This window comes from Mytilus galloprovincialis, chromosome 1 (genome assembly GCF_965363235.1).
Source record: "Mytilus galloprovincialis chromosome 1, xbMytGall1.hap1.1, whole genome shotgun sequence".
NCBI classification, from domain to species: Eukaryota; Metazoa; Mollusca; class Bivalvia; order Mytilida; family Mytilidae; genus Mytilus; species Mytilus galloprovincialis.
The window spans coordinates 45,880,770-45,986,438 of NC_134838.1; the positions used below are offsets into that span (position 1 = coordinate 45,880,770).

Genomic DNA, 105,669 nt, shown 5'->3' on the forward strand with positions numbered 1-105,669 from the left:
ACCAAACTTAGATAACGTCGAATATGCAGAAACATTTAGTTTAATAATAAAACTACGTTCAGGTATACATGTACAAGTAAATGAGAAATCCACAAAAGACAACACTTACATTTTGTTTTCAACGTAATTTATATGTTATGAAGATTTGAAGACAAGAAAAGAAAAACAGTTCAAAAATTTAAATAGATATGTAATGCGTTGAACTACAAGAAAATAGTTTTAAATTGTTTCTTCTTTACCTTTTATCGACATACATAAGTCTGTTATATTGTTCATACATACAGAGCTAATGAAACTTTGAAGGACATGTAATTTTGAATATACTGAAATGAAAATTTGTGGTAAATTTCAATGGAGGCAATCAAACAGGTAAATCATTTTAGTCTGTATTGTCTCGTGTACTTATATTATATAAACAATTTTTATTGAAAACCATAATGTGTATATATGTATACTGGTAAACTGTGTTTCTTATGTATACAAATTTTACATCTGGTTTAAAAAAAAATGTTGTTCTGTTATTCTCGATTAATGTGAACAAACGCAGGACCGACGACATCTCTTGTGAGACGTCCAGTCTCATATAGTCCCAACCAATGTGGTGTGTGCTAACATGACAAACGGCCTCTTTCTTTAAACATACTGTCAAAAAGCTAAAATTATTCGTGACAAAAATGGCTTTTCCACCTAAGGCATAGACGGCCTTGGTGATATCTGGAACAACTTTTCAATGCTTTTCAACTGTATGTTATCGAATTTGGATTTCTTATTGTTTGACTCCATATTTATGATGAATTTTGTAAGCTTGTTTTTAAAATATACATGTATGTGACAAGATAAATGACATTATATCAAGAAGAAGAGCCTTAACATACAACCAATTTCACTCAGTAGCATACTGTAAACACCAGTGCTAGAGATATTTATTCATCTTAGTTTAAAGTAATTTCTATTAAACGTAGAAAATCAGAGAAAAGCAACTTTATCACACGCGTTTAGTTATATGAGATTAAAGCATATCTTCGGTCATGCATGGATTGAAAATGAATAAGGATAAAGTACAAGAATATTACTTCTGAGTTTCAAATCTTAATTACGAAATATTCTATTTTTGACCTTATATAGAAAACGGCTGTCGAAAAAAAGACATAATCGGAAAGCTTTTATAACTTAAATTTGAAAAACATTGAACACCAACACTGAGTCTTTTGTAGACGAAACGCACGTCTGGCGTAAATTCCAATCCTGGTATATAAAATGAGTTTATTTACTGCATTTTTATTGAATTTCAACAAAAAACTACACGCTTAAAAGACAGTTTTTACAAGAGGGTCAGTAATAAAACTTACTGAGGTTTGTGCTCCCCTCTCTCCTATGAAAGCATTACTCGTATGTCATAATAAGTATCACAGGATCGTTACTGATGAGACATTTAGACGAAGACAATTGCAGTAATCAGTGGTGACAGGAAATAATATTGATGCGGTCAGCTTATGAAAATATATTGTTAAGAAGTCAAAATCATTCGATTTGGGCTTAGGTATTTATGGTCTTAGCCATATTTGGCACAAATTTTCAATTCTTTTCAACCATGTTAATAATTTTGCCTTCTAAATATTTTGATTTCATATTTATAATTATTTATTTTAAATTGACATCGGTTTTGGACGTCGATTAAAGAAGCCTCTGGCAACCGACCGTCTAAGGGCTGTATAGCCAGTCAAGGTAGTTAAAAACTTCCATCATCAGCCTATTGCATTTGTTAGTTTTGTATGATTTTTTATTCTAATTCATTTATATATTTCGGAGTTAAGTATGACGTCCATTATTACTAAATTAGTACAAATTTTTGTTAAGGGGTTAGCTGAATCACGCCTCCGCTTGCGTGATTTTCTCATTGTATTGAAGACTCATGTTTTCTGCTCTTTGGTCGGGTTGCTGTCACTCTGATGCATTCCCCATTTCCATTCACAATTTTATATTCAGTTTATGTCGAAAGTATCCATTATGATATGCTCCATTAAGGTCATGATATTTTTCTAAATTGCAATTTTTATTTACAGTGACATACTGAACATGAAATAAAAGTTCAAAAGTAAAATCACAAAAATACTGAACTCAAAGGAAAATCAAATCGAAAAGTCCCTAACCACATTGCAAAATCAAATGACAAAAACACATAAAAAACGAATTGACAACAACTGTCATATTCCTGATTTGGTACAGGCATTTTCAAATGTAGAAAATGGTGGATTAAACCTAGTTTTTCAATGTATAGTGAGTTAATTTTATCAAGACATGACATTAATACGAATAACATTTGTACACCATCAAACTTTTAACATTCAAAACATTTGAGAGCACATTTTTATTCATACAATATCTTATAGGTCTTGGGGCCTCGGTGGCCGAGTGGTCTTAGTAGTTACTACTGTAATCACAAGCCAGTCAATACTGAGGTTGTGAGTTCGAAACCCGCTCGTATAGGTGCACTCGACTCCAATCTTAATTGACTAGGATTGTCAGTTTTTCAATCGAAGTTCAGTATTTTTCTCCGGGCACTCCGGCTTCCTCAACCAATAAAAACTCGCCGCCATGAAATAGCCTAAATGCGGTGCTATAAAGTGGCGTTAAAACACCAAAAATAAAAATAAAAAAAAATCTTATAGGTCGAATATAATACAGTGTGTTTTTTTATTTCAAATTATCAATCTTAATACAAATAAAGCTATATGGAAATATATGTTATAATACGTTACACATTTCATTGTTATATCATTCCAAACAGTTCTATAATCATTTATTTCTTTTAAAAAACAAAGATGTAAAAAATCACTTGAAGTCTGTTCATAAATTTTATTTCTATTTTTAAACAAACAATTTCCCCAAGAAAATGAATCTTTCTTTCTATGTAGATCTCGATTATATAAGTCTTCATAAAAAGTTGTATTTTCTTTCTTTACATGTATAAATAACAGGCAAAAGTTATATCCCAATTGCATAAAAAAAAATCTGAAAATTCCTTTCCCTTAACACAGTAAACTCTTTGCTTATGAAAGTATATGATTATTTCTTGAATATTTAAGATGCAAGGCTATTATCATGATTATAGTGTTGAGCTATCAAAAAAGAAAAAAATCTTTGATATGATGTTTGCGATCAGGTTTAGATCTTTATTTTACGATAAGATAATCAACACTGTCAGTATAAAAAATGAAAGCTTATATTTAACTTCATCACTTTTGTTAAGGTTAAAAGCAATGTCAAACACGATATAAAATAATTAAAACACACAAGGAAAAGACAACGCCGACATTGATAAAAGTGATATTACAACATTGTCATAAACAAAGAGCCGAGAAAGTCTAGATCAATTAATTTGTCAAGGTTTTTAAAGACTTCCTCTCGAGGATTGGATTTTAGAATTCTTTTCTTAGATATTTGATGAGGAGTCATTCTGGCTTTGAAGGTTGCTGTAGCTATTTCATGTAGTCTGTAATCCTCTTGGTAGGTTTTACTTATGTCAAGAGTTTCCCTCCTCAAGATTTCTTCAGCTTTTCCAAATGGTGCATTTACAAAGTGAGATTTACCCATTGTTTTCGGTATTTGTTCTATGATTTCGAGAATACGGTCTACTAAACTATTTCGACACCTAAAGTCATGCTCGTCATTTTTCATGAAGACAACACGTCCTTTCCTAACGATATCCTGGATGTACCGAGAACCTTTCAATTTTTTCAGCATTGTTTTGTCTGTTTGTACGTTCCCAATAACTGCAACTATAATATACGGTAAAACCGACTCTCCAAAGACATGAATTATGGACTGTACCATTTCATCAAGCTGTACCTCATTTACGTGTGAGTCATGAACAACTAGCATAACAGCATGTGGTCCTGGGGCGGTCATAAACGTTGCTTTACCTATTTGTTTTATAGCCTCTCTTTCTTGCAAGAACGGAAATCGCATTTCGGGAATACTTGTCACTACAATTTTCTTTTTGAAGTGTCGATCGTTATATGTTTCTCTTTTAGTTTCCCTGTCAGGTATATCCCATTTCAAGATACACCTGTTCAAAAGCTGATTTGCAATCATCGTCTTCCCATAGCTCTGACCAACCAATACGATCCTTGTTTCATTAAACTCACCTTTAAGAATAAAAAAAGGAATATACATGTTATATTGGGCATGAATCTTCCATATAGACGTGCCCTCTAGGGTTCATCATCTCCTTTGGCGCGATAGGTACTAATATTGCCCTTTTCAATAACCCCGCTACATTGTACGAACATATAGTATTTCCAATATTAGTATTTGACAACGGAAGTTCTCACAAAAACTAAAGAAAATATATAAAAAACATGTTACTGCTTGAATAGTTATTATGATCTTTATTCGTAGACCTCTTAGTTAAAACTAGTAACGGTAGGATTTCATTACGACATATAACATTAGAAAATTCAGTATAAAGAGTATTTTCTGAATTTGTTTGAACAATGTTAAAGATTAACGCGCACACCACGGCGTTTTTTTTCAATAAATGTTGCACGCATATTGGGTAAACGGTATTCTAGTTTGGCATAAACTATTACTTGGGCAAATTGAACGTTAAATGAATGCTAATTTTATCTACAAGAAGAAAAAAATTAGCGACTTTTACATTTCTATTGTGGCCGTTCAAATGTCGAACTGAAGTGTATAGTAACAGACACTTTGTCCGCTGACCTTTTAATCCTAATTCTAATATGACTTGCAGAATAATGAATTTTATCAAATTGGCATGCATTTAATAATTTTCATTAACTTAAAACATTTCCAAACTCTTAAATCATGCACATGTTGTTACTAATTCATTTATTATGACTGTAATGTGTTGCAATTCGAAATTGACATATTTGACCTAGGTACGACAACCGTTCATGCTGACTGTTTAAAACTCCTCCCTCTGAAAAATCACATTGCCAGTCGTTTGCTTGTTTACAAACAAAAAAGGGAGGTTCATGAAAGAGCCTACACAAACCCCGTACACTTATACACATCGGACATAGAAGTTACCTTAATAGTACTAACCAGAATCGAAATAATTCATGCAAGCTATACTTGATTGTAGTTTAAACATGGGTAGGCATTATATTCGTGTTATTTTAGCCCTCACTATCGCACTAGTTCTTAAATCAATAGGGATTAAAACATCCTGCTGTATTATGAAATCAAATTTGGTAACGATTTTTATAATTACTCATAAGAATTTCTTTAGAAATTGAATTGTAGACGCAAGGACATATATACAGCTCGACCACTAAAAAGCATTCATCATATTATAAGCCGAATTCGACTTTTAAGACCTGAAATGCTTTAAACACAAAAGCCAAAATAGTACAACTTCACTTTCACCTTGAAGATTAATGCCATTTTATTATAACATGTATTCACAAGATGAAAAGAAGGTTACATTACATCACTTGAGACGATCAGAGCAAAACTCCCCGCCAAACATAAAGCAACAACAACAAAAAAACTAGCAGGTACAAAATTACATTATGTAGTGGTATATAGTTTTGCAAACTGTATGAAGCACTTCATATTCTTCACAAACCCCAACACTGTTCATCTCCATCTACAAAAAATAGTTGTAGACATGAAAATGTTTTATACCGATTTCAGCTCAAATGATAAGCAGACATCGAATTACCATCATCATATACGCTGTAGATCAAAATATTGTAGTTAGTAAGTAACAATGAAAACCAGACTTATCAAAGTTCACATAAGCCATTTATACAAAATAATAAAATTGAGAAAGGAAATGGGGAATGGGTCAAAGCGACAACATCCCGACTATAGAGCAGATAACAGCCGAAGGCCACCAATGGGTCTTCAATGTAGCGAGAAACTCCCGCACCCAAAGGCGTCCTTCAGCTGGCCTCTTAAAAATATGTATACTAGTACAGTGATAATGGACGTCATACTAAACTCCGAATTATAAACAAGAAACTAAAATAAAAAATCATGCAAGACTAACAAAGGCCAGAGGCTCCTGACTTGGGACAGGCGCAAAATTGCGGCGGGGTTAAACATGTTGATGAGATCTCAACCCTCCCCCTATACCTCTAGCCAAAGTAGAAAAGTAAATGCATAACAATACACACATTAAAATTCAGTTCAAGAGAAGTCCAAGTCCGATGTCAGAAGATGTAACAAAAGAAAATAAATAAAATGACAATAATACATAAATAACAACAGACTACTAGCAGTTAATTGACATGCCAGCTCAAGACCTCAATTAAACTGATTGAAAGATTATGTCTTCATCATATGAATATCAGGCACAATCCCTCTCGTTAGGGGTTTAGTATCATACTATCATAAAATATATGAGAAGAACATAATCCATGTCATGCCAACAACTGTTTTTTTTTTAATAAATGTGTTTAGTTCCGATGCAAAGACCCTATAAGTGAATCAATATTAAAGCCAAAATATGCAATCTTTAATGACCTGACAACAGTATCGTAACTATATCCCTTCTTAATAAGTCTGTTTAAAGGTTTTGTAAGCTTTTGAGGTGAATAGTGACATTTTTGTGCTTTGTAAAGAATATTACCATAAAAGATTGGATGTGAAATAACTGAACGTATAAGATGTCTGCATGTTGAGTTATATTAACGAATTATTTCCTTATACCGATGATAAAATTTAGTAAATGTTTTGACTAGTTTGTGATATCGAAAACCCTGGTGTAATAATTTTTCAGTAATACATAAATTTCTCTCGCTAAAACCTGATATGTTGTTACATACACGAGCGAATCTGTTTTAAGTCTCAAAATTGAAATTTTATACAAACGTCTTTGACACCATGGGATAAGCAAATACATGTCTCGCTTTCTAAAGAAAAGAAAAAAAAATCTGAAATGTTCTAAAATTAACAAAAAATCAAACGTCCCAAACACCTAACGTACTTTGAAAAATATACTGAAAGAGATTGATTTCATTACCATTTGGATTTTAAATCGACGAGGCTAACAAAACAAGCGCTATCTTTCCTAGTGTTCAGATGTTTAAATTAGTCTAAATAATACTGTCCATGGCTGTTTATTTAATGAAAAAACTGGTGACCTTTTTTACCTAACTCAAAAGGTGTTTTCATGTTAATGTGATTATTTTTTTGAAACGTCGAACGCGTAGTGTCTGTAACTTTCAACGAGATTCTGACAATTGTTACTTACCTATTCTGAAATATTTCGAAAATTTTTGTTTCTGATTTCTAAACTTTATAAAATATTACCATTTATATCCTCTTTCGAATGGGTGCTGTGTGTTGTATCCTGTAGGCATAGGCAAGGCAAAGATCCGTCTTTGTTCTAAATAGAAATTATAAGAAAGTAAAACATGAGTTTTCAGATACAAAGCAAATGTAAGAAAACATATCATACCCTAATGTTCGGTATAGTAAACATTAGTAAAATAATTGAGATATTACTGTAGATTCCATTCCTTTGTGTTGTCGTTCTCCTGTTATAATTAATGCGTTTCCCTCAGTTTTAGTTTGTAACCCGGATTTGTTTTTTTCTATCGATTTATGAGTTTTGAACAGCGGTATACTACTGTTGCCTTTATTTAAGGAAAATAACCCCTTTTTCTCATGGCAAATAACGCGTTGGCAAAATAATTGCTTGGAAATCTGCGTGTAGGCAAAATAATTGTTGGGAAAATACCCGTGGGCAAAATAACCATCAAGGAATAACCGCCAAGCAAAACAACAATTTTTGCGCGCATTTACATGTACGTCAAAAAAAAACAAGCTACAGACGTCATATCACTGGTTTACACCTTAAGATATTTGTTGTTTCCATGGAAACAATGGCCATTTTTTTGTACATCTTCATATGACACGTAACATTTCCACAACATTTCATTAAATTCGAAACATTTTTTTGAGTTTTTACTTAATTATATGCTGTTTAAGGGGTCATGAATTTATGATGTACATAGCCTTTTTATCTAAACCAAATCACGTCTTTACAATTCATGAACCGTTACTACACATGATGGTTAACATTGTGTTGAGATAAGTTTTATTGAGTTTGATCTAAATGATACTTATTTATTTACATAGGGTTTTATGTTATAAATTTCTCTGGTTTCCATGATAATGTCAGCTATTTTGGAAGTTTCATATTTTCTAGTTCTGGAACGAAAGGCCTGTGACATATTCTACGTTCTAATTATTTGAAGAGTGGAAAAACGTTTTGCCACCCCAAAATAATAAAAGAAAAACGTTTACGTTTACGTAGACTATGTCAACAAACCTGCGTTCTAGAACTAGAATTGTAATTTAAACTTATTACGAATGTTCCCCGAATTATTTTATGACAGTTTTCATTATAGGAGCAGCAATTTCAAAATTCTTAAACCCTTTCTGCAATTTAATGCATTCCAGGTCACATTTTGGAAAGTTTCATTAAGTTTGAAGATGTTCAGATTTTTTTTAACATATTTGTATTTCAATGACTACGGCTTCAATCTAGAAAATTCTAAATACTCATGGCATATAATTATATGTATGCCAGGTAATTTTTCAGCAGTGTTTCACCATGAATGGAACATTTTCCAAGATTTTTGGTGTTTTCATGGCAACGATGGCTATTTAAAAAGAGTTCTCTACTCGAAATGTATATCTGTATATAATGGTCAAGTTTCCTCAACCAGATTGTGAAATATCATCTTTTTATGATGTTTTCGTTCAGGTGTTAAGGCCCATGCAAATATAAGGATTTAAGCTTAAATCCTATATTTGAATTTCAATGCTAAACACATAGTAAGGCACTCAGCTTAATCTAATAAAGATAAAAAACTAAGTGCGCTTCATTAAAAGGGAAGTAAAAGGAATATTTCATAAAAAAATAATAACAATTACTGGATACACTAGAACAATTTAAACAAAATGCAATTTATTCATTTAAAAAGACATACAAACCTGTTGGATACCGTTTTCAATAATTAGTTTTATTAAAATTGTTGTCATTGAGTCTCCTTTCATAACACATCTTTTCTTAGAATTGGTCACAGAATTGCTATCGTTTGACTCTACGTCAACTAAAGTTAGACGGTAATTTTCTTGATAGACTGATAAATCCTCAGCAGAAACTGACAGGGGTGAAAACACCAATCGGTTCCTGAAATCCTCAATTGCTTCAAGGCGCTGAACTATTTTTAATTTGTCCGTGTAATTTTCGGAGATCAAAACATCACAGACACCATGCAGTAAGGTCGATTTCATCGTAGCAGTTTCTATCAAATGACACGCAAGACAACTCCCTGAAAAATAGAGTTGCATTATACCAATAATAATTCATCATAGTCATGTTTCTCCTGATGCTGCTTAGCCGCGATATAGCCTTTTGTGCAAATGCGGCGTAAAGCAACAAACAATCAATCAATCTGATGCTGCTTCCTTGTTATTGAGATGGGTTGAAATATTGCTCAATAATGAAAGATTAGCAAAACCAATATTTGTGCCCTGCTTACTGTACTATATTTCATATTTCTTGTATAGTGAACCGCAACATCTTCATAAAAATCGTTATGGCATGCACGGTTCTGAGCTCTCATTATGAGAAACATGTTAACAAAGTTTCTTGTTGATTCTGCTCCAACTTATAAGAATTTGCTGAAAACCAAATCTGATACATTTTCATTTTTAGTAAACTGTAAAATATGACTTAAAAACGTAATTTGGTATATACGTGAAATTGTCTATTTTTTTATATATCATAATGAACAAATGCCAAAAAATTTAAGTTCGGGTAAACATCACTTCAAAATTTGCAAAATACAAAAACAAATGGTAATTTCAAATATTTTGGTCTGTAGTATCATTTTAAAGATAGTAATTATCAAAATGCTCATCTGATACAGTCAACTTTGTCCCGTTAATATTATTAAACTGATACAGAACTGACGAATGAACGGACGTGCCGACACACAAACTGTAAGAACAATTCTTTCTTCTATCGTAGATAGATGACCAACTTATATCATGGTTTATAATTTTCATTGAATAATTAAAAGAGGGCAATGGTGCAAAAAATAAAAAGAAAAAAAGATATGACAGCAGGATATCAATTTGTACATACATTAAAAGCAAGTACGGACACAGTATCCTGCAATTCACTTTTCAAGCATCTACTTTTATTTTTTCAGTGTCGAACATGCTTTTTGATATGGATTTTTTGTGAATTTGTAAGAGAAAGATAAGTCTCATTGATTGATCAATTTTGAAGATTTATTGACTCTTCATTGACTTTTCTGGCTTCATTATAACTTTTTACTTTTGAGTTAACCGTGTTTAAGTGCTAAGAAGACTGATATGCTTTGAGCTTTATTTAAATGCATAATTTTCTGTTAATGAGTGAGGATAACATGTTCATAATGTTCAAAATATCTAATTGTATTTTCACTTAAGCAACTGAAACACATCATTATATCACTGACTTTTGAAGAAGCGAACCGAATGTGGACAAATATTTAACAAATGTATTCCAAAAAAAATCAGATCTAGGAAAAAATCTTAGTGCAGGAATGAAAATGCTCGTGTTATTACATCAAACATTGTTATCCCATTGTCTCTAATTCTTAGCCGATTTATTGTTTTCCCAACCTGTTGATTATCTTATTTAATCAACGTGTGGTTCTTTTTTTCTTAGCTATTCATTGGTCAAAATTCGATTATGACGTATCATTTTCTTGCTTTTCTCTGCATTTTCTATTCTGACGGCATGAAAAAAATAGGCGACCATGCCTGATGACGTCGTTTAGAAAGATCATACGAGAAGATGGAATAAGTTTGCTTGCATGCACCATAAAAATCATTAGAGAAACTGATTTCACCACCAAATATCGTGTTAAGCGAAAAGAATGGGGACAAATAGTTAACAAAGATATTCCAAAAAAAACCTCAGATCTAGTAAAAATCATAGTGCAGGAATGGAAATTTGGTATGTTGAAGTTCTGTATTACCTTGATTTTGCATGTCCCCCTTTTCAGCTGCTACAAGTTCTAGAATAAGACGTTGTACCCTGAATTATAAAAATAATCTAGTTAATTTAATATAAAATGATTGTTATCATAGCGGATTAATATAGTCGTCATATGATAGAGTTAAACCTTCTTTGGAATGGCATGTTTTTCTTCTTAAAATGATATTAGCGGAATCTGACTTGTATAAAAAATCAATAAAACTACGCAGAAAATCACCAACTTTGACACATATTAATCTAAATAATCTCTTTGTACTTATAAATAAAGGCAACAGTAGTATACCGCTGTTCAAAAAGTCATAAATGGATTTAGAGAAAGCAAATCCAAGGAAGACATCAATTAAAAGAGGAAAACAACAGAACAACAAAAACACTGAAATGCAACATATACAAACGCCAACATACCAAGGAACGGACTTTTTGAAAACAACTACCATATTCCTGACTTGACACCGTATATTTTAAGAAAAAAAAGGTGGTTAGAACCTGGTTTTATGGCTAGCTAAAACTCCAACTTATATGGCAATGTTAAAAATACCGTTGAAAAGACAACACTATGTGACAGAAATGTAGTACAAACAAACTTAAGAACACTCAACACAGATAAACGCATAGATGAATAATATAATAGTAGAATATAATACATTTCAACATGTAAACCGCAGAATAACAACGAACTTCTCCCTTTGACAACATCACATCACACCATAAACAGTGACGTATTTCTGTGACGTATATATAATGTTAAAATTCATACAATATCCGAAAAACTTCCAATTAAATTTACAATACTATTCTAAATAACTTTCCTGATTATGACGATTTTGAAAGGCTGTCTTAAATTAATGCTTTGACGACGTCATAAGTTTTGGACAACACAATACCTTCTCCATGGAAAATGAAAAAAACTCGACTATACTGATAAATAAGATAAATGTGAAATGTACCGAAAATACAGAATTCATATCACGAACAATTAGACATATTATTATACAGAATCGAACCCACTAAAGAAACACAATTAAAAACTTAATGTTGGGTGTATAAAAACAGAAACACGTCGTATACATCGACATCTTGCTTATTGTAATATATCACTATAAAGACAGAATGAATATTCATTTCATTCGTTAATAAAATACATCAGACGCATTTGAGATTATCTTCCAAATTTTACTCATTACAGTATAAAGATTATATACACCTTATGGAAATTCTTAAAATAATTAACGCAAGAAAAACAAATTGCCTGCATGATAAGATTTTAAACTGATTATAGATAACAGTTTCATAATATATATTTATTTATGATAACATATTGTATCCGAGTCTAAGTTTATCTCACTTTTCATCTGACAACTGATATTCTGTTGCATTTTTCAAAAGATTATCCATTCTCTTCGATAAACTGTTGACAATAACTGTATTTTCTGAAACACGACACCATATTTATTAGAAGACAATTGATCTGGAAAAAAACTGCGCACAATTTCATTCTGTAGGTAATTGGATTTTTAAAAAAATAATTTTGTTTTAATTCCGCTTACAAACATGTTTGACCCCGTAGAATTCTTTTATGTGTCTCCCTAAGTCAATAGTCTGTAGTTCAGTTGTTGTAGTTGGCTCATATTTGTCATGTTTTGTTTTTTGCGCAAATTATTTTGTTATAAATAACGTCATTTTCTCAATTGAATTGTTTCATATTTTTTTTATGTCGGGACCAAATTATGATTTGCTTCTTCCTAAGATAGCATATTTCTATCTTCAGCGAACAAAGGTCAAATTAGCATTCAACATGCTCTTCTGCTATAAATAAAGAGTCAAAATGTTTTTAACAATAACTTTTTTTGTAATTATTTTATTTTTGAAGATGAAACATGTGAAATTACATAATACAGTATTAGACAAAAGTATAAAAAGTTAAATAACACTTGTAAGGTCAATTAAATCATAATGGTATAATAAGATATAAATATTATAATTGATTTGTTAATTTAATGCTGCTTCTAACAATTGCCACTTCTGATCCAATTTTATTTTTTGTGTAGGGGTTAAGAAACATACAGAGTATTTTTCTATTTTGATCCAATACTTTAAATATTCTATCCCACCATATTTTGTGGGCAATACGCTCTTACATCTACATTTGTATATATAGTATTTAAGTAACAACAAAATATTATTAACTGTTTTACTGTTGACAAAATCCTCAGACACAACTAAAATGACCTCTTTTGCACTAAAAGGCAAGAAGATGTCATAATTTCTAATCCAATCTATAATGGAAAACCAGAAGTTTTTTGTTACATTACATTCCCAAAAAATGTGAAAAATATTTTCTCTAACTTCTGAACAAAATGTATAAAGTTCAGTTTCTTTTAATTTACATTTATATAAAAGGGAATTACATGGTAAAATTCCATGAACAATCTTAAATTGAAAATTTTGTAAAAACGAATTTCTTGTTATAATGAAGGGCAGGGAATAAATAGCATTCCAATCTTCAATCTGTATATTTAAGTCTATTTCCCATTTGTTACGGGACGATAGTGATAATACTCAATAACAATAACTTGATGATAAGGAGTTGGTTGTTAGTACTCTAACATAAACATTGATTTTTTTTACAATAAACATTTGATTTACACCACCCTTAGAGTAGGTAAATATAACTTCACAGTATCACTGTAGTCTGGTTTTGATTACCGATAAAAGAGATATTGATAATTTGGAGAGGGATATCGTAGAATCAATCCCAACACACCGTTATACGATTGGTTTAAAGGACATGTGTAATTTTGGTTACAAGAAAGTGAAGAAAGATGCAGCTTTTCATCACTGGTTGGAATAATTAAAAAAAAATGTAATACAACGTATATAGACTCATTCAATATTTCATCTTTTTTATGGCTCAAAAAATGTTCAACTGAAAGTGAAATAATGACGTTGTCACGCCTGGAAATCCGGACGTTACCTTTTTTGTTATTGAATAAGCCAAAATTGACAATGTGGCTGCCTGAAAATACCCCGCACTGAGAAGAAGGCGGTATCAAAATACAAGTGATATGTCTGATTGTCATTATAAGGTTTTATTGACTTCACCCTTTTTGAATTTACCTCAAAGTTCGGGATGTTAATTTCTTCCTTTTTTATATACTATACATGTATATGAAATATATGGAAAAAGTACAATCGAAAAAATACCGAACTCAGAACGGAAAGTTATTTATCAAAAATCAAAATCAAAAGCTCAAATAGACTCAACGAATGAAAAACAGCTTTCATATTCTTAACTTGGACCATGTATTTCCTTATGTTGAAAGTGTTGAATTAAACCTGGTTTTATAGCTATATAAACCTCTTACTTGTATGATGGTCGCACACAACTCCATTATATTGATAACAATGTGTGAGCAAAACAAACAGACGTAAAAGGTAACAAGAAATTGTCCAAGGTACACGGATGCCCTACTCGCATTATCATTTTCCATGTTCAATGGACCGTGAAATTGGATAAAAAATCTAAAAACTACCTTGACCAAAAAACTTCTAAAAAGTCTAATTTGGCTTTAAAATTAGAAAGATCATATCATTAGGAACATGTGTACTAAGTTTCAAGTTGATTGGACTTCAGCTTCATCAAAAACTACCTTGACCAAAAACTTTAACCTGAAGCGGAACAGACGGACAAACGGACGGACAAACGAACGAACGACGAACAAACGGACAGACGCATAGACCAGAAAATAAAATGCCCCTTTACTATCGTAGGTGGGGAATAAAAACGTCAAAAATTGGTGTAAAGCAGTCAACATATTTGGAAGACACCTCAATGTAGGCAGCACATCAATAGAAAAGTTGGCCGTTATATGATTTTGAAATTATGTCGATGATCATAAACATATGTCAATCGTAATTTTATTAACTACAGTCTTTGACAGTAACATCGTGTGTGAATAAGCACCACAGTTACTGCTTTGGAAAATAATACAGTGAAATGTTTTAATTCTTTTCAAAAATCGTTGAACATTGGAGTACCATAACTCTTAACTTCAATACTTGTTCATGTGACCACACAATTTGTTTAAGATATCACGTATTTTAAAATATTTAACCAAAGTACTCAGATGAAAATCGCTAGTACACCCCTTTAATATTAACGAGTAAAGAAAAGATATACATGAAAGAAAACTATTAATTCAAGTCATATTGAAAAAAATACGAAGTTAAGTGACAACAATCATCTTACCTGATCTGTTGAAATGCATCTCAAAGTGAAGTACTATTTTTTCTCTCAAATGCAATTTTTCTGTACTGTCACCTGTGATAAAAGACCTGGGTATGTTAGACGTATTAACTTTGCATAAAAGAAAATGAAACCAATTTTGTTAGAATTTTGATTTATTTTCTAAATATTTAGTGTTAATAAAATTCTTTTGGTTTTCTAAATAGATTTTTCCTTTTTTTTTCTTACTTATTTTAAGGAGTTATCAGAATTGGCAATTGAAACATAACATTTTCATTAGTTGTACAAACTACAAAACCTGTTATAGTCATTAGATGTACAAACTAAAAAACTGGTTGAACTCTGAAATGAGCACTATTTATACTTGATTTGATGCTTTCTACTTGACCATTCTAAATTGGTCTGAACTTTACTCGATAATACTCGACTGTAGTCCGAGCCACACTAAACAGTCGGAACTTGTACTCGACCTTTATCTTGGCCAGGTTGAAACAGTCTTTACACTTGATATCCTGGAGTTTTTTCGACTTGTTTTCAATGTCTTAACAATAGTCTATCAAAGGACTTTATAAAAGTAGAACAACAATGACGAACGCATTCAAAAAGAAGACGACTCTGAATTACAAAAACTGACAAAATCAAACGCTATGAACTAACACAGCAAAAAAATAATAACCATATTCTTGACTTGGTACAGGCCAAAACTCGACCAAGTCTGATCCATACACGACCATAGTCCGAACCTGAAATGACCAACACATCTATAATTTATCAATCTCGAATACGTAAATACAAGTAATTGAACAATAAACAAATAATGTTTTGCATCGAACTTTCTTATATAGTCCCTCTTGGTTAAATTCCTACCCAAAGGGAACTAGGGGTGTAAAAAAAAGCTCTGAATAGAAAACGATAAGAGAAACAAAGTAAAAGGGTAGTTAAAAATGGTAGAGTATGGTCTAGATTTATTCTAGTATGGTTCAGATTTGGGTCGAGTATGATTGGGACTTAGATCGATAATGATAAAGACCTTTAAAACGGTTAAATACTAGTAGATTGCACACTAAGACTGTAACAATATCTATTTAACAGTGCTGGTATATGCCTCAGTGTTTTTACGGGAATCAATTTAGTTAACTTGAAATAAGTTTTTTATTTCTATAGCAAGTTTATCTTGATACAGCAAGTGTAGAAACAAATGAGGATTCATCCTAAATTGCAATTGATTTACAATTGTAAGTGTTTTGGGGTTTCCCTATGGTCATTTTATCCCAATATAAATATCTATATCAACGGAAAGACAGACATACGTTGAAGTGAGGAATTCACGTACAATAATAGCATGACTATCTTTCTGTATATTAATTGTTGAATAGTGTGCTAGTGACCTAATACAATATTTACAGACCTCATATCATTTGTATTAGGTCACTAGCACACTGTGTAACGCGTTTATCTTACCGACTGTCTTAACATGTGGCTTTCGCACATTGTTTTCCCTCGCCGGGATTCGAACCCATGCAACTGAAATATCGTGACACCAAATCGCCTGCACTGTAACCGGCGCACTAGACCACACGACCATCTTGGCTTCATAAAAATGTAACCGGCGCGCTAGACCACTCGACCACCTGGGCTTTATAAATATATATATATATAACTCGTCTAAACATCAACCCAACAATGTTAGATCTGTAAATTTGCTTTCGCAAATGTTTGGTTCTTCCCTCGCCGGGATAGACCACACGACCACCTGGGCTCTCAAAAAAAGAGCTTTCGCTGGCCGTGTGTTACCTTTCTTCGTCAGTTTTAATCTAGCGGCGTACTACGGTACATGATATATAAGGCATGAAGATGTTATTGTTACAGATCAGCTAAATTATCTATAGTAAAGGATCCTACATATGAATGTAATATACAGTCACAAAAAATAATTATATTTATAAGTACGTCTGAGTCAGTGAAAACTCTACAACAGATGTATCCATCGGATCGCCATCAATGATGGTGATACATGGCTGCGTACATAATGTATATACAACTCGTCTAAACATCAACCCAACAATGTTAGATCTGTAAATTTGCTTTCGCAAATTTTTGGTTCTTCCCTCGCCGGGATTCGAACCCATGCTACTGTGATATCGTGACACCAAATCGCCTGCACTGCAGCCGTCTCGCTAGACCACACGACCACCTGGGCTCTCAAAAAAAAGAGCTTTCGCTGGCCGTGTGTTACCTTTCTACTTTTTGTGTTTTAATCTAGCGGCGTACTACAGTACAGAACAGAATAAGGCATGAAGATGTTATTGTTACAGATCAGCTAAATTATCTATAGTATAGGATCCTACAAATGAATGTAATATATATATATATATATATATATATATATATATATATATATATAGTCATGAGACTTACCACCATGTGCTTCACAGGTAACTAGAGGCATGCGAAATTTTGATGTCGCATGGAAAATGTTTTTGAAATCCATTAACAGCTGTTCGTGCCTTAGAATGCATTGTAAAAATATTTCCGCACGTTCCTTTCTTGATCGCTTCTCTTTTTCATAAATACAAGCCTTTTTGATGAAATCAGGGACAATCTCATCTTTTCCATGGAACGTTTTCAGAATCATCTTAGTCTCTATTTCATCTAATAGGCTTTCATAGCATTCCAAGACAGTTATTCGGAAGCACTCTAAAAATTTTGTTATAAAAGTTTTAAAAAATAAGCATATGAAAAACGAATAACCACATATATATTAATAATTCATTATGTAAAACTAAAAAAAAAAAAGGCTTTGAAAATAAGATTTCTGTATCTCGGTTTGTATAAACAGTTACAATGTTCAGTACTTAAATCTGACGAAGTACTTTTGCTTGATATACAAATATTTGAAAGTTATGGAGATTATTTTTTCTTATGAATATGCTGAGACTAATAATAAAATTTTCCAATTTAATTACAGTTTAACAGAATTGTTGGAATGGTCTTATATTACCGAAACGCGCGTCTGGCGCATTAAATTATAATCCCGGTATCTTTGATTTTGACATAAAGTGTAACAATTTTACTGCACCAGATGCACTTTTTAATTCTCCAATGGTGCTCGTAGCACATTTATTTGAAATCATAAAAACATTATAAATTGGTTAAAGTCTTGATAAAACATGAAAGCACCAAAAGTATAACAAAACACGGATGATGAGTCGGGGCTTTGTATGAAAGAAATACATTGGTTGTAAAAGCGATTTTCAAGTCAGATCAACTTCATCCAATTTTTTTTTACAAAGTATCAAAAACCAGAAATGAACCAACGGCAACCGCTGAATTTCACGCTCCTGACTTGCGACATGGTTGACCATGTTTGTTGGCGTTTAGTCATCCCCTTACTTTGAATAGCACCTGGTGTTGAAGCACAAATTAAGAACAAACTAAACAAAACTAGTTGAAAAAGGCTTCATTCATCAGATCGATACGAAGCAGAAAAATATCGAAAGAATCAGACTGGATGTGGCATGGTATTTAAACATCCCTAAAAACAAAAAAAAGACACAAAGAAGTTTTGTTTGTACTCGCAGTTTATGACAGCTAGTTCAAAGCCAACAACAACTAGTACAAAAGTTATTTATCTAAGACTAAAATTTCAATCAGTACACAATCAACATCCAATGGATTTAGTTTAAAGACGTCATAAACAATCAGAGAAAAACATTTCCTTGTGTAATGACACAAAAAAAATCATTATATTTGTTACCCGTTTATTGTTTTGTAAATACACCAGGCAGTTCCTTTGAATTGGTCGGGTCTTTTGACATATGTTTGATATGGACACAACATGCACAAAGCCAAATAACGATATTCTATTGAAAGTGTGAAAATAAAGTATGCAAATGATTTAAGGAATACAATTACGACATTTTACAATTGATGACTTACCCGAACAGGAATATGGAGACGTATCTAAAACATAGTCATAACACATGTGACTTGACTCTACAGAAAAAAAAATATATTCATTAGTTCATTAATTTATTTTTCAAAACAATCTCGATCATTTTTGAAAGCCAATAGTGATAGATGTAAATGTTTTGTTTTGGACTATATTTTGCCTAACATTTATAGCAAGGAAAGCATACATTAATTATTGGGCATTCGAAAGTTTAAACCTAATTCATTAATTTAAAAAAATAAGTGTATGAATATTGCAGTTTAGTTTAATCCTATTGCATTTGCTTGAATATGCAGGAGGGATGATCCATAATGTAAAACTGCTGATATGTGATTATTAAATGACGATAAGAATACCGAAGATATGTGTGCTTTACGTTTCGAGAAACAGAACGTCAAACTATGTTGAATATACGTCAATTTTTGTAATACGAAAAGTGTGTTCTGGTCGTACCCAACGACAATACAGCCACACATCTAGTATGGATGCTATATGAATAAAGGGTAAATTTTGAATATTTATGGAATGAAATTGTACTACTTTCAAGGATGAACGATTCCCATAAAGGCAAATAATAAACAATCACAATTACCACTGCGTAGCTTATATAATATTTACAGGTTTTTACTATGTATCGACTTCCTGACCGAATAAAAATCTGTCGGATTTAGTTGCATCTCGGGTTCCAGCAATTGTTCTACAAAATGTGTGTACTTTTGAACAAAAGCAAAATACTTAATACTATGATAATTATTTCTATAGCGTGTAATGATTTTATTTATGTTTCATAGTAATTACGTGCTTCTAGAGGTAATTGCTGTGTTTTGAAAAAAACCCGTGATTTAACCGTATATCAATTGCTGCAACAATAATAAAGTCTTTCTCAGTGATAAAAGATTACTAAAAAATCAAATATGCAAGTTGTACCTTCTAGATCTATTTTTAGATGATAATATTTGAAACTAGTTTTAGTTGGCTAATTACAAAATGTTTTTTTCTGTAGGTTCTTGACCTGAGAGTGAGTTTGTGGATTTATGTAAAAATGTATACATATAGGGAATTTGTGTTTAGTAGAAAACTTAAATTGTGCTGTGAATTACAAATGGAATAGTACCCTATGAATAACAACGAATCACAACAGAAACTGTCCCAAAATTTACGACACGTTAACTATTTCTTTCCCTTGCGTTCAGTTTTCCTTTAAGATGGCGACATTCGAAAAGCCCAATTAACGGCAGTTTTTGTGTTTGTCTGTTACACCACTGTCCTAGGATTAGGGAAGGGTTGAACGCCCGCTGACATGTTAACCCTGCAATATTCTGTCCAAGTCAGGAGCATGTACTGGTATTTCAATGGTTTTTTTTGTTTGTTGTTTTCATACCTTAATTTCGTTCATAATTTTTACATTAATCATGTCGTTAGTTTCTCGTTTGAATTGTTTTGTCTTGTTTTAAATGGTCCAACTTTTTATTTATCCGTGACCTTTAAATGATCATATACGGGATGTTTACTGTTTAGGCTTTGATTATTGCTGATATTTGGATGGTGATTTAAATTAATAAGATCGTTGTTCGTTGATCATTGGTGGACTTTTGTCTCATTGGGAATCACACCAATTCTCGTTGTTTATATAGTTGCAATTGTAGTTTAGATTATACTTTAGTAATTTGAAACCTTAAAACAATATGTGATACAAAGAAGTAAGGGCAAAACATCTGAGAAAAGACCATTTGTACACTGGAAAGGTCTTCTTACGGTTATTAAAGGTAGCTGAAAGTTGTGTATCTATAGTTTGATATGTCTGATGATTTATAATGTATGAAGAGCAGGGATCGAATGCCTTAAGAATAACACCTTTTGCGCACTGGAAAAACCTAGACATGGCAATTCATAATATACATAGTTTATTAAAGGGTATTTTTACAGTTTTTTTGTTGTTGTATATTGGTATCACGTCGTCTACGTTTGTCGTTGTCGTCTTCGTCGTCCTCAGCGTCGTCCGTAGACAGATGGTATCCGGATAATAACTTTTGTATAAGTGAAAAGAAATCAATGTATAAGTGCATGAATCTTTCGGAAATTGTACCATAATGGTCCATACCAAATAAGGAAGTTTTAGGTGTAATACCACCAAATCATGGTACGTCACATCCGGTTGTATACGAAAATAGGTAAAAAAAAATGTATTCCATTGAATTTGACAGTTGAAGGTAATTAATCCTACATTTTATTGCAGTAAAATATTTCTGTGTCATAAACATATGTCTAGGGTATTTTAAAGCACCATTATTTTTTTATTTGGGATTTCTATAGAATATTTTGTAATCTTGAGGTTACATGGTGACCAAACCTTGTACACAGAAAAAATATGGGAAGAAATTTGATTGGTTAAATTCCTGTGATGGTTCGTTTCTTATATGCAATGAAATGTTTTGTGAATTTTTTTCTATAGTACTGGACAGGACAAAACTGTACTCATGCCAAGTATTTCTTTATTTGGAACAAACATAAATTCTACACATTTCTTTGAAAAGTGCAAATTTAACGAAGACTAATAGGGGAAAATCAATGGTGGTATTACACCTTAAGGTAGATTTTGGGGGTCATGGCCCTCAATGTTTAGGAATTACGGACCAAAAGAATACTTTCCTATTTTGGTCATTTCTTGACTAATTTCAAAGAGGTTTGTTTTATTTTTGAATTCTTAGGATTACTTAATATGCTGAATCTAACAGTGTATTAAGTTTTTGGATTTTGGGCCCCGTTTTTAAACTGGTCCACATTGAGTTCCAAAGGGTCCAGAATTATACTCTGTTTGATTTCATCAAAATTTGAATTATTGAGGCTCTTTGATATGTTGAATAAACATGTATTTAGATTTTTGGATTATGGACCCAGTTTTCAAGTTGGTCCAAATCGGGGTTCAAAATAAAACTTTGTTTGATTTCAACAAAAATTGAATATATGGGGTTCTTTGATATGCTGAATCTAACCATGTCTTAAGTTTTTGGATTTCGGGCCCTGTTTTTGAATTGGTTCACATTGAGATTCAAAGGGTCAAAAATTAAACTTTGTTTGATTTCATCAAAAATTGAACAATTTATTTATTATTGGGGTTCTTTGAAATGCCGAATCTAACTGTGTATATAGATTTTTGTTTTTATGGCCCGTTATCAAAATGGTCCAATTGAGGTCCAAAGGGTCCAAAATTAAACCTTTTGTTTGATTTCATCAAAATATGACCGGAATATTTGAAAAGTGCAATGAAATTAGTGTTTAAACAACAGTTTAGTATTTCAATTGTTTTAATGTATATTTAGGTTTTGCATGTATTTAATTATTCTAGACTTTGTCGTAAATTTAGGCATATGTGTTTTACACGGATTATGTGTCATAATCTTGGACAAAGGTCTTAAATGCATTTACTCTATTTATTTCATTATTCATTCTATGTGACAGTTTGGACTATAATTTTCAAATACGTGTCGGACACTAATTACTCTTTTAATCTATTGTTATTTCTAATTTGTCATCTGTTAATCTTCTTAATCCTTTAATTGATTGTGCTTATATATATTGTTATTGTTTGTATGTTACATTACATTTAGTTTGGAGATTGTTGTTCGGTCTTGCCGGACTGCTAAAATAAAAGTTTAAGGAGCGAATCTTCCTTCTTGATTTACATTTAGCCGAATAGCCATTTGACCCGGCTATATCTGGTGTTAGGACGTACGGGCAACGCATCTTTCGGATACCTTGTTCTACCTGTGAAGCTGATCCCCCAGCAAACAGAAAAATGGATACGCAGAAAACCAGAAATTTTGGCCGAAACTGGAGATACCAGATGCCTGATCATGGAACTACCTGTCAGACAAGAAACTTTCAGCATATGGACAACTGCCTATGTAAGTTTTGTGGAAAAACTGTTAACAACCATTTTCATTTTGAACAATGTATAGCAAAAACATCGTTTTGCTATAAGTGCAGAAATTTTGGACATTTCGCCAGAATGTGTAGTTTTCACAGACAACCGGACGTGAAAGTTGTCAAAGTTAAATCGAAATCAAAATTACGCCGCGACGCAGAAAGGATGAGGATATTCAAAGAAAATAAAGCTATGTCAATGTTTCCATGTGCGGAACTGAATACAATAGAACTGATGGACTTCTTTCCAATCTTAAATTATGATAAAGAATTCATTGACAACGTAAGACTCAGGCACGACCGAGTGCATTCAGAGAGAGTTAAATTTGAAATTAAAAGTGTGCATTATGAGAAGAAGTTCAAAGATATAAATCAAAAGCATTCCAGTGTCGTTAGCAATTTAGAAAAACTTCAAAAACAAAACGCAGATGACCAAAAAGAAATACAAAAATTAAAGGAACGCAATACGGATCTTAAAGCAGTTCATTCTCGGCTATACGATCAAAGATGTAAAGCCATCGACAAGCAATATCAATTACAGCGCGACAAAGAACGTATGTTGAATCGAATTACAACACTAGAAGACGAACTGGACAATATTCGGAAAAATACAAGAGAAGATAATTATTCAAATAAAAACTATCGTTACAGAGGACGCTACAATCACAGAAGAAACTTTAGGAACAATTTCAGTTGAATATGATATTAAGACCCGGGACGTGTCTTCAGAGGCCGCGGGAATATATGACCGGAATATTTGAAAAGTGCAATGAAATTAGTGTTTAAACAACAGTTTAGTATTTCAATTGTTTTAATGTATATTTAGGTTTTGCATGTATTTAATTATTCTAGACTTTGTCGTAAATTTAGGCATATGTGTTTTACACGGATTATGTGTCATAATCTTGGACAAAGGTCTTAAATGCATTTACTCTATTTATTTCATTATTCATTCTATGTGACAGTTTGGACTATAATTTTCAAATACGTGTCGGACACTAATTACTCTTTTAATCTATTGTTATTTCTAATTTGTCATCTGTTAATCTTCTTAATCCTTTAATTGATTGTGCTTATATATATTGTTATTGTTTGTATGTTACATTACATTTAGTTTGGAGATTGTTGTTCGGTCTTGCCGGACTGCTAAAATAAAAGTTTAAGGAGCGAATCTTCCTTCTTGATTTACATTTAGCCGAATAGCCATTTGACCCGGCTATAAAAAATTGAATTATTGTGGTTCCTTGTTTGCTGAATCTACCCATGTATTTAGATTTTGGATATTGAACCATGTTGTGAACGTTAAATATCGCAGCAGCACCTTTTTGTAAACGTTACGTCGTTCCCGGCAAAGGAGTAGGTTCAGTAAGACCCCTTTTTGGCCCCAAAATATAGCAGTTTTGGAAAATTGTGAAAATGTAATCTGTAAGCTATATTTTGGAAAGTAAACTGCTTCTGCTACATAAATATGAGCTGTTTTTGACAAAACAATGCACAAATATCGCGTTCTAGCATCATTAAGTCATGCTAAATTACTGAAATCTTCAAAACTTTAGCATTTTGGTTAATTTTTAGACGGTTTCCGTCTAAAATGAAAGTGGCCGCATTCGTGTTCATTCATAATATTGAAATGTAAGTTGTATTTGATGATAATACAAAACATATGTAAAGGTTGAGGATGAACACGGATGCGGCCACTTTCATTTTTGACAAAAACCATCTGAAAAGTGACGTTTTTCGGCATATTTGATAGATTTTTCGTATTTAAGCTTGAATCAGAGCGTTTTTAATGACTAAATCAGTTAAAATCTTTCAAATAAACTAATCGAATCAATTGAAATAGACACTTAAGTGTTTAAAAAGTGGCCAAAAACTTTCGTTGGACGAACCTGAAATTTGAGGCCAAAATCGGCCCTTACCGGACCTACTCCTTTGACAGTTGCTGATTTAACGTTACGAAAATCCGCCAACATGTGGCGTTCGAATAACATCTTAATTTTTTCTAGCTTGTTATGAATCTTACATTTCTTTAGCTACTTGTATTTACATGCTTTATATTGTTAAATCGGTGTCGAGACGTACGAAATCGTGCTTGCTTTCTTTATAATTCAATATTTATGTACTACTGACAGTGATTTACATGATAAACCTTGACCGGTAACGAACTATATTCTTACACGCAAGCATAAGGCGTGCTAAGACCTATAAAAACGAACTTTTCTTATGGCAAAACGAATTTGAACCGATCTTGAGAGATTCCAAGATGGTAATAACACATACACGAAATCACATTCAACCGTTTTAAAATATTGTACTTTATTTACTTGTATTTATTATTATTGATAATAATAATTTATGATACTTTAAATAGTTGTTTAGTCATTATTTAATATATAGAACCCAAATTGTTTTTTTTAATTAAAGATTGGCAACTATCTTTACACTATTGGCAGCGATTTTAGTTTTCTTTTTAAGAAAATTTCAAGAATCTACGTGAATATTTTATTAGGCACGCAATTGATAAGTACATACACTGTTACTGTCCATATGTTACAATATTTGGTTACACATAAAAAAAAACTGAACATAAAAGAAAGACACTTCAACGAAAGCTGAAAGAAATAGATAGTACAGTTGGTGAATATAAATTAGATTATAGTAAATATTTAAGTAATTTTAAATTCAACAAGGATAAATTCTAATCCAAGTTGAAAAGTAATAATATAGTTAGTTAAAATCTATATCAACAAGGATAAATTCTAATCCAAGTTGAAAAGGTTATAATTTAAAATTCAACAAGGATAAATTCTTATCCTAGTTGAAAAGTAATAATATAGTTAGTTAAAAAATCTATATCAACAAGGAGTAATTAAAACATGAACATATATCAACAAGGATAAATATAAATCCAAGTTTAAATAAAATAGTTAAGGGGTACAATTCAACAAAGATAAATTTTAATCTAAGTTGAAATTTCAATATAATAAAAGAAAATACCATATTCAACCAGGATAAATTTTAATTCAAGATGAGTTTAAAATTATGAGTCTATATTTAACAAGGATAAATCTGAATCGAAGTTAAATATTAAGACTATCATTTTTCAAAAGGGTCCAGTTGTAAAAACTATTGTCTATTTCAAAGTTTTAAGTTTAAGTCTATTTCAAAAGCTTCCTTTTTACAACAAGGATAAATATAAATCTATTTTATAGATATATAATATTTGAATAAGGTCAAAGTTGGAAAATTTATAGTCTTTTTCAAATTTGTTATCTATATAGTCTATTTCACAAAGTAAGGATAGATTCACAATTTAAAAGGTGTTTTTAAAGTAAGGCATATGAAATTCTTTTTCAATTTCAACAAGGATAAAAAGTAATCTAAGTTGAATAATTCTGAAAAAGTACAAGATTGACAAGGATAAAGTTTAATCCAAGTTGATTAGTAAATTGAAACTCTTGATTCCATTTCGCAGTTAAAAGTACGATGCATAATTTAAGAGACAGATCTCGTATACCACAGAGGTCCAATTCACTTAGTAGGGGAATTACCGCATTAGCTAGTCCAATCATTCCCACTTGGTCTGTTGCATCTACAAACATGGATACCGGCTCATTTGGGGATGTCACTTCTCATAATTGTTCAGCCTCAAACCAGGCTATTAGTTTAAACCAGGGGGAGATAAATTCAAGCCCAAGGCCATTTAATAGTACTGCGAATAATATTCAAAGGGAAGTAAGCACAAACCCATTTCTTTTCCCAACTCAAAGTAAGAGTGATATTGCTATAGCGACTATACCAAGAGAAAAATCATGTTAGTGATGAAATGATAAAGATGAGACAAGAATTAGAGGCATAAAGAAATGAAAACCTTCAGAAATCATGTGAGACTGAAGCAATGATAAAGATGAGACAAGAGTTAGAGCCATTAAGAAATGAAAACCTTCATATGAAGAATATTGCTCAACATTTCACTCAGATTAAATCTGACCCTGTTATCAGTAGACAAAATAGTTATGCAGAGACCCAGCAACGTTCCACAAACTTCTGTAATAATATAACATTGCCAGAGACCCATCAACGTTTCACAAACTTCTGTAATAATATAACATTGCCAGAGACCCAGCAACGTTCCACAAACTTCTGTAATAATATAACATTGCCAGAGACCCAGCAACGTTTCACAAACTTCTGTAATAATATAACATTGCCAGAGACCCAGCAATGTTCCACAAACTCCTGTAATAATATAATATTGCCAGAGACCAAGCAACATTCCAGAAACTCCTGTAATAATATAACATTGCCAGAGACCCAGCAACGTCCAACCTACTACTATAATAACACAACATCGTCAGACACCCAGCAACGTTCTACACATACATACGTTGATACAATATTGTCAGAGACCCAACAACAACCATCATATGTCTATGCAAATACGACAATATCTGAGATCCAGCATCGTCTAAACTATTCTTGTACGAGTACAATCATGCCTGAAATCCAGCAACGTCCAATCTACCTGCAGTATCCAAACAATTCCTCAGTACCAAACTGGTTACCTATGCAACAGTATGGCAGACCACAGCAACATCATCATAATTTTGAAAACTCATTAAAACAGATGGGATACTAATACTAAAGCCATTGAATTAGTAACAGCACTTAAAGATGAGGCAATGGTTTATGCTTCCTACCTCTCACCGGAGACCAAAAGATCTTTCTTTGTGCTATGTGCAGCTATGTCGAATAGATTTAGTGACCATATATATCCAGAGACGTATAGATATGAGTTGCACACATTAAGAAAACAGGGCAAAGAAAACATTCATGAATATGCATCTAGAGTAGAAATGCTAGTCAGACGGTCTATTACTATTGACGCAGCCACTCACAGTACATTGAGTGTAGAGTACATGGTAAGAGGATTATCTGACCAGAGCATTGCCATGGAATTACTGACAAAGAGGATTACCAGTATGACTGAAGCTATTCACCAGGTAACTTTAAATGAAACTTATAAAAGAGGGAATAGAAACAGAAACATCCGTCAACTTAGTACACAAGAAACTGTTGATTTAGATGAAGGCGAAGATGATATTGAAATAAGGAAAGTTGGTGGGAAAAGATATGTAACTGAGGAGAGACTTGCATAATTTGAAAGAGGGATGAAAGACTCCATCACCCAGTCCACTACCCAGTCAGTAAGGGCGATAATTTAGAAAGAAATGACGAAATTTAACAAACCTGATGTTAACGAAGGTTATAGGCAAAACCAACAGTATAACAAAGACAACAGAGCAAAAACAAGAACCACAAGATGTTTCAACTGCAATGAAGAAGGGCATTACATCAAAGACTGTAAAAAACCAAGAAAAAGCAAAAGCAGTACAGAAAACAGAGGTTTTACTAACAGCAATGATGCTCAGAAGGGTACACAAGAGGATTAATGTAAAGAGATCATTTGAAGAAGACAGCAAAGATATACAGGACGTATAGATAATTTGTTTAAGGAGTCTGACGAGATACAACAGAACACACCAGAGAACACACCAAGAGGATTAATGTAAAGAGATCATTTGAAGAAGATAGCCAAGATATACAGGACCTAGATAAGTTGTTTAAGGAGTCTGAAGAGATACAACAGAACACACCAGAGAACACACCGAAAGAGGTAATGGGTAGCACAGAAGCGATCAAAAGGATAGAAGAGAATATTAGCATTGATCGGGTGACAGCAGCTAGCATTGGAGTTCCAGTGTTCATTAACAAGAGTGCGACGAACGCAGTTATTGACACTGGAGCAGAGGTGACGGTTCTAAGTGAGAAGTTGTATAAGCAGATGCCTGAAAGTAAACGACCAAAACTAAGGAGAGCAGCAAGAAATTTGGAAGTTGCTGAGGCCGGAAAGAACTTGACAACAGAAGGGATTACAGAGGTGGAAGTTTATTGGGGATTGACACCTTCAAATGGCCAGTTTATGTAGCGCCCATTGAAGAGCACATGTTATTAGGCTGTGACCTAATTGATGAAATGAAAGTAGCTAGAGTCAGAGAAAAGGACACCAATTCTGGGCTAGTCATTTACAAAGAAGCGGAAAGAAAAGAGTTCCTGTCAACCAGAGATTCAGTGGTAGATCCGATAGTGGCAGATGACAGAGAACCCATGGAGCAAGAACGCAGGACATGTGTGAATATATAGGAAATTGTATAAGTGCAAGTTATAAGGGTAATCAGACGGACAAGGTCGATGTCCAAATGTTGCCTGAACTGTTGCAACATGTTACAGAAGAAAATGTAAATGTTACAGTAGAAAATGTAAAGGTAACAGAAGAAAATGAAAATTTTACAGGAGAAAATGAAAATTTTACAGGAGAAAATTTAAATGTTACAGATGAAAATGTAAATGTTACAAAAGAAAACGTATATTTAACAGAAGAAAATGTAAATATTACAAAAGAAAATGTATACGTTACAGAAGAAAATATAAATGTTACAGTAGAAAATGTAAATCTTACAGAAGAAAATGTAACTGTTACAGTAGAAAATGTAAATCTTACGAAAAGAATGTAAATGTTACGGAAGGAATTGTTCATGTTCCAGTAACAGACAAAAATGAAAATGTTCCAGTTATAGAAGAAGACGGAAACATGTTCTGTCAGGAGGAAAAAGTGAGTCAAATAAAATATAGTTTCCGTAAAACAGATTTAAAACAAACTAATAAAGAACTTAGGAATGAAAAGCAGGTAACTCAAGAAACACAAAAAGGTTGGAGGAAAAGGAAGAAAAGGGTAGTAGAGGACACAGGAAGAGAAAGAACACAAGATACACAGACAGACCAAAAGAGACGAACCAATAATACAGTGAAGCTGTTAGAAAAGGAAGACGTTGAAAATTTTAAAAACATTTTATTATATTGAAAAGACACTAATTCAGAAAGTTGTTGACATGATTTATATGTATTTTTTTTTTATGCCGTTGGTACAATTCTACCATTATACGTGTCATAAATCTTGATATAAGGTTATTCGTGATTAAGACAAGAACAAATTTTCTTACATTTAATATTCTATTGAGACAGCAGGTGCTTGTTTAAATTTTGTTTGATTGTATATAATGATTTAATATTTCGTAGTTATTTAAATTTCGAGACGAAATTCTATTTTGACGAAGGGCAGTGTTGTGAACGTTAAATATCACGGCAGCACCTTTTTGTAAACGTTTCGTCGTTCACTGCAAATTTGACAGTTGCCGAATCAATGTTTCGAAATTCCGCCAACATGTGGCGTTCGAATAAAATCTTTGTTTTCTAGCTTGTTATGAATCTTACATATCTTTAGTTACTTGTATTTACATGCTTTATATTGTTAAATCGGTGTCGAGACGTACGAAATCGTGCTTGCTTTCTTTATAATTCAATATTTATGTACGTACTGACAGTGATTTACATGATAAACCTTGACCGGTAACGAACTTATGTTCTTACACGCAAGTATAAGGCGTGCTAACCCCTATAAAAACCGGACTTTTCTTATAGCAAAACGAATTTGAACCGATCTTGTGAGATTTCAAGAGGGTAATAACACATACTCGAAATCACATTCAACCGTTTTAAAATATTGTACTTTATTTACTTGTATTTATTATTATTGATAATAATAATTTCTGATACCTTAAATAGTTGTTTAGTCATTATTTAATATCTAGAAACCAAAAAGATATTGTTTTTTAATTAAAGATTGGCAGCAATCCTTACAGACCATAATAGATAAATGTCCAAATTAAAATTTTTAAGTTCTTAGACCACATTCATTCTGTGTCAGAAACCTATGATGTGTCAAATATTTAATCACAATCCAAATTCAGAGCTCTGTCAAGCTTGAAAGTTGTGTCCATACTTGACCCATTTGTTCAGGGTTCGACCTCTGCGGTCGTATCAAGCTGCGCCCTACGGATCATTGTATTTCCTGTATAACATTAATTATGAGATGACAGTATAAACCCTATAAAAGCCTTTTAACGTTTCATGATAAAGTTGGAACACACCTACTTAGAATTATATTTAATGATATATTAACCCAAAAGTGCATGTTCAATTTAAATGACGGAGTTTCCCTTACAAAAAAAAACGATGAAACTCGGTTCATGAGACGGATTGATTTGTCTAAAATTAAATAATTTGTTTTGGGCTATTACATGTATATCTTCAGGTGGTTGCTTAATCTTTATTATGTCACCCGACCGACAATGTCGGGTGACATATTGCTTTTCCTCTGTTTCTTTTTCTGTATTATTATTATTATACTTCCACCTAATTTTGTCCGCCCGCTTTCTCAGAGCCAAAAGTACCAATCCGAATGATGGTGCACTATAACAAGGAACCCTGACTCCCCAGAGTCTGTGCAAAATTTGAACTAAAAAATGGCTGCCATCACCATGGAAACGGAAAAAGGTTGAAAAAATAAAATTTTGGAGTTCCTTGAATTATTTGAGAATGCTTAAGCTTAAAATCTTTAGATTTTAATACAATGTAAGTGCCCACTATATACAGGTTTTGGATGATTTTGGCACATTTGGAACTGCTATGTTGCCATGGAAACTACACCAAAAATTTCAAAAATATGGAAAAGCTCCAATTTTTTTGAAACTTTAGCATAACGATGAGCAACTTTGGTAGATGTGGAATTTGGCGTTGGAATTTCCAAAATGTCTGCCGTTTCCATGGAAACAATGCAAAAAGGCCAAAATGCTCCAAAAACTTCCGGGTTTTGTGAATAACTTTGGTATGCTTGAACTTAAAATCATCAAATTTTTATGCAATATAGTTGTCCACTATATACAGGTTTTGAATGATTTTGATAATCATTGGAACTACTATGTTACCATGGATACAGGAGCAAAAAATTCAGAATGCTTCAAAATTGATGAAACTTGATATGATTAACTGTCAGTAGATATAGGAAGATGTGGTGTGAGTGCCAATGAGACAACTCTCCATACAAATAACAATTTAAAAAGTAAACCATTATAGGTTAAAGTACGGCCTTCAACACGGAGCCTTAGCTCACACCGAACAACAAGCTATAAAGGGCCCCAAAATTACTAGTGTAAAACCATTCAAACGGGAAAACCAACGGTCTAATCTATATAAACAAAACGAGAAACGAGAAACACGTATATATTACATAAACAAACGACAACTACTGTACATCAGATTCCTGACTTAGGACAGGTGCAAACATTTGCAGCGGGATTAAACGTTTTAATGGATCCAAACCTTCTCCCTTTTTCTGAAACAATAGCATAACATCACAACAAAGAAAAACATACGATAAAATATCAATTGGCAGACTTAACTCAATCAAAAAACGTATGATTAAACAATGAACGAATAAATTTGATCTGCGATATCTGAATACAAATGCACAGTTAATTAAATATTAGAGACAAACATTCATGACCAAAAAGCTAACAAACAAATTCAAAAAAAGTCTAGATATGACTTTTGAAGTTGGAATTTCCAAAATGGCCACGGTTGCCATGGAAACTGCAAAAATGTCAAAAATTCTCAAAATGGTTTTAACTTAATGAAATTTAATATTATTGGTAACTGACAAGTTAAGATGAGACTTTTGACTTTGAAATTTTCAAAATGGCTGTCGTTGTCATGGAAACGGTATAAATATGAAATACTTTAAAATGCTCTGAATATACTGAACATTTACAAAAAGATGAATAGCCATGCATATTTGTGCATTTACTGTTAAACAAGTTTGAAATGGCTGCCGCTTAGTGGCAATAGGGGGAAGGGTGACATCCGCTATTGCTTGCAATGGCAATTCAGTTCTGTTTTCATTTTCATTAATTATCGCAGTAATTAAATGCATCATCTGTCAAACACATATGCATTTCTAGAGATACATCACTCACATGTACCATTAAAATGTATCTATAAGCTTTTTAACTTTATCTCTTACAATAAGGATTTCCCCCTGACTGGTGTTTTGTTAAATTCCTCGTAAATTTATAAATCAACGCGTGAAAGTATTATCATCATTATCATCTTCATCAATAACATATGTGAAATCATTGAAAATATCATAATAAAATTGCATTTGAAAGTAGAAAATAGGCTATACGTACTTTGAACCCGACAATGAAATGCATTCAGTTCCTCTGTAAGTTCAACTCGAATAATCCTCCTTTCGGTAAACTTTTCTTTGCATTCATAGTCATTTAGAATCATATGAAGAAATTTTCCAATTTTCTGACTGCCGGGGTTTCTTTGCCACAAATCTTCTATGGCCTTTTCAGATGATGGATCAAGTATAAAAACTATTGATCCCTTGATTATCGATATTATATCAGAATTTAAAATGTCTCTAGTGGCCTTGACCAGCTCGCAATCATATTTTCTTCTCATCGCATCTTCTGCATCTTCCTCAAAGAGCATCACTCTTTGCATATAATCTTTCTTTCGCAAAGCCGGTATAGCTGTTGGTTATAAGATAACAATGTTAACCAAGAATAAAGAAAAAACAACATATGCAAATAAAAACAGTTGCTGCTTATTAAGTAATTTAACCATTTTTTTTCTCATGTACAATAAAAAAAGCTCTACATTCTTCTTATCAGAAGCAGGGAGAAGGAGTTAAAAACAGATGGGTAAAATTCGTAATTCTGATAACAAAACTTTACAAAAACATATCCTAACAGACAACTGATATTATATCAGTAAGAAAGACATATATAGACATGCAAACAAACGAAAAGAAGAAAAATCTTTTATGCATGCAAAATATAAATCAGTTTCAAAGTAAAACAAACGTATAAAAGAACACAGGGGTCAATATCCCTAACGCGCTTCTAATTGAGGAGCTCAACAGTTATGCGTAAACAAAAAATTTCTATGTAATGATATTTGATATGTTTTTATTTTTAACAAATGACTGAGCTAAACCATTTGTATTGATTTGGAAAGAAGAGGACCATAGAATAAATGTTTTAAAACTATGGAGCTATTAAATGTGTTCAAAGTGTATTAAATTTGTAAATAAATTATTTTGTGAAAAAGGGGATTTAATTTACCACGACGAGCCGCATCACGAAAGGGTTTTCGGGATATGCTAATTTACGGGAAAATAAATATCCCTTAGTACACCGAAAATTTAACCACATATGTGAAAATGTCTCAGCTTTGAAACGAGCCATCATAAATATCCAAGTTAGCGATATGGACTGAGCTACAGAAGAAACGTTACCATTACCGCCTATCAGAAATCAATAACGCCACTTGACCTATATAGCTTCATACAAATAAGGAAGATAAGTTAAGTATACAAAACTTAAGTAAGAGTGCAGATTTAAAGAGATCCAACATCTTGGAAAGAAGCAAGTTTTATTAGTACAATATTTTTTTTTCAAAGTTAATCATATGATTAGTTGGGTTTAAGTTCAATGTTTCATTGCATTTTATTGTTCTTTTATAATGGAAAATCTTATTATTTGTATATAAGTGTCGCATAATTCAAAGACTGAAAAATAATAGTATATTTAATACCTTTGTTAGAATTATTTAAATTACTTATAAAAATACGAGACTTTTTATCTTTTGCTTCAATAGCAATATTTACATCGAAGGCTTTGTATTCGTTCATTATCAATTGTTTTAGAAGCATTGAAGGAAATCTTAATTCACACTAGAACACATCCGCGAAATCGCGGGCAATTAGTTCGTGGTTGAATACATGTAAACTGTTGTAGGATGAATTTTTGTAAATGTTTTATTACGGCTGAAGAATTTCATAAAAGTTATCAAAATTTATATGTACTTTGGGGCTGGCCAATTTTATTTAGCCCTTTATCCAAATTCCGTTATTTTTTTTTTCTGTTGATTTCATTTATTTTCGCGTTTTTCTGTAATGCTACTTTCGAACAAGACAATTTTATAGCCCTTCACCTTTTTCCAAAGTCCGATATTGTTTGGTTTTCGGTTAATTCAATTCCAAGTTTGCTATCCACGGCGGTCACTAATATATTATATGCACTTTATTTATAGTATACGTAATAATGATCATATTAGTTTAGTATACATACACATGTATACATAGTATACCGAAAAACGCGAAATAGTTGTCCTGTTCCCAAGTACTTATGAAAATTATGTGTACTCTAAAACTCTGTTAAATGACGGAAACAATATCCGGACGCCTTTATTTTTGTTTTTCTCAAAAAATAACCCAAACTAGAAAATCATAAGCAAGGATGACAAATGCTTCTATGCATGGTACCTATAGGATACAGAGGCATAATGATGAATTTTTCTTGGAAGGAAGAGAAGCGACACACAAAATGAGGTCTTCTCATTTAATAGTATATATAAGTATTGAATGCCTCTGTTTGTAAATTCATTCATTGTAAAAGCTTTGACCGAAGTACATTTTGTATGAAACGAAGTCGCGCTTCATTCTAAAAAAAAAATTCTCACGGTCAAATCTTCATAACTATATAAATGTAATACTTATTAATATATTTGTTTACTAGGACCATGAAAAAACGATTTCTATCAAGTTTTTATTTTAATTAACTGTGCATGTTATTGTTGAATCTCGAGGCATCATGATTGTAACCGTTCATTTTAAAATGAAGGTTAATTTCAGAATGACGTGAGATTCCTGTTAGCCTGTTATAATGAAACATACATGTAACGTAATTATTTTTAATCATTCCCTCACTATGTAAAACATGGACAATGATTCTACCCTGATGCTTCATGTACTGTTTTTTATTCACCCAACCTTACATCATGCTTTTTCCTGATGTTTTTCATCACCTTCCGGTTTTCCTTCATAAAAAGACAGGAACGAACATATTATTGGTTTTCATTGTTTTAAATCCCGAGAATTTTTTTTTAACATAATTTGATCCAAAATTCGAAATCAATAATGATTTTCTTAACTGCATTTTAATATGTATGAAAATTAATATTTTACATATTAGATGAATCAATAAACATTTTATACATAATAATTCATTCAAAATCTTTTGGGTTACTTTCATATGATACTGTACATGAAATAAATAAAAACATATGTTAAATAATTTTATGCGTCAGAAGCGCTTTTACGATTTACCTTCGTCAGGAACGCTCAAAGTCGAATATTTGAAAGCCGAGGATGCAAGAGAAGTTGAAGAGTAATTTAAAATAATTTTTAGGGTAAACTTTCAGTGTTTTACTTTGAAATCCTTTATGATTTTTGTACATCAAATTACTGTATTCGATCAAGGGAATCATATCTTCCTATAAGATGGGATTTTAAAGGTTAAACATTTCAAAACTGGAATGCAAGTAGGAGAAATTAGTTCACCCAACATGTTTCTGTGGTTTTCAATGTGATCTAGAAAAATTATCCTTATGAAATTTTGAAACAAATATGAAGAGGAGTCATCTGCTTTAGTAGGATATATATCACGGAAATGTAACAAAATGTGAAAATAGTGAATATAGTCGAATCTAGTGATAAAATGAAAAATAACAGTAAAATAATTACAAAAAAATCTAACGCAGGATTAAATTGAATATGGAAATGGGGAATGTGTCAAAGAGACAACAACCCGACCAAAGGGCAGAAAACAACAGAAGGTCTTTCCTGTGTCTACAACACAACGAAAAAGTCCAGCACCCGGGGTGGGTCAGCTGTCCCCTAACAATGAAGTTAGATAATCAGCCATCTATGTTCAATTAACAAACATTCTGTTGCCTTAAATACGCAAATTAATGATCTTAAAAATATACCAATACAGAACGACATGTTTTTGAAATTATAGCTAAATTTTTGTTGGCAAATATTTATTCATTATTGCAAAAAATAAAATTTAGATATCTGCCATTTTCTTCAACACCCAGTTTATCCTATCACTTATCAATGTTATATAATCTTGCGCAATTTGATTAAAATTGAGTTATAATTAGTCTACCGTCAAACTGGTTATGCTTTTCATACATGTATATTGATTAAATCAAAACGTGCCTGATATCCATATGATGAAGACATAATCTTTCAATCAGTTTAATTGAGGTCTGGAGCTGGCATGTCAGTTAACTGCTAGTAGTCTGTTGTCATTTGTGTGTTATTGTTATTTGTGTGTTATTGTCATTTTATTAATTTCCTTTTGTTACATCTCTGGCATCGGACTCGGACTTCTCTTGAGCTGAATTTTATTATGCGTATTGTTATGCGTTTACTTTTCAACATTGGCTAGAGGTATAGGGGGAGGGTTGAGATCTCATAAACATGTTTAACCCCGCCGCAATTTTGCGCCTGTCCCAAGTCAGGAGCCTCTGGCCTTTGTTAGTCTTGTATGATTTTTAATTTTAGTTTCTTGTGTATAATTTCGGAGTTTAGTATGACGTCCATTATCACTGTACTAGTATACATATTTTTAAGGGGCCAGCTGAAGGACACCTACGGGTGCGGGAGTTTCTCGCTACATTGAAGACCCATTGATGGCCTTCGGCTGTTGTCTGTTCTATGGTCGGGTTGTTGTCGCTTTGACACATTCCCCATTTCCTTACTCAATTTTATGAATGTGTACAGAAACTCAAATGACATATAAACTGGATGAGTCCATATTATGTTTTATCAATGATGCTAAAGGTATGAAAATTAAGAGATGCCACTTCTTATATTTTCACAAAATGTTCCACATACACAGTAGATAAAGTATTTTTTAATTGCCTATTGCGATTAAAAGAGAAAGTTTACAAATGAGACCTTTTATTCCATTAAACAAGTCATTTTTCGAAGAGAAATGCAGAAATACATTTTATGCACGACTACACCTGGTAAAATCATTGTTTATCTTAACAAACAAAAAACATTTTTCAGTCTCATTGGAATTTTGTAATCGCAATTAATCCAAAACTAAAGTAGCCTATGAATAAAATCAAAATATGTCCGATATGCATATTTTTGGACATTTTGTCTACCTCACATAATCTTGTTAGGCACTATAACTCTGAACGGAATATGAAATTATGTCCAAATTGATAGATTTACTTGGTACGAACGCTTCTGAAAATATTCAAAAAACGATTTCATCGTTGAACTGACGTGTACTAAAATGTAGATAACAGTACTGGATTGAACGGTATTTTTTTTTTAATTATTAATTACTTCAACCAGTACTGACTGATACTCAATCGATCGTGAGTAAGTAAGTGTTGTGATCATGTACAGAACTGATCAGCTGAAAAAGATCTTGACATTCTTCTTTGAGGTTAGTTCAGTCATTTAAGAGTTGTTCAGTTTGAAATGTCTGTTTCAGCAGTAAAACAAATTACTAGAGTTTATTTAACAAATGGAGGTGTTTCTTCGTAAAAACTATAGTGAATTTTGCTTTTGGTATTTTGATATTAGTGCTTGTTGAATAATTTGTTTAACATGTGTGATAAAGTTAATGTGTTGAACTCTTTCTTTATTCCAAAGTAGCCTTATGGATATTATCCTTAAAAATACATACCGCTTGGTGAGTTTGGAGGTGTTCGCCTTTTCAACCTGTCGATAACATGACGCTGTCCAGTCTTTTCTAGACAATCTAAAAAAATCTCCAACCAAGGTTCAGTAGTCCTTTTAAGCAATATTTCTAAAAGTGCGGCTACTCCTCGCCTTCTTCTTTCTTCGGAATTAACCTTGTTCAATTCTTCTTCTGTTATAACATCATTTTGCATCAAATGTAAGAGTACTTGTGGAAGATCCTCTATTTCACTACATAGCATTTCATAATTATGAACTTTTTTCAAAAGCGAAACACTTACATGACTGAATTTGAGTCGTCTATTCGAAATAATTTGGCAATGGTCTGCAAGAAGATAGAAAAAAACCAATCTATTATATCATAATTTTCAATCGAAGATGGCAGATCAAGTGTTGTGCCAAATTTACTAAGTTATCTCATCTGTGGTATTCCAATCACGTAGAGTACGTACAATATAAGTGAATAGAGCCATAACATTCTTTTATATATATTTGCTATGCGTTCCATAGTTAACTTTCCATTAACAGCTTAAATGATTTGGTTATTTGAAGAAAGTTCACGGACACTTGTTGTATAGTAACACTTAGCCATTTAAGGCCGTGTTCACACCAAACTCCATGTACAGTAAACATGTTTACAATTAGTTTAATGTACTGGCCATTGGTTTCACATTGAATTTGTTCACATCTATACACCTTGTTTAGTTACCTGTACATAAGATTTGTTCACACTTATAAACTCTATGTCATTTAAATGTTCATTACGTAGAACCGAATGCAAAGTTTTCGGACATATTTTCTAGTAGTAAGGGAACGATCATTTGACTTCAAATCGGGGGAGGAAGGGGGGGGGAGGGGGGGGGCGGTATTTCGATAAAAAAAAATCTGGTCCTACAGATGATTAAAAAAAAATCTGAATAAAGAGTTTCTCCATACAATATAGTGTTAAATGTTGAAAAAAAAAATTGATCACCATCATCGAAAAAAACCCCAACTGAATATTACGTTTGCGCGGGAAAATTTCTGACTTTCTGACTCAGATAAATAAACAAAATACCCCCCTTTTTAAAGTTAAGTGGTTGCTTTTTTATGAAAGACATTTTGATGATTTGCAGTAGTTTAATGATACTAAAGATGTCTCGATTAAGCTTGAGAAAACGTAGGCTGCAGCAGTGTGTTTATAGACGAAGAAGAAGGATTGATATTTTAGGGATCACTACATTTCTATCTTTTCTGTTTGTTTCAAATGGTATTTCTTCTCCAAGGAGTATTTGGCAAAGGGAGGGGATAACGTTTTTTTTGTTTAGTTTTAAGTGTTATTTTACGGATCCGAGATACTAGACAAACAATACATTTACCTCACACTTTTTAAGTAACGCATTTATAAGTGAATCGTTATTTGAGTTTAGTTTAAACATATTTATTTATAGTGGAATTGGGAAACAAGTTTTGCAACTTATATTAATCCCTTTCCACTTTGCGGATGCGAGTGCTGCCTTGTAGCGGCATTAGCCTGCTCTTTTTCGAAATCTACAAGGGTGTCTTTAACGTGCAAGAGATATGCTCTCTCTTAACACGGGTCGGCCATTTATCGTCCCCTTCCGACGGACTATCATCGTTTCCTCGAGACCATACTCGCAAAGAGCCGAAAATTCAGTTCCTGAAATTTTCATCCCAGACGAGAATCGAACCAGGAACCTTTATGTTAGTAGTCCGATGCACTACACCATGGCTCTCTTATTTAAGTGAAGACCAGTGGCAAATATTTCTGTGTAAGTCAATTCGATTCGGCAAAAAACCTTAATTTTGAAATGAATTATGTGTCCGGCATGATGCTGCTTTGAGTCTTGATAAGGGCTTAATAAAGCTACTGTTAACATTAAGTTTGTTTAAAAAAAAATATCTATCAAGTTTAGACAAATATTTTTGTAAAGAACTTTTATTAATAACTGTTATAAATATCAATTTTATTCAAAAATCGTTTCTTCTTTAAATATGCACGGTGTAACTAATGTTTTAAATGCCTAGTTTTGTGTACACTTAATCTACACAAGGCCTACATCGAGTATCGACTGCATGTAGACAAAACATGATCTACACTACATGTAAACATTGAGTTTTATCAATGGGAACGTAATTTTGTTTAGTTTACGTGTGAGTTACACTTACACAACACCGAGTTTAGGTCAATGTGAACACGGCCTAAGTTGTCTCATTGGCATTAATACCACATATTCATATATCTATATAACACATTTTCAACTTTTTTTTGATATATGCGTTTCATACGACAAGAAATACGTTTATTTTAATACAAGTCGTTTGGAACGATAATTTTAAATGCACGTAAAAAAAAGCGTTAGATGGCACGTTCTACAAGTCCGTAAATAAGGAAAAAGTAAAAACACAAAAATACTGAACTCCGAGGAAAATTCAAAAAGGAAAATCAAAAATCAAAAGGCAACATTTTGAATTTCAAATGTTTTAGTATTTGATTTCTCATAAAATAAACAAAGAGTAACAGTCTGTGCCTCAGATCACAATCTTCTTTTTGTCAACATTTCATCAATCAAGCATATTAACCAAAAGGTTTGCGAAACTGTTACAATATATTTGACAACTGAAAAATGTGACGATTACAAACATAAATATAGACGTATTAATACTTTTACCTTTTGGTTTATGGCATTTTTAAGCAAAAATATTTACTAAAATTGAATTTAATGGAGATAAGTGTATTGCGTTAAACTTGACTTTCGAAAATCTTGATTTTACTGTCGCAGATATCTGTTATTTTAGCTGCAATACACGTTGCTAGGTAAATTCAGTTTGCGACGACAGAAAAAACCTACGTTTTACACAAGCCAAGCTTTGAATAAAATAAAAACATACATATTTCTCCTAAATACCCCAAAATTGTTACTAAATGAAAACAGCCCTTCAACCCAGGGCCTGGTTATCCCGGTATCGTCCTTTTAGTAAACGTTACATGTAAAATTACTGAGTAATAATAAACTTTTGAACAGCTAGTAGTTTTCAACATGCACCCAGCTTATAGCTAGAAATTAACGTATACTATTTTCATTTTAATAAACTTCTAACTGTGTTTCAATTCGAAACAACTAATGGAACAAGTTACCCAAATAAACGAACTTTGAAGGGATGTTATTGTAAAATTCATTTGCTTGAGTGAATCCTTTGTGAATGAATATAAAATGTACTTTTTTCGAAAGTTTACAAGAATGATTGTATACAATCGTCACATTTACAAATTTGTAGGCCTGTGATAGATTTCAATTTAGTATTTTTTTCTAGAATGTGTCTCCTTTTGTAACATTTGTTCATGATTTTATATGTGGTGCACTCTCGACTTTATAAACTTTTGTTAAAAGGTAAAGAAAATGGTATAAAGAGAAAAAATAAATGCCAAATTATGGAGAGAAAAAAACAAGGTTTTAACGAAATTCGCCTTCATTTATGACGTCAAAAATACATCATTATTTTAAACTGAAACAATTGGCATTTGAACTTCTACACATTTTCATAAAAAAATCACACCTAAATGCCGTAATGCCACAATTTTGACCTTTGACAAGAGACCGTCAAAGAAGAGTAAGCTGAGTTATATAATTTCACTATAAGCACTTTAACAGCAATTATTACGAACCTTTAGAATTATATGAGATCACTTGCTTCGACCTTGATTTTCAGATTTAATAGTCTTTTTCTATACTTTTCAAATTATCGTTGTTTTGTGTTGTTGTTTTTTTTTTATCTTGAGAGGTGTTTTTTTTTTACATGTCAATCGATTCCAAATCAAACATGCATAACTCTAATATTCAGTGTAATATGGATTACTATACTTTGTTATTTGAAATACTTTACTTACTCTCAGGTAAACCTCTGTATAGATCGGTTTCCGCCATCTACAAAAAAAGTGTTTTTGAAGTTCATCTTTTGTGTAACAACTACCTGGTTTGTGTAAATATTTCTTCATAGTTCAACTTGAGTCCAAAAAGTAAACAAGAAACAAACCAAAAAAAAAAAAACACATTAGAAATGCATGAACTTTTTTCTAGCCCACACTCCATCGGTAGTAAACAAAGAACTTTACTAAGCTGCATTACGAACTTGTTAATGATAACCACAAAATTTATATCTGCTGATCAATGGGAAACAGGTAGAATAACCATGAGATAACTGTATTGAATTTAAGTTTGGTCTCCTTAAAACGTAGATTTCACCAGCCCAGTAGTCAACACTTCGGTGCTGACATGAATATCAATAATGTGGTCATTTTTATAAATTTCCTGTATACAAAACTTTGAACTTTTTGAAAAACTAAGGATTTTCTTATCCCTGGCATAGATTACCTTAGCCGTATTTGGCACAACTCTTTGGACTTTTGGATCCTCAATGCTCTTCAACTTTGTACTTGTTTAGGTTTATAAATATTTTTGATTTGAACGTCACTGATGAGTATTATGTAGACGAAACGCGCGTCTGGCGTACTAAATTATAACCCTGGTACCTTTGATAACTATTTACTGTCTCATATTGATTTTACCTAGCGACGTAAAGCGATGCAAGGGAAACACATATTTGTGACAGTTAACCTAAGTTTTACGAAGGCAACTTTAGAATTTAAGAATTATTCCAGTTGGAATCTAGCAGTCCTATCAATTTGAGATGTATAGATATGAACACTCTGTCTCAAAAACTTATCTTTTGTCCTATTCGACACTTTCGAAATTTACCTGTTCAAATCGTACAGTGCTATTCATTTAAGATGTATATCCAAAAAGTCTCTGCCATAATAACTTTCAAATTCGTCCACTATGAATTTTTATGAATTATACCACCTCAAATCACACATTACTATTCTTTTGGATATTTGCAGTCTATGTTCTAAACAATGAATTGCGGCAATTTTGATATTTCAGAATTATAAAAAACGTAAATCTTTTAATTTTTAATTTTTATAAAGATTGTTTTAGTTAAATCAAAATAGATTGATATAGGGTTCATTTCATATCATCATTATTCATTATAGTTAAGGATCTTTGAAATATGCTTTGACGCTTATGTAATGTTTTCTCTTTTTGAATTGGTGTTGTTTTGTTTACTTTCAAGATGTGCCACGATGTCTTAGTAGAATGAGTTCGCAAAAACGTGAAATCACAAAAATACTGAACTTCGAGAAAAATTTTAAACGGGAAGTCCCTTATCAAATGGCAAAATCAAAAACTAAATACAACCAAACGAATGGATAACAACTGTCATATTCCTGAGTTGGTACATGCATTTTCTTATGTTTGAGGAACACGGAAGAACAACAAACGTGCTTGCTCAATTTACAGATTTAACATTGTATGGCTGTTATTCAGACGAAATTATATATAATATATATATGGCATATATTTGGTCATAAAATGGCGAAAGGAGGACATGATTGTAGCAACGGAAAAAGGAAGATATCTATTTAAATTAACTACTTAAATATTCAGTAACGTTTCATCGTTATAATGGCGACTGTGTCCACACATTTAAAAAAAAAATTACCATAAAGAGTCCATGGTATAGATTATAGAATTAATTATTTCTATGTATCAGTAAAGGTATGAAACTTTGTGTGATATATGTTTGGGGTATATTTATATCAATTATGTTTGAATTAATGTTATTAATATGGTTCAAAATCTTGTCAGTTATTAAGTAAAAGTAAAATAACGTCAAAATTTATGTGACAGGTAGGTCTAAGGTGTTGGCTAGGGATTTTGTTAATATCAAATAAAACAAAATTTGATTTCAAAAGTGATTGAGGTCGAAAGACTAAAAGAGGAAAGATAACTAAAATAATTCATTAAAACTGATCTTCTTATTATCATATCTATTAAAATATCAATTTGTTTTTTATACAAAAACTCAAGACGAAGAATGTTACATTTCCTATCATGATTTTCTTGATAGAGGGTTGCTGCTCACAAGGAAGCTATTAAACCAAGAGTTCCAAATGGTGAAGTTGAAATCATCCCTTCGTAACTGGTACGGACGCCATCACGAGTTGGTTGACCGTTATGGAATAACCGTTTCACAAATGATATCGGATATGTTCCTTACGTCGTAACTACAATCCCCTTCCCTTTCATGAATGTGACCTACCGAATTAGACTATTTACCGGATTTGTTATCAAATAAGCAACACGACGGGTGCCACATGTGGAGCAGGATCTGCTTACCCTTCCGGAGCACCTTAGATCACCCCTAGTTTTTTGGTGGGGTTCGTGTTGTTTATTCTTTAGTTTTCTATGTTGTGTCATGTGTGCTGTTGTTTGTTGGTCTTTCTCATTTTTAACCATGGCGTTGTCAGTTTGTCTTAGATTTATGAGTTTGACTGTCCTTTTGGTATCTTTCGTCCCTCTTTTAAATGTACAACAACTTTATTGTATTACAATAAATATTTGAAAACAATCTAGAAATGCAGAGTTGGATGGTTGTGTACTTTCAGTTCAGAGCGGTATTGTAAGTAACTTGGAAATTTCATTCCTCAATAAAAGTATTTTAAGTTTTAGATTTTTTTATTTGAACCGCACAATAATACATTCTATTTGGTACATACGAATGAATACGTTCAGTACATTTGTAAGTATAACATTCACTCAATCATTTTATATAATTTAAGTTATTTTATATTTTCATAGGTAACGAAACTTTATGTCAATTATGACAGATAATAACTTTCAAATTACTTATCGTATACGTTACTTTACAATTTTCGTTAGACCCAACGCATACATGAGCATGAACATGAAAACTTAACAGCAGAACAAAGCGACCTTATATTTATATTGTTGCAGTCTATTTTTAGAAGTTGTTATTTTGACCATTTACCTAAAATATTATGCAGAAATTAAATGTATTTGTAAAATAACAAATACATTTGTATGTCAAGGGACATAACCTAATATCAATCTTCCCCTTTATCTTTCATCGGTAATATATAGTTTGCTTTAAACAAATTCTGTTTTATTTTTTGGTGAAATTATCAATGGAAAAGAAACAGTTTATTCCTTATTCTTCATATTTGATATACCAAAATTATAATAATTGACTGATACATTTATAGTTTACTAGTACATTTTTAACATGGTTAACACAGACCTTCATGAAAATGAAAGACAACTTTAGCTCAAAACATTAAACCAGTTGAAAACAACTGTCAAATTCCCGATGTGGTACAGGCATTTCGACTTTTTTAAATGTATATAGTGATATTTTCATTGGTAACCAATGAAGTTTATTTGAACACACAGTTTGACAACAGTGATTACAGTATGTTTTCGAGTTGCAATTTACTGTTATCAGAGGTTTTTGATAGTGTATGATAATCAATGCAGCTTTCACTTTCGTTTAACTTTACATACTACATAATGTTTATCTAAAAAGCACGATAACTGTAGCAGTAATTATCCCGAAATTGACATATCAAAAATGTTATCAGGTGACTATATCACAATTGATTTATGCTAAAAAAATCGATCTTAAGCTCTGACTTGGTATAGACAAAATATAATAGTCATTTCCTTGTCGACATTTCATATGAATATATGAACATCCTCATTTACAACTTCCCTGTTCAAATACGCAGAAAAAAAGGAATGACCTAGAATCAAAAGACTGTTTTTATAATTTTGAATCAAATTTGACAATAGTCCAGACATAATAAGACTAAATAGAAAAGGTTTATCCGATGAAGTTTTTGGTTTACTTGTTCTTGGATTCAGACTAAAACTCTATAACTTTTTGCAAAAATTAAACATAAAAAATTAATTGATTAACAATTATTGTGAAAACTGAACAATAAACAAAAAGGTTTGCCATATATGGGATATGTCCAGACAAGCAGACATAACATGACATTAAAATTAAAGAATGATTGACTACATGTTTCTAATTTTCAATACTCATAACATAAGGCAAACTGCTATACACTATCTGTTTAAAGATAAATTCACTTACCTTGAAGGTGAAGATTCAGTGAAAAACTCCAGAATGATTCAAATTAATAATACGCCATTTTTTGGAAATGATTATTTCCCCGACAGACATGACGTGTTTACTTAAAATAGCGAAAAACGTCACAAATGGAGATACGTAATTTCCTCTATTTTTAGCCGATAAAATATTTGAGTAATAACAATAGCACGCTAGAAATAGTATTGAGAATTTTCGAAACGAACTAATACATATATATATAGTAAATAAAGCAAATCCACCAGAAGGAAATTCATACTTATTCATAAGTTTTGTTTAGGGAAATGTACAAGTGCTAGGTCGATTCAACATGAGGCAACCATTCAGATCTACTCTTACATTGTAAAATTGTAGGCCGATTTACTATATATAATGTTTAATATGTTATAAATTTTGTTTTGTGTATAAACTTGTATTTCATTGTTTATATGCCTTCATACAAAAATGACGTATAAATGTGCATTTCATTAATTAATAAAAAACAATGCCCGTAGGCAATCCGTGAACACTGTATACTTTTCAGTTGTACAGAAAAGACATATACAAATGACTGTGTGCAAAAAATAGAATCCTATAATAAATAATGAGATAATTGATGCTCATTTGCACTTTAAATGAAAATATGTTTTACCGTAGAAGTGTATTTTATATAAACTACAAAAAGGTTTTTGTTGTCGTCTTAGTCAGATTTATTTTTCTGTAGTTACCTATCCACTTAAAATTGGAAGATTAATCTAGCAATAAAACCAGGTCTAACCAGGTTTAACCAGGTCTAACCCAACACTTTTTATCTAAAAAATACTTTTACCAAGTCAGAAATATGAAAATTATTTTCATACGTTCCGTTTGTTGATATAGTCGCGCATTTGATTTAATGAGGGTTATTGATTTTTGTTCTTACTTAATTTTCATGTACACTTAAAATACCTCCTGTGTTATATCTGCGTCTTTAGCAATATCTACGAGTAGATAAACCTCTCAAAAGAAAGCTGCTTTGAATCGGCTGATTTTAGATAAGATTGTAAGACAACAGTGCAATAGTAGGTGGAGTTGCCATATAGGTTAGACGGAAAATGGATCCCAGTCCCACTTTCGGAGAAAGCAAAAACAAAACTATTCCAACATTGTTAATTTGATTTGCAAAGTTCATTTACTGATTAGTTAAAAAAGTCAAGAACAGATGTAAATATGATTGCTGTAAACATCCCGTCAATTGTAAATAAACGCAGATGAATTCATTGATAATAAGTAAATAATAAGTTTCGTAGTACTGTTGTCGGCCTCATATCTTGACTTTCATCTAGAAATTGAGAATGAGGGTCGGTTGAAAACAAAACTTTACGACAAAAGAGACGATTTCAGCTTTCCAATTGTGAACTTTCCATTTCTTAGTAGCAATATTCCAGCAGCACCTGCATACAGGGTATATATCTCTCAATCGATACGATATTCCCGTGCTTGCATTTTCTATCATGATTTTCTTGATAGAGGGTTGCTACTCACAAGGAAGTTTTTAAACCAAAAGTTCCAAATTGTACAATACGCTGTGATATGTTTGTGTTTGAAAGATGTGCTTAACAACTTATGACGTATACTGTTATGCTACAATGATTCGAATTATGAGTTAGTATTTTATTTAAAATATAGTGTTTAAATTTATATATATTTTGTGTACTTCCGGAGTATAGCGATCAATTTGCACACGTACTCTATTTTCAATTAGTTCAATAGGGACGCACTTAAATTTCAAGTTCGGATTATTAACTAACATAACAATGAATCATAGTTAAAATCATGATTAGGTAAAACAAATATCCTTTTGGTTGAAAATTTATGTATAAAATTTTTTTATAACGTTAAAATAAGCAAAAATTTTGATTTTCTACGAAAACTAAAACAATCGGTTCTTCTCCTCCGTGCCTTGAACCGGAATCTTTTAACATAATAATAGTTATAACATTGTACTTGAATTTGAATATTTATTTTGTCAAAACCTGCAATCTATTAGTCATAGATAAAAAAAAATATCCAGACGATTTTGTTTAATTCAATCATAATTGACTATTTGGGATATAAATAAAAACGCTTTATAACGTAAGTTGCACACACAAGTTTTGCTTTCACTTTCTGAAAGGTATTTTTATCAGATATTTTTTTTTGTAATTTTTAGACTATGAAGGACAAAGAAGGACTTCAGAAATATTCCGAAACGGCATATTCAAGAAGTGGTGTTAATCAAATGAGGATACTAAAAAATTCAAAAGAGTAATGAGGGAATTTACAATCTCAATCATTAAAAAATTGTACAAACATTAAAACCTTTGATTTTCAACTCTTTATTCCACTTTTCCACATACTAAACTCAAAGCTCGACTGAAAGAACTCGTCAGCTTATGTTTCTTTAACAAAAAGGGCATCATTACAGAGTCTAGGAAAAATACACCGAAGAGGATATCACTGCCATGCTGGACTTTTTAATTGACAACATATTTGTTGAAATTGGAGGTTTGGTCTTCCAACAGAGTATTGGAATCCCAATGGGTACCAATTGCGCTCCTCTACTTGCAGATTTGTTTTTGTATTCCTATGAAGCAGAACTTATCCAAGGGCTTGTACAGAAAGGGGAAAAGAAATTAGACCAGTCTTTTAATTTCACCTTTCGGTATATTGATGATGTACTGTTTCTTAAATATAATAGATTCAGTGATCACTTACATTTATTGCGAACCCTATGATAGTTTTCCATAGATTCACCTGCAAGTTACCTATCTATTTAAACTTTTGCAAGTTCTATTGTCCCATCTAACAAATACAATAGCTACTGTTCTCTGTGAAGTTTATTCAACAGGACCTTTAAATATCTTCCAAGAGAAATCTATCACTCATTGATTAATTTACCTGAGCAAAAAATTGAACTGTCAATGTACAATGTACAAATAAGGAATTACAAAACTGCATGTGATGTTGTATTTATTCAATATCAATAACACATTTTCAATTTGTTTGATATAAACACTGATTTAAAAATTAAAATTTGCTTTTTTAGTGTGTTCTCAAATAAAAATTTGAAAATGACAATGTTTAAATTAAGATCTTCATAAATGCATTCTTTATAACAATTAACTGAACAACCACAAAAAACATGCATATTCTTTGGAACAGTAGTAAAAAAATATTCCGAAATAAACTTTTTATAATTGAATCAGTGTTTATAATGTACAGATTGAAAATATCTTATTGATATTGAATAAATACTGTATCATATGCAGTTTATACATGTATTTCAACCAACAACGAGGAAAAGAGTAGGTCCGGTTAGGCCCCTTTTTGGCCCAACAATATAACAGTTTTACAAAATTGTTAAAATGTAAACTTTTACTTATTTATTGGACAGTTGAATGCTTCTGCAACATAAATATGGCCTGTTTTTGACAATACAATGCACATATATCGGGTTGTAGCACCATAAAGTCATGCTAAATTACTGAAATCTTCAAAATTCTATCATTTTACTTAAATTTTAGACGGTTTCCGTGTGAAACGAAAGTGGCCGCATTCGTGTTCATCCTTAATATTGCAATGTAAGTTGTATTTTATGATAATACATAACATATATAAAGGTTGTGGATGAACACGGATGCGGCCACTTTCATTTTTGACAAAAACAATCTGAAAAGTGACGTTTTTTGGCATATTTGAGAGATTTTTCATATTTGAGCTTCAATCGGATCGTTTTTAATAACTTAATCAGTTAAAATCTTTCACATAAACTAATTGAATCAAGTGAAATAGACACTTAAGTGTTTAAAAAGTGGTCAAAATCTTTCTTCAGATGAATCTGAAATTTGAGGCCAAAATGAGTCCTTTTTTTGGTTAGGTAAATTAATCAATGAGTGATAGATTTCTCCAAGAAGAAATTCAAAGGTCCCAAATGAATAAACAACACAGAGAACAATAGCTATTGTATTGATTCAATGGGACAGGTAAACTTAAAAGTTTGAATACCTTGGTCAAGAGCAGACAACTCTGTGGTAAAATTCCATTTGGTTCGCAATAATATATCCAAGTGAACTTGAAATTAAAGATACTACCGACACAGATAAATCTGCCTCATATTTAGACCTTTGTCTCGAAATGACTACTGATGGTAGGTTGAATACCAAAATTTATGACAAACGCGATGATTTAATTTTCCTATAGTAAACTTTCCATTTCTATGTAGCAACATCCCAGCGGCACCAGCATGTGGAGTATATGTGTCTCAATTGATACGCTACTCTAGAGCTAGCTCAAAGTACATTGATTTTGTTGAACGAGGAATACTGCATTCTCAAAAGTTGCTAAGACAGGCCTATGAATCAATCAAATCAAGGTCATCACTCAAGACATTTTACTGTCGCCATCATGAGCTGATTCGCCATTATGACAAAATTTGTCAGAAATCATATCTGATATTCTTTCTCAGTCATAATAACCTCCCAACATTACCGAACTGAACAAAGAAATAACACGACGGGTGCCGTATACGGTGCAGGAAATGCTCACCCTTCCAGAGCACCTGATTTCACTCCCGGTTTTTAGTGGAGTTTGTGTTGTTTCTTATTCATTATTTAAAACTGTTGATGTAAATGTCCTTTGGTTTTTTTAGTCTTTGTTTACTCCTTGGTTTTGATTGTTATTGTCCTGATATTCGGGACCAAATATAGCTCTTTCCGAAATTATATCTGTGGTTGTTTTTAATTTTAATTTAATTTATTTAGTCTATGCGGATTGTAGTCTTAATAGTTATCAAAGGTACCAGGATTATAATTTTGTACGCCAGACGCGCGTTTCGTCTACATAAGACTCATCAGTGACGCTCATATCAAATATTAATAAAGCCAAACAAGTACAAAGTTGAAGAGCATTAAAAATGAAAATGTTTTTATTTTGACTCAGATAACAGGAAAGCTGTTTATGTTCACGCTAATTTGTAATACATAAAGTTCTTTAAAAGACGCATCCGAAATGTTTTAAAAACATTGTTGCATTTAATTTGGAGATTTACCTTTAATGTTAATCTATGCATGTAACCAATATTTGTTCTTTTGTAGAACCGGAGCAAGGGTATCAACAATGACTGGATCCTTTAATAAAGGACCACATACACTATTTGGTGAATATATTGATATATATATGTTACTAATATAAGTTGCAAATGGTTGTGAAATATCAAAGCTAAGCTATACTGCATGTAAACTGTCGGGATTAAGATATACTTTTGAAAATCTAGGATTCCTTTTCGTTAAACATCCAAGCAGAAATACTTTGAGACAGTAAATTAATCTACTGGTGAAATGGACTCCAATAATTTCAAAATCATGAAAGTTTTGTTCGACAACATAGAAATTTTACTGAAAAACTATCATTTTTAAATTTAACATTTGTTTCACGAAAACGATTATATAAAATTGAGGAAATGTCAAATCACCATACAAGGAAGTGTAGAGATTAAAGCATACGACAGTAGAACAGAAACAATCTTGTAATCTTAAAAAAATATAATAAAGCTATTTTTGGTAAAAGTAAAGACGCATTGGTTTTTTTCGCAGAATGGAACACTACATGTATATACACACTGCGGATAAGATTTTAGAAAAAGACGCATAAAATTTCCCCCTGATAGCAGAAAACCTCGGCGAGTTTAATTTCACCAATTAATTCTGTAGTCTTGATCTAAGGTACATTTTCCATTAGCTGCCATCAGCCCCAGAGGATATCGAAAAGACAAGATATAGAGTGGGACAGGTGGTCTCTACGAGTATTTTACTATGCCTGTAATTGTCCATTGCATCCACCATATTATCATTCAAAACGACTTTCAACTTTCACTCTGACATTTTTTACGTCTTTATTACAGACAATATGAGTATTTGGACAGAAAGCGTACGGTCTGGACCGTATGTGTATACTAATACGGTCACACCGTATAAGTATACTCACATTTTTTTAAGTATAAATAAAGGCAACAGTATAGTATACCGCTGTTCAAACTCATAAATCCATGGACAAAAAACAAAATCGGAGTAACAAACTAAAACTGACGGAAACGCATAAATATATATAAGAGGAGAACAATGACACAACACTACAATGTAACTAACACACACAGAAACGGACCAAGCATAAGTATCGATTACCATAATAAGAATTTTTTTTGCATTTGCATTTCCTGCCACCAAAAGAAAAACTTGAATGCTTTGCGGCAGTCGATGCAATGAAACTCTTCTGTTTCCAAATTTGCAGTTTCCATTTTGCGTGTCATGGGTTCCATATCACCCATATCATAACAAGAATATTATACGCCAAATTCTCAAACTTGCATTTTTACCAAATATATAGCATCATATAGACTTTTTTTAATAATTTCTATCCAGTATCTTTATCTTATCTTCCAAATTATGTTACTTCAGATAACTTCAATTTCGACAATAATAATAACAACATTTCATGTATGACTAGCATGCTAAATACAGGATATTAACAGCTTACAATAACGTGAGTTTTTTTTAGGTTGAATTATTAAGTTTTCACAATTGAACCTTTTATATCAATTCGATAGTTCAGTTATGTTGATCTGAAACATACATTTTTATCTAATAAACTTGACCAACTGTTTCAAATAAGGCACACAGTGCGCGTACAGTACGACCGTATGCGTATTTTGAAAAAAGTACGCGTACGGTCCGGTCCAGTTTTGTTAGCGCTCTCAAATATACAATTATATCAATAATGTTTCTTGGACAAATTCGAAAATCAGTGACGATCAAAAGTTTTAAAGTGTCATGCCCCCTTCGTGACATTAAGGATAAAGAAAATTGTATCAATAGCGGTTTTGTGTGCACAATGTTTGCTGAAATTTTAAGAACGTTACAATATCGTTTTTGTGTGAAAATATCATTACATAAACTGCTTGATAAATGCATTAGGATTTGACAAATCAGTTGGAAACTCAACATATACCCTCAAGACACTTACCAAAGAGGTAATCCTGGATAATCATAGGTCTGTTCTGTGTTCCTTTGGAATTTCAACCAAAGATGAAGAACTGGATCTTCCATCACTGTATTGGATACCTAACCTACATAATTGTCCTTACAAACAAAGGTATATTGCTGGATCTTCCAAGTGCTCCACGAAACCTGTTTCTAAATTATAAACATCTATTTTATCAGCAATCAAAGCCGGACTCCAAAGTTATTGAGAAACTGCCTTTTCCAGAGGCGGTGTGAATCAGATTCCAAAGATCTTTTAGAGTACATACAATCTAAGACTCTCTCGTCTTGCAATAGTATTGAAACATTTGACTTTTCTACACTTTACAAAAGTATTCCCCATTCCAAACTAAAAAACAAATTGAAAGAGTTGGTATTACTTTGTTTCATTAAAAAGAATGGCGAACGTCTTGGGAAGGGATAAATCCTACTTTTTAAAGAATCACTCTGATTCAAACCAAAAATTCTCTGCAACTGACATTATCAAGATACTTGATTTCTTGATTGACAACATATTTGTTACGTTTGGAGGACGTGTTTTTCAACAGACTGTCGGAATTCCAATAAGAACTAATTGTGCCCCTCTTCTTGCCGACTTGTTTCTGTATTATTATGAGGCTGACTTCATACATGAACTTCTTAAGAAGAAAGATAAGAAGTTAGCAATATCCTTTAACTTTACGTTCCGCTATATAGATGTTGTTCTCTCACTAAATAATACAAAATTTGGTGACTATGTTAAACGAATCTATCCCATCGAACTGGAGATAAAGGATACTACAGATACAGCTAAGTCTGCCAAATAATACAAAATTTGGTGACTATGTTAAACGAATCTATCCCATCGAACTGGAGATAAAGGATACTACAGATACAGCTAAGTCTGCCTCATATCTTGACTTACATCTAAAAATTGACAATGAGGGTCGGTTGAAAACCAAATTTTACGACACAAGAGATGATTTTATCTATCCAATTGTAAACTTTCCATTTCTATGTAGCAACATTCCAGCAGCGCCTGCATACGGAGTATACATCTCCCAAATTGATACGATATTCCCGGGCTTGTATTTCCTATCATTGTTTCCTTGATAGAGGATTGCTACCGGCAAGGAAGCTATTAAACCAAGAGTTCTAAATGGTGAAGTTGAAATCATCCCTTCGTAAATTTTTCGGACGCCATCACGAGTTGGTTGGCCGTTATGGAATAACCGTTTCACAGATGATATCGGATATGTTCCTTATGTCGTAACTAAAATACTCTTTCCCTTTTCACGAATGTGTCCTACCGAATAAGACTATTTACCAGATTTGTAATAATATAAGCAACACGACGTGTGCCACATGTGGAGCAGGATCTGCTTACCAATACGGAGCACCTGAGATCATACCCAATTTTTTGTGGGGTTCGTATTGCTTAGTCTTTAGTTTTCTATGTTATGTCTTTTGTACTATTATTTGTCTGTTTGTCTTTTTATTTTTAGCTCTGGCGTTGTCAGTTTATTTTCTATCTATGAGTTTGACTCTCCCTCTGGTATCTTTCGTCCTTCTTTTACAGTGTATGATTATATCAGTAATGTATCGGATGATTTCGAAATTCAGTGCCGATAAAAAAAATATTTAAAGAGTTTTTCCCCCTTTAGAAATATTATCAAAATGGAAAATTGCATTGTTAGCGCTCTCATGTTTATCTTTCTTATCAGATTTTTGATGAAACTAATATTGTGGGTTTAAAGGTGTCAGACCACCAATTAAAAATCCCTATCTGTTCAACCAAATTTTGCAATTTTCACAGCTTTCTAAATTTTTTACCTTAAGTTTAACTTCATAGAAACCAGGTATATCCTTAATTGTACATGTATCAGCTTTCTACATACCAATTTTCACCATACCTTTAAAGCCTTCTAACAAAATAACTGACCATCAAACAGAGGTACTCCAAAACAAAAACCTAGTTTTCTGGAAATCTAAAATTAGTATACTATGGAGCGCATTAATCCTCAATTTTTAATGCAAACTCATAGACAAGTAAATTTTGGTTCAAAATGATCTAGATATATTTCTCTTTCACCAAAAGTTTCATTTCTGCAAATTTGTTGGTTAGTTTAAGTAAACAAGGACATCAAAAGCACTATTTTGTGTCAGAGTAGGGCTACTTTTACGTTCTATATTGGAGGGAGTAATTGGTGGTCTGACACCTTTATATCAGACGAGTTCGAAAATCAGTACTGATCAATTATTTTTTATAGATCTGACCCTTATAAATATCAAATTATTTGTAATATTGCAATGTATGTGCTTTCGTGTATACATTTCTTGCCAGATTTTTATGACAGCAATGTCTAGGAAAAGTTTGTTTATTGGCTAGTTTCATTTGACAATCGTATTTTTCCAATCCGTATTGGTTATGCTTACGATAAGTTATTCTATCATTCTTCCAACCGATGTCGTTCCAACTTTTGATTGATATACATTTAATACTGGGTCGATGCCTCTGCTGGTGGACTATTAGTCCCCGAGGGTATCACCAGCCCAGTAGCCAGTACTTCGGAACTGGCATGAAAATACAGATTTTATGTGTAATTAAAATTTGCTGTTACAAAATATTAGAAATTATTATAAATTAAGGAATGTATCTCCCTCATTAAAAGCTCTGATTCCTTTCACGGATTTGGCTATACTTTTTGGACCTTTTGGATTATAGCTCTTCATGTTTTATATAAGCTTTGGATTTTAAATATTTTGGCTACGCGCATCACTGAAGAGACATGTATTGTCGAAATGCGCATCTGGTGCAAGAAAATTGGTACCGTTAATTTTATTAATACAATCTAACTTTATATCAGCGAGCCCCATAAATGGTTGCTGCCTTAATGTTATATTCTTCACACACCTTTGATTACTACTTTCAAATTATGATTACCTTATAACATATATCTATTTATTAATACTCATTGTTCAAATACTGATGTCATAGAAAAAAAACCGACTTATCATAATTAAATATTTATCGAAAACTAAACTCAACTTAATTAGATATATATAACGTTTAGTTGAAGAATAAAATTCCGTTTATGTATAAGCAAAAATTAACAAAAAAAGACAGCATTTGATATGTATCATAAACATGAATTTGCATGTAAAGAATAATCAGTAAATAAACATTTTGGAGAAATAAATTAAAGAATAGAAAAACAGTTGAAAATTAAGATCCAAAATTTAAATGGATATATTGTGTATTGAATTACAAAAAGAGTTGCGAATCTATTATTTATCTTATTTAAACTAGTTTATCATATAGATCATACCTACAGAGCTCATGAAATTTTGAAGGACATGTTAATTAAATAATGCTGTAATTATCATTTGTTAAATATTTGAATGGAGGCAATCTAACAGGTATGTTGTTCATGTACTTATTTGATATCAACATTTTTTATTGAAATTTAGATTTGTTTAGACATGTAATGCAATAGCTATGTGAAACATATTCATTTTAATATACAATGCAAATAGTTCACGCTCGTCTGGAGTACAAAATTATATAAAGCTGTTATTCTTGTTTAAAATGGTTTACAAGCGCAGGATCGATATTAGTGATACATTTATACCAAGATAGTCACAGGAATCATTAATCCGGCTTTATTCTGTATACTGATAAAAATTGAAATCATTGTATATTTGTTGCCTTATGCACAACTTTTCAATGCTTTTCTATCATGTTATCGATTGAACCATCTCCATGTTTTGAATCCATTGTCATGCTGAATTTTGATTGTTTTTTAGGCATAAAAACGTTTATTTACTTGACAAGATGAATGACAAGATACCATGAACACACATATAATTACTATGGCACTGGGTAGTATAGCTGTTATTGCCAGCGTTAGTTGTATGTATATATCTTAGTTAAATAGTATGACCTTATAAGGTATACATTCACAGATGAAAACAGATACTAGTTTAATTCGTTCAAAGAAAGTATAGTTTCGATAATACACATAATGGATATTAAAAGAGAAGCGAGAAACTTATAAATAAATTTACACCTCCGTGGTTGAAAATAAAACAAAAAATACAAACCGACTAACCTCATTACATAAAACAATATAGATATATCAATTTATGAGTTTCAAAAACTTAATACTCTACTATTTAGCTCATGAAGACAACTGTTGTCGAAAAGACATTTTAACAAATACATAGATTACTATAGATAAAACAACAATTTACTTCAGTTTCTTCAATCTAAAAAGAATAGTGAAGTTTTGTCAAATGAGGACTCTACTCAATAGCACTTTTCTGCTCTATTTATTGTGTGCAAGAAGTCTTTTTTTTTTTAAACCATCTATTCTTAGTAACGTTGCCTTTTAAATAGAAAGAGGCACTATCGGATAAAAATGAATGAAATGATACTATCCAATGATCATTCATGTTAAGTTTGGTTTCAATTACCCAATGATTTAAAATGTTGTTACAATGTACATTTTCCAATAAGGTCTTTTGTAAACTATGTTTTACCGTGGCGATCATTATGAATTTCCAATTACAAATTAGGTAGCGGACCATCTCATGAACATTCTTGCGTTTAATTTATTTTTAATAATAATGTTTACGATGATTTACATTTTACTTTATATTTTGAACTTTTTACTATTTAGTATCACATAATTTTTTTTTGTATTTTTAGCCGAAGGAGTACAGTCGTGTCAGTTGGCAAGAAATGTTTCCTGCTTGCCACCAGGTGTAGACAGTATAGGTAGGTTAAAAAATGTGTTCTAAGCAGTCGTCTTAATTTGTGAACTATCGAATTTATGATATAACAGTGATCTGATCCGTAACACATTGGATATGACAGATTATTTTGTAACAATTTCGTTTATTTCTGTTTATTATGCTATTCATCACTTACACATCTAGACTTAGGTTACTAGTTTAGATGGGCACTTATATTTCTATTTGAAAGAAACTGTTATCCCAATAAGAGTAAAGCCATTACAGTTAAGTTATTATTTTTATTTGATTTCAGTTTGTTTTTGTGAATGCTTGAATGTTACGAAAAACAGAATAGACTTGACGATATCATATTTTCCATGCTTGGAGCTTCTAGAACAATGTAATATCTACAAATTTTGGTTTGAGTTAGAGATACATGACGAGAACGGAAATATTGTCAATAAAACGACAATAATCTCGAACTACAGAACCGATAACGGATCGAAGGTGATTGTATTTCCCGCAGTTTTTAATGTTTGTTAGCAGGGCAGGTTGTAAGGTGAAATGATTAAAATTAAAATAAGAACGTGTGGTATGAATGCCAATGAGACAACTCTCCACTGAAGACCGAATGGCGTAGAAGTCAAACATATATAGGTAATCGTACGGCCTTCAACAATGAGCAAAACCAACATCGCATAGCAAGCTTTAAAATGACCACATAACAACATGTAAAACCAATCAAACAGTTGAACAGTCAAAACAGTTATCCGATTTAAAAAGATAATCAAAAGCACGTTATTTATCTAAAACAGGCAAATAATTTTGCACGCTCCAAAATAGTAAGCATAGGTTTTCTTCAAATTTTATGATGAATTTATTTTGTTTATTGCATTTTCACATTACTATTGCATTTATAAGATTATTAGAGCTATTTAATTTGTCAGATATGTTTTCCGTCCTTAAATAAGATGTGTTCTTGGTAGCGATAACCTATCATTTTGTTGTTGTAGATATTACTTTTAAATGGATTTAAAACATCACTGGATAGTGAACTGACGCTAGACAGACCATATTCTATCTTAGTAAGGATACGTTTACAATACATTATTTAATTTAAGGGAATAGCATCATCATAAAGATTACAATGGTTTCAAGGATTGATTTAATACAACAAATATAAAGAGACATTGGTATTTTGTATGCGACTGTCATACAAATGAGAGGTTTAGTTAGCTTTCAAACCAGATTTAATCCACCATTTTCCCATTAGAAAATGCCCGTACCAAGTCAGGAATTTGACAGTTGTTATCCATTCGTTTGATGTGTTTGAGCTTTTGAGTTTGCCATTTGATGAGTGGCTTTCCTTTTTGAATTTCCTTCGGAGTTCATTATTTGTGTGATTTTACTTTTAAGTAATGATATAAAAAAAAAAAAAAACTTATATCCAATCAACTTATACAAGCGTTAACACACAATAGTCTGCTTCTTTTGAAAAAGATCTATCGGACGAAATATGTATTCTTTTTTAGTAAACTACTTGTTAAAGAAATGTTTGTTTTCTATACGAGCCTTGTACAATGATGGCCAGAACCTATAAATCCAAAATATCAAATAAAACGATAAAATTGTGAAGGATTCGTTCAAATATGCGCACACGCAACACCAAGTTGTACAACACAACAAATGGTTTATTTAATTTTCAGCACAAAGTATTGCTTGATCAGAAGTTTAGAATATCCAACTTAACCGACAAAGAGCAAATATCAGCCTCAAGATATAAATATCTAATAGTTGTTAATAAAATCTACCAAATATAAGAGCTAACTGGTTATATGGGGATACATAACTTGAACATTACATTATCGTTTTAGATTCAGCCAGGTTGCACTATTTGTGACGACAATTGTGCATCTATAGGTCTTATAGGTAAGACAAATATTTTATATCAAATTGTAAATATACTTTGATATTTGGGTACGAAAGAAAGATCTTTATTGATTTTTAGGTCTATATGTGTAAAGTGATATTTAAACTTATTCCTAAAAGGTGAATGTCATAGCTATAAAACAAAGACTAGAATTTTAAGAGAAAATCGACGCTAGATACTACATATCCATATTGAGATTGATGTCACTACATACGAGGTCAAGATCAAAGATACTTAAAATAAATAGAATATTTGAGCAAAAAAAAATCAAATACTACATTTCAATGTTCAAACTCCCTGTTTATATGAGAATATATAAAAGATGAGGGTCAAATTTTGATTTTTAAGTCCCTAGAGTAAGTATCTGTTACTAAAATACTTTTTTTAGCACAATATGACTGACTGCATAAAACCATAACCGAATTAAAACCTTTCTTAAATTAAACCGAAAAAAAACCCTAAGCAATAAGGTCATCAAAAGAGTGTCCACCTTCATATTGGTGTCGTGGGACCAATTAAGATAGCTAAAGGTTCTTTATTGAGAATTGCACATAGATTTTTGTTAAGCCAATGTTCAAGTCAAGATGTGAATATGTTTTGATGTGATTTAGTCTCATCTTATTGCTTTTAGAAATACCAGTGGAGACCAGCACAAGTTCTATACTTGCAAAAATGAATGGACCAGAAAACTTGCCGATTGTTCCGATTATACTGGGTATTCTTGCAATGTTCGTGATGGCTGTTAATGCGTTAATTATCGTCTTTAAATGGCGACGGTCTGCACGTCAGTTACCCGATAACAACATAGAATATTCGAGTGCTTTACAACAAGTTCATATAGTAAATTCTAGAAACTAAAGTCAAATATTCATAAATATATTCATACAAAAGTTGTAGAACAGCTGATCATAAAAATTGTTGAAAATGAAACAAATATTAACACATACCTGCTTTCTATATATTTCATGCAATTACTCATGTTTTGTTTTCGCCTCGTTTTGTAATATAAGTGTTCTACCTGAAATCTATAACGGCTAAATAATAGACTTCAAATAAAGTCCCTTTTAGTTGTTTTCTTTTAAAATGCCAACCTGCTTTTTTTTATATCATAGACCTGAATTGCAATGTTAACTTTTCCCATCACTTGGCATCGGTCGTCTGTCATCCTTTGTCGTCCATCGTACTTTAACATCTACAAATACCAATTCCTCTCAAACTATTGACCCAAAATTTAACCAAGCTTGGCCACAATCTATGGGGTATTTTGTTTAAATGTATCTGATAACCCCATTTGCCACATAAATGGCCGACATGACTAAAAATAAAACTCTGGGTTAGAATACAATTTTCGTTTCTTTTCTCAAAAACCGCTTTTGATAGAAAAATCTGACGAATGTAAAAATGTTAAAAAAGATGATATCTACCTAATGATTTACCACATCACAGCTGTCAGACGACTTCCTTTACTAAAATGACGAAAATATCGGATTTTTTTTATTTTTACCTTTTATCTTGAAAATTATAATATATTAAGACAAGCTTCGAACAAAAATAACCATCAAAACAAAATCTACAAATAAGTCATATTATGTTATTGAGTTATTGCTCTTTTATGACGATTTTCATGCACTGTTTGTGATTTTGCCTCATAGCTGAAATACGAAAATTGATAGACAAAAACATGACATACTACCATGAATAAGTGTTTTTATTAATACAAGTGTTTGAGCTTTTTATTTTTCTATTTGATTAGGGTCTTTTCGTTTTGAATTTTCCTTGGGGTTCGGTATTTTTGTTATTTTTGATTTTTGAATCCTTTATGTGAAAAGAAATAATGAATATGTTTCAAAGACACAAAAACCAAGAACACAATTTAATTATTACATGTAAAATGATTAAAGACAAATAAAACTCCAAGGAAAAGTTCAAACGGAGATTCCCTTATCAGAAGGCAAAATTAAAAGGCCGAAATAAAGGCAACAGTAGTATACCGCTGTTCGAAAGTCATAAATCGATGAAGAAAAAAACAAATCCGGATTACAAACTAAATTCGAGGGAAACACATCAACTCTGAGAGGAAAACACAAAAACAACAGAAAAACTGAAGTGCAACAAAAAAACACGTTAAACGGACGGAAACAACTGTACTGTTCTTGACTTGGCACAGACATTTCTTTATGCAGAAAACAGTGAATTAAACCTTATGTTGTAGCTGGCTAAGCACATCAATTTTATGACAGTCGCATAGAATTCCATTATATCAACTACAATATGTGAGTAAAACAAACAGACATAATAGGTAACTATGTCAAAAATGTGGGTACAGCAGTCAATACTATGTTAATAATCACAATCTCAATCACTATTAAAACGAACAACTCGGTCAACAAAGACAAACAAAATAGCATACAGACACGCTTAGACAAAGCACATAACGAAAAAGAAAAAGGAGAATACAAAAATAACCATAGCACAATAACACTATGGCAGGATGTATAAACTACTTGCCACGCCAAAAGGATAGACTAGATAGCAAAGGTTAAAAATATACAACGGCAAATAAAAAAAAACCACTGTAACACGTTATAATGATGATAAATAACGTCAGTATTTTGTTAATTGGTGCTCGAGATCAAAATATTTAAGACCCGAACATAATGAAAAAGTTGAAGAACTGATTAAATTCATAAATGACCGAAAGTAAGCTAAACCCGGACAACGAACAGAGCAATGGATGAAAACGATACATTTCTTAATCTTGAATTATTTCGAAATCTTGAAACAGTCAAATTCAGACACGACACCGCCGTATTTCCATACTATGATTATTACAGAAGTTGTCTACGGAGCTGATAATACCCTTTAGGACTAACATACCACTTACTAATGTTTTAACCAAGTGATAGTAAATACACGAACGGTATTTATTTGTTTGAAAAGATAAGAAAATCGACAACCAAAGTCGAATAAATGAAGCTCTCAGGCAAAACATTAGAAAGTCCAAATCCAAAACCGTATACGAAGTTCACAGCTGATCAAAATCAAAAGCACAAAAAGTAAAGTCATTTAAGACATGTCAAGTATCTCTTCCATTATTCAATCGCTATTTTGCTTTCTCAAATGAATTGAACAGATGTAACATATCTGCAATCATAATAACATTTATTAAATATTACTGTAAGAGTTATAGTTTGTCATTTTATTAGATAAAACAAGGTCTTACAAATTTACTTAAGCACTTTTTGTTTAGCAGACACATACTGTTTATTGGCATCCTAATTCTGATATACTCGGACTTCCATGGTTAAATTACTGTTTAAGTCATATTAGTTCATTCAGCTTGAGTCAAAGCAATGGATAGCTTTTTAAAAGGAAAATATATGATTAAATTGTCGCAAATATCTAAATATAATATAAATACTTGCTAAGAAACAGGAAAAGTCGGACAAGCCCTGATTTTCTTCGTAGTTTCAAGGCTGATGCAAACCAATCGTGTATTTTTCAACAGATATACGTAGATATACGTTTATATCCAATCGAACTAGAGATAAAGGATACTACAGATACAGTTAAGTCGGCTTCATATCTTGACTTACATCTAGAAATTGACAATGAGGGTCGGTTGAAAACAAAACTTTACGACAAAAGAGATGATTTCAGCTTTCCAATTGTGAACTTTCCATTTCTAAGTAGCAACATTCCAGCAGCACCTGCATACGGGGTATATATCTCCCAATTGATACGATATTCCCGTGCTTGCATTTCCTATCATGATTTTCTTGATAGAGGTTTGCTGCTCACAAGGAAGCTATTAAACCAAGAGTTCCAAATGGTGAAGTTGAAATCATCCCTTCGTAAATTTTACGGACGCCATCACGAGTTGGTTGACCGTTATGGAATAACCGTTTCACAAATGATATCGGATATGTTCCTTACGTCGTAACTACAATCCCCTTCCCTTTCATGAATATGACCTACCGAATTAGACTATTTACCGGATTTGTAATCACTTAAGCAACACGACGGGTGCCACATGTGGAGCAGGATCTGCTTACCCTTCCGGAGCACCTGAGATCACCCCTAGTTTTTGGTGGGGTTCGTGTTGTTTATTCTTTAGTTTTCTATGTTGTGTCGTGTGTACTATTGTTTTTCTGTTTGTCTTTTTTATTTTTAGCCATGACGTTGTCAGTTTGTTATAGATTTATGAGTTTGACTGTCCCTTTGGTATCTTTCGTCCCTCTTTTATACAATATCTGTAATAAAAAGATGTCAAGAAATATCACAACAGTGCTATATTAGCATAATATTGTCTTTCTTATCAAGTTAAGCAGAAATATATGTTCATAACATAATAGTTGGAAAGGTTTAAAAGGAATATAATCCAAAACAATAATAATCTGACACCTTTAAAAACAAACAAATGATTTTCTCTTAACAAAAGAAAATTGGTTATGAATGAAAACTTTGAACGCTCTGATTGATAGTTTTGTTGAAAGTGTGTGTAAGTGTGATTATAAAACGTAGCAGATAATTAGAAAGATCTGAAAAACACAATGGTAATTAGATTAAGTATCTACATTTGTTATTTTTGGTTTGAGATTTTAAAACGAGTTTGCTTTATTTTGATGAATGAAAAAAGAAAATACTTAAGCGAGGATTATCATAGGTTCATTCTGTATACTACCTTGCATATTTTTTTTAAACTCTAAAATATGGGTAATGAGTTTTAATAAAATTGTTTAAAATATTAATGTAGACATTTTGTTTAAGCGAACAGAAATGAAGCCAAAAAATGAACTCAAAATGTGATGAAAACGGTTTGACATTTCAGTGTCTGAGGATAAAGAAGATTTAATGAAGGATTTTTGTGTCTTTTGATATAAGTCATGTTGCGGACTGTGATAGTGTTTTTCCTTCTTATATCAGGTAATATTCGTTATTATTTTGGGTGCAATTAAGCATAAAAAGTAAATAAAATATGTGTTTACAACCAAACTGTTGAAACTTTTAACGCTTCATAAATTATGTACGACTGAGCCTATTTTTCTGCATTTACGATAATTAACCATAACCAGCCCAAACATTTAAAACTAAGGGAGGTGCTAATACGTAGATATAAGTTATGAGTTATTTATAAAAAAAAAAGGAAACAATCAAAAAAAAAGTTTCATGCTCAATGTTCCGAAAGGTAAAAATTTGCATGTTTACATTTCCTTAATAATTAAATAATAACTAAGAAAAATTGATAGAAGTTATTTAATATCTTGTATTAATTCAATTTGAAGCCCTTTATTTTAGAAAAGAACTTCGGCTGGCATCCGGATAGATTATTTTGAATTTTTTTTCTTAACATAGTGGAAACCTGACATAATAATAATTCTTGCTTTAAGTGTTCATCGTGATATGAAATTATCATCATAATTTTATTATTTACAACACAACAATTTTTCCGGTATCAGTTTATCATGTAGGAATGGGAGACCCAACGTTGCTAAGTAAGTGCTTAAGAAAAGACCTAAACAGACCATCTAAACATACTACTTTGCATAAGGGAGTCTTTACCGGTACCATGCCAGGAATATACCAGCTGTTTTCTTAACGTTCCCTTTGTTGATACAGTCGACCGTTTGATTTTGTCAGATTCAATAAACCTTTCCCTTTTGGAATTTAACTCGAAGTTCAATATTTGTGTAAATATTATTTGGGAAAGCTGTGTAATCAATTCCCTGAAAGTTAACACTCAAATGTATCATATCCCTCAAAGTATTCTTACTTCATTGCCGATAAATTTGTACAAATAATTTCCTGATAAAATTAGCCCTCCAGTGTTCCCATATTTTCGAATACTTGTTAAGGAAGTTCGCTTGTCATGTTTTTTTTTTATTTTTCTCAGGTTTTATTCATTTGAATGCATTAAAAACAATTGCCCATTGACACCCGTTTTTCTTTTTATAAATCTTTTACATGTATAATGATAAGTCATCTGTAAAAGTCTAATATAGCCATGGCTCTGTGTTGAAGGCCGTACATTGAACTATAATGGTTTACTTTTATAAATTGGTATTTGGATGGAGAGTTGTCTCATTGGCACTCACAGCACATCTTCCTATATTTATTTATCAGATTTTAATTAAATTAATAGATTTTGAGAACTTAAACTTGTCAATGATAAAGCTATGAAAAGTCAAGAGAGAATATTTTCCCTCCAAAATTTCAATAGCTTATATCTGGAAAACAAGCACATTGACCTATATATTTTGTTTTGCTCTTTTGATTCCTTTATTAATCCCCAATCAATATAAACTAGTGTTTTGAGAAGTTTTAAATTATTTGAAACTGAGAAGCGAACTCCCTTAATAGTGACATCATGTTTTTTTTACCAACAAAACATTACACTTTCTTGTTAAAAAGTTTTTGTTCCCGTTTTTGATGAGAATGAATGTGTCATAAGCATTATTTTGTATTTTTAGTATATGGACAAAACGATCAGCAGTGTTTTATTCCAGAGAACAGGACGTGTCAAACACCAGGATATAATGTGAAAGGTAAAGAAATACTCATTTACAAAATTGTTCTTCTTTATTTCTTTCATAATAATGTTTTATCGTTTTTTGTAGTGACATTTTGACATAAAGGAAAACATCGAAAACTATTATCGAGGACAATTATTTATTCTTAGAAATGCGGGTATAGTACTATTAAATTACATTTATAAACTAAAATATTCAAAACGATCTAAAAAAAATCAATAAGATATTCCTATGCAATGCAACTCAACAGGAAAATCAACTTTCTTGTAAAAGGAGCCAATAATCATGGATATCATACCTTTTTTGTTGCTGACGGCATGTTGATGATTTGAACTTGTATATTGAAATAGAAAATATATATACATCAACTACAACCCCGTCCTGTATTTCCCGAATGTGACCTACCGAATTAGACCAAAATATTGGTTAGTTCTAACATGACCAACTTTACGGAGTAGGATCAGCTTACCATTCCAGAGCACTTGAGATCACTCCAAGTTTTTGGAGGGATATGTGTATATTGTCCCATTCTGACATTTTCATTTGAATAACTAAGGTGAATAATTTCATTTATTTTTATTCTACAGGATGTTTATGTAGCTGTTTCAAAAATATAACTGTCAATACAGATTATTTACAAATAAATTTCTGTAACTGTGTTGCCGTACTACATACATGTTCGTTTTACAAATTATGGTTTGACATAATATTCATGGACCAAAACGGGAAGGTTATTGCTTTAAAAGAGGAAACATATGTCAATCACAACAGGAAAGAAAAATCGCAAGTAAGTATTAGAAGTATGATTTTACTGGAAATAAAGGCAACATTAGTTTACCGCTAATCAAAAGTCATAAATCGATTTAGAGAAAACAAAGCCTGGTTACAAACTAAAATCGTAGAATGCATCATCTATAAGAGGGGAAATAACGGAACAAAAAGTCCGTAAAACTCCCAAATTTCCATGAGTCCATCTATTTATGGGTGAAGCAGGATTTTTGAGATTCATTGTCAGTAAAGTTATATGCAATGACCGTATCAAAGATATTCCATGTCAAGACAAATTCCAGCCTGATGATACCGTATTTGACGATACGACTAAACATTAGTGGCATCAATCCAGTGGTTATAAAAACTCATTAAAATGTCAAGCTTATAATCTAAAAACGTCAGATGTGTTTCATGTTGAAGTATGACTCACCAGTGGCACTCAAGTCAAAACAGTAGAAAATTTCAGTAGTGAAGTTAAACAATATTTTACACTAAAATTTCCCAACAAATTGTTCGAACATTAGGAGTTGTTGTTTGAATTTCAATGAGACAATTATCTCACAGAGTTCAAAGGACGTGGAGATATTTGAGTTAGTCCACCTTATGTCTGACCGAAGAGAAACCTTAGTGTTTTAAATAATAATAACGTTACTGTAAGTTAAATGGAAATGGCGGTTTCCGATCATAATTTTGTTCAGACATAGCATACCATTTTAGAATAGTAATTTTATAGTCCAGCTGTATACATCATATTGTTATACGAAAGTTTAATCTGATTGCACAATAATGGCATACGGAGACTTGTTTTAACGTGTTGATTTATAGGTTCTAGTTTAGAGGAAGACATACCTGGACACACAATTTTGATTCCGAGTCTTTGCTACTAGTCTAAAATATAAATTTTCAAGTCTTTTGTTCAAAGCGGCCGATCGAAGCGAGTATGTTACCTAATATATAAATACATAATTGTATACAAGGCAACGCCTAATGAAAATACACTATATACACATTATGAGTGTCACATTATAGTGCATAAAAAATCACACAACATCATATAACTATACTAATATAATTTTTTTTTGTAGACTTTTCCTATGTATAAGTTAAGTAAACCGCTGAAAAAAAGACATCCTTCCCACGACCGGATCAATTATATTAAATTACAGTTGATGAAAAATTACACTGTTTTGGTAGGTATTTGACATTTTATATAGGTTCATTACTGTATAGTCTCAATACGGAACAATTTTATGACAGACAATGGCCTCCTATGGATCTTATATGGTTATACAAGGCGAATACTTTAATTTATATAATATCTATATCATCTAATAATTCGTCCTTCAATTTTAGATATCCGTTAGTTGATATTTACTCTCTCTGCATTATAGCCTGCACTATATCCTAGACCACTCGACCAACAAGCCTGTATAATCTATAGATCCATTTAGTAAATAAATGCATGTTCTTGTCGGCTTTATCTTATCTGAAAATTTAACACAGCACATGCTGTTTTGTTGCTTAACATGGTAAACCTTACAAATCGGCTGTATCACCAGCGTTCACATACCACGTTATGCCGCATTAACGGCGTTTTTAAAATCTAATTGACACGTTACGCTTACGGTTGTTCACACTATTGTACTTTACAACAGGAATGGGATCCTTACACCATAAAGCTTCAACATTAACAAAAGGGTCCGGGGGGAGGGAGAAGGGGGGGGGGGCGGGGCGGTTCAAAAGAGACGAGAGAGACAGTCAAACTCATAGATTGAAAACAAATTGAAACCGCAATGGTTAAAAAGGAAAAGGACAAACAGACAAATAATAGTACACATGACACAACATAGGAAACTAAAGACTAAGCAACACGAACTCCACCAAAACGTGTGGTGATCTCAGATGCTCCGGAAAGGTAAGCAGATCCTGCTCCACATGTGGCAACCGTCGTGTTGCTCATGTTAGAGATGTTAAGATCAACATAAGAAAATTGGTCGACTAGTGTCAATCAATATGTTCGTTGTAATTGATGATTAAATATATACCAAGTCTGAAAGGGATAGGTTCAGTAAGACCGGTTTTTGGCCCAAAAATATAGGAGTTTTACAAAATTGTGAAAATGTAATATTTCAGCTATTTACTGGAAAGAAGAATGCTTCTGCTACGTAAATATGGGCTGTTTTTGACAATACAATGCACATACATCGAGTACTAGCATCATTAAGTCATGCTAAATTACTGAAATCTTCACAATTTTAGCATTTTAGTTAAATTCTAGACGGTTTGCATGTATATACATATACACATTCGTCGATCTGCAATCTGTCGATAGCTGTGTCTTGGCCTTGCACAAGGTCATGGTTTTCACTGACTGTTCTAGACGTCTTTACACTTTATCCATTGGATGTTGGATTTGTACTGATTGATAATTTAGCCTTAAATAAATGCATATTTCTTTGTTAGTTGTATTTCTATTTGTATCCATATGATGAGTTGAGCCTTTTGCAACTGATCTTTATTTCGTTCTTATGTTGTACTGTTACACCACTGTCCCAGGTAAGGGGAGGGTTGGGATCCCGCTAACATGTTTAACCCCTCCACACTCTATGTATGTGCCTGTACCAAGGTAAAATACTGTTTCATTTTATCTCTTGTGGAGAGTTTTCTCATTTGCAATCAAATCACATCTTCCTTTTTATAATAGAGTTAGTGTTTATGCTGTCAAGTATTTGTCCATCCCTCAGCGGGTTCGAACTCACACCTTTGATACACTACAGCACCAATCGCTAAGCCTTATGTCCAGCGCTCAAGACCACTCGACCACATCAACTCTATAAAAAAATAACTTCAATAGTCGTATTGTTAACTTGTCACGTAAAGCAAATCAAGAGATAAACATAATACATGTGTTTTTTTAAGCTTGTGTAATTGTTATATTATTATTCATACACAATGTATTTTTAATTGTGTTATCAATCTAACTCGACAATTGTATATACCATATAGGATAATAATTCAATTCATATATGTATATGAAACAAAATATGTCTGACAAAACACGAAAAAATTCACAAGATAAGCCAAAAAATGAAACAGACATTAGTTTGGTGCGTGCATAAACTATGGGTGATAAGGTTAAGTAAAACAAAATATGACTATAAATTTAATATAGAATATAAGATGTTATATTGAACACCATCAAACTTATGATATCGACATTTTAGATCAAACCACACTGTACAGCTTGTGACAATTCCTGCAGTAACATCAGACATTGTAAGTTATTTCATAATATTAGAACATGTCATTGATAATATAAATATTGCTGTTAGGTTTTCGAAAGTTAATTCATGAAAATATATAAGTAGCAAGAATGTGTCCACAGTACACGGATGTCCCACTCGCACTATCATTTTCTATGTTCAGTGGACCGTGAAATTTGGATCAAAAATCTAATTTGGCATTCAAATAAGAATGATCATATTATAAGAAACATGTGTACTATGTTTCAAATTGATTGGACTTCAATTTCAACACAAACTACCTTTACCAAAAACTTTAACAAAAAAATTTAGCCTGAAACTCGCACTATCATTTTCTATGTTCAGTAGACTGTGCAATTGGGAAGAAAAATCAAATAAGACAGCTCATATCAAAGGGAATATGTGTACTAAGTTTCGAGTTGTTTGGACTTCAACTTCACCAAAACTACCTTGACCAAAAACTTTAACCTGAAGTGGGACAGAAGTACGGACGGACAAACTGTAGGAAAAACGAACGAACAGATCAACAGACCAGAAAACACAATGTCCCTCTACTATCGTAGGAGGGGCATACACACAAATATTTTAACATTTAAATTTCAATCAGAGTCCATAAAAAGTCCAATGCAATAATATTTGTATGTTTTTTTAGATATAAAAGGTGTAAGAAATTTCATGACATCAACTGTACTGCCAGAAAATCCAAATAAAGGCGCCACTTGGAAGGTTTTGGTTATTGTAGCAGGAGTCTTTGTACTATCCATTATTCTATCAGTATTCATTTTTACAAAGAGAAGAAGACATTTCATTAAGAATGTAGATAGTTCGTCAAGATTGATTGAACAAAATAGAAATGACCGGAACGTGTTCGGAAAATTATATATCGTACCTTTATCCGATGCTGATCCGAAACATGTTGAAAATTTAGAGCAATGGTTTCATACTAAAACTACTTGCCGTCTTGTTCAACCCGAACATCTAATGATGAAGTGTAATAATGGCAGACTGAATATGGAAAGAGATTTCTCAAATGACACTGTTATCCTCGTCGTTCTTACTAACAATATACTGATAAGCTTCTTGAGACAGTGTTATGATAATAGTGGAGATACATGGAATGATTCCCATTTTTGTTTTCTACAAAATATTCTTGAATCCATTGAATCATTTCCTTTAATGTATTTTGTGACGTTCGACAGTGAAATGAAACGTAATGTCCTTAATTTTGACTTTAACAATAAACTTAATGATCTCATGCAAAGACTTATTGTAATGTCCAATTGCCCGGTAGAACAAAGATTACAATTAGACCGTGTTCTGAATTTTGTATATATTTCAAACCAAGCCACTATTGTTTAACAGTGATGGACAGTTTATATTTTATATTTGCTTTATAGTTGACAAAATTTTATTTTTGCTCATTGTATATTTTATTTCTACCAGAAATAACTTACTTGAATGTTATTTTTATATTATATTTGTGTCAGTGTCTTTTGGTTCTCGATTGTCTAATGAAATGCATGTATCTTAAAAAAAAGTACCTTACCGTTGTATATCAAAATCATTCATAGTTATTTCGTTTTTATTAAGTTCCAAATGACTTCAAAATAAGAATGTTTTTTCGTTAACAAAAATTTTCCATAAAATGACAACATGGAAAAATTATAATATTACAATTAAGTTTTTTTTGCCGTTTTTATACTATGATAGTTTCAATTTGTATGTCTGTAAGTAACACTTTCGGCAAAATTCGCTTCTTATACTATTTTTATCTTTAACTACATTTTCATCTGGAGAGTTTGTCCATATCATACCGATAAAAGTACATTTAGGTGCATTCAGTAAACAGTTATCAAAGGTACCAGGCTTATAATTTGATACACGAGACGCACGCGCGATTCGTCTACATAAGACTTACCAGTGATGCTCATATCAAAGTAGTTAGAACCGATAGCTGATTAATTAGTTAGTATGTACTGTTTATACCTCTAGTTTCGTTGTCTGTTAAATTTATTTAACAGTGATCTGTTTAAGTTTAGAACTGTACGATGTTCTTTTATATTGATTAAGAGGCAAAAATCTAAAATCTAGATAATACCGCAATACTTGGGTATAAGAATCTCGAAAAATTCTAGTTTTTATCCACAGTTAATTTATTATTATAAACACTAGAACACACCCGCGAAATCGCGGGCATATACAGCTTGTGAACTGTTGTAGGATGATTTTTGGTAAACGAATTATTCTTCTCCTTTGCTACAATGCATCTTTTGGTGAAAATCTAATTAAATTTAAAATTTGCACCGCTTCAAACATGAAACAAATGTAACTACTTATATAAAGTCCAGTCTTATAACATATGATTCTAAGACAATCCATTTTCTTTTGAGAGCCTTATTAACATGCCAATGGTAGGATATGAATCTTGTATAAATGATTAAGACCGACTAAGGCTAATTTGAGGGGTGGTCGGAGGGGTCCTGATCCCGAAATCTCGGGCTTAAAAACATGAAACCCGAGATGCAGAATTTAAAGAAATTCATATCCCGGAATCCCGTAAGGATCAATCCCAAAATCCTGAGCTTTAAAACAATCGATCCCGAAGTCCCGGAAAAGGTCCTGCCTCCCGCTAATCTCTACCCTACTTTCATTTTTGCCAAATCACTACTTTCACTTTCAACAATAAATTTGTATGCCCCATTTATGGGCATTATGTTTTCTAGTCTGTGCATCCGTGCGTTCGTTCGTTCGTTCGTTCGTTCGTTCATCCATCCGTCTGTCCCGCTTGGTGAGGTGAAAGTTTTTGGTCGATGTAGTTTTTGATGAAAAAGTTTAAGTCCAATCAACTCGAAACTCAGTAAATATAGTGCCGATGTGGCATCCGTGTACTACGGACATATTCTTATTTCCACATGTTTTACTTATTTCAATTATATGCCACTGGCAGGGTTTCCCCTGGGTCAATTATTTTTTTCGCCACCTCTTTCGCCAAAACAATATATTTTTCGCCACTTTACTATTCTTGTCGCCAAGTAACATAAATATATTTTAGTTTAAAATTTACCTTTTTTCTACCCCCCCCTCCCTTAAATAAGATGATTTTGCCCCATAGTGTCTATGATTATTCTCTCAAACTTATTGTAGAGTCTTCATTTTAATGAATAAACACTAATTATAAACGTTTACATTTAAACAACAGATTTTTTTTAACTTAAAAGGGAAAAATATTCATTGTATTTTAAACAACTTTTCTAAATGAGGGTGCCACTATACTTTTTATAATAAAGAAGATATAAGTCCTGGAATATAACAAAATCAATGGACATGTTTTTATCATATAATACCAGTACAGTTCGTAGAGAAAGTTTCTTTAAAAGATAATTACTGATGTGCCCTTTTGTACTAAGAAGTGGTTTTTACAACAAAACAAAAATCACTCAAACGACTTTAAAGTAGTCTCCCGAATCAATTACCTATATTTAAGTCAAAGGATAATTAAAGTTTTAAATCGGAGATTTTTCTTGCTTTCGAACATCTTTCTTTTCTAAACTTTCTTTAAAAGGAAAGGAGACGTCAAAATTAAAGTTTGCTTCAAACACGTGCGTCGCAAAGTGGTAACTAAATTCTGTATGTGACATTTAGCAGAAGCCATTTAACCATATCATTTTGTCAAACAATTCAATCAACACCTTTATTAATAATTAGTCCTTTGTTGTCGATAGTTATAAAATGCAATCAGCTGATTATTGATTTTCTGTCCAAATCTTAATGAGGTCAAGGTGAATTCCGAGTATTGTCTGATCGGGTAAAGTCCGAGAAACTTGAAAAAAAGTAAATAAACAAGATGGAGACAAATATATCGTTATATATATTTCTTTCGCCAAATTCTTTCGCAAATGACGAATTTTTATCGCCACAATTATTATTTTTTCGCAAATTGCGAAAATGTCGACCGCCAGCGGAAACCCTGGCCACTGGTATGACCCCTTTTAAATAGTAAACATTTCAAAGAAAACAGTAGACAGAATACAGAGAGTTTATATATTAAAGTAGTATAATGTAGATAATAGTTATCAAAGTACAAGGATTATAATTTTATACGCCAGACGCGCGTTTCGTCTACATAAGACTCATCAGTGACGCTCAGATCAAAATAGTTAAAAAGCCAAACAAATACAAAGTTGAAGAGCATTGAGGACCCAAATTCCAAAAAGTTGTGCCAAATACGGCTAAGGTAATCTACTCCTGGGGTAAGAAAATCCTTAGTTTTTAAAAAAACTCAAAGTTTTGTAAACAGAAAATTTATAAAAATGACCATATAATTGATATTCATGTCAACACCGAAGTGCTGACTACTGGGCTGGTGATACCCTCGGGAACGAAACGTCCACCAGCAGTGGCATCGACCCAGTGGTGTAAAAAGTTATCAAAAGTACAAGGATTATAATTTTATACGCCAGACGCGCGTTTCGTCTACATAAGACTCATCAGTGACGCTCAGATCAAAATAGTTAAAAAGCCAAACAAATACAAAGTTGAAGAGCATTGAGGACCCAAAATTCCAAAAAGTTGTGCCAAATGCGGCTAAGGTAATCTACTCCTGGGGTAAGAAAATCCTTAGTTTTTCGAAAAATTCAAAGTTTTGTAAACAGAAATTTATAAAAATGACCATATAATTGATATTCATGTCAACACCGAAGTGCTGACTACTGGGCTGGTGATACCCTCGGGAACGAAACGTCCACCAGCAGTGGCATCGACCCAGTGGTGTAAAAAGTTATCAAAAGTACAAGGATTATAATTTTATACGCCAGACGCGCGTTTCGTCTACATAAGACTCATCAGTGACGCTCAGATCAAAATAGTTAAAAAGCCAAACAAACACAAAGTTGAAGAGCAATGAGGACCCAAAATTCCAAAAAGTTGTGCCAAATACGGCTAAGGTAATCTACTCCTGGGGTAAGAAAATCCTTAGTTTTTCGAAAAATTCAAAGTTTTGTTAACAGTGTCATCCAATGTCATTAAACCAAATCAGTATTTTTAAATAAGTAAGTGAGTACTGAGCTCCTGGATTTGTGATATCAGTTCGGAGTAAAAGCCCACTAGCAGAGCTATTAACTCAGTGGGCGTGATCACTTTAAAAGGTACCAATATAACTTTACCAAAATGCGTTTTGCGGATGAAGATGTCTTGTAAGTAATGCTCGAGGCCACCAGGTATAAGTATATAAAAAATATGATGAAAAATCAGAAATAAATCAATAATCTAATGAACAACAGACTTAAACGGACATATAGTGATAGTTTCAACTAACGAGACTAAGTCTTTATATGCATTCAAAAATGTATAATCAGTGAACAGAAAGGTCATTAAAAAGAATAATAAGCTGATTTTAAAAATGTAAACCCAACCCTTTGAAAAATGAATACAATTATCACTTTATACATCGTTTGATGTTAACCGATATTTTTGTTTTTCAATTATTCATAATAATTGAGTTCTTTTCATTTTATCATACGGAAGAAAATAAAGTATCATCCACGAGAAATGATTACAAAGAATAGAACAATTGGTCGCTTTCTACACATTAGTTACTAGTAACATATTGAAAACACAGGTTCACCGAAGATATTGTTCAGAATGTTATGGTTTACCTGACAATGCAGATAGTTTTAAAAAATCATAATGCTCTTATGGATTTACAACAATCAAAAGGTAATTAAACTTTATTATCGCTAATTGATATTAAATCAGAAATCTAAAAAAATATTCTGTTCATTTGCGTTTGATTGAAGCATGATTTTATTTATAATAAAATGAGTACATGACCAAGCGATGTCTGACTCTTTTGGAACGCAAAATATGTTTTATCACAAGTACTTTGCCAAATGTAAACTAGCATTACTAATATGATCTGTCTATATTCTTACATTACTAGAAATATACAGAGATTAACAATGTTGATTATTTGAAAATGGACATAATTTGACTAGATGTAGTCGAGTGAAGATTTTTTCGTCGTCTGCATCAACTGTGGTTATAACAAAACATATGATTTTGGCATTTAGATGAAAGTCATGGGGTATGCGTTTATGAATCTGTGTTTATTTATTAACAGCAAAGCGTTCGGTAAGACAGCAATTGTGCTCCAAGGGTTTGATTGTAAAATTGAGAATGGAAATGGGGAATGTGTCAAAGAGACAACAACCCGAACATATAACAGACAACAGCAGAAGGTCACCAACAGGTATTCAATGTGTATAAAATAACACCAACTGAACAACACGAACACTGGCTTTCTAATCCATCCCATAGTTGAGCGTCCGTTTACCTTGCATAAAATTGAACCACGTCCGATCTGATAGCGTTCGTTAAAATCAATGTCTCTAGTAGGGAGATTGTCTCACTCCCTTTGCGGTAAAGATTGTCCAAAGAATTTTTCTGTCCTTTCCCTTGTACCCTCTTTTTCCAATGGTAGAATAAAATGTGTCAGTTGGCGTTAATGAAAACGTCGTTGATCTATAAAAGAATAAACCCAATCAATTAGGTATCTAGTAACAATATGCATTTTCACTAGGTATCCCGCGTCCATATCTTAGTTATAATCATAAACGAAAATTGACTGTGTTACCATATTACAAAGTATACAGACAGAAGGTGTAAAATTTGAAATGCCGAACAAGAGAAAAATTACACCATTTCTAATAATGATTTTATCAGATTTACCCGTCACTGTTTCATTCAATGACTAGCATTTGTTAAAAACGGAATTATTTATCGTCTCATCTTTTTTCAATGAGTTGAACGACTTTAAAAAGGGATAAGAAATCAGAAAACTCTGAACAATGTAGTGATCTAAACAAAAGATTCCTTTCTCGGTTTACAAAATTTATGCTCCTTTCTTTTGTACCCTCGTTTTAAATTGTAGTATTAAATGTGTCAATGGGAGTTAATGAAAACGAAATGATCAACTAAATAAACATATAGTGGCTTTGGAATAGCTGTCAGTAACTTTGAGTACTCTCAGATCAGTTCTAAGTGTTTTTTGTTGTTGGAATATACAAGTACATAGTCTGTGTTTTTGATGGATGGATTTCTGCTTGTATCCATCTGAGGAGTTAAACCTTTTTCAACTGATTATTATTGTTCGTTCTTATTTTGTACTGTTACACCAATGTCCCAGGTTAGGGGAAGGTTGGGATCCCGATAACATGTTTAACCCCACCATATTCTGTATATATGTGCCTGTCCCAAGTCAGGAGCCTGTAATTCAGTGGTCGTTTGGTTGATGTGTTATAAATTTGTTTTTTGTTCATGATTTTGTACATAAATTAGGTCGTTAGTTTTCTTGTTTGAATTGTTTTGCATCTGTCATTTTGGGGACTTTTATAGCTGACTATGCGGTTTGAATTTTCTGAATGTTGAAGGCCGTACGGTGTCCTATAATTTATAATTTCGGAGTAATTTGGTCTCTTCTGGAGAGTTGCCGTACTGACAATCATAACACATCTTCTTTCATATATATAGTAATAACATGTTCGTGCGTTCTTTCGTTCGTCAGCACCTCATACTAACCCTCTTCCCACATGCAAATTGCAATGATAATGTTTGTCTATATAATGGCGAGATATGCAGCAGAAAGTTTCAACTCGCTTTATATGTTGTTTACAACAATCGAGAATAAACTGCTTCGTCACTACAATTGGTTCAGCAGGTTTGCGGACAGGAGTTGGAAATCCCAAACAAGGAAAAAGAAAAATGACACTATTTTAGATAATAATAATTATTATATCTGATTTACCCGCCGTCACTGTGTCAAAAATGGGAGTGTTTATCGTTTCATTTACTTTCAATGCGTTGAAAAACATTAAAACAATGAGGGCAAATCAGATAACTCTAAACTATCTCGTAATCAATACAATAGCAGTTAAAATCTAAACAAAATATTTGGTAAACTAAATTTCAGCTGGTATCATTTGGGGGTATGCGTTTTTTTTTTTTTAAACATTTGATAAAAAGATAGATATGCAGTGATGATTCATATGTGGGAAAAAGAACCAAAATTAAAAACTTCCCCAACGTTATAGATTTACCCTGTTAAGGTAAAAGGAAAGCAAATTGACGACTTCGCGAATTTATAAAATGTCCATGCAACTATAGAATAAAAGCAGAATATGAATATCGAAAAAAAAAAGTACATGTAACTTTTAGACTTTTTTGGTTAAGCAAATTAAATATCTAAAAAGTTGTAGGTGTGATAGAGAAAACACGATAATATCGGTCAGCAATTTTATTCAAATTAAATTCTTTTTCTAAAATTTTGTCCTACGAATTCTCGTGAAAATTTTTTATGATTTTTTTATACTAAAATTTCCGTTTTAATCATTGCACAATTTATTAAATTCACCGATTATTTGCTAATAGTTAAGATATATATGTTCAAGTACAGCTTTGAAGATATACTACATTGTACATAACTTGACGGACCTTGCAAGTGTATATATTGTTAGGACTTTTAACACTTGACATGTTGAGGGTTTAAGTTACTAGGTTTTACTAATACTACAACTAACTTTCAGTTTTGAAATGTATGAGTAAATTGATATGTTTTTATTGACGCATTCTTGCAATTTTCATTGTGTTATGTGCAAGTTTAGAAAATCAACAATCGTTCTGCAGACATTTTAGACTTCGACAAATAAGAGAGGATATCAGTTTCAAGCAAATTATTTTGGATCTAGTCCATTCAAGTGTAAGCTTTTCTACTATGCAATGTGGTGCAATTTGTTTAATATATATTAAAGCTTTGTATGCAGTTTTGAATCCAAAAAGTAGAAAAATGTCTGGTTCCGATGAAACCTTTTGTCCAATGCCCTTTGTGATGGAAATAATTTGCATAAAACAAACAGTTACGACAAAATAAAGATAACTGATATTTTCATTTGAAATATAAAAATTTGAAGATTTGGTATGATTGCAATGAGATAGCTTTCTTTATCAGATTCTAAATGAAAAAGAAGTTAACAAGATTTAGGTCCTCTAACGGTCTTCTGCAATGAAAAAACCTAATTTCGCATAGTCATGTATGAGAGGCCCTGAAATAACAATGTAGAACACTTCAAACAAGAAAACTAACGGCCTGATTTACGTTCTGAATAATCAAAGAAAAACAAATATGATATACAGCAACAAACGACAACTAGGTTGAACAAATCTACTGTCGTATAACCATCTCTCTAACCTGTTACACTCATGGAACAGTTCAATACACGTTCAAAAGGGCTTTTTCCCCATATTTATCATGTCGAGGCATTTTAAAGTATCTGTACCTCATAGATTCCGAAAAAAAATTCTTCATTATCTATATTAATGTTTAAGAAATTTCCATAAACTCAGTTTTTTTATGGAAGATATGATATGTTTTATCTAGCTTGTATCTTCGATTTTATTTTCAAGGTTGCAGTATGTTTTATCTGAATTGTACTGAGTGTTAGTTATGCTGCAAAAGTATACAGATCACCTATAGATTTGGCGCAGTTCATCGAGTATGCGTCAGTTCCTTATTCTTCTTTTAATTAGCATAACATGTAAGTTTTATACAATACACATATTCCCTCTTTAAACAAACTAAAAATATTCAAGATTAATTTGCCTTCTATGCAACAGACATATTCTAAGGACTACAACAGTAAAAAAGTAAGCAACCAATCTTTCTGAATAGAACAAAGCTAGCTATATAGAATTAATGTAATATAAATCGCATTAACTTTTAGCATAGAAAAAATGGTGCATACAGTGCGCTTTTCAAATTACGTGATCATTCATCAAGTTATCACAGAAATACACATATTTGGAGTGAATGGTATACAATATGCTGAGTCCACTTAAAAGTTAACACCTGAACATATTTGTTTTCCTTTGACACCGCTCCCCTGTTATATTTACATTTCTATTTCGTTTTTGATATAGGCGATAACATTCGGTATATCTAAAAATAATTTTTTAATTCAAATAGCTGATCCCAATAAAGTTAATCTGAAATGTGCATTGGTGGTCCGGAAGGGTCAACGGTATATAAATAGAAACACAAATATAACACAGAACAAGATGTACTTGAGGTCGTATGTGAGATAACATGAGGAGACTTTGATCAATTCTAGAAACGAAACATTATATAAAATCGAGTAAAGCGGAGACTTTTAAAAATTTTCAATTTTTAAACAAGCAATTATGCAAATGTACATTTACAAGCGAATTGGACAAAATAAATAGATAATGTTAAAATGGTCGTAATTTCAAAACATCGAAAACACTTCTTTTTTCTCACAATAGACATAGATGCTTTAAGCAAAGTGTGACACAACTTAATGTTTAGAATACATTTCATATATATCATTGACATTATTAATTTCAATCAGGTAAAAGTGACAGACAATGCATGCCAAAAGATTGCAAGCGACCAGGGCATCAAGCAAAAAGTAAGTAAGTTTGTTGATTTCAATCTCCACTTTGATGTATAATTTTGTAATGTTTTCTTTATAGATTAGCAAGATTTACACTTTTATTTTTGTTACTTATCATAATAATGTTTAAAACTCTTACTGTTCCAATCAAGTAATAAATAAAATGTGACACGTAATAATATGAGCAACACGACGGGTGTCACATGTCTAGCAGAATCTGCTTACCCTTACAGAGCACCTAAGATCACCCCGTGTTGATGGGGCTCGTAATGCTTAGTCTTTAGTTTCCTATGTGTGTATTGTGTACTATTATTTGTCTGTTTATCTTTTTCCTTTTTAAGCTATGACGTTGCCAGTTAATTTTCGATATATGAGTTGATAAAAGTAAAATTATAAAAGTACTGAAGTCAGAGAAAATTCAAAACTGAAAGTCCCTAATGAAATGGCAATATCAAAAACTCAAACACATCAAACGAATGAATAACAACTGTCATATTGCTAACTTGGTAAAAATGGTGTATTTTAGCTAGTTTTATAGCTCTCTGGTATCTTTTGCCTCTTTTTTAGTATTTTGGAGTATTATATTTTTTGACTATCTTTTTTTATAGGTAATAATTGTCATCAATTTGCTTCATCTTGTTTTTATGAATATTATGATATTATTGGTTTTTTGGTTGATGATGAACAAACATTATTCAAATTTCATAGAATATATTGGTTTTCTATTTTTAAAAGGCTGTTTCTGCAGCTGTCTACAACCAGCTATAGATGACAAGAGAAAAGATTTATATGTTAGCTTTCCCCGTTGTATCAATGCAACAATCAAATGTGGGTTTTATACACTAAGGTTCAAATTGAATATATTTGAACTGGAAGATGAGAAGCGATATGAACTAACAAATAAAATGTTGTCCTTGCGTGGAAACGAGAACAGTTTTACACAGGTATAGTATTTAGTAAAAAAAGACTTCATGATATAAATTTAAAGCAATTATTTATTGTAATTTATTGCAATGAAAAATCCTTAATTTTTCTTGTCTTTTAAAAATTCCAAACATATTTTGATACATAATAAAATTATCATATCTTAACACATGTTTGAATAACAATACTTGTATTAGTGCTTACTTAAAAAGAAAGTGCATATTTTTCAAGAGAAAACGAATTATTGAAAATAAAAAGGCAGTACAGTCACATGATAATAAGCAAATATGTCTGAGATTAGAAACATGATGAAATTTATTTTGCAGACACATGAGGCATAATATGTCAAGAGCAGAGAGGAAAAGGATACTAAAGGGAAACCACAACTCATAAGTCGAAAAAAAAACTATATTTTCGTTTGAGATGACCGAAACGAACGTTACATTAAATTCACATACAGCTGGAAAAAAGGGAAAGCAAAGTATGAAAACTAATTAACCTTAAATAGTCATAGATTTTAGATTTGGATCATACATCGATGTTGATATGTAGGTTACAATATCTAGATGAGCAACCGATCTTCTTTTATCTGTAGTTTTTTTTTTTTTTATTAAACTACATTGATTATTTCGTTTTTTCTTCAAGAAATTTAGTTTGGACAATTCCGCTTCAAAGACAAGTTTGAAGATAGATCGAAAGTATATTATATCGGTAAGTATACAACGAAATTGAGTCATATGGTATTTAGCGGTTGGACAGAAGTAGCAAAACATTTATTTCTTAATCATATTGGGTCTTTTCACTTTTCGTAGAAAGACCTTTGGTTTTCTTCTGATTATAAGGTCTTTCAACCTTTTCGGTTGAAAGACCTGTAGCTTCTGTTCTGATTATTTTTTTTCCTCCGGCTTATTTTTTTTTCCTTCGCTTAGATATTTGAAATATGATATCGAACAGTTTATACTCTTTTGAATCTGACCCTGTTTAACCGAACACTTTCCTATATAAGTGTTATCTCCCCGAACACTGTTTTTCTTGTTATCGCTTAATATTCGTAACCGTATTAGAAACCAACAAATTTATTTTACCAAATTGCTCGTTACATCCTCAGGATGATTTGATCAATTTTGACCGAAGCTATCTGGAGACTCCATATGAGAGTTATTTCCCCTTTCTTATTTGATATAAGTGAAATGTATTCCTAACTGGAAAACCATAGTGATATAGGCCTAGAGTCTTTTGATTTGAGGTCCATGGTTCCAAAAAATGAAAATGAGGTCAAGTTCAATGGTCAAGGTCATGTAAAAAAATAGATTTTGGCTTGTTATCTCTCAATTTCAGAAATCTTATAAGATATCGACAAAATATTTTCACACAATTGTTAGTTGTGACATGTTGTAACACATACATTTTAGTTGAAAGGATACGTAAACCTTTGATGCGAGTTTTTTCCCCTTTTATATCTAATATCACTTATTAACAATATAAAGTAGAGACCTAGAGTATTTTGCTTTGAGGTTCTTTGTTTATGACCTTGAAATTGAGCTCAAGGTCATATGTAAGTTTAACGTTCTAGATTTTGACCTTTGATTTTACCTCATATGTATTCATGATAAAGCTATTGGACTTTTTGCATTAGGTTGCAAACAATATGACCTTGAAAAGGCTAACCGGAAGTGACCTTAAGTAAACCGGAAGTATCTAATTTTTGTAATAAATTATTGTCAAAGTATATAAAACCATATATTTTTGGAATCAGCGTCAAGTAAGTAACCTATAATACAATACCGGAAGTAACGTCTTTTTAACTTGAAGTAGAGAATTATCTCCCTTAGTTGTATCTTTTTGTAAAGAAACCTTATATTTTTGGATCAGCGTACATAAAGCTGTCATTTGACGCTGAAATTGATATTTAAAATCAAATTTTAATATTTTCATATCAAAATAGATCTTTACTGGTGGAAAGACCTTTAATTTATTTTTTTTCTGCCGTCTGAGATGCTTTTTTGTCTTACAACGTATCGAATGGCTTTTTGGTCAACGATGTTGTACAGAAATGGAGATTTCAAAACTCACCCTTTGTGACCGAACACTTATTTTTATAGAAGTTATCTCCCCGCATCCCCTTTTTCTTGTTATCGTTATATCTCTAAAACCGTAAAAGATTTTAGCAAACTGTTTTCACCAAATTGTTCGTCTACTCTTAAGAATGATAAGGTTTATGTGACTTGAGTGATCGGATGACATCTTATGGGAGTTATTTCCCTTTGAAAATTTAAAATAGGCACATTGTGGGATAAATTCATACGTTTTAAGTCGTAGAGACTATAATCTTTTGTAATGAAGTCCTATGTCCATTTGAAGAAAATTGAGGTCAATGTCAAAGGTCAAGATCATGTTATAAATTTTGAATTTTGCTTGTTATCGTTATTCCAAAGAAACAGTGAATGATATGTTTGCTAAATAACTGTTTACAAAAAGCCGCAACTTCAACCTATTTAAGTCGAAGAATTTTAGTTAACCCTTATTGGAGTATTTTCCCCTTTTGTATTTGAACTCAGTATTTCTCCATAATCATACAAGTGATTGACCTGGGGTCTTTTGATTTGTGATCACTGACATATGACCACAAAATTGAGGTCAAGGTCAATTTGACGTTCTAGATTTTGACCTTTGCTTAAAATTCTTTCAGGTTCATTATAAAACAATAAAGTCTTCTGCATAAACCTATTAATCTTTTTTTTTAACATCAGTTTGATTTACCAAATTACATGAACAAGGAGTGACATTTTCTTACATCGTTTTTTTTAATTTTATTCTTATTATCGAGGTGGAAAGACCTTCAATCGTTCTTTGAAGAATTGGTTTTAAATTATGCAATAAGTTTCTTCGCCCGTACTGAAAATCGTAAAGAGGTGTCAGTTCAACTGGTGAAAAAGGTATGATATAACATCCGTGTGCATAACACATATTGTCTTAATATGCCCAATCATGTTGACTGAGAACCAACAGTCTAGAAAAAAAACCATGGAAACAATAAAACATGAAAACACATTGGTTTATAGACAGCTACACTTTGGATGAAAAAAATAAAACTCCAAGAGCGAGTCCGGGTTCTTGTTAAGAATGTTAGTTTTACTTGCTTTAAATAAATCCAACAATTTTCAATTTTTATACACTTACAAAAGAAATAGCATCGAACTCCAAGATAAATTTAAAAGAGGGAAGTTCATAAAAACTAACCACAACGCTCAACTATATCAACCAAAAGGAACATCTGGAGAACAACTGTCATAGGTTGAACTTGGTATAGTAAACCGTTACTTATATAACCTGAACAAACTAAAATGTTGTTGAAAAAGTTTAAATTCTTTCACATTTGTCCTGTCGACACCAGTAAGAGATTAACTATACTGAATAAGTTGTGATCATTATTATTTACCGTACGATAACATATACTAGTATTACTGAAACCTGTTTCAAATCTGGTGGTATAATTTTCTTATTGGCGAGCATACAATCTTGAATAAAAAAAAAATAAACAGACAATTTTAAACTTACAATGTAACTTAATTATGCTTTAGTTAATTTAGTTTTACAATTTTATAAAATTTGAAAAACCAATTTCGTAGGTTACACCAACGTGTACCATATGCGATTTCTGTAGACCCATAGAAATAGGTAAGTACTTATTTGAAATTTATTGCAAGAGCATTGTTTAGACACGACTTTTTGGCATCAGTGACGCATGTATTAAAAAAAGTTTTTAATAAAGTTGAACAGCATTTAACCCTAAAGTACCGAAATATTTTGCAAAATACAGCTACGGTTATCGATTCCTGGGGTACAAAATCCCTAGTATTTCGAAAAAAACAATTTTTTGTAAACTGTTAATTAATCAAAATGACAAAACGACTGATAATTCTTGTCATCACAGAATCGTGACTACTGGGATGATGATATCCTTGGGGAGGAAACATGTTGTATTAACACATTATTAGCCATTTAGTTTGTCATAAAATCCTACTCCGAAAAGTTTAATTGCTTAATGTACAATAGTGAAAATGGTGATTTAAAACGTATATGGGCATGCTAAAAAAAAAAGGATATTAAACTTATGAATATTTAAAAATGTGATAAGCTTACATAAAAACTATTCACAAGGATTCGAAGAATTTGTATGCAACTAACTATTGGTGACCATACTACGTTAAACAATAAGTATAAATCAAACATAAAAAAAAAAATCAAAAAAGAAATCAAAACTATCGGACAGAAAACTCACACACATACTTTTAATGAAGTATTTAACAGTTATATTGCGATATAATATAAAATCAGGTTTTAGAGTCATGCAAATAAAAATCCATCTTATCTCGAGTCCAAAAAATTAATTGATACAATAATAACATGAACAGTGTATTTTTTATGATATAAACAGTAATTTTGTCAATTTGTATTAGGTAAATATCTATGATACATTTTATAGAACAGTATGTGTGCAATTCTGTATTAATTTTAATTTACAGTACTAGATGCAAAACACACTGCCATATCTGCTCCCACAACTGAAAAAGGACAAAAAAGTGAAAACGGAACAACGATTATCATGGCCGTAGTAGTTTCTGTTTCTGTATGTGTTATAATCGGTTCTGTGATTTTTGCTGTTATATCCCGACGAAGTTGCAGTAATCAAAGGCACGTTGTTTCCCAAAGGGATAACTTCCGACGTTCTTAAAGCTATACAGAGGCACAGTAAATGATTACATTGCCTCAATTTATTATCTATCATTAAAAAAACACACCACGGCAGCGATAGCTATATGTTTCTTTTTTCTTTTGAGTCCTTGTGTATTAAGAAAAATGTGCATTGAAACATTAAGGCGTAGTATTTATAACTGTTATTATTTGTTTTTATTTAGAACCTATGATAATAATCATATTGAGTATATAAATCAGTGTTTTGAGAATAGAAAGAGATGTTCGCTATTAAAATGATATTTTGTGATGCAATTTTTAGAATACTGTTTTTTAAGGGCATACGATAGAGTTACAGGGGAGGTAATGACGTTGCTAACGTCAAATGTTAATTTCGCGACGTCAAACTGTGACATATCGGGAAAAGATGCATTAATCGACTGATTTTTATCATTCAAACTGATTTCATTTGAAAACGAGTGCATGGGCCCATATTTTTTAAAACGACATTTTGTTTCATTTTGCAGGGAGCATAAGTGGACCAAATTTTATAAAACTGTAAATAGTGCATTTTTTTAAAATTTTGATAAATATACAGCAAAAAATGACGTTTTTTTCTTAATTCATGACCATTTGATAAATATGAGTTATTTCTGAATAAAAAAGGCATATTATTTTAGAATACTTATAAAATACAGAAATTACAAATTATTTAACAAAAAACAATTTGTGTTTATCTTTTAAAACAAAAAAGTTACGTCTTTCTTTCGAAAAAGAAAATACGGCCACAAATCTGAATTTTGAGCAAATACACAAAATTTCGACCTCATTTTACTAAAAAAGTAGCACATGAAGGTATATTTTCTATTACATATTTGATTTAATCAGGTAAAAAAATAGCCTATATGCAAATTTTCATCAACTTGTAAATATAGGTTCAAAACTATATCGTATGCACTTAACATGTATGATTAGTGACAGTTGTTGTTCTCAATTTTGTTTCCTAACTTCAGTGTAGGGAACACTTTAGACCTGAAAATTTCTAAAAAAAAACTACTCAATGGTAAATAATATAAAACAAAAACAAACAAACAAACCTCCCTAATCATATGACATGTGTTGAATGACAAAGTCACAAATGAGCATGTGTCTGTAATGTTTATCATAGTCCTTGTTTCCTAAAATGTAACTCACAGTACGTCCCAGTCGAATCTTTTAAATTTGGAAAAATTGGAAAATAAGAGTAAAGATTTGTAACTCTGTGTTTAGTTTTATACTCCGGTTTTGATTCATCAAATTTTTTATTCTTTCAGTCAGTGGAACACTGCTTTCTTTTCATGGCATTTTTTTCTCACAGACTTTAGTTTTTCTCTGTATCATTTTCAATTAAATTCATGCTATTGCAGTAGATCATTTGAAAAACATTAGATGTTTAACCATATGTAGATTATTTACTGGATCAAAAACGTAATATGATTATTTGTCCACAGGTGCATAGTTTTTGTTTTAGTTTAGTTTAAGTTTTTTTTGCTGTAATTTTTTTTAAATAACTGTTATATTGACTCACATGTGTTTTCGACAGTGATACAATGCGAATAAAAATATGAACTTTGAAAATAGCATATCTGGAAACAATAATCCAAGTATTAATAAAACATATCATTAAATTGAAAAGAGGCTGTGGCCATTTCTCTATAACTTTATTCGCTTACATTATCGGATATACACGTTCAAAAGCACAGAGGATTTTGAAAAATATATTGGTAAACAATTCAAATATTAGTAAAGAATAAATATAGACCCGTCAATCTGATTTACGACAGTCCTCTACATGTTTTTATTTCCAAAGGTAAATCATTTCAAAACACTAACTGACTGCTACTGATTGAAAAATGCGCTTTTTAAAGTATTTTTAATGTAATGTAATCGGACAAAATATGTACTGCGTTGTTCTGACCTCTGCCTTTCGTGTCTTTGTTTTCACTCTATTAACATTAATCTCATGTTTGATAGGAGAAAGATACAAGACATGTTGCTTCCGAAAAAAAAAGATTTTGCAAGATATTATATTTTTACATAATTTTATTTTCAAAAATATTTTGCAAGACAACATAATTTAGAGTAGATTTTTTTCGAGTTTGTAAACATTTCTAATTTCTAGTTTAATCTAAAACATGTTAATGTAGGAATATCAACAGGTAATGATTGATTGATACAAATCAACGGCTGGTCTATGATCAAGTTTCATAACAAATATAAATTTTCAAACTCTATTTCTATGTCCATGATCGATGGAAAGGACACACGCAAAAAGGAATAAACGAAATATAAAGGTATTGTCTATATTGTTTATTTATTAATTTATTTTATTATGTTGGATTTGCCGTTTTCAGATATTCAAGTTAAATGTTCTTTTGTTTACTGAAATCCACTCATGAAACAATACACTAAAGATACTAAATTTTTCTTCGCGTGACCTATGTTAGTTTCTGTCAGCAGCTTTGAACATATTAGTAGATATGCGATGATAGCCTTTTGAAAGACAAATTAAGCAAAACAAATTCATATTAGAAACTAAATATTATTCAACGAAGAAAAGTATGATTGTTATTTCTAACCAAATCACATTTGAAAATGCTTAAGGAGGCTCGAGGGTACAAAAAAATATGCAAAAATAGAAACATTTGATTTTTCATTACAAATTTTATTTATTACACTATTAGTTGCTACTTTATGAGGCTGTACAAAAATCAACAAAAAATATCAATTTGTTTTTTACTTTTAAAATATTAATATCATTGAAAAAGCTCCAAATTATCTCCCTTTGGTGAAAAAATGCATTTTTTTGGCATAAAGATTGAAATAACTTTTTAACTTCATCGGTGACCGTTATTATTTATTATTTGTTTTTCAAATGAACTGTACTTAAACTAAACTATTGTAAAATTTAAGCGATTTCTGTAATTTAGTTCTTTTTTTTATTTCGATTTTTCCTTTTTTCTCCTATTAGTTCAACAGAAAAAAGTACCTTAACAAAAATGCATGCTTCTTTCAAAGGCAGAGTGTGAGGTTAAATGAACGTGACCCTATATTTTTATTTAATTTTCCCATTAAATAAAGTCTATTTATAGAAAAAAAGCGAAATCCGATATTTAAAAAAAATTATTTAGACCCGCATGCTCCATTAATGCACTAACGAAGTAAATTTTTTTGTCAAATTCTCACAATATGCCATATTCTTTCCACTTTGTATAGAAAACGACACGAGTTGTATCCCTTTGAAAAAATATATATCATTTAAATGGAGATATAGAAATGAACTTTCCTTATGTTAACTGGAGGTAACAATTTAGATATCCGTGTATAAATAATAATGAAAACGTCTTCAAAGTAAATGAAACACTTCTTTATGAAGATTGTACTTTTATTTGTGTATACTTTACACTACTGAAAAAGCGACATATTTGTCTTAAAAGAGAGGCAAAAGACACTAGAGGAACAGTCAAACTCATAAAGAAACTGACGTCATGGCTAAAATTGAAACAAACAGACAAATAATAGTACACAAGAACAACATGAAAACCTAAAGACTGAGCATCACGAACCCCACCAAAAACTTTTAACCTTACACATAGAATGATATCCCTTATTTTTTTATTTCTTGGAAAAACTTATAGTGGTACAATGTATTGTTTCTCTTTATATACATTTTTCATGATAAGTATTTCCTGTTTGTTTGTTTTTTCAATTGACAAGTGCAAACTGCCGTTTACATGTCGCGGTTCCTTTGCGCAAAAAACACATGCTACTGTTTGATGATACGGCATTTGCTCAATAGAAGATGCAAAGCAAGTTGTGTGTAAATATTCTAAAGGTTTGCTCGCAATGTTTTTACCACAATCTTTCTTCTGAGAAGTATGACCTGGGCTAAAAGTATAACTGCTATGTCGACTTTGATGTGTAAACACGCAGTCGGGGTTAAAGGTCGTGCCATGCTTTCTCTACATTCATGAACACTCACATGCAATACCAAATTGAAGCCCGGGAGAGGGGGGGGGGGTAACTTCGATATTTTTTTGGTAGGGATGTGCCATTTTTGCCTCAAAAAACGTACCCATTTTAATATAACATTCACTGAAATTCAGTACCTATAGTAATATAAATATTTAAGAAAGAATGACCTATACTTATATACAATATTTAAAATATGACCCGTGCTTATATAAGCACTAACTCATCATCACTCATAATTCATAAATATACCAGCTACCCTTAAGTTTTTATATATGAATTGGCATCGTTTGGTGCACATATATTTTATCGTTATATATACGCATGGATTGTTGGATATTTCTATATGATATGTAGATCATACACCAAATCAATATACAGTTATCAAACGTAAATGCATTTTAATATAGGATGTCATTAAAAAGGAGGGTCATTTTTATATAAAATCTAAAATTATGACCCATATTTTGGCACATCCCTGTATACCCAATAATAGGAAGTTAACCCCCCCCCCCCCCCCCCCCCGTGAATTGAAGGCACCGTTATTGATCTACTGCAAGTCAACATTTTTGCCATTTTTCAAAAGTTGTCTGGTAACAGTAACAACTTACCCCCTTTGTCTCGATCAACCTAGTTGAAGATATTTAAACTTTACATCCTTTTTACTTGGGTTTTAATTTCAATTTCTCTGAACTGCAAGTTCTGTCAATAATGATCAATCTATCTCAATCTTAATGCATTTTCATATTTCCTTTTGTTTATTGACCCAACTTTATATATTTCCATGGCCCACCTACGATAGTAGAGGGACATTATATTTTCTGGTCTGTGGGTCCGTTCGTTCGTCCGTTCGTTCGTCCCGCTTCAGGTTAAAGTTTTTGGTCGAGGTTGATTTTGATGAAGTTGAAGTCTAGTCCACTTGACACTTAGTACACATGTTCCGTATGATATGAGCTTTCTACTTTTAATGCCAAATTAGAGTTTTTACCCCAATTTCGCGGTCAACTGAACATAGAAAATGGTAGTGTGAGTGGGGCATCCGTGTACTTGGGACACATTCTTGTTTTTATATACTTTACAGATATGATCATGCATTCAACTAAGACATTTCTTGTGAGATTTTTTGTGAGTGTTGTATTGATATTAGATGGTAAGTTAAAACGTATACTTAAGATCAAATATATTGTTCTGTATTATGGTAAAAAAGGTTATAATCTAAAATTTTAAAAAGTTTTCTACGAATCAAGAGTTTACTTGTATTTCTCTCTGCAAATAAACAATAATTTTTCATAAGCCACTGTCTGTGAAAAGCTTAAGCAAAATAACAAAAACAAAACTTTATGTGATCGCATTTTAACCAATAAATGAATTAAAGCCTTAGAGGTCGAACGATGTTGAAATCTACTAAATACATAGAAAGAATACAAAAAGGAATAGATTAATCAAGCTTAAAAAACCTGAGGGAATTACACAAACTACAAACGTAACGAGATTATCTACGTAGAAATTACAAATTAGAAATAATGAAATCTTGATTTTTTTTTACTTTAATCAGTGACATGTCAATGTTCATACGATTCTAGTACAGACTGCATGAGCCAAGTCATTAAGAAAGGTAAATAAAAATACTTTTATTATCCTTTTGATATACATTCTCCATATTAATCTATCACTGTTTTATTCTAATCTAATACTAGAAAACGGGATTTTTAAGATGTCCGAGTTAAATGAATCTCCCATTCTCTTTCTGTATGACTGCTATATATGTGGTTATACAAGAAACAACAGTAAATGTGTAAATAATTAATCACAAAGACATGGACTCTAAACCGCAAATAGCAGATGGTTGGATTGAGCTGTTGTTTATTTGAAACTATTGCAAAATTGTGTGTTGCTTCAGCGTGGACACTGATTTAGAATAATAAAACTTTAGATTGACAGTTAAACGTCAGACAAACAACATGATGTATGTCATAACTAGTGACAGTTTGAGATACTGTTTAAACCTGAGTATACATAAACCCAAGCAGATTTTATTTCATTGATTATGCATACTTATCTTTATGTTACAAAAGGTTCGTTTCAGTTACCATGTTGAGAGAAGACCATATAAAATTGCAATAACGCATATCTTGTGTATTTCAGATTGTTTCTGCAGTTGCTTGGAGGCAAAAATAGATGCATATTATACAACAAAACTGAAAGTTCAAGCCAATTATTTATGTACACATTTTCTTAAAGAGTGTAAAGACATATGGACCCTTTCTTTTAGCTACACAGTTGTCAATATTTCAACATTAAATGAGGAACTGTATACCAGTGAAAGAATATCCGTGCCTCATGATCAGGTATTTTTAACAGTAACCATCAATTTTTTAAAAAATTACTGACCGTACTGGTAAATTTTTTCGTTGTTTGTTTAAAAGTAACTGAAATAAAACCGTACCTTGACCTGTAATGATTTACTTTCATAAATTTGGATGGAGAGTTGTCTCATTGGCACTCATCTCACATCTTCCTAAATATATCTTCCCCAAATATATGATACAGACTCGAGCAACTTATTTCGTTTTGACGTTGAGATAGCATGTCTTATACTAGTAGTTGTATGTATGTATTATAGTCCTATCATCGCTTATGTCCATTTGCTATGATCATTGTTTTGGTTTCGTTCTTGTTTCGTAATACATCATTGGATAATCATATTGCTAGAAGCGAACATTTTTTAATTCAATATTTTATTCAATATACATGGGCAACACGATTGTTGTCAAATATGGAGCAGGATCGTCTTACCCGATCCGGATTACCTGAGATCAAAATTGGTTTTGGTGGGTTCTTGTTGCTCATATTTTACTTTCCTATTTGTGTTTTGTTTACTTTACTGTTGTTTGCCTTTTAAATCTTTTTTTTTATTATTTTGCCATGGCGTTGTCAGTGAATTTTGGACCTGCAATCAGAACAACAGCTTATACATATTTTTTCTTCTAGATCTAATATGGAATGAAGAATATTTAAAATATACTATGAGTAAAAATAGAATTAATAATATACTTTTTTTTCATTTGATTTAATAATTAAATTTCATTGTCATCCCAAACTACAGTTATATTTTTTTTTTATATTTTGCTAGGAAATTGTGATAGAGATTAAAGAGTTACAAATAGCAGGAAAATATAGCATAAAAGTAAGTAGAGCTAACATAAGTAAAAATCCAAAATCATGTATTATATGTTTTTCGCGCATACAGGTGTTTCTATGAAACGTTTCATCATGTACGTTAGAAACCGGAAGCTTGGAGAATCAATCATGTGCAAAAATGACAATCAACGGTACCAGCTATGTAATTTTAAATAACTGATGCGCTTTTCGTCTACACAAGTCAAGTACACATTATTGATGGTTTCAATAAAAAAAAAAGTATAAGGGCTAATAGAGCATTTGACGTACGAAAATCCGAAAGGTTTGCCAAACATTGCTAAGGTTATCTATCATTCTGGTTGAAAAAACTTAATATTTCGGAAAAAAAAGTATTCAAAGATTTAGAAACGTTTCATTTATAAAAAGTACCATATTGATAATATTTAAAGTCGTTAACATTAAAGTTTTGACTTCTGATCTATAGATTACGTTAGAAATTCCAAAAAAATAAGAACATATTTTACAGAAGTCAAAACCACAAACGATAAATTTTGAAGTTGTTTAAACGTTTTTATTGTTGATGTTTTATCTTATTTTACCGTAATTATAATGAATACTTATAAAAGACGTTTTATTTAAATATTCTAATCAATTTGATTATTTGTTTAGCATCTATTGTTTTTACAGATTAAACCCTCTTGTACTATCTGTGGCAGTGGTTGTAAAGTCATACATTTATCAAGTAAGTACTACGAGTGATGCCTAGGATTACACGTAGACTTACAATTATAGTTGACGAAAAATAAGGGGTGTTCTCAAAATGAAAACATAAATTAAATTGGGATACACATTCAAATGAAATGGTGTGTTTGTTATTATGTAAATAAGTATTTTTGACGACACACACATGCAGAAAAGTTATTGTTATTGTTAACAGATGTGAATCGTCAAAAAGTCCTCATTCTACGATTAAGATGTCGTGGTAAACTTTTACTCTTGTTGTGCATAATATATCAATTTAATTTTCTACATTTCCTGGACTGCATATTTCTGGGGTTTGTCTTATGTAAGGTTCCAATTCTAGATATGAGTTCAGATATATGTCGTTGACCAGCAAATACAGCTCATTCAGGAATGGAAATGTGTGTCTTATATTTCTGATCAACATGTAGTGCTGATGCCAAAGAAATCGTATTCAACATAAGATATCTTGTTTTTGTTCAATATAACAACTTGACTGTGAATGCAGTGACAAGGTCTTTCTCTTACCTCCTATACATTTCTAGGAATGTGATTGGTTAAAAGCGTCCGCGTGAAGACCGTGTATATTTGATATTAGGTTTTAGGTTAGTAGGGATGCGGGGCTTATTTCATACACGGTTAGTAGTAGAGTTACGTCCCTTTATATTCATATTAAGTAGTAGGGATGCGGGGCTTATTTCATACACGGTTAGTAGTGGTGTTACGTCCCTTTATAAAAACAAAACGGAACTGAGAATAATCTTAAAAGTTTCGACAGACGAAGAAATTGATAATTAAGATTGAAATAAATTCATTAAACACATTTAAACCTAACAAGTTGTTATCGTTGGCTATTCTTGTAGGATCAATGGAAGTAGTATCTTAATGAAGACTGGCTTGCTCATTTCGACAGGTCACTAGTCTAAATTTTACACGTTAAGATAGTCGGTAAGATAAATTTGTTACATAGTGTGATAGTGACGTAATACGGTATATATGGGGTCAGTAAACTCCATATGAGGATTTGCTCGAATCCCCATATGGAATTTACTGACCCAATATATACCGTATTACGTCACTAGCACACTATGTAACTAATAATGTCCTGTGAAATACTGTTCCTGTGGATCCGTTATCTGCTATAAACTTTCGAATGAAAATCCTATGGTTAACGGAAGTTTTGGCCACCCACCATGTAAGTTCTACATGCCAATCACTCAAATAAAGGCCAATAAATATGACTATTATATAATTGTTTTTTAATTGTATATACCTATATGTGTTTCATCTTCGGTAATCGAAACACCAACGGCATAATTGTCAGAAATTATATGATGATACGGGTACGATTGTAACCATAACATAATTCTGTTTCTTTTTTTTCGGTGCATATGTCTTGTAAATTTTAATTTATTTTCTACAGGAATGAAAATATTTATCGATTAAAGAAAATCGTTTGACATTCTTTTAATTTTAAGGTGCACAAATATCCGTGTACTTTTAAAGACAACCTGATTGATAATTTTATTTTAGAAAATACGACTATATAAAAAAATCTCACCAGTCAAAAATGTTGTTTGATTTGAATTGAATTAAAAGTTAGGTTCACGGACATCCGTGTACTTTAAGAGGCAATGAGATTGCTTTCAGAATATATAAACTTAATTATTAAATAGACTGTTTTCATGCTTCATTCAATTTAAAATGCAATGCATGTATATTTTTACTGCATCCTAAGTTACTTTGTTCAAATGTCACAACGAAAAGTCACTGATCTGACAAGTGTTTCAAACTAGTCCTAGTTGTCTTTCAAACTGGTTCGAGCTGTCTCTAAAAGTAGTCCGAGTTGTCCTGATTCCATTTTAACACATATTTCTTTAAAATCCTGCTATTCTACAGTTTTCTACAGTAAAAAAACATCATAGGAGTAAGTCTTTGTTTGGAATCGACGGTCTATATTTACACTTTGAAACAACCCAAGATAAAAATGCACAATTGTAATCCTAATCGTAGGAGTAGGACAGTTTCTGCAAATATCTGATATACTAAGTAGTCTTCATCAAAACAATTCTAAACTAAACACTGATATGAGAATTTATGTATTTCTTTAATGGGCAAAAAATAAAGGCAACAGTAGAATACAACTGTTCAAAAGTCATCAATCGATTTAGAGAAAACAAAACCGGGTTACAAATTTAAAGCAAACGAAAAACATCAATTATATATAAGAGGAAAACAACAGAACACTGAAGTGCAACAAAAAACAAAAGACGATGCAACATACATAGAAACAAACTATTAGATAACAACTTGATATATGCAATTTTGAATTCGTATGAAAACAAATTCAACTATACTTGCATAAATAATTTCATTTTATGATTTATCATATTTACAATATGAAAATTTATCTAATCAGGATATTCATCCGTTGGCGTAGTTTTCATGCATCACAAACCCGATAATGCAGTAAAATGACGTCGTCTCAATCAAAATAGTTTGACGGAATCAAAACGATTTGAATCAAGTAGATTTTGTTTATAAATCATTCATTTAAGCACACGCACGTTGTGTAAAATGTACGAATTTCAAAACAGACAGGAACATATGAAAACATGACAAGGATTATTGTGAAACCGGTAATATATCAGAGTTACATAGAATAATCTCTTCCGAACAGGAACATTGTAAAACCGGTTATATACATGAGTAAGAACTGTCACTGGAAATCGTTATTCCTTTTTATATGTGTTTGTCTGTTAAAATAGAAATAAAGGAGCCAAAGGGAAAAGCCGTTTGTTTATATTTTAGACAAACTAAACAACTTCAAAACACTAGTCAATGGAATTGCTTATCACAATTTTAATTGGGATATATGGTTCATTATAGTTTATAGTCAGGCTTATAGTTTGTTTCCCTCGGATTTAATTTGAAAGCCGGATTTGTTTTTGTTAGATCAATTTTTTACTATTGAACAGCGATATACTACTGTTGCCACTTTCCATTCCTATAACTTCTGTATCAATTTGGATTAATATCTTATATAAAAAAGTAACACTATGAAATAGCAATTTGAATACAAGTGATATATAGAGTTACATTTCTTTTGTTTACAGGCATTCAAATAACAAAAGGAAAGGGACCAAAGAAATCCACTGCTAAACAGTATTTAACGGACTTTATTTCTTTGCCTGTTTTAGTCACTTTTGTTTGTGTTTTGGTCATCAGCATTTTATTGGTAATAATATTGACTCAAAAAAACGAAAGACACTGGAATCAAATTCCTGTTTTAGAAACACACATATAAATTGTTATGTCGTAACCTGTCTTTAGGACACTGTTGAAATGAAAATGTGCAATGAGACTGATAATGCGTTCATGATTTTATATGTATATATAGCAATGTAATAATGTCACCTTCATAAAGTATGCTTTGAAATTAATTACAATGTCATTCGATGAACATATCGTTCATGCAAATATAAATGAAACGTTTAATAAGGAGTTCAAATCGAAAAGGATGTTTTAGAAATGTACGTGAAGAAAAGAGCTAAATATCTAATATTTCTAGTAAAGATTCACCCAGATAATAAAACGAGTTCTGAGTGAGAAACAGGATAGGTCTGTGGTGAAATCATCGATCGTGTATTCTAGAAAGTCTTAACATGTACACAGATTTAATGTGGTTTCAAGACACTTTGTGTTTGTAATTGAAATATGTAATTCGTAATTCTGACTTTCAACAGAACTTAACTAGACTTGTGGGTCCTTATCGATTGTATCTGCTCTTTAAAGTTTTTATTAAGTTTTTGATTTTTGCATGAACCCCCTGAGGGGTTCATGCTTATATATTGGCGAGTTTTGGATGTGTCTATGGGCCACTCGATATCTCTCGGCCGGAAGTCAGAATAAAATTCTCGGAACGTCTCGAAAATTTTCGGTCATTTATACAGGTCTTAACAGGTTGTTATCTTCGTCTTGGATATGATCCCTTGATGGCCCTTGACGACGCAATTATATTTATTTTAAAACGACTACTGTACACTTTGTGTATCTGGGTCAATTATAACGTGGTATTTCCTGTTGTTTTGATAACATGTAAACTAATTATTTTTGAAGAATTAACCACAGGATACTGTGTATTTCATCATAGACTTACGGGAGAGAACATTCTGGTTAAAATATTAATAGTAGATCGGAAAACAGAAAGATAATATTATCAAAAGTATTTAATTCAATCGGAATCAAAGAAATATATATATATAAAATATATACTGTATCTATGTTTCTGAAGAAACTAACAATGATTGAAATCAGAATATTTTTTAGAGTTGCAATTAAGAAATAAGTATTTTTTATGACAAGATCGTCTGCTTTGGTATTTTTAAATATTCATTTGTAAAGGAAACATAAAAATTAAATCTAAATAAATTCTTGCATCCTATACGTTAATTATTTCATACCATTTTAGTATTTAAGTTTTATGAGTAATTATTATTTATTTTTTTGTATCGTAATATATCCATAAAACGGAAAGTAAGATAAATTTATTAAATATTTAAATTCTAAAACGGTCGTGAATAAAAATACTTGTGTGTTTTCAATTTATAAAGCATGGTTTTAATTCCTTGCAGCTCACAATAACCGTAAAAATAATTTACAATAATCACAACAAAATTTAATAACAACCATAATGTTGATTATTTAATACTTTTTTAGTATGGATTTGGAAGTCTTTGCTTATATTTTATATAGTAATATATTCACAAAGTAGAATGTTAGAATTTAAAAATAAATTCATTCGATAAATAAAATGTCCATCCGTTTAAATACTTAAAGTTCGTGTTTAAGACAGGGACATCACTCAAGAAATTTCCGGTCGCCATCAGGAGCTGATTGGCCATTATGACAAAAGTGTGTCAGAAATCATATCTGATATTCTTCCTCAGTCATAATAACCTTCCATCATTACCGAACTGAACAAAGAAATAACACGACGGGGGCCGTATACGGTGCAGGAAATGCTTACCCTTCCGGAGCACATGATTTCACTCCCGGTTTCTAGTGAAGTTCGTGTTGTTTCTTAATTATTATTTATAACTGTTGATGTAAATGTCCTTTGGTTTTGTGAGTCTTTGTTTATTCCTTGGTTTTGATTAATATTGTCTTTATTGATATTATATATATTCATAAGAATTTGAACAAAAATTACTAACAGGAACGTTAGTTTATTATAAAGTTTTAATTCAATTTTTATGTGTTTGTTTTAATAGTTTAATCTTATAGCATCCACATATTTGTACTATGGTACGGTTTTGAAAATGGTATTCTTTGTGTTGACCAACTATCCTACACGTCTTGATTCATTCACATTAGAGATCACATTTCAAAAGCACACTATCGGTTTGCGTTCTCAAAAATTCCGGATAAAATGTCAATGAATCTGGTGTCAAAACATTTAACGTAGGCCGTTTGACAACTATTAGATTAAGGTGGTATGGGTGTCTTCCTCCATCTTGGATTGTAAAAAACAGAGAACCAAAGGTGCAGATTTTCTATCAAGTGAGCAAAATTTGATGCAGGAATGAAAATTTTAAATGTGAATGTTCATTTAAAAGAACCAATTTATAAGAATATAACTTATAATTATTAAATATTTTTGCAAATATTGATTATTTTTTATTGTTTTTACTTTTTTTTTAAATTGGCATTTTAAGGGGAAGTAACTCTGAAACCGTGCATTTTCTGAAGGATTCTACATGGAATTTTCCTATTTTGTATTTTAGCTGGAAAAAACGTACGGTGACCCTATCTTTTCTTTTGATATTCTCAAAGCATTGTCTGAAAGCTATCTTTTCCTTAAGTATTTAACAATTCTATCATTTTGTTTAGTTTCTAATAACAAAATGGTGTTTTTCCCTGTATAATCCATACATAATGTGTCATTTTGTCACGTCCTGTAGCTTGAGAAAATGCACGGTGACCTATCATTTTTATTATATTTTTCAACATATATCAATAGATACTACGTTTTGGCAAAGTATGAACAAATTCTATCATTTTTATTTTAGACTCCCATACCACCTTAAGATATGTGATGACGCAAATGCGTATTCTTTTCCTGAGTATCAGTGAGATGCTTTCTATTTATTATTTCGTGCGCTAAAATACTACTTGCATGCAATAACACTCGTGAAAGCTTATTTTCGTTTTTGTTATCTAAATTCAGGACACGGCAGATTGAGCTTTACATCTGACTTTTGTTTCTTTTTTGAGTCACTGTCCTATTATAAACTTTGACCTTTTCGAAAAGCTAAGGATTGTCTACCCAAGGAATAGATTCCTTAACTTTGTCATGTATTTAGCCTTTTAACTTTTTTCATTCGAGCGTCACTGATGCTTTTTTTGTAGACTTAACTCGTGTCTGGTGTACATCATTTTAATTCTGGTATCTTTTTACATCTACATACCTTTTTATATAAATTGGTTATTTTGAAAGTGTGTACAGGTATTCATAAACTTCTGAATTAAGAAATTCTTCGACAAAACTAAGTTTTCCTGTAGAATGTTTGAATGGATTTAAGTAAAATCAGGAAATCCTTAAAATTTGAGATGTTTTATGGGTCCCAATCAATTGCATGTCACAGGTTTCACCGCATACAACATCTACCATGAGTAAAGACAGCTTCAAATACGAGTTGAGAATATAAAGGCATTCATGTAGGAAACAAAATATAAAGATATGATAGATAAGAATAAATGCATCCAGAATTCCAGATTACAAAGCAAACTGAGTGCATAAATTTATATTGCGATAGGTTTGTGCAATTTGCATCCGGTTAGTAGAAATTATAATTTGCCAAATGGTTATAATAGAAAAATTATGTACATTCCCAAGTAATAAATAAAATAGTCGAGCTTTAAAATAACTATTTAAATAGAAGCTGTAAATATATACTTTCAACTGGCTTCTTCTATTCACAGTCAATTATTTCAATTCAAAAGCAAACACAAATTCAGCAACAATCTTTTAGTGACCCAGCAGTCAGCAGGCTTAGGTTCATGTATTGATTTTCTTTTTTTTTAAAGAAAGCAACTTGTTTAATATTTGTTTTGCCTCGCACATTACATCAGTTGTCGAAATGTGCATCGGGTAACGTAAAACTGATACATTTAATATTATTATATACTACCTCTTTTAAAAATAAAAGATAAGACCTGTAGATACATCAGATAGCGATTTATGCAAACTCCAAACCAAAGAAAACAACGACTACAACACAACATGGCGGTAGAAAGATTAAGAACATTCCAAGGGAAAACAATCATAAGTCATACATATGGAGGACAGACCATTCCAAAATGCCCAAGTCATCAGGAAAAATATACAAACGAGATTAGAAAGGTACACCACTGTCACACAAAATCTAACCATCGAACAATGAACAACACTATATGAAAGAATGGCTTAAATCGGGTACACAAAAGTGTACAGATACAAACATTTCAAGATAAGTATATCATTGCAGAGGAGAAACTAACAGTTAAGTTAAAGTTTTTTGGTCGAATAAAAAGATAGATTTAACCAAATATCTTTAAAATAGGAAGAAAAGACACACACTGAAAATTTCAATTTCTGAACAATATTTTTGTAAATATTGTTGTTTTTGAAGGATCGTTTTCCATCAAACTTGCGAAGTCACTGTTACTGTAATGACAAAAATTCCATGTCCAACTTTTTTTTCTTTGACACTGAAGTCTTTTTCAATGATTTTTATTTGATATAAAGGATAATGTTAAACGATTTAACTTACAATTGTACATGGACTAAAATTGTTTAAAAAATATCTCTCTATAATGTGGTCATTATTTGTTACAATGCTTCAGTAAATGAAATTAGCATTTTGAAATTGATAATAAATAATTCCCAAGTTGCTGTTTTTATTGTCATCACGTTAGTCATGAAATTATTTCAATTTTTGCACAACTTTACAATTAAAAGCTCGATTTCATAATTATAAAGCAGCTTAATTTGTAACGAACTTCGATTAAATATGCAAGTTGTCGTTTGTTGATGTGCTTCATAAGTGTTTGTCGTTTCTCGTTTTTATATAGATTAGACCATTGGTTTTCCTGTTTAAAATATCATACACTAGTTATTTTTCGGGGCCCTTTATAGTTTGCTTTTCGGTGTGAGCCACGGCGCTGTGTTGATAGCGTACTTAAAACCTATAATGGTTGACCTTTACAAATTGTGACTTGATAGATAGTTGTTTCATTTGCGTTTATATCACATCTTCTTACAGTTAAGTCTTCATCATATATTGACTTACTTCTTTTTACAATGAGGCTCGGTTGAAAACAACAATTACGATAGATGATTGCAGCTTACCTATTGTGAACTTTCCATTGCTATGAAACAACATTCCAACAGCTCCTGCATACAAGGTATATATCTCCCAATTGATACGGTATTTCCGGGCTTGAATTTCCTATCGTGATTACCTTGATAGACGGTTGCTGCTCACAAGATAGTATTTAAACCAAGAGTTCCAAATGTTGAAGTTGAAATCATCCGTTCGTATTATTTACTGACGCCATCACGAGTTGGTTGTCCGTTATGGAATATTCTTTTTACAGATGATTGCGGATATGTTCCTTATGTCGTAACTACAATCCCGTTCCCTTTCTGCAAATGTGGCCTACCGGATTTGTACTAACATGAGTAACACGATGGGTGCAACTTTTTTTTAGCATCCGACCCTCCGAGACCCTCGGGGGGACATTCTAGGTCGTTTGACGCCCCCTAGTATATTGTCCAGCAACACAACTGTGTCTAAAAGTCTAAAAAATATTTTGGGGAGCCAAAAACATTAAAATTTCATCTTTAACTAAAGTTCAAAAATATAGCCTCGAGGTTGCGGTATTGAAATTTGACCACCTTGTGTTATTCAGATCGACAGTGAAACCCTTACCTAATTTGGCCACTCGTTTAGCTGTGTAAGATATACAAATTTGCCCGATCAGAATGAAAATACAAATGGAAATAGTTTTAATTTTTTTTAAGAAAAGAGGCAATATTATTTACTACTTTGTTGTTATGCATTAATGGATTTTTTTTGTATTTGCACCAGACGCGCGTTTCGTCTACAAAAGACTCATCAGTGACGCTCGAATATAAAAAGTTAAAAGGACAAATAAAATATGAGGTTGAAGAGCATTGCGGATCACAAATTTCTTAGGGTTTTGCCAAATGCAGCTATGGTAATCTATTCTTGAAATATAAAAGCTTTAGTATTTCAAAATGTCAAGGTTTTGTAAACAGTTAAGTTATAGTTGTGACCATATCAATTATAACTCATGTCAACACAAAAATGCCACCTACTGAGCTGGTGATATCCACGGAGAATAATAACTTCACCTGCAGTGGCATCGACCCAGTGGCTGTAAACAAACTCAGAGATGTCAGAATTTAAATTTTGTATCTGCGCCAGACGCGCAATAATTTATTTGTTTGAACAAACTATTACAATCTGAAACATTTTTACACTGAAACGTCTGATGTTATATATAGTGTCGTGTTTTATCGTTTAAGAACATCTGTAAACTTCGTTGCATGAATTCCTCACAGGATAAGATCAAGACGTTTTCGGTATAACGAGCGGATTCATTGAAGTCTGGGTAAAACGAATTTGAACAATTTCGAAATAAAAAATGATAATATAAAGTAAAACAGACTAATTCATATTATTATTGTTAGTAAATAAGTTCATTTTTACAAGAAAAGTAACCAGCAGACATTCTATTTAAATATTGTTGATCAACACAAATCAAGTTTGAGTCTGTATTTTCATAAAATTCACTTTTACAGTTATATCCAAACTGGGTTCATGGCATATATGAAATAGAGAGGCGAAATATGTCAAAGTTCCAATCAAACTCATAAGTAAAAATGAAATGACAACGCCATGCATAAAAAAATTAGAAAGACTAAATGACAAACAATTATATATCGGTTACCATAACATTTTAATATATGGAGCAGCATATTCAATAACTGACAGACATGAAAGACATATCAAAATTTCGTCAAAATTGTCCTTACAATCTATATTTGAATAGATGTTATTCGTTAACTCTAAAAATGAAAGTTTTTATGTTGTGTTCATGAACTTGTGTCTGCTTCTATTAGTGGAAGATATTAGCAAGCAAAATCGAGGGAATTGTGCAAATGATGATACAAGCATGAAAATTACCACAAAGCATCATTATTATATACTTTGTAAGAAATAACTGCTGGCCATTAAAAAAAATATTTTTTTCAAGATGGCCACAGCCATTTTCTAAAATGGATGTTTTCTTTAGTTTGAAAATACTGATTTTTCTGGAAAACTTTTCTTTGAACTTCTTTTAGTAAAAACCAATTACCAGGTTTGGTGGCTACCTTCCTTACATCACATTTTTTTTTTTTATTAAAAATGAATATCTGACATATCCAGTATTTGCACATGCGTGAAAATGTAACAAAATTCTTTCAAAAACATTTGAACTATTTACTATATATTTAGTATTTTTGGATTTCGAATGATATTATGAATTGGTTTAATAAAATTTTTCAAGGTTATGATACACATGTGTTTTACACTTTTGCGCATGTGCAAACTATTCATAGACATTAAGAGCGATTTGTTTACACTACCAGGCAATTCTCAGGT

At 31.8% G+C, this 105,669-nt stretch overlaps 4 protein-coding genes across 5 annotated transcripts; 3 read left to right on the plus strand and 1 right to left on the minus strand.

The window, feature by feature from the left end:
- Positions 1-2,780: 2,780 nt before the first annotated feature.
- On the minus strand, positions 2,781-46,818 carry LOC143075856 (uncharacterized). The gene is made up of 12 exons (XM_076251442.1): positions 46,721-46,818; positions 42,591-42,627; positions 38,688-39,026; positions 33,309-33,659; positions 19,227-19,283; positions 17,706-17,984; positions 15,291-15,362; positions 12,387-12,471; positions 11,022-11,080; positions 8,980-9,320; positions 7,288-7,363; positions 2,781-4,148 (listed from the first exon to the last, which is right to left on the minus strand). The coding sequence occupies exons 2-12, from the start codon at positions 42,625-42,627 to the stop codon at positions 3,331-3,333; spliced, it is 2,514 nt and encodes an 837-aa protein (XP_076107557.1). The 5' UTR covers positions 46,721-46,818; the 3' UTR covers positions 2,781-3,330.
- An 18,120-nt stretch (positions 46,819-64,938) lies between these two features.
- On the plus strand, positions 64,939-72,470 carry LOC143075863 (uncharacterized). 2 transcript variants are annotated; one of them, XM_076251459.1, is made up of 7 exons: positions 64,939-64,971; positions 65,186-65,341; positions 66,886-66,960; positions 67,533-67,732; positions 68,802-68,906; positions 70,941-70,992; positions 71,632-72,470. In XM_076251459.1, exons 2-7 carry the CDS (start codon positions 65,302-65,304, stop codon positions 72,336-72,338), a joined length of 1,179 nt encoding a protein of 392 aa, XP_076107574.1. In that variant the 5' UTR covers positions 64,939-64,971; positions 65,186-65,301; the 3' UTR covers positions 72,339-72,470. The 2 variants fall into 2 exon arrangements, with proteins under 2 accessions (XP_076107574.1, XP_076107567.1); XM_076251452.1 differs by lacking the exon at positions 64,939-64,971 and having other exon boundaries at positions 65,114-65,341.
- A 3,898-nt stretch (positions 72,471-76,368) lies between these two features.
- On the plus strand, positions 76,369-87,465 carry LOC143079332 (uncharacterized). Its single transcript, XM_076254628.1, has 7 exons — positions 76,369-76,694; positions 80,436-80,566; positions 81,398-81,457; positions 82,178-82,386; positions 83,012-83,077; positions 85,996-86,044; positions 86,893-87,465. Exons 2-7 carry the CDS (start codon positions 80,527-80,529, stop codon positions 87,099-87,101), a joined length of 633 nt encoding a protein of 210 aa, XP_076110743.1. The 5' UTR covers positions 76,369-76,694; positions 80,436-80,526; the 3' UTR covers positions 87,102-87,465.
- Positions 87,466-88,888: 1,423 nt separating this feature from the next.
- On the plus strand, positions 88,889-100,204 carry LOC143075882 (uncharacterized). The gene is made up of 7 exons (XM_076251469.1): positions 88,889-89,394; positions 92,154-92,222; positions 92,628-92,687; positions 93,218-93,420; positions 94,206-94,259; positions 94,901-94,955; positions 98,071-100,204. The coding sequence occupies exons 2-7, from the start codon at positions 92,156-92,158 to the stop codon at positions 98,259-98,261; spliced, it is 630 nt and encodes a 209-aa protein (XP_076107584.1). The 5' UTR covers positions 88,889-89,394; positions 92,154-92,155; the 3' UTR covers positions 98,262-100,204.
- Positions 100,205-105,669: the final 5,465 nt, after the last annotated feature.

Bases quoted from the DNA above. Each gene is read 5' to 3' on its own strand.
- LOC143075856 (XM_076251442.1), bottom strand. From the start codon at position 42,627: ATGGCGGAAACCGATCTATACAGAGGTTTACCTGAGA. The intron at 19,284-33,308 runs GTACGTATAGCC...TTTTTTCTGTAG, and splicing joins ATTTCATTGTCGGGTTCAAA to AGTCAAGTCACATGTGTTAT. The intron at 15,363-17,705 runs GTAAGTCTCATG...CTTTTATCACAG, and splicing joins TACCTGTGAAGCACATGGTG to GTGACAGTACAGAAAAATTG.
- LOC143075863 (XM_076251459.1), top strand. From the start codon at position 65,302: ATGTTGCGGACTGTGATAGTGTTTTTCCTTCTTATATCAG. The intron at 66,961-67,532 runs GTAAAGAAATAC...TTTATTCTACAG, and splicing joins ACCAGGATATAATGTGAAAG to GATGTTTATGTAGCTGTTTC. The intron at 70,993-71,631 runs GTAAGTTATTTC...ATGTTTTTTTAG, and splicing joins CTGCAGTAACATCAGACATT to ATATAAAAGGTGTAAGAAAT.
- LOC143079332 (XM_076254628.1), top strand. From the start codon at position 80,527: ATGCGTCAGTTCCTTATTCTTCTTTTAATTAGCATAACAT. The intron at 82,387-83,011 runs GTATAGTATTTA...TTTTTCTTCAAG, and splicing joins ACGAGAACAGTTTTACACAG to AAATTTAGTTTGGACAATTC. The intron at 86,045-86,892 runs GTAAGTACTTAT...TTTAATTTACAG, and splicing joins CTGTAGACCCATAGAAATAG to TACTAGATGCAAAACACACT.
- LOC143075882 (XM_076251469.1), top strand. From the start codon at position 92,156: ATGATCATGCATTCAACTAAGACATTTCTTGTGAGATTTTTTGTGAGT. The intron at 92,688-93,217 runs GTAAATAAAAAT...TGTGTATTTCAG, and splicing joins GAGCCAAGTCATTAAGAAAG to ATTGTTTCTGCAGTTGCTTG. The intron at 94,956-98,070 runs GTAAGTACTACG...TTTTGTTTACAG, and splicing joins TAAAGTCATACATTTATCAA to GCATTCAAATAACAAAAGGA.